This window comes from Serinus canaria, chromosome 25 (genome assembly GCF_022539315.1).
Source record: "Serinus canaria isolate serCan28SL12 chromosome 25, serCan2020, whole genome shotgun sequence".
In the NCBI taxonomy this organism is placed as follows: domain Eukaryota; kingdom Metazoa; phylum Chordata; class Aves; order Passeriformes; family Fringillidae; genus Serinus; species Serinus canaria.
The window spans coordinates 12,887,773-13,016,990 of NC_066338.1; the positions used below are offsets into that span (position 1 = coordinate 12,887,773).

The following is a 129,218-nucleotide window of genomic DNA, read 5'->3' on the forward strand; positions in this document are numbered from 1 at the left end:
AAAATCCACTGAAACAGGGAACTTTTCCACCTGCCCCAAGCCCACAGCGATTTTTGGTGCAGAACAAAAAGGATCTGGGAGGAGAACAACACCCAAAGTCAGGCTCTTCCTGCTGGGATGGCTGGATTTGGCTTCAGGGGGGTTAAATGAACTCCAGCCATCCCAAAATGTACAAGGGCTGATGCCAAAAATCCAACAAACCATCCCAAAACCCAACAAACCATCCCAAAACCCAACAAATCATCCCAAAACCCGACAAACTCATCAAAACCCCAACAAACCATCCCAAAACCCAACAAACTCATCTCAAAACCCAACAAACTCATCCAAAAACCCGACAAACCATCCCAAAACCCAACAAACCATCCCAAAACACAACAAACTCATCCAAAAACCCGACAAACCATCCCAAAACCCAACAAACCATCCCAAAAGCCGACAAACCATCCCAAAAGCCGACAAACCATCCCAAAACCCGACAAACCATCCCAAAACCCGACAAACCATCCCAAAACCCCGACAAACCATCCCAAAACCCAACAAACTCATCCCAAAACCCCGACAAATCATCCCAAAACCCCGACAAACCATCCCAAAACCCAACAAACCATCCAAACCCGACATTCCCAAAACCCAACAAACTCATCTCAAAACCCAACAAACTCATCCAAAAACCCGACAAACCATCCCAAAACCCCGACAAACCATCCCAAACCCCGACAAACCATCCCAAAACCCGACAAACCATCCCAAAACCCCGACAAACCATCCCAAAACCCAACAAACTCATCCCAAAACCCAGCCAGGGAGCTCCAGAGGCACACAAAGCCTTGGTCTCCAAGCCACGGGTGCATCCCAGCAGCTCCATCCCATCCGTGCTTCCTCAGGGAAAAACCACCAAAAAGATCCCAGGAAAAGAACAATCCAAAAAAAGTTTAATACAACAGAGAGTATCAAAACATTGAAGAACACACTAAGTCTGAGATTCCCCTCGGGCATTCCCGAGGGAACGAGCCCTCCCGGCAGTCCCGGCCCCTCAGTCGGTGGCCTCGGGATCCGTCTGTGCCATGTAAGCGTCCAGCTCGGCGTCCAGGTGTCCCTTGGTCTTGGACATGTAGGCGTCCAGCTGGTTGTCCAGCTGCTCCTTGGTGAGGGCGGGCCGTGCCGAGCCTCTGCCGCGGCCCCGGCCTCTGCCGCGCCCGCCGAAACCGCCCCGGCCGCGCCCGGCCATGCCGCGCCCTGCCGGGATGGGGACGGGATGGTCATGGGATGGTCCGGGGATTTCACAGCCCATCACTGCCTCCATCCTGGGATTTCATACTCCTCCATCCCAAGGATTTCACACCCCTCCATCCCGGGGGTTTCACACTACTCCATCCTGGGATTTCACACCCCCTTACTGCCACCATTCCAGGATTTCACACCCCTCTATCCCGAGAATTTCACAGCCCTCACTGCCTCCATCCCAAGATTTCCCACCCCTCACTGTCTCTATCCCAACATTTCCCACCCCTCACTGCCTCTATCCCAACATTTCCCACCCCTCACTGCCTCTATCCCGGGATTTCCCACCCTCTGCCTCATCCCAAGATTTCCCACCCCTCACTGCCTCTATCCAGGATTTCCACCCCTCACTGCCCTATCACCCAGATTTCCACCCCCACTGCCTCTATCCCAAGATTTCCACCCCTGCACGGCACTCTATCCTGGGATTTCCCACCCTCACTGCCTCTATCCTGGGATTTCCACCCCTCACTGCCTCCATCCAAGACTCCCCTTTCCCACCCCTCACTGCCTCCATCCCAGGATTTCTAACTCCTCACTGCCTCCATCCCCTCACTGCCTCCATCCCGGGATTTCCCACCCCCTCACTGCTCCATCCCAGGATTTCTAACTCCTCACTGCCTCCATCCCGGGATTTCCCACCCCTCCACCCCAGGATTTTCCATCCCTCTCAGCCCCTTGGGGACTCCCACAGACATGCCTGACTCATGGACACACCCCCAGCTCCTTCTCATCACTCAAGTTAGGAGCTTCCCAAGAATTCCTCAATCCCAGCCTAACACCAACATGGCGCTTCCCCTCCCACCCCTGCTGAGCTTCAGTTTCAAACCAACCACATCTTGGACAAAAGCTTTGAATTCCACGCCTGGAATTCTCGGGGTTGCAGGCTCCATGCCCCAGCCTCAGCCAGGACAGAAGGATCCCAGCTGGATTAGGGATGAATTCCTGCAATTCCCAGGGCACTCACCTCTGCCACCGATGCCTCCCCGGCCCATGGCGCCCCGGCCCAGGCCGCCTCTCCCCGGGCCCCCGCGGCCCCTGATGCCGCCTCTCCGCAGGCCCATCCGGGGGGCAATCCCTCTCCCACCGCGCAGCAGGCCTTGACCTTGGGGGGAGAAGCCAGAAAAGCGGGTGTTGAGGCGTGATTTCATGGTTGACCTTAGATTCCCTCCCAGGTGTGTCAATCACTCCTCCTTTCCCCACCCTGACCCCTGCTGAGCACTGTCTGTGAATCTTGGAACTCCAGAAGGGCAGATTCAAAGGATGCCCTATACCCCTGGGTGGCACTGGGCCATCCAGGTGTCCTTTGTCCCTTGTACCTGGTTGGTGGCTCCCTACCCCTTCCCTGCCCCTCTCCCCGGGGTTAGAAGGCACAGCACCCACGCAGTTCAGGAGTCTGGATTCAGAGGCCTGTGAGCCAGAATAAATCTCTGCATTAAAACCCTCCATCAGAACCAACTCCTTTCCTTCACCATCGCCTTAAAGCTTCTCTGGCAGAGATAAGCCTGAGGAGCAGACCCTGTGATGGGAGGAAGCTCCAACCCACCACCACCAGAGCTCCTGCAAGCCTGGACTTGTCTCCACACACCCAAGTGCAACATTCAGCTAGCCAAAAGTGTCTCTGGGGTGAAACACCACACATCCAGAAAGCCAAAAGTGTCTCTGGGGTGAAACACCACACATCCAACTAGCCAAAAGTGTCTCTGGGGTGATCCAGCTGGCCAAAAGTGTCTCTGGGGTGAAACACCACACATCCAGCCAGCCAAAAGTGTCTCTGGGGTGAAACACCACACACACAGCTGGCCAAAAGTGTCTCTGGGGTGAAACACCACACATCCAGCCAGCCAAAAGTGTCTCTGGGGTGAAACACCACACATCCAGCCGGCCAAAAGTGTCTCTGGGGTGAAACACCACACACACAGCCAGCCAAAAGTGTCTCTGGGGTGAAACACCACACATCCAGCTAGCCAAAGTGTCTCTGGGGTGAAACCCACACACACAGCCAGCCAAAATGTCTCTGGGGTGAAACACCACCATCCAGCCAGCCAAAAGTGTCTCTGGGGTGAAACACCACACACACAGCCAGCCAAAAGTGTCTCTGGGGTGAAACACCACACATCCAGCCAGCCAAAGTGTCTCTGGGGTGAAACACCACACACACAGCTAGCCAAAAGTGTCTCTGGGGTGATCTGGCCAGCCAAAAGCATCTCTGGGCTGAAACACTTCAGTTGCCCCTAGTTGGTTCAGACAAGCCAAGGCACGTGCCAACCGCAATGTTGGTAACAATGACAAGTGGGATTTCAGCCCCAGGGGGGACAGGGGGGGATGGCAGGGGACTGACCTCGGAGTGCCACCCCTCCTCGGATCATGGCCCGGGTGCCACGGCCCCGCAGGGCCCCCCGGGGCAGCCCCCGCTGGCCCAGGGCCAGCCCCCGGCCGCCCAGGGCTCCGCGGGCCAGCGCTCCGGCCGGCCGGCCCAGCCGCGCCTGGATGTTGCTCTTGCCGAGGCGTTGCTTCAAGCTCTTCTGGAAGAGAAGATTTAGGAGGGACAGGAGTCATGCAGCAATCTGGGATTGGGGACACGACAGGGCTGGAAATGCAGGGGGTGTGCCTGGAGGGCAGGCCTGTGTTCCCCATCAGGGAAAAAGCACCGGCTGCAGAGGGAGGGTGGGGTTTTAGGGGCTGTCGCTGCCGTGGGACTGGGAGGTGAAGCAGCTCCCGGAACCCGGGATGAGCCTTTTGTCTGGAAAAACAGAGAGGAGACATCAACAGCCAGCACCCAACACCCCCACCGACAAGCAGGGAGTGACAATGTGTTACTGATCTGAGGGGAAAAGTGGAAATTTTCTGCCCTCCCAGGTATCTTGTTTTTTTGGATCGTGGAATGCTCTGAGTTGGGAGGGATCCATGAGGATTCAACTCCTGCTCCTGCACAGGCACCCCAAAATCCCACCCTGGGCATCCCTGGGAGTGGTGTCCAAACACTCCTGGAGCTCTGGCAGCCTTGGGAATGTGCCCATTCTCTGTGGAGCCTGGGCAGTGCCCAGCACCCTCTGGGGGCCCTAAAATCCATCCTAAACCTCCCCTGGCACAGCTTCATCCATTCTCTGGGAGCCTGGGCACTCTCTGGAGGAAGAACCTTTCCCTAAAACCCATCCTAAACCTCTTTGGCACAGCTTCATCCCATTCTCTGGGGAGCCTGGGCACTCTCTGGGGGAAGAACCTTTCCCTAAAACCCATCCTAAACCTCCCCTGGCACAGCTCCAGCCATTCCCAGGGTCCTGTCCCTGTCACAGGGAGCAGAGATTGGAGCTGCAGATCCCTGGAATCTCTTCTTTCAGCTACTCCTCCAGACCCTTCTCCATCCCTGACACTCTCCAACACCTTTTTTACAGAATCCCAAAAGTCTCCAGGTTGGAAAAGACCTCCCAGACCACTGAGTCCAATCCCCACCTTGTGCCCACAGCCCAGGTGCCACATCCAGGCTTTCCCTAGACACCTCCAGGGATGGCCACTCCAAAATTCCCTGGGCAGCCCCTGCCAAGGCCTGACCACCCTCCCCAGGAAAAAAACTCCTCCTGTGTCCAACCCCACCCTCCTGTCAGGAGCTGTGGAGAACCAGAAGGTCCCCCCCGAGCTTCCTTCCCTCCAGCAGCTCCCCACACTCACCCTCCATCCCCTTCCCTTCTCTGGCCTCTTTCTCTTGCCGCAGCTGTTTTTTCCACATCCTGCAAGGCTCAAATCTCCTTTCCCCTCACCTGTTTGAGCTTCAGAGCAGCCTGCACAGACGGTCTGTTCTCCATCTGCTGGGCCAGACGTCTGTTTCGAGCGCTGGCCAGCTGCTGCTGCTGCATGGTGGCCCGGATATTCACCGGCATCGGCTGTTTGTTCTTCAGCATGTTAGTGAAGCTTCAAGGTCGAATAAAACGGGGTTTAATTAAAGCTTTAAACACACAATTATCGGCATTTCACGGTGCTCGAGTGGGGCTCCAGCTCCCATGAACCTTATGCAAAGAGTGGCACTTATGGGATTCCGGATCCCTCGCTGGCAGCGAGGCCCGGAGAGGCAGGAATGAGGTGGAAGTTTTCAGTGGGAATGAGAAAGCTGGAGGTTAGTGGGTTTAGAGATGGCAGAAGGGGTGACAACCAGCAGGAAGCGGGGATGGTCGTGACAGGAGGGAGGGGGGAAACAGGACAGCAAAAGCCAAATCAACCCCCCAAAAAAATCTGGGAAAAGCGTCAAAATTCCAGGCCAGGAGGTAGGTTGGGAAGAGGCCATGCTTGGTGTCCTCTGGCACCAGGTTGGAAGGGATCATCTTAAAGCCTTTTCCAACCTTGGCAGTTCCATGATTGTACAAAATCCCACCACCCAACAGCTCTCCTGAAACGAGGCCACTTGGGAATTTAAGTGGTGTTTAATTTCTCCATTAGAGAGAGATGGTAAATAAAGCTCCCAAGCAGCACCCCAGCAGCTTCCTGGGAGCTGGCGAGCAAAAAACCATCCCTAAAAACAAAATCCACCCCTTCAAATGAAATAAATGAAATCCACCCCCTAAAAACGAGGAGTTTGGGCTGACAGGGAGGGAAGGAGCCTGAGCTCAGAAGCTGCCCCATCCCAGCATGTTTAACCCCAAAGTGCTCAGCGGGACACCCGTTAGTCGTCACGGAGGAGCCACACGTGGAAAAACCCAGCGGGATGAGCCACGGGAAGAGCTCGAGGACAGAGAGAGATGGAGGTGAAGCCAAAGCTGTTGCCTCTTACAAGGCCCAGAAGAGCCTTCGGGCCGGTTCCGAGGCCGCCGCCGGCCTCTTACAGAGCCCACCCGGGCGGGTGGGACCCTCGGGCGCGGCAGCAGAGCCAAAATACCAATGTCAAAACATGTGGGAGAGACAGGGAGGGTGTGAGGTTGGTCTCTGCTCTTACAACACATCCCACCGGATTTACGAGGCGAATCAACAAGCTAAAGACACGGAGAAATCCCTCCGAATTTTGGCGGTTTTTGGTTTTTTTTTTTTTTTGGCCCTTTTAACCTTTGCGTGCCGCAGGGGTCGGAGGGTAAGGCGGGTGTGGAGGCACCCGCTCGCTGGACGAGGTTAAAAGAGGGCGGAAAAACCACGGTGGGTTTTTGGATTTTGGATAGTGAGAATTAAGTATAAAAAAAAAAAAAATTAAAAATAATAAAAAAAAAAATATCTATATGATTTCTTAGGAGCTGAAGGTGCCGTTGGCTTCCTCACCGCTCGTTCAGAGACATCTTGGTGGTGCTCTTTAGCACGACCTTCGGTGCTGACTGTGCAGCCATCTTCAGAGAATCTGCAAAAAAACAGGCCCCAAATATTAAAATTTAGATGTTTAGCACGCATTTATACCACTAAATACTCAAAATCCCTTCTGTTCTGCCTCCATGGGTGGTGGAAATGAGTAATATATTCATTTATTTTCAGTAATTCAGTGCCAGAATTTTTCCGTTCTGATTCTGGTGTTTTTAATGTTTTTTAGCCCTCTCCCAGTTTTAATTCCTTTATTTCTCCCTTACCAAAAACTGATATTTTTACAGTGAATGTTTCAGCAATGTTAGGAGGAATAATATAAAAATCCAGCAGGAAGATGGCAACCAAATGGCATCTTCAGAGCAAAGATGCAAACCAGAACTCAAGACATCAAATGAATATAATTTATTACATAGTTACATGACTAAACATTAAAAATCCCCTGTTCTCTGTGGAGAGATCTAAGAGCGAGGCAAATTATAAATTTATGTATTTTTAATGTTTTCTAACTCTCTACCAGGTTTAATAAATATGTATATATTTAACTAATTTATCTTTAGTAAAAATGGTTTTTTTTTCCAGTGAATACCTTATCGGTTTTTTATGAGTAATAACACAAAAATCCAGCTGTAAATAACACCCAAATGCCTTCAGCACAGTGACACCCCCACATTTCCCATGTTCTTAGCATGACCAAGGTGCAAACCCCAATTTTAAGGGCACAGGGAATAAAATTGGGAATAAAAATCCAAGGTGATGCTACAAAAGCATCGTATCCTTTAAAAACACCGAGGTTTAAATCCCCTCAGGTCATGGATTTAAATCCCCCCTAGTGCTGGATGTTACAGAAACACGCTGGGTTCCAACCTCGGAGCTCTGCAGATCGATTTATTAATTTAATTTATAATTAGCAGCAAATTTAACGGGTGGATGGCGGCCGGGATGCGCTCACTCTGTAATACCCTCAAAAAACCGCTTTATTGAGAGGATTTACACCTAGAAATAGAGTCAACAGAAATCTTTATTCCTGTTTTAAATGATTTTTAATAATTTTATTTTAATATACAGCAGCTTTTTATAATTTGAAGTGGTTTTTAAAGCGTTTTTCTTCCTGAGGGAAAAAAATAAAAACAGCTCCACCCCCTCGGGCCCGGCTCCGGAGCCCGGTCAGGGGGAAAAGCCCCGACCCTGAGGGGCCCCCCGGGCCATGAGGGGACCCTGAGGGGACCCCCCGGGCCCTCAGGATCGCCCCCCGGCTCTCCGCCCCCGCGCAGCTGGGCCGCTCACTCACCGAAGCACACGGTCGCCAGGTCTCCGGTGGCTCCGGTGGGCGAGCGGGTGAGTGCGGGGCCGGTGTGGGGCCGGCGCGGGGCCGGGGCCGGGGCTGGCGCTGAGCTCCCGCCGCCGCTTCTCCCTCAGCCGCCCGCGACAAAATGGCGCCGGCGCCGCTCCCGCCCCCGCCGAAATGGCGGCCGCGCTCTTGGCCACGCCCCCTGCCGCGCGAGCCCCCCCTCGGTGGGCGGTGGTTGGTGCAGCCGCGGAGGGGGCGGGGAAAGAGGCGGGGCGAAGGGAGAGGCGGGGACGTTCTGGCGGGAATCCGGGGTGGAGTCCTGGTGACGTCATAGGGAGCGGTGTCGTCATGGAAGCGTCATGGAATTGTCATGGAAGCGTCATGGAATCGTCATGAATCGTCATGGAATTGTCATGGAACTGTCATGAAACTGTCATGGAATTGTCATGGAGTTGTCATGGAATCATCATGGAATTGTCATGGAGTTGTCATGGAGTTGTTATGGAATTGTCATGGAATTGTCATGGAATCGTCATGTAACTGTCATGGAGTTGTCATGGAGTTGTTATGGAATCGTCAGGGAATTGTCATGAAGTTGTCATGGAATTGTCATGGAGTTGTCATGGAATTGTCATGGAGTTGTCATGGAATTGTCATGGGCATGTCACGGAACCATAATGTAACTATGGGACTGCCTTATTACCATTTCCACAACCATTTCATTGCTCTTCAACTTTTAAAATCCTAAAAACATCCCATCCCAGGCAGGCGGATCCCGATCCCGGGGCGGGTGATGGCGCTGCCGGCCCTGCTGGAGCCCTTGGCCACCGTCCTGCCCCATCCCATCCCATCCCCGGGAGATCCCAACCGGTTCCTCCAGCCCCGCGGGCGCGGTGCCGGCGCCTCTGGAGCCGCCCGTGGCGAGTCCCAGCCTGTCCCCCCCCATTCCCAAACCCCGGTGCTCCCGGTGTCCCACACCGGCTGGGATAGCCCGACCCGGGGTCACCCTGCCCCAGGGGATCCCGGGGTGGATCCCAGGGGGAATCCTGGGGTGGATCCCAGGGCTGTCTCCAGGTACTTGGGGTGACCCAGGGTGGCTTTTCCTGGTGACCCCAGAGTGGATCCCAGGGTGGATCCTGGGTTTGATCCCAGGGTGGATCCTGGGTTTGATCCCAGTGTGGAACCCGGGGGGAATCCCAGGATGGATCCCAAGTTTGATCCCAGAGTGGATCCCAGGACCATCTCCAAGCCCTTGGAGTGCCCCAGAGTGGCTTTTCCTGGTGACCCCAGAGCGGATCCCAGGGTGGATCCCAGGTTTGATCCCAGCGTGGATCCCAGGTTTGATCCCAGGGTGGATCCCAGGTTTGATCCCAGAGTGGACCCCAGGTTTGATCCCAGGGTGGATCCTGGGTTTGATCCCAGGGTGGATCCCAGGTTTGATCCCAGAGTGGATTTCCCCATGACCCCAGAGCAGGATATTCCCTGGGGGCACTCACAGGGGGGGGACAGAGCAGGAATTCCGAGCGGGAATGAGGGAAGGAGTTGACAACACACCTCGGGTTGGTGCCTTTATTGCAGAGCTGGATCCCAGCGGGATCCCCTGGGAATGCTGGGGGGCAGAGGGGGCCAGCTGGGGGGGTGTTGGGGGACTCTGGGTGTCGGGAGCCCAGGTCCTGCTGTGGCAGGAGGGGGGTCAGGCGTTCTCCCAGAAGAAAGTGTTGCAGGCCACGGTCAGGGCGGCCACCAGGACCACGAATTCCTGGAAATCCACCTCCCCGTCGCCGTTCTCATCCAGGTCCTGCATGATCTTCTCCACGGCCCCCGCGTCCTTCTGGGTCTGGGGTGGGGGGCACAGGGTGAGCCCTGGAGCTGGGCAAGCACCGTTGTCCTGAGAAATGGGGGGAAAAGGAGACCCCAGCCCTCGCCAGCCCCCAAACTGGTCCCAGTTACCTCCAGGAAACACCCCAGCTCGCTCTGCAGCAGCTCCTTGAGCTCCTTCTTGCTCAGCTTGTACTTGTCGCCCTCCTTGCCCGAGTAGTGGTGGAAGACATTGATCAGGGTCTCCATGGCCCCTTCCAGCTGCGATCCCATGGCTGCGGCTGCGGGACCCCCAGCACGTCACCCACCAGCCCCCCTGTCCCGCTGCCACCCCCAAATGTCACCCACCCCCTGCCGTGGTCCCGCCGTGCAGGACTGGGGGGTCTGGGGGGTTCTCAGGGGAGGTTTGGGGGGGGGGGGGGACAGAGACACCTGTGCTCACCTGAGCTCCCCGTGCTCCGAGTGCGCCCGCCCGGCCGGGCTGGGCACGTTAAATAAGCTCCAAGCCCCCTCCCTCCGGGAGGATCCGATACCGGGGCTGGACAGCCCGGCTGGCACCGCCGGCCAGCCCCGAGGGGGCAGGGCGTGGGGGGCACAACCCCCTCCATGGCACCGGCAGCACCCCCGTGGGGACAGCATCGCTTCAGCGGGGTCCCCGTGCCACCCTCGAGTGCCCCTCGCCACCTCCCAGGATGCGGCAAAACCGGGGACGTTGTGAAGGTTGGGACGGACACCGGGGTCTCTCGTTGGGGACACCCCCCAGGTGACAGCGGCGACCAGGCCGTGACCCCGAGGTGGCACCGTGGGCATCCCCCGTCTGTCAGCACCGGCAGCGGGGCCGCATCCCCGGGGCCGGTTCCGCCGCCAGCCCGCTCCCGGCGCTGATCAACGGATCCGGTGTCGCCGGGAGCCAGCGGGGCCCGGGGGGAGCGCCGGGGGCTATCGGGTGACTCCGCGGGGCCCCCCGCGCTCTCAAAGGGCTCTTGTCCGGCTGAAAAGGCCCCACAAGCCCCAGCCCGACGTTGCTCCAGCAACGGCTCGGCCAAGAAACCGGAGCCCGAGCTGGCCCCGGTGATGCTGATAATGCCGAGGATCCCGTTACGGCCCCGGATCCGAGCGGGCTGGAGCCCGCAGCCTCCCCGGCTCCGGCATCCCCGGGGAGATCGGCCCTCGAATTCCTCAGCCCCCGAATTCTTCATCCCCCCAGATTCCTCAGCCCCCTAATTCCTGATCCTTCAAATTTCCTGATCCCCCAAATGCTTCAGCCCCCAAATTCCTCGGACCCTGAATTCCTCAGCCCCCGAATTCCTCAGCCCTCGAATTCCTGATCCCCCGAATTCCTGATCCTCCAAATTCCTGATCCCCCAAATTCCTAATCCCCTGAATTCCTAATCTCCTAAATTCCTAATCCCCCAAATTCCTAATCCCCCAAATTCCTCATATCCTAAATCCCTCATCCCTCTAATTCCTGATCCCCCAAATTCCTCAGCCCCCAAATTCTTCATCCCCCAAATTCCTGATCCCCCGAATTCCTGATCCCCCAAATGCTTCAGCCCCCAAATTCCTCATCCTCCAAGTTCTTCATCCCCCAAATTCCTAATTCCCTAAATTCCTAATCCCCCAAATTCCTCATCTCCTAAATCCCTCATCCCCCAAATTCCTCTGGGACCCCCCCCCCTCCCCAGGAGTTGGGACCCCCTCAAACAGGAGCAGCATTTTCAGCAGGGCCGGGTGGTGCCGGGCTCCTCGTGCCGGCTTCCAGCCCTAATTAGGGGCTAATTAATTACATCCTGCAGCCTCTGCTCCCATCTCGCTCATTTCCTGTCCCCGCGGGGAGGGTGGGCCCTGCCCGGGGACCCCAAACCCGGTGGTCCTGTGGGGCAAACCCCCCTGGGAATGGGGAAACTGGGGGGGGGGGTCCCGGATGGATGGGGGGGTCCCCAAAGAGAGGAGGGGTCGCAGGTGGAATTGCGGGTCCCAGGTGGGAATGGGGGTCTGGAGCAGGACACGGCTCATTCCGGGTGTGGGGTAGAGACGGGGGGGCTCCGGGAGGGACCGGATCCCGAGATCCCGAGCCTGGCGGGCACCGGGAGGGTCTCCGTGGCACTCACTCGCCGTGTCCCCGTCCCCCGAGCGGATGGTGGCGGGCAGGACTCCGGGAACGTCACCGGGCTCGTGACAGGGACGGGCATGGCCCAAAACTAACCCCGAGCCCACTCCGTGCCAGGCGGGGACAGAGGGGACAGAGCCGGGACTGGCACGGATGGAGGCACATTCCCAGCCCCCCAAACCTTTTGGGGCAGCAGCACCGAGGGTGAACCCCAACTCTGGGGGTCCCGGGGGGTCCCGGACCCTGCAGGGCTGGCAGATTCCGGGGATGAGCTGTTCCCCAAGCTGGAGCAGCGAGGGACATGCCAGGAGCTTTACACACAGCTTGGAACAGGTTCCAGCCACTGCGACTCCCCTGCTCCACTTTGACCCAGCTAAACCAGTCGCTCCAGTTCCCCGTGCCGGGCTGGGCCGATCTTGTCTCCCCATCCCATCGCAAGAGGCTTTTCCATCCCCGGGCTTTGGGCAGGGAGGAGCCGCGGTGGCCGGGCTGGGGACACTGCCCGCGGTGGCTCTGTGGCACCACGGTCCCCTCCAGAGAGAGCCGGTGGGGCCAGCAGGGGCCACTGCCGGGCTGGTCACTGTGGTGGCCGTGGTGGCCATCCCTAGTTGGGGTCTCCAGCCCAGGCAGGGGCCACTGCTGGGCTGGTCACCGTGGTGGCCGTGGTGGCCATCCCTAGTTGGGGTCCCCAGCCCAGGCAGGTTGTGGAGAACCCCAGGAGCAGGATATGGAAGTGGACACTGACCCCCTGCTCGTGGTCACCCTGTCACACAGGGTCCTGTGGTCCTATAAGGGCCTGTATGGCCCTTCCCTGTCCCTGTATGGGCCAAGTCCTTTTATGTTCCTTGTCCCTATATGGTCCCTGTCCCTATATGATCCCATCCCCATATGGACCTGGCCTTGTCCCTATATGGGCCAAGTTCCTACATGGGCCCTGTCCCTATATGGCCCAAGCCTCTATATGGCCCCTGTCCCTATATGGCACAAGTTCCTACATGGGCCCTGTCCCTATATGGTCCTGTCCCTTTATGGCCCTGTCCCTATATGGCCCCCATCCCTGTCCCTATATGGTCCTGTCCCTACACGGTCCCTGTCCCTCTATGGCCCCCATCCTTGTCCCTATATGGTCCCTGCCCCTCTATGGTCCCATCCCTGTCCCTACATGGTCCCTGTCCCTCTATGGCCCCCATCCCTGTCCCTACATGGTCCCTGTCCCTCTATGGCTCCCATTCCTGTCCCTATATGGCCCTGTCCCTCTATGGCCCATCCCTGTCCCTATATGGTCCTGTCCCTACACGGTCCCTGTCCCTCTATGGCCCCCATTCCTGTCCCTATATGGCCCAGGTCCCTATATGGTCCCATCCCTGTCCCTACATGGTCCCTGTCCCTCTATGGCCCCCATCCCTGTCCCTATATGGCCCAGGTCCCTCTATGGCCCCCATTCCTGTCCCTATATGGCCCAGGTCCCTCTATGGTCCCCATCCCTGTCCCTATATGGCCCAGGTCCCTATATGGTCCCATCCCTGTCCCTAGATGGCCTCAGTCCCTGTATGGTTCCTGTCCCTATATGGTCCCTGTCCCTCTCTGGTCCCATCCCTGTCCCTATATGGCCCAGGTCCCTCTATGGTCCCATCCCTGTCCCTGTATGGTCCCTGCCCCTCTATGGTTCCATCCCTGTCCCTATATGGCCCAGGTCCCTCTATGGTCCCATCCCTGTCCCTAGATGGCCTCAGTCCCTCCATGCTCCCAATCCTGGTCCCTTCACGTTCCCCTCCCATCCACGCTGGTGTCCCCAAGGCCGAGTCCCCACCCCCTGCCCATGGGGACAATCCTGACAGGGATCCCAGGGTGACAAAAGACCCGGAGCTCCCTTCCCCTCCCGTTGTGGGGCATCTGCCCCTTCCTCACCCCGAGATTCCAGGCGCAGGGAGTCACGGGCCCGCCTGGCTCCGGGGCCGGTGATTCACCCCAAACCTGTCCCCACTGGGCCTGACTCACCTGGCCTTTCCCAAGAGGCCACCCCGGTGTCCTGATGTGGGGCTCGGTGACTGTCCCAACCCCGTCCCCCCGTCCTGCCGGGCCCGGATGGGGCTGCAGGAAACCAATTCCTGCCCCGTGAGCTGGTGTGACGGCTGTGGGGTGGGGACAGGGCCACCCTGCACCCATGGGAGCCTCCCGCTCCCTGTGAGCACCTCAGGGCTCAGCACAAACCAGTGACAGTGACATTGTGCTGGGGACCCCCCTGCCCTCGGCCCCCAAAACACCCCTGGGGTTTTGGGACCCCAAATTCCTGCCTGTGCCCTGGGGGGGCTGCAGCCTCGCTGATTGTCACACCCCTGGGTGAGGTTGGGGACATCGGGGACAGTCCTGAGGTGGGGTCTGGGGTCCCCTCGAGGTGTGGGGTGCCCGTGGGAACGGGGGTGCCAGCTGGAGACGTGCCAGGGCTGCCATGTTATAAATACCCACTGATTAAAGGGGAGCGCTCGGGCCGTTCCAACCCCCTAATTAATTGGGATTAATTAATTTTTACAGAGCCCACTATTAATAGGGATGATGTCAGCGGGTGGCTGAGTCACAACTCTCACTCGGTGCGGGCCCAGCCGGGCCCTGGGTCGGTGACACCGCCGGAGCCAGGCCGGGATGTGACAGAGATGTGACAGGGATGTCACCGGAATGTCACCGCGGCTCTGGGGTCACCTCCTTGTCCCCAGCCCTGCAGGGAGGGACCTGGGGGCGACACCTGCCCTGTACCCCCGGAACGGGGCTCAAAGTTTGGATTCAATCATCTCGGAGGTCTTTTCCACCCAAAACCATCCCGATTCCGGGAATGTTTCTGTGCGCGGTCCTGGGGATGCTCCAGCCCCGGGACATTCTCTGCCCGCTGTCCCCTCCTGTCCCCACCGGAGGTCCCCGGGCGGCGCCGCCGAGGCCGAGCCGAGCTCAGGCCGGGTTTGGTCCGGTGCCCAGGCGGGGAGGGAGCAGCGGACAGAGGGACGGACGGACCGACGGACGGCGGCGCCCGGGCGGTGACTGCGCGTCCGTCCGGCCGCATCAGGAAACCCAACACCGGCTCGGGGGGGACAAAGGCTGCGCTGTCCCCTCCTGCGGCGCGGCTATAAAACCTCCTGAAAACTCCCCAAAGCTCCCAAAATCCCTCGAAACCTCCCGGGGGCCACCACCTGCCCGCAGCGAGGGGTGAGTGGGGCATCGCTCCCCGCAGCTCCGCTTGGGGACCCCTGATGTCCCCGTGTCCCCTCTCCGGGGAGGGGGCGAGGGTTCCCCCCGGCGACATCCTCCGATCCCCTCTGGGCTCCTGTCCCTGCAGCCCCGGGGCTAGCGGCGTGTCCGGTGCCATGGCCGCGGCCGAACCGAGCGAGGGGACCGAACCGAGCGAGCTGACCGAGCTGGAGGCGGCCATCGAGCGCATCGTCACCGTGTTTGTCACCTTCGCCGCCAAGGAGGGCAAGAAGGGGACGCTGACCACCGGCGAGTTCAAGGAGCTGGTGCGGCTCCAGCTGCCCAACATGATGAAGGTGAGGGGGGCAGCGGCAGCACCGTGGGGTCCCCGGGGGTCCCCCTGAACCGCGGGGCCGCTCCCGGTGCTCCGGGGGTCACCCTGAACCGCGGGGCCGCTCCCGGTGCTCCGGAGGTCCCCCTGAACCGTGGGGCCGCTCCCGGTGCTCCGGGGGTCCCCCTGAACCTTGGGGCCGCTCCCGGTGCTCCGGGGGTCCCCCAGAACCGCGGGGCCGCTCCCGGTGCCCCGGGGCTGGCAGTCCCTGCTCCCCTCGTGCCCGTCCCGTTTTCTGGGGGCTCCAAGCGGCCGAGCCGCCCTCCCGTGTGCCCACCCCGGCAGGACGTGCCCTCCCTGGAGGAGAAGATGAGCGAGCTGGACGTGAACAACGACGAGGAGCTGAGATTTGGGGAGTACTGGCGGCTGATCGGGGAGCTGGCCAAGGCCGTGCGCAGGGACAAAGCGGGCAAGAAGTGACGGGGCCGCTCGAATAAAGAGGTTTCCCTGAGCCTGAGCATCGCTGCTGTTCTTGCTGGGGGGCTCCTGGTTTGAGCCCCCATCTCCTCCCTCCCCGTGCTGGCCACGCTGGGGATCGGGGGGTTGGTTTGGGGTCACCCCGTGGCTCTGGGCACGCCGTGGCGCCGTCCCCAAATGGCCCTTGAGCTGGTCTGGCTTTTGGGGTGCCACCCTGCGCCCCACAAACACCTTCCTGCCGCGCTGGGGGGTGCGTGGGGGGCAGAGCTGAGGCTGTGGTCGGGGTGGGGCTCGGGAGATCCCCGGTAGCGATGCCACCATGGCCGCGGTGGCCACCAGCTCCGTGGCATCGATGCCCGTCCTCTGCAGGGTCTTGGGTGGCACAGGGGTGACACATCCGCCAGCACATCCCGGCAGGGGAATATCCCCATTCCCAGCGTTCAGCCCCAGAATCCGGCGCTGCTGGGGCCGGTGGGATCCCGCTCTGGGCCTGCAGCCGGGCCCGGTGCCGTTCCCACGCGGTGCCGGCCCCGCCGGGATGGGGAACCGTCGGTGTGGCCGGGAAGGAGGCGTTTCCCGGCCCCACGCTGGCGCCGGGCCAGGCTCCCAAATGAGACGCCTTGCACCACGGAGCTCCCACTCACACCTCCCCGGTATAAAACCCCGGCCCGCCGCAGCCCGCGCACACCTGGGACAGCCCGTGCTGCAGGTAAGTGGCCCGGCCGCCCCACGGGACGGGGGGCTGCCCCTCGGGCCCCCTCCGCTCCCACGCTCGGCTCTGCCACGACTTGCGAGGATGCCGGGGACGTGTCCCGGCAGCTCCGGAGCCTCATCCCGGGGCTCCTTCCTCGCCCTGCGCTCGGGGATGAGGAGGAGTCCTGGCGCTGGAACAGGGGAGGCTCCCCCCGAACCCAGAGCTGAGCTTGGCTTCCTTCCCCCGCCAGCTCCCCCGGACCCCGTGGCACAGGAGAGACCCCGGAGAGACCCCCGAGAGACCCCCGAGGAGCAGCGAGCAGCAGGATGGGCCAGTGCAACTGCCGCAAGAAGCGCAAGGTCCGGCGGGGACACCGCGGCCCCGGGACCCCCGGAGGGGCGGGGGTGACCCCGGGGGTGACCCCTGGGCACGCCGCAGGAGCCGGGGGCTGCTCTGGGGTTTGGAGCTGCTTGGAAGCTCTGGGCAGAGGGCAGAGTCCCGCGGATTGAACCTTCGGGAACCTCTCCGAGGATGCCCCAGCGGCAGCAAAGCTCCCGTTCTGCTCGGCTTCCAAACGGGAGGTGCCCACCACCCCTGTGGAGGATTTGGGGGCGCGGGGCTGAGGCTCGGCAGGGTGCCCAGTGGGCATCACCGGCTGTGGTTTCGAGGGGAAGCCGCAGATTTGGGTGAATCACCGGCGTTTCCCTCAAACGGAGCCGCACGAGCGGCCGGGAGTGACCGGGAGTGACCGGCGGCGGGGGTCGGGCTGTTCTGCGCCCCCCACCCCGCCGGGGATGGGGTCTATGGGGTGGCAGAGGGGCTCCAGGGAGCCCCCAAGCCGGCGGCACGGAGGGCACTGAGTCACGCTGCCACCGCCGCTGGTGCGGAGGAGAGGAAGAACCAGTCGGGACGGGCCCGCGCCGCGCCGGGGGTGGCGAGAGACGCCGCGGTGGCTGAGCCTGGCGGGCCCCGGGCGGGGACAGCTCGGGGGGACAAGCGATGGCAGCTGGTGGGGCTGTCACAGCCGGGCAGAGGCGCTGCGGAGGGCGGCAACAGCTGGATGTGAGCGAGCAACATCTGTGCGGCCTCACATCTGCGTGGGGGAGGCGGGCAGTGGGGGCTCACAGCTGGATGGGGAGGTGGCACAGCTGGATGGGGGCTCACAGCTGGCTGGGGAGGTGGCACAGCTGGATGGGGACGTGGCACAGCTGCCTGGGGAGGTGCCTCGCATCCGGCCAGGCGCTGACAAGGAGATTTCTGCCGTGGTTGTGGAGGGATTAAATGTTTGCTCGGCGAGAGTCCCACCCGCTCGGGGCTCGTCTTGTGTCCCCCGCGGATGTGCCACCCCTCCAGGGACCTGTGCCACCCCTCTAAGGACCTGTGCCACCCCTCCACGGAGCTGTCCCACCCCACCGGAGAGCTCTGTCACCCCTCTGGAGAGCTGTGTCACCCCTCCGCGGGATGTCCCACCCCTCCGGGGATCTGTCCCACCCCTCTGGGGACCTGTCCCACCCCTCCACGGAGCTGTCGCCCCCCTCGCTCACCCCCTGTCCCCCCCGCAGGACTGCCAGGAGCTGACGGATGTGGAACGGGCCATCGAGACCGTCATCAGCCAGTTCCACTGCTACGCCGTGAAGGGCCAGAAGGAATACCTGACCCCCAACGAGATGCAGGAGCTGGTGGTGCAGAAGCTGCCGCACCTGGGCAAGGTGAGAGGGCGTGGCCAGGAGGAGCTGGGGGGGGTCCTGGCTGTTGGGATGTCCCCATCACCTCGATGTTGTCTCCGCAGTGCGTGGGACCCCTGGAAGAGAAGATCGAGTGCATGGGAGACCCGAACGAGGCCAAGCTGGAGTTCGGAGAGTACTGGGACATGATGGGGGACGCGGCCAAGGGCTGCCGGAGGAAGTAGAGGGTGGTGGGGGACGGGAAGGAGCCCGAGGCCTCAGGGCTCAGCTCCTGGAAAGGCGAGAGGCCGCCGAGCTCGGGGGGACGAGCCTGGGAAAAAGCGACCCCGCTGCTGCCGGAGGATCCCCCTCCCCTCTCCATCCCTGCCCTCCTCGGTTCTCCTTCCCCTCAGGATCGCTCCCTTCCCGCCCCCAGCTCTGCCCCGTGCCCGGTGCGGGGGGCACCGGGGGGGTCCTGACCCCGGAGCCGCCTCCATCCCCCGGGCTTGTCCCACCTCCGGTCCCCGGGAGCCTCCGGGTGCGGCTCCCCCGGTCCCGGAGCTCCGCAGAGATCGGGACTCGGCTCCTTCCCCTCGATCCCCCCCCGGGATTTGGGGGGCTCGTCCCCCCCCCCCCAGCCCCGTCACCCCATGGCACCTTCAGGGGCACCTCCAGGGGCACCTCCAGGGGCACCTCCAGGGGCAGCCCGGGCTCCGCCGTGGCCGTGCCTGGGTGAGGGTGGCCCGGGAGCCTTCCCTGCGGTCCCCCCCGGTTTTTGGGGGGTTATTTTGGGGGGTGATACCCTCCCGGTGTCCCCCCCACGCATCTCCAGGGGTTCCGGCCCCGAGCCGGGCACGGGGCGGGCTGGGGTCGGCCGGGGCCGCTCGCGACCATTTTTGTATAAATTAATAAAGGAAAAAAAAAAAAACCAAAAAAAAACCCCGAAAAAAACCCCAAAAAACCCAAAACAAAGCGAGGGGGATGGGGGGGGACCTCGTTTGTGGGGGGCGAGGAGGGGTCGGGGCTGCAGGGTTGGGGGTTGGGGTCATGGCTTTGGGGTGTGCAGAGGATGGGGGGGCAGGGGGTGCTCTGGGGTTCAGGGGGTGCAGGCGATGTTCTAGGGGTGCAGAGGATGCTCTGGGGGTTCAGGGGGTTCTTCAGGGGTGCAGGGAGTCCAGGGGATGCTTTGGGGGTGCAGAGGATGCTGTGGGGGTGCCAGGAATGTTTTGGGGGTGCAGGGGATGCTGTGGGGGTCCAGGGGGTGCTGTGGGGGTTCAGGGGATGCTGTGGGGTGCCAGGATGTTTTGGGGGTGCAGGGGATGCTGTGGGGTCCAGGGGGTGCTGTGGGGGTCAGGGGATGCTGTGGGGTGCCAGGGATGTTTGGGGGTGCAAGGGTGCTGTGGGGGTGCCAGGGATGTTTTGGGGATTTAGGGGATGTTTTGGGGTGCAGGGGTGCTGTGGGGGTGCCAGGGATGTTTGGGGGTTCAGGGGATGCTGTGGGGGTCCAGGGGTGCTGTGGGGTGCAGAGGATATGTGGGGTTCAGGGGGTGCTGGGATGCTTTGGGGTGCGGGGGATGCTGCAGGGGTGCAGGGAAGTCTGTGGGGTGCCAGGGATGTTTTGGGGGTGCAGAGATGCTGTGGGGTCCAGGGATGCTGTGGGGGTCCAGGGGGTGTTCAGGGTGCAGGGAGTCCAGGGGATGCTGTGGGGGTTCAGAGGATGCTGTGGGGGTGCCAGGAATGTTGGGGGTGCAAGGGATGCTCTGGGGGTGCAGAGGATACTGTGGGGGTTCAGGGGGTGCTGGGGATGCTTTGGGGGTGCGGGGGATGCTGCAGGGGTGCAGGGAAGTCTGTGGGGGTGCCAGGGATGTTTTGGGGGTGCAGAGGATGCTGTGGGGGTTCAGGGGGTGCTGTGGGGGTGCCAGGGATGTTTTGGGGGTGCAGGGGGGCTGGGATGGTGCCAGGGATGTTTTGGGGGTTCAGGGGATGCTTTGGGGGTGCAGAGGATGCTGCAGGTGTGCGAGACCCCTGTGGACATCCCAGGTCTCTCTCCACACCCCCCAGACCCCAGGTACCCCCCACAGGCAGAGCCAGGGCCGAGCTTTGGGCATCCTGGGCTGGAGAGAGCTCAGGGGAGACCCCCAAATCCTGGGCAACCCCCAAAATCCTGGAGAACCCCCAAAATCCTGGAGAACCCCCAAAATCCCGGGCTTGGCAAGCCCCGAGGTCTGCGAGGCCGGCAGAAGGTGGGATTTGGAAAGAGGAAATGCCACCGAGCTCGGGGAGGGCGAGGACGGGGCCGGAGCTCCCGGTTTTCCCACTTCTCCTTCTCCATCCTCCTCCTCACCGAGCTGCAGATCCTGGGGGGAGACCGCGGGCACCCCAGAAAGGCAGCGGGGACCCCAAAAAGGAGCGTCTAAAAAGGGAGAGGGCGTGGGAGAGGGGGGAAAAACCAAACCAGGGTGATAAGAGCCGGGGCTGGGCAGGGGACAGGTCCTGCCAGGTTGGTGGCAGCGCTGGTGGCACCGTGGCTGGGCCACAGGCGGGCTGTGTCTGCTCTCGGGGTGGATTTCACAACGGGAATGAGTATTTATTGTTCTCCAGGTGGGAATGAAGCCGGCAGAAAGGTGTGGCTTAATTGGAGACAGGAAATGTGTCAGGTCCGGCTGGTGGTGGAGGGGGGGGAAAGGGGAGCCCCAACCTCTGCCCCGAGCCAGGCTGGGGACGTGGGGACTCCTGGCTGTGACACTGAGGTGTCGGGAGGACAATTCCTGCCACGTGAGACACCTCTGGGTGAGTCTCTGGAAGGTTCTGGAGGTGACAGGAACAGCTCAGTCCGTGCTGGGACAGCCCCTTGGTGAGGACACAGCACTGGAGATCCATCCTGGAGATGCTCTGGAAAGGTTCCCGTGGTGCTGGAGACACCAAACCCCTCCAGATCCTTCACCTGAAGGTGCTGGAGACACCAAACCCTCCCAGTCCTCCATCTGGGGGTGTTGGGGACACCAAACACCTCCAGATCCTCCATCTGGAAGTGCTGGAGACACCAAACACCTCCAGATCCTTCACTGGGAGTGCTGGAGACACCTCCCAGTCCTCCATCTGGGGGTGCAGGACCAGCAGAACCCCTCCAGATCCTCCATCTGGGGGTGCTTTAGACACAAAAAGCTTCCCAATCCTCCATCTGAGGGATCTAGAGACACCAAACCCCTCCAGATCCTCCATCTGGGAGTGCAGGAGACACCAAACACCTCCAGATCCTCCATCTGAAGGTGCTGGAGACACCAAACCTCTCCAGATCCTCCATCTGGAAGTGCTGGAGACACCAAACACCTCCCATTCCTTCATCTGGAGGTGCTGGAGACATCAAACACCTCCAGATCCTCCATCTGGCGGTGCAGGACCAGCAGAACCCCTCCAGATCCTCCATCTGAGGGATCTAGAGAAACCAAAGCTCTCCAGCTCCTCCATCTGGGGGTGCAGGACCAGCAGCACCCCGACCTCCCGGGGTTCCCCAGGCTGGGCCGGGCCGGGGTGGCCGCTGAGTTTTCGGGGCTCACGCCCACGCCCTGGATGCCTCGTAAAAAGAAGGGCCTGGATGTGGTTGTGACATCTGCCAGGGGACCAGAGGGTGACTCAGGCCTGAGCTGTTCGCCCTGAGGCTCGGGGAGGGATTCCCACCCTCCCCAGGTGTTTCATCACCACCACCACCAGCAGGACACCATCCAGCCCCAGAACAGGTCGGCTTCCTCCCCACCGAGATGAGGAAGAGGCCAGGGCAGAGCTGAGGAGTTTTTTTCCGGGATGGGAGGAGGTGCCAGAGCTGCTGGATCCCTCCTGGAATAAATCAGCTCCTGCTTTGCATGGCCAGGTTTGCCCTCCTGGGTGAGGGCAAGGCCGGGATCTGATCTCGCCATCGCATCTGGCTCCGGCAGGGACACCAGGCCTGCAATTAACAGGGGGGCATTAATTAGGGAGGGCACTTGACAAGGCCAGCTCCCAGCTGGGAACAGCCTCATCCATCCTGGGACAGCCAGAGAGGTCTGAGTGCTGCACAGGGCCCCAAACCCCCAAAGGAGAGGTTGGGGCTCAAATTTAAGGATTTTATCCACCCCAAACCTGGGTTTTGGCCCAAATTAAGGATTTTATCCACCCCAAACCTGAGGTTTTGGGCCCAAATTAAGGATTTTATCCATCCCAAACCTGGGTTTTGTGCCCAAATTAAGGATTTTATCCATCCCAAACTTGTGTCATCCCCTTGCACCCACCAGGATGAGTGGTTGGGGCTCAAATTTAGGATTTTATTCATCCCAAACCTCTTTCAGCCCTTTGCACTCATCAGAACAAGTGGTTTTGGACTCAAATAAAGGATTTTATTCACTCCAAACCTGGGGTTTTGGCCCAAATTAAGGATTTTGTTTGCTCCAAACTTGTGTCAACCCCTTGCACCCACCAGAAGAAGTGGTTTGGGCCCAAATTAAGGATTTTATCCACCCCAAACCTGAGGTTTTGTCCCAAATTAAGGATTTTATCCTCCCCCCATGCCCGGGGTGGGTCGGAGCTGGAATGGGAGGATTTGCAGGACCAGGTGGGAATTCTGTGCCCTCTCCCCACTGCCGGGAGCCCTCGCAGCCCTCGGGACCTTTCGGGGTGATCCCCACCCAGGTCCCGTCCCCCCCAAAACCCCCGAAGGACCCCGGGAGGAGCCCCCGGGAGGAGCCGGGGCCGCTGCGGGTCCCTGCTCGCTCCGACCCGTCCCGGTGTTGCAATTCCAGGGAAGCATTTCCCAGGTAAGGCCCGGTCTGGGAACGCCCTGGGAACGTCAGGAGAGGGTGGGAGGCTCCTTAAAAACCCGGCTGGGCCGGCGGGATGGGTGCGAGGCAAGGAGAGAGCGGCCGAACCGAACGCCCGACGGACGGACACAGCGGGACCGCCGGCAGGATGCAGGTGGGGATCCCGGAGGATTCCCGGTGCCCCCCCGGGATGGGGAACCCCACCCTGGGGACCCTCGGAATTAAAATTTGACTGGGAAGAGGTCTGGGATGTGCGGCTGGAGGTGGAAATTCCTGGAATCCTTCGGGAGCGGGGTCGGGGTTGGAGGGAGGTGTTGGGGTCACCGGGGGGAACCGGGACGGGCCGGGGGGAACCGGGAGGGGCCGAGGGGCGGCGGAACCGGAGCAGCGGCACCGGCGGAGCTTCCCTGGGGGGGAGAGCTCGGTTTGGGGCCGCCAGTGGGGTCTGGGTGGTGGAAAAGGGCGAATTCCCAGTGGAGAAGGGGATTTGGGGTTGGAAAAAGGGATTTGGGAAAGGGGGATTTGGGAAATGGGGAGGGTTTGGGAAAGGAGATTTGGAAAAGCGGAATTTGGGAAAGGGAGGATTTGGAAAATGAGGATTTTTTGGTGGAAAAGGGGGAATTCCCAGTGGAAAAGGGAGATTTGGAGTTGGAAAAAGGGATCTGCCAGTGGAAAAGGGGGATTTGGGAAAGGAGGATTTGGGAAAGGGAGGATTTGGAAAAGGATTTGGAAAAGGGGGATTTTAAAAAGGAGGATTTGGAAAGGGGGGATTTGGAAAGGGAGGATTTTTTTGTGGAAAAGGGGGAATTCCCAGTGGAAAGGGAGATTTGGAGTTGGAAAAAGGGATCTGCCGCTGGAAAAAGGGGATTTGTTGGTGGAAAAGGGGATTTGGAAATGGAGGGTTTGTCGGTGGAAAAGGGGGATCTGCCTGTGGAAAAGCAGGATTTGCCAGTGGAAAGGGGGATTTGATGGTGGAAAAGGAGGATTTGCTGGTGGAAAGAGGGATCTGCTGGTGGAAAGGAGGAATTTCCCGGTGGGACAGCAGGATTTGCCGGCGGGAATGCCGAGCTGGGGGCCGGGAGTGCCGGGGCCGCGCGTGGCTCCGTCCCCACCGTGAGCAGGGGAGGAGGAAGGAGAGGAAGAGGAGGAAGGAGAGGAAGAGGAGGAAGAAGCGCTGGGGCCGCGGCGGGGGGAGCGGAGCTGCTGGGGAGCCCCGTCCTGCCCATCCCACCCGGCTGGGGTCACCCCTGTGGCACCGGTGTCCCCCCGTGTCCCCCGTGTCCCTCCGTGTCCCCCCGTGTCCCCCCGTGTCCCTGGCGTCCCTGGTGTCCCCGTGTGCCACCCGGCGGGTGCCCCGTGCCCCCGGCTGGCCCCGGGGCCGTGCCGTGAGTCAGCGGCGGAGCAGCCGCGGTGCCCGGAGGACGGGCTGGGCTGGGCTGGGCTGGCAGGGGACAGGTGACACCGATGTCACCGCGTGCCGAGGGGGGTTTGGCCTCGGTGCTGCCAAATCCCTTCGGTTCCTGGGCTGGGACAGCCCCAAAGCCACCGTGGTGACAATCCTGAGAGCTGGGGACAGTCCCCAGCCCTGGGGTGATGGAGTGACCTCGGGCAGTGGTGGCACAGGGACAGCGATGGCTTGGGAGGCCACAGGGCCACCTGGGGACAAGGACGAGAGCGTGGCTGAGCCTGGTGTCACCTCCCCAGCGTGGCTGAGCCTGGTGTCACCTCCCTGGGGTGGCTGAGCCTGGTGTCACCTCCCTGGGGCTGGACAGGGGAGGGTCAGGGTGAGGAGAGGGGACAGGAGCCAAGTGCTGCCACGGGGCACGTCCTGCCTGCTCCCAGAGCCAGCAGCCAGCTTGGGGACACCCTCTGATGGTGTCCCCAGCGTGGGGACAGTGCTGGGCCACCCCTCAGCTCTCAAGGCCCGTCTGGTGGTGGCTGTGGCGGTCGCTGGTGTCACCCCGAGCCCCGCTGTCCCCACCCCGGCGGGGCAGGAAAGAGCCAAGTCCGGCCAAGGTGACGCCGTTTCCGTGTCCTTGTCACCACCGGGATGTGACGGGGACCGTCCTGCCTGGCCTAGGCAGAGCAGAGAGCTTCCTGTTGGGGACAGGAGGGACAGGGGGACACGGAGGGGACAGGAGGGGACAGAGGGGCACGGAGGGGACAGGAGGAGCCAGGAGGGCACAGAGGGGACAGGAGGGACAGGAGGGGACAGGAGGGGACAGGAGGGACAGGAGCAGGCAGGAGGGACAGGCGGCACGGAGGGGACAGGGGGGACAGAGGGGACAGGAGGACCAGGAGGGGACAGGAGCAGCAGGAGGGGACAGGAGGGACAGAAACAGCCAGGAGGGGACAGGAGGAGCCAGGAGGGGACAGGAGGGACAGAAACAGCCAGGAGGGGACAGGAGGGGACAGCAGTGACAGGAGGGGACAGGAACAGCCAGGAGGGGACAGGAGGAGCCAGGAGGGGACAGGAGGGACAGGAGGGGACAGGACGGCACGGAGGGGACGGGGAGGACAGGAGAAGCCAGGAGGGGACAGGAGCAGCTAGGAGGGACAGGAGGGGACAGGGGGACAGGGGGGGACAGAAACAGCCAGGAGGGGACAGGAGGGACAGGAGCAGGCAGGAGGGGACAGGGGGCACAGAGGGGACAGGAGTGAGAGGGGGGCACAGAGGGGACAGGAACAGCAGGAGGGGACCCCGGGGCCGCCCCGCGCCGGGCTCGGAGGGGTTCGGCAGGCCGGGACCTGCCTCGCCGGGCCGTTCCCGGAGCCGTGAAGCAACAGGAGGGCTGGCTGGTAATTCCTGCCCCATTCCTCCCTAATGAGCTCTGGGAAGCGCCGGCCGCGGCCCTGGCGCTGCTCAGCCCCGCGGCACCGGGGCCTCATCACCGGCACGGCCCGGCCCAGGCGCGGGGGCGGCCGCGGCCCCGGGGGCGGGCGGGGCGGGCACAGGTGGCACCGAGGATTTTGGCCCGGGTACAGGTGGCACCGAGGATTTTGGGGCCGGCACAGGTGGCACCGAGGATTTTGGCCCGGGTACAGGTGGCATCCAGGAGTTCTGGGGTGGGTACAGGTGGCACCGAGGATTTTGGGGTGGGCACAGGTGGCACCGAGGATTTTGGCAGGGGGGTACAGGTGGCACCGAGGATTTTGGGGCGGGTACAGGTGGCATCCAGGAGTTCTGGGGCGGGTACAGGTGGCACCGAGGAGTTCTGGGGTGGGCACAGGTGGCACCCAGGAGTTCTGGGGCGGGGGGGTACAGGTGGCACCGAGGATTTTGGGGTGTGTACAGGTGGTACCCAGGAGTTCTGGGGTGGGGCAGGCACAGGTGGCCCAGAGGATTTTGGGGCAGGCACAGGTGGCCCCGAGGATTTTGGGGCGGGTCCAGGTGGCACCCAGGAGTTCTGGGGCGGGGGGGTACAGGTGGCACCGAGGATTTTGGGGGCCACGAAGGACATGAGAACCCCCCACAGCCGCGTTTGCCTCTCGGCGAGGATGGGTTTTACCTGCCGGGGGTTTGCGGTGGAGACCCCCGAGGGTCTCACCAGAGTGCCACCCCCTCAGGGAACCATGGCGGAGTGCACGGAGCTGGAATGGGCCGTGCAGGTGCTGGTGAACAACTTTGACAAGTACTCGAGCCGCTGCTGCTGCTGCAAGAACCCGCGGCGCATCAGCAAGAAGGATTTTCGCAAGATGCTGAGCCGAGAGCTCAACCACATGCTGACGGTGAGCCCGGGGGCTGCGGGGAGGGGTCTCGGTGATGGGGAGGGGTCTCGGTGGTGGGGAGGGGTCTCCATGCCTCAAGCACGGTGTGTGTGGGGTTGGGCTGTCCATCTCTGCTCCCACACACACGCTTAGGATGGTTCTGGCACGCTGGGCTTCAAAAGATGAGTCTGGACTCTCTGGGTTTTTTCGGTCTTCAGAATTGTTTGTTGTTTCTTATCTATAAAGTTCCTTCTCTGCCCGACCTGGATCTGACCAGCACGGCAGCCAAAGGCACTCTGACCGCATCTTTTATAACAAAAACTCCGTATATCAGATTTACTTTTTATCCCCGATACCTGTCACCCTCATCACCAGGTACATCCTCACCCCAGACCAATCCCCAAGTGCCAACACCACAGGAGAAGATGGATGACAAGAAGAAGAAAGAAGAGCCTTGTCACACGCCCTGACTCCTCCATCTTGTCTCCACAACCCTGTACCAAAACCCCAAAATCTGTGATTTACCCTATAATTATGTTTTCTCTTCACCATTCACACCCCAGTGATTCCCACAGGTTCCATCTCCTCACACATCGGTGCCACATCCCTAGATGGATCAAAATCCATCCAAAAAGTGCTTTTGGCAACATTCCAAGGCCCCCAAGCCCTCCCAAGGGAATTCTCTCGGTAGCTCTGGACATCAGGAGGGATGTGCTGAGTTCCCACAGGTGCGAACGCCTCCGGTTTTTTCCCCCCCGCAGGACACCGGGAACCGCCGCGCCGCCGACAAGCTGATCTGCGACCTGGATGAGAACAAGGACGGGCGCATCAGCTTCGAGGAGTACTGGACCTTGATAGGCGGCATCGCCAGCCCCATCGCGCAGATCATCCGCCAGCAGGAGCAGAGTGTCAAACACACCAAGTAGCAGCGGCCGGACCACCCCCGGACCCCCCTGCTCCTCCTCCCGTCCCCTCCCGCTTTGTGCCCGCCCCGAGCCTCCGGGACGCCCCCGTTCCCCCAGCAGGGTGGGATTTGGGGGGCCAGGCTGGGGCAGCCTCGGGGGGCTCCTCCCTGTTCTGCGCCCCCCCACTTTTCTTAAAGAAGCTCCCCCTGCTCCGGGGCGGGGGTTCTGTCCGTGCTCAGAAATCCCAGCACGGGCAGCACCCCCTCTGCCCTTGGGGGGTCTCCCCCGAAATTGGGGGGGGGGGTCTCCTTGGGTAAACCCCCCTCTGGCCGAGCTGGTGAAGGCTCTGCCGGGGCTCGGCGCTCGGGTTCCACCCCCGGGGTTATTTATTGCAGCAATAAAGTTCGGAGGAGCAGCGGGTGAAGCTCAGGTTTTGTCGCGGGGAGGGGAGGGGGCTGTGGGAGGGGGGTCCTCCTTGTCCCCACCCTCGCCACGCTTCCCCGGGCTGGCGACAAGGCCAGGAGCCACCACCGGGTGTCAGCAGCCACCGCGGTCACCCCGACCCCGCCACGCCCAGCGGCGGCCGCTGCCACGTTTGTCCCTGCAGGTCCCTCCGTGTCCCCACGGGGGTCCCAGGCAGGGACATCCACGGCTGGCCCGACCCCGATTGACATCGCAGGGATGGGGACAGAGCTCCGCGGGACCCCCGGGCGGGGCAGGACCCCCAGCTCGGCCTTTTCCCCCACCGGGAAGGGGCTGGAGCACGGTGGGGACCCCCCGAGCACCCCCAGTGCGGAGCACGGGGACCCCACCCGGGTCTGACCACCCCCCCCCCCCCCCGGGTCCTGCCCCACCCGAAGAAATGGGTTGAGGTCAAAAAAAGGATTTTATTCACCCCAGAACTGCGTCAGCCCCGTGCACTCACCGGGGACCCTGCAGAGCTCATTAATGGGATCTCACAGCTCATTAATGGGATCACACAGTTCGCTCATTAATGGGGTCACACAGTTCGCTAATTAATGGGGTCTCACAGCTAATTAATGGGATCTCACAGCTCATTAATGGGATCACACAGCTCATTAACGGGATCACACAGCTCACTCATTAATGGGATCACACAGCTCATTAACGGGATCAGAGTTCGCTCATTAATGGGATCTCACTGCTCGTTAATGGGATCACACAGCTCACTCATTAATGGGGTCTCACAGCTAATTAATAGGATCTCACAGCTCACTCATTAATGGGATCTCACAGCTCATTAATGGGATCACTCAGCTCATTAATGGGATCACACAGTTCGCTCATTAATGGGATCTCACTGCTCATTAACGGGATCTCACAGTTCGCTCATTAATGGGATCTCACAGTTCATTAATGGGATCTCACTGCTCATTAACGGGATCTCACAGTTCATTAATGGGATCTCACAGTTCATTAGTAGGATCTCATAGGTCATTAGTGGGATCTCACAGCTCATTAATGGGATCGCAGAGCTCATTAGTAGGATCTCATAGCTCACTCATTAATGGGATCTCACAGCTCATTAATGAGATCACAGAGTTCATTAATGGGCTCTAGCAGCCCCCCAGCAGCCCCGGGCTCCCGTGCGAGCCGAGCCCGGGCTGTCCCCGTGGGAACGGGCGGGGCCGGGCTGAGTCAGGGCCGAGGAATCCCCGCGGGGCGCGGCCGGGCCGTGACTCAGCCCGGGGGGTGCGGGGCGAGCGGGGCTGGGCCGGGCCGGGCCCGGCGGGACCCGGAGATCCGGGGACAGCCACCCCCAGGTCTCATTTCGGGGAGCAAACACGGGAATTGCTGTCCCTTTGCCAGCCCTGGGGGCCATGGGGGGACAGGGTGGGTCCCGTTTGTCCCCCCCGTGTAGGATCGCTGGGAATTTGGGGGGTTCTGGTCCCCAGATGGGGACAGCAGCCACCCCCCTGTCTTGGCTGATGCCCGGCTGTGCCACCCCTGTCCCCAGGGTCACTTTGTGCCAGGGAAAATGGGCAGCTCGTTAGTGGGATCACAGAGATCATTAACGAGATCACAGAGCTCAGTCATTAATGGGATCTCATAGCTCACTCATTAATGGGATCACAGAGCTCATTAATGGGATCACACAGCTCGTTAATGGGATCACAGAGCTCACTCATTAATGGGATCAAAGAGCTCATTAATAGGATCTCACAGCTCGCTCGTTAGTGGGATCACAGAGGTCATTAACGGGATCACATAGCTCACTCATTAATGGGATCTCATAGCTCACTCATTAATGGGATTACAGAGCTCATTAATGGGATCACACAGCTCATTAATAGGATCACACAGCTCGTTAATGGGATCACACAGCTCACTCATTAACGGGATTACAGAGCTCGTTAATGGGATCACACAGCTCGTTAATGGGATCTCATAGCTCATTCATTAATGGGATTACAGAGCTCATTAATGGGATCACAGAGTTCACTCATTAATGGGATCACGGAGATCATTAATGGGATCACAGAGCTCACTCATTACCAGGATCACAGAGGTCATTAACGGGATCACACAGCTCATTAGCGGATCACAGAGCTCGCTCATTAAGAGGATGACAGAGCTCATTAATGGGATCTCACAGCTAATTAATGGGATCTCAGAGCTCACTCATTAGTGGGATCACAGAGCTCATTAATGGGATCACACAGCTCGTTAGACAAAAATGAGGCGCGGGCGAAACTCGTCTTGAGGAGCAGCTGGGCGTGCTGGGGGTGCCCCGGGGGCAGTGCCACCCTGTGCCACCCTGTGCCACCCTCCCAGGCTATAAATGCCCGCCGTGCCCCTCTGCCCCATCCCTGAGGAGCTGATCAGCGCTCAGCCGGTGAGTCCCCGCTCCCCTTCCCCCCTCCAGCACCCCAAAACCCGCCCGGGACCCCCCCATGATGGCACCCCCTGCTCTGTGTCCCCAGGCTGGCCATGGCGTGTCCCCTGGAGCAGGCGATGGCCCTCATGGTCACCACCTTCCACAAGTACTCGGCCAAGGAGGGCGACAAGTACAAGCTCAGCAAGGCCGAGCTCAAGGAGCTGCTCAACAAGGAGCTGCCGGTCTTCGGGAGCGTGAGTGGCCTTGGGGACATCGCCGGGGTCCCTTGGGGGTGGAGGGGCACGAACCGACCAGCCCTGGCTCCTTCTCTGGGTCTTTGGCCCGGGTGTTTGTCCTGGGTCTTTCTCTGGGTCTTTGTCCTGGGTCTTTCTCTGGGTCCTTCTCTGGGTCTTTGTCCTGGGTCTTTGTCTTGGGTGCTTGTCCTGGGTCTTTGTCCCGGATCTTTGTCTGGATCTTTGTCTCAGGTCTTTTCTCCTGGGTCTTTGTCCTGGGTCTTTCTCTGGGTCTTTGTCTCGGGTCTTTCTCTGGATCTTTGTCTCGGGTCTTTTCTTCTGGGTCTTTGTCCTGGGTCTTTCTCTGGGTCTTTGTCCTGGGTGTTTGTCCTGGGTCTTTCTCTGGGTCTTTGTCCTGGGTCTTTGTCCCGGGTCTTTTCTCCTGGGTCTTTGTCTCGGGTCTTTGTCCCGGATCTTTGTCTGGGTCTTTGTCCCAGGCCTTTCTCCTGGGTCTTTCTCTGGGTCTTTCCTCCCGGGTCGTTCTTTCTCTGGGTCTTTGTCCCAGGTCTTTTTCTTCTGGGTCTTTCTCCAGGTCTTTCCCCTGGGTCTCTTCTTTCTCCCATGTCTTTTCTCCCAGGTCTTTGTCCTGGGTCTTTCCTCCTGGGTCTTTTCTCCTGGGTCTTTTCTCCCGGCTCTTTTTTCTCCCGGGTCATTCTCTGGGTCTTTTTTCCAGGGTCTTTGTCCCCGGTATTTTTCTCCCGGGTCTTTTCTCCCAGGTCTTTGTCCCGGGTCTTTTTCTGGGTCTTTGTCCTGGGTCTTTGTCCTGGGTCTTTCTCTGGGTCTTTCTCCCGGGTCTTTCTTTGGGGTCTTTTCTCCTGGGTCTTTTTTCTCCTGGGTCTTTTCTCCCAGGTCTTTCTCTGGGGTCTTTCTTTCCCTGGGACTTTTCTCCTGGGTCCTTTCTCTCTCGGGTCTTTCCTCCTGGATCTTTCTTTGGGTCTTTGTCCCGGGTCTTTCTTCAGGTCTTTCTCCTGGGTCTTTGTCCCAGATCTTTTTCTCCCGGGTCTTTCTCTGGGTCTTTCTCCCAGGTCTTTGTCCTGGGTCTTTTTTCTCCCAGGTCTTTCTTCAGGGTCTTTACTGGGATCTTTTCTCCCGGATCTTTGTCCGGGGTCGTTTTCCTCCCGGGTCTTTTCTCCCGGGTCTTTGTCTCAGGTCTTTGTCCCAGGTCTTTTTTCTCCCAGGTCTTTCTCCAGGTCTTTTCTCCCAGGTTTTTCTCAGGGTCTTTTCTCCTGAGTCTTTTTTCCTCCCAGGTCTTTTCTCTCCTGAATCTTTTTCCTCCCAAGTCTTTCTCCTCCCGGCTCTCTGCAATCCTGGTGGATCCACCCCTGGCACTCCAGGGAAAGCCCTGGGGAAGAGGAGGGACGAGGCCTCCAGGGGCTCAGCCCCAGAGGAAATTTGGCTTTTTTTAAACCCACAGAAATATTTTGTTTGGCGAAGGAAATCACGCTCCCGTTTCCATTTATTTCATAATTTCTTTTTTTAACCCTCACTTCCCTTTCTCAGCTTGTGGTTTCAACCAGGAAGCGAATTTTTAATTTTTAAATTTTTTTTTTTTGCTAAATTTTTCCACACCCGGGAGGCCCTTCAATTCAACTTTATTTATTTATAAATTTATTTATTTTGCCAAATTTTTCCACATCTGGGAGGCCCTTTAATTTTATTTATTTATTTATGTATTTATCTATTTATTTATTTATTTAGCCAAATTTTTCCACAGCCGGGAGGCCCTTTAATTTTATTTATTTATTTATTTATTTATTTAGCCAAATTTTTCCACACCTCGGAGGCCCTTCAATATTTTTATTTATTTATTTATTTTTTTTTTTAAAATTTTTTATTTTGTTTGGCAAATTTTTCCACACCCCGGGAGGCCCTTTAATATCAATTATATATTTATTTATTTACCCGAATTTTTCCACCCCCGGGAGTCCCTTTTGGTAATTTGGGCACTGCCCAGCTCCCCCACCTGCAGCTGCCGAGTCCAAAATCCCTCCATGAGGCAGAGGAGGGGAGAGGGGAGGGCCAGGGGCAGCCCCTGTCCCCAAGCCCTGTCCCCAAACCCTCTCTCCCGGCAGAAACAAATGGACGAGGCCGAGTTCAAGCGGCTGATGATGGACCTGGACCACAACAAGGACAGCGAGGTGGATTTCAAGGAGTACGTTTGCTTCCTGGCCTGCATCACCATGGGCTTCAACGAGTTCTTCAAGGATGACCCCAGCAAGCAGCACCGCAGGAAGTGACCCCAGAATGACCCCAGAGTGACCCCGGAGTGACCCTGGAGTGACCCCAGAGTGACCCCAGAATGACCCCGGAGAGACCCCCAGGATGACCCCGGAGTGACCCCCAGAGTGACCCCTCCAGTGACCCCTCCCCGATCCCATCCCAGCCCTGAGGGGTTTTCAATAAAAGCTTTTCCCTGATCCCGGATGAGTTTTGGGGTTTTGTTCATTTTTTTCCCCCCAATCCCGGCTCAGTTTTGGGGTTCCGTCCAGGCTCTCCCCAGCCCTGGTTCAGTTCTGGGGTTCTGTCCAGGCTCTTCCCAATCTTGGTTCAATTCTGGGGTTCTGTTCAGGCTTTACCCTAATCCCAGCTCAGTTCTGGAGTTCTGCTCATTTTTTCCCCCGATCCTCATTGAGTTCTGGGGTTGTTTTCAGGTTTCCCCCAATCCTCGCTCAGTTCTGGGGTTCTGTTCAGTTCTGAGGTTCTGTTCAGTTTTGGGGGTTCTGTTCATTTTTTCCCCCAATCCTGGATCTGTTCTGGGGTTCTGTTCAGTTCTGGGGTTCTGTCCAGGCTCTCCCCAGTCCTGGTTCAGTTCTGGGGTTCTGTCCAGGCTCTCCCCAATCCCAGCCCAGTTCTGGGGTTCTGTCCAGGCTCTCCCCAATCCCAGCCCAGTTTTGGGGTTCTATCCAGGCTCTCCCCAATCCCAGCCCAGTTCTGGGGTTCTGTCCAGGCTCTCCCCAATCCCAGCTCAGTTTGGGGTTCTGTCCAGGCTCTCCCCAATCCCAGCCCAGTTCTGGGGTTCTGTCCAGGCTCTCCCCAGTCCCGGTTCAGTTCTGGGGTTCTGTCCATCTCTCCCCAATCCCAGCCCATTTCTGGGGTTCTGTCCAGGCTCTCCCCAGTCCCGGTTCTGTTTTGGGGTTCTGTTCAGTTCTGGGGTTCTGTCCAGGCTCCCCCCAGTCCCGGTTCAGTTCTGGGGTTCTGTCCAGGCTCTCCCCAATCCCAGCCCAGTTCTGGGGTTCTGTCCAGGCTCTCCCCAGTCCCGGTTCTGTTTTGGGGTTCTGTTCAGTTCTGGGGTTCTGTCCAGGCTCTCCCCAGTCCCGGTTCAGTTCTGGGGCTCTGTTCCCACCACCAGCCCTGACTCACCCCTTCCTCCACCCCCGTGGGATTTTCCACGGCGCCTCAGCCCCGCCAGGGTTTATTTTGGGAGAAATTCCAGCAAAACCAACTCTCGGATGTCCCCTGGAACGCTCTGGCCGGCTCGGGGAGGGTTCAGGAGCGGTGCCCTGGGTGCCACCAGGGTCGGGGGGGCACCAAACCTGGGCGAGGCAGCACAGCCGGAGCCACATCGGGGCCACATCGGGGCTGGCATTCGGGAGCCGCGGGACTCCCCCGCCCCCGGCAGCTCCGGGCAGGTCGGGGCTGGTTTGGGAAAGGTCCCTCAGCTGCTTCCCAGATTCCCAGAGAAATAATTCCGGCTGTAAAAACCCCACACAAAGCACGACAGAGCCTGGCCCCAAAACCCCCAGGTCCTCCACAAACCCCCCAAATCCTCCCCAAACTCCCCAGATCCTCCTCAAAGCCCTCAGGTCCTCCCCAAACCCCCCAGATCTTCCTCAAAACCCCCAAATCCCCCCAAAGCTCACAAATTCTCCCCAACCCCCCCAAATCCTCCCTAAAGCCCCCAGGTCCTCTCCAAAGCCCCCAAATCCTCCCCAAAGTCCCCAAATCCTCCCCAAAGCCCCCAAATCCTCTCCAAAGCCCCCAGATCTTCCCCAAAGGCCCCAGATCCTCCCCAAACCCCCCAGATCCTCCCCAAACCCCCCAAATCCTCCCCAAAGCCCCCAAATCGTCCCCAAAGCCCCCAAATTGTCCCCAAAGCCCCCAAATCCTCTCCAAACCCCCCAGACCCTCCCCAAAGCCCCCAGATCCTTCCCAAACCCCCCAGATCCTCCCCAAAGCCCCCCCAGATCCCTCCAGGAGCTCCAAATTTCCCCCTTCCCCTTCTCAGCCCCCTTTACAAAGAACCCCCCCGGAGTTTCTGCCCCTGCCAGGGATTCCCCCAAATTCCCACTGTCCGAGGGGGTGACGAGCCTCAGCCTCGGGGTTTTGTTTTTTTCTTTTCTGCCGAAATTTAAAGACCCTCCCCGAGCGGGGGTTTGGTGAATTTCCCACCCTGAGCATCGCGGCAGCCGCGGCTTCGTCCCCGTTTTTGTCCCTCTGCCCAGCTGGGGGGTCTGGGGGACACTCGAGGGGGTCTGTCAGGGCTGGGGGTGACACTCGGGGGTTTTGCCAGGGCTGGGGGTTGGGCAGGGCCGGTTCCCGGTGCCCCCGCAGCTCCCGGACACGTGCCCGGGCCACGGGAACCGCTCCGTTACACAACGGCGCCGTTAGGAAACACAAATCGCTGCCAGGACACCGAAAAAGGAAAAAAAAAAAAAATAAAAAAACCTTCGGCACAAGCCCGGCTCGACACCACCCCCGAGGCCGAACCGCGCTGGGTCCCGGCCGAACCTCGGGATGCTGCCCCGGTGGCACCGGGCATGGGTGGGGCGAGGGGGATGCGGTGCCCACCCCGAACCCCGAGGGGCTCTCCCGGCCCGGGTGGTCCCTGGGCAGCCCCAGGGGCACATTTTGCTCCTCCTAAGCTGCCGTGGCAGGGGAGCTCCCGGGCTTTAATTTCTCCTCCTTTTCTCCTTTTCCAGCCCGCTCCGGGCGGGCTCGGGAGCGTCGCTGCCTCCCCGGCCGGGTGTGGCCCAGGCGGGGTTATAAATGCCAGGGCCTGAGGCTGGCTCCCCTTCCGCCCTGCCCGATCTCTTTTGTCTTTCCTAAGCTCTCGGTGAGTTGTTTTTCCCCCCCTCCCTTCCCTCGCCAGATGTTCTCCAGATGTCGCCAGGCGCGGCTGAGAGGTCCTGGCAGAAGTTCCCGCTGCAGGTGCCGAGCTGGGAATGTGGATTTCACCTGGCGAGGGCTGCAAAAACTCCCGAGCCCCTTCCCCGCCCCGTTTTCCCCCCGTTTTGGGGTTGCCCAGCCCGGCCGGGGAGGGAACGGAACATCCCGGGACGGGGGATGGGCACCTGGGGGATGCCAACTCCTCTGTGCCCTCCCCGTGTCCCCAGGCTTGCCGCTGTCCCCATGGCGTGTCCCCTGGAGCAGGCGCTGGCCGTGGTGGTCGCCACCTTCCACAAGTACTCGGGCAACGAGGGCGACAAGTACAAGCTCAACAAAGCCGAGCTTAAGGAGCTGCTCACCAAGGAGCTGCCGAGCTTCAGCGTGAGTGCCAGGGGGGGACACTCCGGCCTTCGGGGGGGGTGGGGGGTGCAAAGCCCGATTTTAACCCCTCCTTTTCCTCCTCCTCGGGTAGAAACAAGCCAGCGAGGCGAGTTTACAGAAGCTGATGAGCAACCTGGACTGCAACAGCGACAACGAGGTGGATTTCCAGGAGTACGTGACCTTCCTGGCCTGCATGGCCATGATGTGCAACGACTTCTTCCAGGACCTGCCGGACAAGATGCCGCGCAGGAAGTGAGGGCAGGGCCCGGCACCGCCCCGGGACCCTCCCGTTGTGCCCCCGATGCCATTTCAATAAATCTCGATTTAAACGAAGCGGTTTTGCCCCCCCCGGGGGTCTCTCTGGCCGGGCTGGGGGAAGCTGGGGGTGATGCCAGGCTGGCTCTGGCTCAGGTTGTGCCCTGGGCTGGGGGAAGCTGGGGGTGATGCCAGGCTGGCTCTGGCTCTGGTTCTGGCTCTAGTTCTGGTTCTCATTCTGGCTCTGGCTCTGCCGGGACTGGGGGAAGCTGGGGACCATGCCAGGCTGGCTCTGGCTCTGGCTCTGGCTCTGGCTCTGGCTCTGGTTCTTTTTTTGGCTCTGGTTCTGGTTCTGCCCTGGGCTGGGGGAAGCTGGGGGTGATGCCAGGCTGGCTCTGGCTCTGGTTCTTGTTCTGGTTCTGGTTCTGGTTCTGCCCTGGGCTGGGGGAAGCTGGGGGTGATGCCAGGCTGGCTCTGGTTCTGGTTCTGGTTCTCGCTCTGGCTCTGGTTCTTTTTCTGTCTCTGTCTCTGGTTCTCGCTTTGGTTCTGGTTCTTGTTCTGGTTCTGACTCTGTCTCTGTCTCTGGTTCTGGCTCCGGTTCTGGCTCTGGCTCCGGTTCTGGCTCTGGTTCTTTTTCTGTCTCTGTCTCTGTCTCTGTCTCTGTCTCTGTCTCTGGTTCTCGCTTTGGCTCTGGTTCTTGTTCTGTCTCTGTCTCTGGTTCCGGTTTTGGTTCTGGTTCTGGCTCTGTCCGGGGTGGGTGCTGCCCCCCCGAGCCCTCGGGACCCTCCCCCGGGGCCGCTCCCGGGCAGCCCCGCCGGGCTGAGTCAGCCGTGCCCGGCCGCTGCTTCCCCGGAGCCGCTCACACCCGCAGGGCTGCGGGAACAGCTCCGAGCTGGAATTCTGCCCACTCGGGGTCTGTCCCTCACCCACCGCCCCACGGATGTCGCGATTGTCGCCATTGTCCCCTCCCCACGCCCGGTGCCGCGGGGTTTCTGCCGCGTTCCCGCCCGGGGTGCGGCCGTGCGGAGCAGCCACTTCCCGGTGCTCCGGGCCAGCCCATGCCGGTCCCGGCCCCGCCGCTCCGTTCCTCCCCCGCTGGTGACCCTTCCCCGTCCCTTTGTCACCCTGCGGGCTCCAGATGTGCCACACGCTCCTTCCAGATGTGGCCGTGCCCCCTCCACCATCTTCGTGCTCAGCTCGGGGGTGCCACAAAGGGACGGGAGGAGAGGGAACGGCCTCAGGCTGTGCCAGGGGGGGCTCATGGGGTGGAATTTCCTCCTGGAAAGGGCGGCCAGGACTTGGCAGGGGTTGCCCAGGGAGGGTGGGAGTGGCCACCCTGGTCTGGGTGAGCAGGTGGGGGTCGGGCACAGCTTGGGCGTGGTGATCTTGGAGCTTTTCCAGCCTCTGGGATCCCGGGATTCTATAATTTAGGAGGAAAAAAGTCTCCATCCCTCCAGAGTCAGTGAACCCCCAGAGAACGGGGCTCTGCCAACCCTGTACCCCCGGGCAGGTGAGAGGGACCCCCCAAAAATCCCAGACCTCACCTGTGGCCATCTGAAGGTGGAATGATCCACCCTAAATCCATCCCTCTGTCAGGGATCCACCCTGGATCACTCACCTGTCCTTGTCCCACTCCTGTCCCCATGGCACTCACCTGTCCCCATGGCACTCACCTGTCCTTGTCCCACTCCTGTCCCCATGGCACTCACCTGTCCCCATGGCACTCACCTGGCCTTGTCCCTGTCCCCATGTGGTCCAGCCATGCCCCCTCCTGTCCCCATGGCACTCACCTGTCCCCATGGCACTCACCTGGCCTTGTCCCCCTCCCATCCCCATTGGTACACAGGTGGCCTTGTGCCCCTCCTGTCCCCATGGCACTCACCTGTCCTTGTCCCACTCTCATCCCCATGGCACACAGATGGCCTTGTCCCCCTTGCCAGGTGGCCCAGCCACACCCTGTCTGGTCTCCATGGCACTCACCTGTCCTTGTCCCTCTCCTGTCCCCATGGCACTCACCTGTCCCCATGGCATTCACCTGTCCTTGTCCCACTCCTGTCCCCATGGCACTCACCTGTCCCCATGGCACTCACCTGTCCTTGTGCCCCTCCTGTCCCCATGGCACTCACCTGTCCCCATGGCACTCACCTGTCCTTGTCCCCCTCTCCTGTCCCCATGGCACTCACCTGTCCTTGTCCCTCTCCTGTCCCCATGGCACTCACCTGTCCTTGTCCCCCTCCTGTCCCCATGGCATTCACCTGTACTTGTCCCCCTCTTGTCCCCATGTCACTCACCTGTCCTTGTCCCACTCCTGTCCCCATGGCACTCACCTGTCCCCATGGCACTCACCTGTCCTTGTCCTACTCCTGTCCCCATGGCACTCACCTGTCCTTGTGCCCCTCTCCTGTCCCCATGGCACTCACCTGTCCCCATGGCACTCACCTGTCCTTGTCCCTCTCCTGTCCCCATGGCACTCACCTGTCCCCATGGCACTCACCTGTCCTTGTGCCCCTCCTGTCCCCATGGCACTCACCTGTCCCCATGGCACTCACCTGTCCTTGTCCCCCTCTCCTGTCCCCATGGCACTCACCTGTCCTTGTCCCTCTCCTGTCCCCATGTCACTCACCTGTCCTTGTCCCTCTCCTGTCCCCATGGCACTCACCTGTCCTTGTCCCCCTCTTGTCCCCATGGCACTCACCTGTCCTTGTCCCACTCCTGTCCCCATGGCACTCACCTGTCCTTGTCCCCCTCTCCTCCCCATGGCATTCACCTGTCCTTGTCCCACTCCTGTCCCCATGGCACTCACCTGTCCCCATGGCACTCACCTGTCCTTGTCCCACTCCTGTCCCCATGGCACTCACCTGTCCCCATGGCACTCACCTGTCCTTGTGCCCCTCCTGTCCCCATGGCACTCACCTGTCCCCATGGCACTCACCTGTCCTTGTCCCCCTCTCCTGTCCCCATGGCACTCACCTGTCCTTGTCCCTCTCCTGTCCCCATGGCACTCACCTGTCCTTGTCCCTCTCTCCTGTCCCCATGGCACACACCTGTCCTTGTCCCACTCTCATCCCCATGGCACTCACCTGTCCTTGTCCCACTCCTGTCCCCATGGCACTCACCTGGCCTTGTCCCTCTCTCATGTCCCCATGGCACTCACCTGTCCTTGTCCCACTCCTGTCCCCATGGCACTCACCTGTCCTTGTCCCTGTCCCCACGTGGCCCAGCCATGCCCTCTGCCATCCCCAGGCCTGTCTGAACCCGTGTCCCTGTGGTGCCACCCGTGTCCCTCTGCCCAGCCCACGCGCGTCCCCTTCCCGTAGGGACGCGCCCGTTCCCATCCCCAGCCCCGTCCCTTTGTCTCCCTCTTTTGCAATTTTGGGATTTTCTGGCAGCAGTTCCCGGGATCGGGAGCCTGGCGGGAGGAGTTTCACCACCTCTGTCATCGTCACTTCCCAAAAACCTTCGTGACCAGCTGGACTCGGGGTGGGGGCTCCTCACCACCCCCCTCCAGACACCTGGGGTTCTGCAGCTCCTTCTGGGAATACTGGGAATACTGGGAATACTGGGAATACTGGGAATACTGGGAGGGGTCAGCTGGGAATTGGTCACCCAGGCGATGCCCTGGGTTATCCTCGGGCAGCAATTCCAGCTGCCGGGAAGTGCCACCTCCCAGGACTGGCTGGCAGAGTTCCACCCAGCAGGATTGTCCCCTGGATCCGGGGCGGTGCCCTCCTGGAGGGGTGGCATGTGCTGCCCACCCCTGGCACCTGCCAGGGGGAAGGGAGTTGGCGGAGAATTTTCAAAGCCGGACAAAATAAAAGTTTTTCGAGCGCCTCTCGGTTGCCCCACCTGTGAGTCAGAAAAAAGTTTAATCCAACTCCTGTCCAGCAGCCAAATTCACCAAAAATATCGGTGACAAACCACGTCCCCCCTGGGTAAAACCGGTGTCACCTGGAGACCCCCACCCAGAGAAGTTCCTCCTCCATCTCCTCCACCAAACACTTGGAGAACGTTCCAGAAAAGCTCCTGCGCCATCGCTGACCCCCGATGTAATTTTTGGCGTCTCCTTGTTTTTCCTGACGAGTTTGGGGCTTCCCCTCCCTGGATAACAGTTCCTGGATGGGGTGAGGAGCCCCAAATCCTCACCTGGGCGTGCTGCGTGCCTTGCACAACTCCTGGAGTTCCTGCCCCGCCGGCAGCTCCGGGAGGGTATAAAAGGTGCCATCCCCAGCTTGGCACCACCGATCCTCCTGCTCCTCCCTTTCAGAGCCCAGACCTCCTCCAAGGTGAGCATATCCTTCCCGGTGAGTCCCGGGGTCGGGGTTCCCTTCGATGTTTTGCCGTTTGTGCCTTTCCCGGCAGGATGAAAACCGACCTGGAGCTGGCGCTGGAGTGCGCCGTCAACGTCTACCACCGGTACGCGGTGCGGCAGCCCATGGACGACTACCTGAGCCGGGGGGAGTTCTCCAGCCTGCTCAAGGAGACGGCCGAGCCCTTCCTGAGGAACACCGTGCCGGTGAGACCCCGGGGGGGGGGGATCGGTGGGGTGGGATCAGTGGGGTGGGATGGGATCAATGGGGATTGATGGGATGGGATCAATGGAATGGAATGGGATCAGTGGGATGGGATGGGATGGGATCGATGGGATGGGATCAATGGGATGGGATCAATGGGATCGATGGGATGGAATCAGTGGGATGGGATGGGATTGATGGGATGGGGTAGGATGGGGTCAATGGGATGGGATCAATGAGATGTGATGAGATGAGTTGGGATGGGATAGGTTGGGATGGGATCAAAGGGATGGGATCGATGGGATCAGTGGGATGTGATGGGATGGGATAGATTGGGAGGGGTTCAAAGGGATGGGATCCATGGGATGGGATGGGATCAATGGTATGGTATGGTATGGCGTGGGATCAGTGGGATGTGATCAATGGGATGGGATGGGTGGGAATGGGCCTGGGAGATCCTCTCCTTCCAGGGATGTTGGGCAGGGACACCTTCCACTGGATCGGGGCGCTCAGAGCTCATCCTTGGGCACTTCCAGGGACCCCTGGGGATGGGGGCGGTTCACAGAATTCCCAGAATCACTGGGTCGGAGGAGACCTTCAAGATCATCCAGTCCAACCCACCCCCAACCCCTCAACTAAACCCTGGCACCCAGTGCCACATCCAGGCTTGTTTAAACACATCCAGGGCTGGTGACTCCACCACCTCCCCTGGGCAGAACATTCCAGAACTTTATCTTGGGAGCTCCCCAAAGGGAGGGAAGGTTTTTTGGGGTTCAGCCCTTGCTGGGTGAGGGTGAGTGACCCCGAGGTGACTCTGCTCCCCCCACAGCCCAAAACCACCATGGACAGCTACATCGGGCAGCTCTTCACCAAAGCCGACGCCAACCACGACGGCCGCCTCAAGTTCACCGAGTTCCTGACCACGCTGAGCCTCGTGGCCATCGATGCCCACAACAGGTCCCACAAGAGCCCTGGTGGTGACCATGGCCACGACCACGGGCACGGGCACAGCCACCGTCACTGAAACGGAGCCATCTCCCACGGCGGCCGAGCCACGGGACTCTGCGTCCCCCCAGGAGCCTCAGCCCTGCACCCAAACCTTTGTCACCTGCTTCTGCTTTGTGGCATTGAAATAAAGTCCCTTCCTTTGAGCACCAAACCCATCCGTGTTCCGTGTCCTGGGGTCTCCCCTGGAGGGGGGTGAAGCCCACCCAGCCCATGATTAAACCCAGATTGAGGGGAGAGTGGCATGGGGGGGATCTTGTTCAGGGCAGAGGGGGGGTCAGGACAAGGTTTTGGGGGGTCTCCAGTGGGCAGCACAGGCTGAGGGGGCTCCTGGAGGGTGTCAGATCTGAGGGTGAAGCCCCAGGAAGTGCCAGAGGTGAAACACAGTTGGGGGGGTCCTTCCTCAGGTCTCTGCCAAGACCCGGCCCTGGAACTGGGGGTGCCACATCCTGGGGGTGTCACATTCCGGGGATGCCAGTTCCCAAGGGTGTCACATCCTGGGGGTGCCACATCCAAGGGGTGCCAGATCCCAAGGGTGTCGCATACAAGGGGTGCCAGATCCCAAGGGTGCCACATCCAAGAGATGCCAGATCCCAAAGGTGTCACATCCAAGGGGTGCCACATCCAAGAGATGCCAGTTCCCAAGGGTGTCACATACAAGGGGTGCCGCATTCAAGAGACGCAAGATCCCAGGAGGGTCACATACAAGGGGTGCCAGATCCCAAGGGTGCCACATCCAAGGGGTGCCAGATCCAAGAGATGCGAAATCCCAGGAATGTCACATCCAAGAGATGCCAGATCCCAAAGGTGTCACATCCAAGGGGTGCCAGATCCCAAGGGTGTGACATTCCAGGCATATGTGAGATGTTTTTGTGACCCCAAAAGAGCCCAGCAGCCCCAGCAGAGCAAAGCACGAGGCCGAGGGGCTCCGGGGGCTCCATCCTGGGAGCTGCTCAGAGGAACGGCCGCTCTGCAGAACCAGTCGAACCTCTCATGGTTTGGGACACATCCCCCAGGTCACCACACACCTGAAAGCCACCGTGGGCTCGTGAGGGCTGAAAAAGGAGGGGACAAGAGCTCCAGTGAGGGGACACTGAGTGGGGAACCCCCAGGCTCAGGAGGCTCCAACATCAGCCCAAACCAGGGCCTGTCCCGGGTGAAATCAGCGGGGTTTGGGTGGCACCTCGGTGACACAGGACAGCTCTGAGTTTGGGGAGCCTCCCTCGAGGCAAATGTCACTCACTGCCACCCCCGTGTCACTCGGGCACTGCTGCCCTTGCAGGGCTGGGCATCGCCAGGTGCTCCCCCAGAGGTTTTAGGGAAAAACTGGGAAAATTGGGAAAGGGGCCGAGGGTGGGAGGGACGAGAGCACCAGAGGATTTCCTGGCCAGCTGGGGGACGAGGGTGCAGTTTGGGAAGGGTGACACTCAAATCTGGGGTGGGTGACACTCCAGTTTGGGATGGGTGACATTCCAGTTTGGGAATCCAGTTTGGGATGGGTGACACTCCAGTTTGGGTTCCCAGTTTCGGGTGGGTGACACTCTAGTTTGGGATGGGTGACACTCCAGTTTGGGAACCCAGTTTGGGATGGGTGACACTCCAGTTTGGGATGGGTGACACTCCAATTTGGGATCCCAGTTTGGGATGGGTGACACTCCAGTTTGGGTTCCCAGTTTCGGGTGGGTGCCACTCCAGTTTGGGATGGGTGACACTCCAGTTTGACATACCAGTTTGGGATGGGTGACACTCCAATTTGGGATCACTCCAGTTTGGGATGGGTGACACTCCAGTTTGGGATGGGTGACACTCCAGTTTGGGATGGGTGCCAGTGTGCAAGGAGCCCGTCCGGGAAACAAAAGGAGCAATGCAGTGAGTCAGGGATACCGGAATAAATCCGTGCAATGCCCCGGGGACACAGGAGCATCCTCAAACAGGAACGGGCACCCCCGGTTCAGCTGGTCCTTCCCTCTTCCTCCTACCCATTGTCTGCTTTTAAACTTGTCATTGTCTGATTTTAAACCTTTTAATTGTCTGATTTTAAACCTTTTAATTGTCTGATTTTAAATCTTCTCATTGTCTGATTTTTAAACCTTCTCATGGTCCGAATTTAAATCTTCTCATTGTCTGATTTTTAAACCTCTTAATTGTTTGATTTTTAAACCTTCCCATTGTCTGATTTTAAATCTCATTTTCTGATTTCAAATCTGCTCTTCTTTGTCCCTGACATGGGTGACACAGAGGTGACAATTGCAAAACATGCAGCATTTCCTGCACCAGCCAGAAAAGACCCTGGCCTTGTGTTTTCTCCTGGTTTTGTGCCCAGTTTCCTCCAGAAAATCTCTGCAGCGAGAGCAGAGTACAAGTAGAAAACAATGGAAAATATTCTGGAAAACAAGTTATAAAATACAGATGCTGCTTTGTCTTGGGCAGCGTCCAACCAGTTGGCGTTGTAAAAAACAGAAATCACATTAAAAGCTCACCCAGGGGACAAAGCCATCCCTGTTTCCATGTGCAACAGCCCAGTTCGCTCCTACAGCAGAAGGAAAATGCGCAAATTTTTCGTCGTGTTGCAAAACTCCCCAAGTTTTGGCAACTTCTGCCCGGACGGCCTTGCCCTCGACATGGAGGTGTGACCAAGCCAGAGTTTTTCCCCTCCCTGAGCCCTGTCAGAGGTGATGGAGGGGCCAAGGACAACATTTCCAAAGCCTGGTGGGTGCAACCAGGAACTGGAGCGTTGGAATGAGGCCGGGAGGGGCTCGGGGTTCCCACCTGGCAATTTCCAGGTGCGGGAAATGTGAACTCAAGCTGATGCTTGTGGCAGGTGTGTCACCAACTCTGATGAAACAGGACCTCAGACAGGTATAAAAGGGCTGCTCCAGGCTCCTGGGGCACACTGACGGATCCAAACCCTCCTCGGAGACCAGGGTGAGTAGGACAAGGATGGTCCTTGCAGGGGAAAGGATGAGGGAGAAGAAGTTTGGGATCCATCAGCCCAGGGTGATGGGTTCTCTTCGGGGTAGAGCAGGAGGTTGGTTTGGGTTGGAAAATGAGGACAAATTATTGGGGTTCTGGTGCCATCTTTGGTGGAGTCACCACTAATTCTGTGCCCTCTGCCCCTGCTGGCCTGACCCTGCTTCCCTCACCTGAGAAAGGTCCTCAGGTGTGTTGGAACAAGCTGCTCCTTGGCAAAGCCAAGCTGGAGCTGTATCCCATCAATATCCCCAAATCCCCTCATTTTCTACTCCCCACCAAGGACCTGCAGGTGCCCCCAGGCTCAGGCGCAGTTTTTTGTCCCCTCTCACACTTCGAGGTTTGTCCCCAACCCCTGCAGGTCCCCCCCAGAGCTCAGCCATGTCCACCAGCACCCACAGCCAAGCCGGGAGCCGGCAGTTCCCCGGGAATTGCACCCTGGAGAAGGCCCTGCAGACCGTGGTGGACACGTTCCACCAGTACAGCATCCGCCAGGGCGAGATCGACCTCCTGAGCCTCGGCGACTTCACCACGCTGCTGAAGGAGCAGGCGCCGTCCTTCCTGCAGACCTGCGTGAGTGCCCGAGGGACAACCCCACGGGGATGGGGCTCAGGACCCCCCTGGGGGTCGGGGGGTTTCTGTCACGCCCAGTTTGGGGTCGCCCCTGCTCTTCCTCCTGCCGCGCGTGGTGGTGGAAAGCGAATCGGGCGCAGCGAAATTTAAAATTCTTCTGGTTTTTGCAAGGCCCAAATCGAAAGGTTCCACGTGTGTGGCGCTGGGGAAGTGAATTGAACTCACACCTGAGCAGTCCAGCCACGCAATCTAAAATTATTCTGGTTTTTGCAAGGCCCAATCGAAAGATTCTCTTTTCAATGGCAGATCAATTGTGAAATCTTTGCCGTCGTCAGCAATCCCGCCCTGGCTCTGATTATGACCCGAGCTGTCGTTTCTCGTGTTGTAAAAATTGGTTTTGGAGGTCTGCAGGATCAGAAAATCCGTTTGGATCCCTCTTTGAGGCGTCCCCTTGAAATCTGAGCCCACACAATTGCATTTTTTCTCCTGACGCTGCGAGAAGAAATGGCTGTGGCATCCATGTGTTGTCTTTGTTGAAGGACCTCAGCAAACTTCTCCAGGGCTTCTTGGGCCTCGGCTGAGAGGATTCTGGGAGCTCTAATGTTGCAGTCTCCTCTCAATAAGTTGGAAAGTGGTGCGAGTTCATCCTTGGTGATTCCCAAAATTGGCCTGGTGCAACTGATTTCTCCCAAAATTGGCCTGGTCCAACTGATTTCTCCCCAAATTGACCTGGTTCAATTGGTTTCTCCCCAAATTGACCTGGTTCAATTGGTTTCTCCCAAAACTGGCCTGGTGCAATTGGTTTCTCCCAAAATTGGCCTGGTGCAATTGCTTTCTCCTAAAATTGGCCTGATCCAATTGGTTTCTCCCAAAATTGGCCTGGTCCAACTGATTTCTCCCAAAATTGGCCTGGTGCAATTTATTTCTCCCAAAATTTGCCTTATCCAACAGATTTCTCCCAAAATTGGCCTGATCCAATGGATTTCTCCCAAAATTGGCCTGGTTCAATTGGTTTCTCCCAAAATTGGCCTGATCCAACTGATTTCTCCCAAAATTTGCCTTATTCAACTGATTTCTCCCAAAATTGGCCTGGTGCAATTGATTTCTCCCAAAACTGGCCTGATCCAATGGATTTCTCCTAAAAGCCACTGTGTCCCCAACCACAGGGATTTGGGACAAAATCCTGTCCCCTCTGGTGTTTAATCTGGGGCTAAGGGCGAGGCAGGGGAGGGCTGGGACATCCTGCAGCTTCCAAACCCTTCCCAGGGCAGAGAAGGATCCACCCAGCTCCAGGAGTGGAGCCGAGGCAGGGACGTGACCCTCACCTCGTGTCCCCAAATTTAGGACAGGAACCGGGCTGGCTACTTGGAGAAGCTCTTCCAGGAGACCGACCTGAACAAGGACAAGGAGGTGAGCTTTGAGGAGTTCACCATCGTGCTGAGCAAGCTGGCCGACGACGCCCACCGCATCAGCCACGGCTCCGACCGCTGCGGGCCCGACCAGGACTGAGCCCGGCCGTGGAAAAATGGGAGAGGGAAGCTTGGGGAACTGGGCTCTGGCTGCTCCCTGCCCGCCTGGAGCAGCCCCTTGGCACAATAAAGCAGCACTTGAAGTTCTCTGAGCTCCTTATCCATCGTGGGGGTGGGAGGGACAGAGGGACAGAGGGACAGAGGGGGGTGGGTGGGGTCACCTGCAGCCATGGTTTTGTCCAAAAACCCTCATGAAGCAAAATGTTCCCAGTGCCCAAAATCCTCTGGTTTGGGATGTTGGGGTTTCAGGGTGTGTTGGCGATGATTTTCTGCCGTTCAGACACTTCCATGTCCCAACACTGCCACACCCAAATCCCAAATCCTGCACCTCAGGCACTGGGAATGCTCTGCTTGATGACAATTTGGGATTTGGGAAGTTGGGGTATCGGGGTGTTGGGATATGGACCCCGGGGGGACAAAGCTGCTGCTCCCTCTCCCCACCCCAGCCACTCTCCTGCCCCTAAAAGTGAGTTTTGAAAGAATTTTGCAATTCTTTGCAACCTCGGGGTGTTCCAATGGGTCTCTGGGCACCTCCCAGCAGATCCTGGGTTGTTCCTGCTCTGGTTCATGGATCCCTGGCCAAGCCTGGGCCTTGGGGACAGCTGGACAGGCAGGTTCAGCTTTAAGGACACCTGCAGAGCCACCCAAGTGGTGCCAGCGCCTGTCCCTGTGACCCCCTTGTCCCTCAGTGCCTGCACTGACCACTCACACCTGGGGGTCACCCCTGGCTTGGAACCCCCTGTCCCCCATCCTTGTCCCCCATCCTTGTCCCCCATCCTCGTCCCCCTGGCACCTCCAGGGTGATCAAAGGGAGTCCAATTGCACCAAATTCCTGAAATTGCACCAAAACTCCGCAACACGGCGGCCGCCCCCGGACACGCGGTTGTGAAACGTCCCCGATGTCCCCAGATGTCCTGTTCTGCAGCAGAACCCGCTGGTTGTGAAAGCAGAGCACCCCAGCAGCCAGGGCTGGGGGCTGGGGGTGGAATCCCGGGGTCCTTTCATTTGGGAAAGACCTCCAAGGTCGAGTTCAGCCTGTGATCTGTCCCCACCTGGTCACCCACACCAATGTCCAGCCTGTGACCTGTCCCCACCTGGTCACCCAGACCTGTCCCCACCTGGTCACCAATGTCCAGCCTGTGACCTGTCCCCACCTGGTCACCCAGACTTGTCCAGCCTGCGATCTGTCCCCACCTGGTCACCCACACCAATGTCCGGCCTGTGACCTGTCCCCACCTGGTCACCCAGATCTGTCCCCACCTGGTCACCAATGTCCAGCCTGTGATCTGTCCCCACCTGGTCACCCAGACCTGTCCCCACCTGGTCACCAATGTCCAGCCTGCTACCTGTCCTCACCTGGTCACCCAGACCTGTCCCCACCTGGTCACCCAGACCAATGTCCAACCCTTCCTTGGACACCTCCAGGGATGAGGACTCCAAACCTCTGTGGCCTGGTTGCCCTTTCCAGGAGGAAATTCCTGCTGGAAGGAGCTCCTGAACTCGGCCTTGTTTTGGCCTCCAAACCCAGGAGTCCCAAGACCAACCTGAGACCAACCATGACGAGACCAACCCGAGCTGGGCAGGTCCAACAAACCCCAGAGGAGATTGCTGAGTCAGCAGGCAGCTCGTTTTGATGAGGAAACCCTGGAAAATCTCGTTTTGCTCCCAAACTTGGCGGCTCGGAGCCGCCAGGCCCGCGCGAGGCCTACGCCAGGCCGAGAAAAACCACCACAAAAAAAAAAAAGCCACAAAGGAGAGACAGAGCCCTGAAAAGAGAAATAAAAATGCACCTTTCAGCCACACCTGGGCTCTGCAGCTCAGGGCACACCTGGGGTGGGGATGGAACGGAGCTCCTGGAGCTGGGCCAGGCCGGGAACACGCCCGGATCATCTTTCATGGACAGCTGGTTGCTGCAGGCTGGGGACGGTCCCGGTGCCACCCGTGCCCCGTGTGACACAGCCGGCGCTGCCAGGAGCGGGTGGCACTCGGTGTTGTGCTCTGGGGAGGGGTCAAAGGTTGGGCTCGGTGGTTTTGGAGGTTTTGGGCAAGGCGTGGGATGCTGGGATGCATCAGGGGTGGGGACATTTTGGGGACCGTCAACCCCCGGCATCAGCAAATGGCCCTGGAAAGGAGGAAAATGGGGAAAAATCCCAAATGTGGACGAGTCCCAAATGTGGAAAAAATCCCAAATGTTGAAAAATCCCAAATGTGGAAGAACCCAAATGTGGAAAAATCCCAAATGTGGAAAAATCCCAAATATGGAAGAATCCTAAATATGTAGAAAACAAATGTGGAAAAATCCTAAATATGGAAAAATCCCAAATATGGAAAAATCCCAAAAGCAGGAAAATCCCAAATGTGGAAGTTTCCAAATGTAGAAAAACCCAAATGTGGAAAAATCCCAAATATGTAAAATTTCCAAATGTGGAAAAATCCCAAATGTGGAAGAATCCCGAATATGGAAAAATCCCAAATGTGGAAAAATCCCAAATATGTAAAACTTCCAAATGTGGAAAAATCCCAAATGTGGAAGATCCCAAATATGGAAAAATCCCGAATTGGGAGGATCCCAAGGGAAAGGAGTGGAAGGATCCCAAGGGAAGGGGCTTTTGCCCAGAGCTGGTGGCCAATCCCAGCAGGTGAGGGGACAGGGCCACCCCCACCTGAGCTGGTGACACCCCGAGCTTGCGGGAAAAGCCACAGAGCCCCTTTTGGGGAACTTTCTGGAGCCTTGAGCAATGCCAGGGGCGTTGTGGGGCCAGGAACGGGACAGGACGGGGACATTTCACAATGGGGACACTTCATAAGAGACACCGGGGTGGCACCGGCCCCGCAGCCGCCCCAGGGGACCTCGCTGAGGTGACAAGATGAGCAAGGCAAGTGCGGGGTGGGGGCATTTGGGGGTGTCCGTGCTCTTTTCCAGGTGATCCGAGGTGTGAGGATCCTCAGGGAGCTTCTCCTCATCTCCACCCCGGGGTCCTGGCTGGGCAAAACCAAATCCACAGCCCGTGAGGAGAGAGGTTTCCTCCTGGAAGGGGTTCCTGGCCACCAAAGAGGCTCCTGGACGTCAGATCTCCTGCTCTGTGTCTCCAAAGAGGGTTTTTGGGGTGTTGTCACCTGCTCTGTGTCCCCACTGAGGGTTTTTGGGGTGTTGTCACCTTCTCTGTGTCCCCAAAGAGGGTTTTTGGGGTGTTGTCACCTTCTCTGTGTCCCCACTGAGGGTTTTTGGGGTGTTGTCACCTTCTCTGTGTCCCCAAAGAGGGTTTTGGGGTGTTGCCACCTTCTCTGTGTCCCCACTGAGGGTTTTGGGGTGTTGTCACCTTCTCTGTGTCCCCAATGAGGGTTTTGGGGTGTTGTCCCCTGCTCTGTGGTTTTGGGGTGGTACCAGCTGCTCTGGTTGGGTTGGCACCAGAACCAGGCTTAGGCCAGGCCCATTTTGGGGCCAAGACAATTCTGAGCTCTCACCTGTAGGAGCACAGAGGCTGAGAGGTCCTTCAGCCTCCTTGGAGGAAATTCCCACAGCTCCAAAGAGGAACGTTCCTCCCCAGATTCTCCTGGATCCAGCCCAGTTATCCCTGATTCTCCTGGTTGTCCCAGATTCTCCTGGATCCAGCCCAGATATCCCAGATTCTCCTGGATCCAGCCCTGATATCCCAGATTTTCTTGGATCCTGCCCAGATATCCCAGATTCTCCTGGGTCCAGCCCAGATACCCCTGATTTTCCTGGATCCAGCCCCGATATCCCAGATTCTCCTTGGATCCAGCCCTGATATCCCAGATTCTCTTGGTTGTCCCAGATTTTCTTGGATCCTGCCCAGTTATCCCTGATTCTCCTGGTTGTCCCAGATTCTCCTGGATCCAGCCCAGATATCCCAGATTCTCCTGGATCCAGCCCTGATATCCCTGATTCTCTTGGTTGTCCCAGATTTTCTTGGATCCTGCCCAGATATCCCAGATTCTCCTGGATCCAACCCGGTTATCCAAGATTCTCTTGGTTGTCCCAGATTCTCCTGGATCCAACCCGGTTATCCCAGATTCTCTTGGTTGTCCCAGATTCTCCTGGATCCAGCCCCGATATCCCAGATTCTCCTGGATCCAGCCCGGTTATCCCAGATTTTCCTGGACATTCCGACTGGCCATTCCTCCTGCAGGGCCAGCAGAGCCAGCAGCCGCTGTCGGAGCTGGAGAAGGCCATGGACGCCATCATCGACGTCTTCCACCAGTACTCGCGCCGCGAGGGCGACCGGGACACCCTGACCAAGAAGGAGCTCAAGCTGCTGCTGGAGAAGCAGCTGGCCAACTACCTGAAGGTGAGGGGCTGGATCCCAGTGCCTGGAGGCTCCCCAGGGTTTGGGTTCACCCCCTTTCCTGCTCTGCTCTCCACCCCATCCCAAACATTCTCCACGGATGGAACCCTCATCCTCTTCTCTGCCAAAATCAGCCCAAAAATCTCCTTTTCCACGCCACAAACACCCCCAAAAAACCATTTTTTTTCTCATTTGGAGCTCACCTTCCTAAAGGAACGTTTTGTCCCCCCCCAGGGATGGAGATTTTGCCCTCACTTTGTCCCCTCTTCCTTCACAGCACGTGAAGAGCCAGGCCACCATCGACCAGATCATGAAGGACCTGGACGTCAACAAGGACGCCCAGATCAGCTTTGGGGAGATGATGCTGCTGGTCACCCGTGTCACCTGTGCCACCCACGAGCACCTGCACGAGGTGGAGGACCACCAGCACCACCACCAGCACCAGCACCACCACTGAGGCAGCTCCTCCCAGCAATCCTGGAGCTTGGAGAAGGTTCCGGAGCTGAATCCAGCCTTAAAATCCTCCCTCCCTCCTCCTCTTCCTCCTCCTCCTCCTCCTTCTCCTCTTCCTCCTCCTCCTCCTTCTTCTCCTCCTCCTCCTCCTCCTCCTCCTCCTCCTCCTCCTCTCCTCCTCCTCCTCCTCCTCCTCCTCCTCCTCCTCCTCCTCCTCTCCCTCCCAGCGCCGTGCCTTTGCTGCCAAATAAAGATTTCCAAAGCTCTCCTGGGTCTCTGTGGGTTCTCCTGGTTTTTTTTTTTTCCTCTCCTAAATCCACCTTTGGGATTTGGGAATTTGGGATTTGGGGTTGCACCCAGGATTTGACAGATTTTTGCATTTCCAACCGGAAAAAAAACCCTTTTTTTTTTTTGGCCTGCTGTGGTGGTGGGCAGGAGCTGGGAGGAAGGATGGGGAGGGATGAGAAATATTTTTTGCAGAAAACCTTTTTTGGGGCATTTTTGTTCCACAGGTAGTGGTGGACATGTCAAGTTTTGGGCTTCAAAACTTATTTGTGGACAAGAACATGAAAGAACCAAAATCCCTCACCCAGAACACCCCAAATTTACCCCAAAACGTTAATTAGTTAATAATTAACTGCTTTGCAGAGGAAAAAGTCCCTTTTTAGGGCATTTTTGCTCCACAGGTGGTAGTGGACATGTCAAGTTTTGGGCTTAAAAATGGACAAGAAGGTGAAAAAACTCCAATCCCTCACCCAGAACACCCCAAATTTACCCCCAAAAATGTTAATTAGTTAATAACTGCTTTGGGGAAAATCTCTTTTTAGGGCATTTTTGTTCCCATGGTGGTGGACACAAGTTTGGGTTTAAAATGGACCAAGGTGAAAGAACTCCAATCCCTCACCCAGAACACCCCAAATTTACCCCCAAACGTTAATTAGTTAATAATTAGCTGCTTTCCAGAGTGAAAAGGTGGCTGGGAGCTGCCCAAACCCTTTTTGGGGCAGAAAAGCACCAGAGCTGATTTCCCAAGGGTGACTCAAAGCCCTGAAACCGCCCAGCTCCGGGAAGGAACCTTCCAGAAACTTCCCCAAAGCAGCAAGAGCTGAAGCAAGATGTAATTAATTAACACAATTAACACAAGACCTCCCCGGGTTTGCTTCACCCCCAGGTTGCTTCAGCTTCCTCTGGAGGCAGTTTTGACACCCCAAAATGTCAAATTTGCTGCAGGAGCAGGGTTCCCTCAGCTCTGCACCCCAAAAAAAAAATGAGGTGTTTTAAAAATGTTTATTTTAAAATTTAATTTTTTAAATTTAATTTTTAAATTTATTTTTAAATTTTATTTTAAAAATGTGATAAATAATTATATTTATTTATATTTATAATTTATATTACTATTATAAATATAAATAATCATATTATTCATATTTATAATTTATAATACTATTAAATAATAATATAATAAAAGAAGAAAGAATAACAAATAATAATTATTAATATTATTTTGCATTATAAAATAGTATCTATTATATATATTATTATATCTTATATATTATATTGTTAATATATATAATATACAATATGGTATAATGGTATATAATAATATAATATATTATAATAATAGATAACATTATGTTAATATGTAGTAATAATATGTGTTATATTATATTAAAAATATAAGATTAGTGTAATATATATTATATGATTATATATTATATATAGTATAGATATGAGATAAATATAATATAATATAATATGAATATAATATAATGAATAGAATATAATATCGATAATATAATATACATATAAATATTACAATTATAAACAATATATTATTATTTATTTATTTTTAATAATAATCCCCTAATAATCTATTAAAAAAAATAATAATCCCCTGAAAGTCTCCGTGATCCGGAGGGCAGCCCGGGCTCCTGCTGCCACCTGCTGGGATGTGACATGGCCAGGATGTGACACTTGGAGAGGCCACCAGGTCCTGCCCGAGCTGCCACCGCCAGGGGAGCTCTGACTTTGACCCTCGTTCGTGGAGAAAATTTCCTAAAATTCCGGCTGGACTGGAACCCACAAAAGTGGGAAATTATGGAGAGCAGTGTGGGGGCATCACTCGGTGAGAAATTCAATTTTTGGGATTTTTCGTGTGCAAGATGGAGGATCCAGGGTGTCCTCCTGGGTTTCTCCTTCCTCCTTCTTGGGTTTGGGAGGCATTTGTAACTGATGGAAAAATCCAAATTTTGGGGTCTTTGGGATCAGTCATTGGGTGAAAAGGGAGAATAATTTAATTTTTCAGCTCTTAATTGGATGGTTTAATTTTAAAAGACCTCGGAACAAGAGATTTTTGGCCATTTGGGGCCTTGCTGATAATTTCTTATCAGTAAAATAATCTCACTGCTGAGTCCCAACATGAAATATCATCTCCAGTGCCTCCAACCCAGACAAACCCACACCTGGTACCCCCAAACCCAGCCCCGAAGGGAACCCCCAAAATCCCCCAAAAGCTCCGGGGGTCCCCAAAGAGGGGGAACATCCAGGGCTGCTGCAGCCGCCCCAAAAGCAGCCAGGGACCTGCAGGGACTTGCTGCCTCTTGCCTCATCCTGCTGCGGGAGGAAAATTTGGCTCCAGCCCCTTGGCTTGATCCCATTTCCAACCCAGCGCGGGGCGTGGGTGGCTCTGCAGCCTCTCCTGTCCCAACCGCGGGGAGATGCCGAGAGAGATCAGCCCCTATCGGGAGATCTCGGTGCCCGAGCTGGCGGGAGGGGCACGCCCTGGGCACGGGGAGGGATCCGGGCAGCGCCGGGCACCTCCCGGGGCAGAACGAGCTGGGCTGGGAGCGGCCCCCGAGCTTTTCCTGGGTCCTGGGGAGGGGTCAGAGCCTGAGTCTGGTCCTGGTTCCATCGGGGCAGGATCAGAGCCTGAGCCCGGATCCATCAGGGCAGGATCAGAACCTGAGCCCAGATCCATCAGGGCAGGATCAGAACCTGAGCCTGGTCCTGGTTCCATCAGGGCAGGATCAGAACCTGAGTCTGGTCCTGGTTCCATTGGGGCAGGATCAGAACCCAATCCCAGATCCATCAGGGCAGGATCAGAACCTGGGCACGGATCCATCAGGGCAGGATCAGAACTTGGGCATGGATCCATCGGGGCAGGATCAGAACCTGAGCCCAGATCCATTGGGGCAGGATCAGAGCCTGAGCCTGGTTCCATCGGGGCAGGATCAGAACCTGGGCACGGATCCATCAGGGCAGGATCAGAACCTGAGCCCAGATCCATCAGGGCAGGATCAGAACCTGAGCCCGGATCCATCAGGGCAGGATCAGAACTTGAGCTCGGATCCATCGGGGCAGGATCACATCCTGATCCTGGATCCATCGAGGCAGGATCAGAACCTTGTCCCAGATCCATCAGGACAGGATCCCATGGTGGTCCCCAGGTGTCCCCAGGTGTCCCCTCCGTGCCACCACTGCCCTGCCAGCTCAGGGCTCCTGCTCCTCGCTCACCACAGCAGCCCCAGCTCTGCTGCCCTTGCCAGAGCTGGCCCAAGGTGCCTCCAGTCTGAGCCCAGTGACATTTAGGACAGCCTAAAAATAAGAATAAACCCCCTTTTCCTGCAGGAACTCTCCTGGTCTGTGACATTTCCCAAACTTTACCCGTGAACCCACAAACCCCTTCTGTTGTAGAGGAAAAAAACCACAATTTAGGGGTTGTGAAATGCAGAATTTTATATCAGAAGGGAACATCTCTCTGGCTTTTTTGGAGACCCAAGGAGGTGCTTCGTCCCTGACCTACATCCACCTCTCCAGGTGTGCCGTAAACATCCTGGGAGCGCAGGATAACGAGGGAGGCTCCTTGGCAAGAGGCAGCCAGAGAACAGGACTGACCGGAAGGAATCTTCTCCTCCTCCCACCCCCGAACCTGCCCGGGGCTGCTCCCAGCCGCTCCCGCCACTCCCGGCCCGGCCCCGGCCGATGCAGGTGAGTCTCCGCCGCTTCTTTTGCTCTCTAAGATGAATTTTTGTCTTTGAAATGAGCTTTGGTGTTCGCGGGGTTGCCTTGGAAGCGGTTTTAGCCGGCGGCAGGATGGGATCAGCTCCCAGGTAGGAGCTGGATGCACCTGGGGCACCTGCGGGAGCTGATTCATCCACCCCGGAGCGCCTGGAGGGTGCCGGGGCCAGGGAAAGTGGAGAAATGAGGGGAAAGTCCTGCCAGGAGCCGGGAGAGGAAAGATTCTCTTTGCCTCTGGTGAAATCAAACGCGGGAAGGGCGATGGGGGGGATGTTTGGGGTTGTTGGAAGGGATTTTTGGGATTTTTGGAAAGGATTTTTGGGATTATTGGAAGGGATGTTTGGGATTATTGCAAGGGATGTTTGGGATTATTGGAAGGGATTTTTGGGATTATTTGAAGGGATATTTGGGGGGATTTTTGTAAGGGATGTTTGGGATCATTGGAAGGGATATTTGGGATTTTTAGAAGGGATGTTTGGGGTCGTTGGAAGGGATATTGGGGGGTTTTTGGAAGGGATGTTTGGGAGTTTTGGAAGGGATGTTTGGGATCATTGGAAGGAGTATTTGGGATTTTTGGAAGGGATGTTTGGGGTCGTTGGAAGGGATATTTGGGATTTTTGGAAGGGTTTTTTGGGATCTTTTGAACGGATGTTTGGGGTTGTTGGAAGGAGTGTTTGGGATCATTGGAAGAGATATTTGGGATTTTTGGAAGGGATATTTGGGATTTTTGGAAGGGATATTTGGGATTTTTGGAAGGGATATTTGGGATTTTTGGAAGGGATATTTGGGGATTTTTGGAAGGGATATTTGGGATTTTTAGAAGGGATGTTTGGAGGGATTTTCCTGCCGCCCTGACAGTGACTGTGGCCTCAGCTTCTGCTCCTCTGCAGGACTGGAGCCATGTCCAGGCTCATCAAAGCCATCACTGACATGATGCAGAGCTCCCAGGGCAACGCCAGGAAGGGCAGGAAATCGGAGACCTTCAGCAGGAGCGAGTTCAAGAAGCTGATCCAGCAGGAATTCGTCCCTGTCAAGGTAACAGCAGGAGCTGGAGGGGGAAAAGGGGCTGGGAAAGGGACCTGGAATTGTTGGAGTGAGTCCAGAGGAGACCACGGAGTTGATAAAGGGACTGGGAATGTTGGGAATGTTGGGAATGTTGGGAATGCTGAGCTTGTGGAGAACCCAGAGCCCCTCCAGGATCTGCAGGGGAGCTGGAGATTCCCAGTTCCCTCAGGAACTGCAGGGACAGAGAGGTAGGACGGACACCCAGAGCTGGGCACTCCCCGTGGGCAGTTCGGGCACCCAAAATTTGGGATGTGGGCGCTGGGGACGCTGCAGCCACCGGGGGAGGTCGTTCCTGCTGTCACCACATCCCCCTCTGCCCTCTGGGGTATTTCGGGCTGGCTGGGGGGGGGTTGGGGGTCGGCAGCAGCCCCCCCACATCCCGGGCTGGGCTGGGGTCTCTCCTCTCGGGGGGTTTTTCCTGCGGAGCTCCCGTTCCCCCTCCCCTTCTCCCGCAGGGGCAGCTCCAGCTCTGCAGCCCTGGCAGCGGGTTTGGACCCCTCCAGCACCTCGGGCTGAGGGGTCCCGGCCCTTCCCCACCTCGGGAGGGGCTGATGGGGTCGTGTCCCCCCTCAGAGGTCCCCGAGCAGCAAGTACAGAGCCATCCCCCGGCCCTCGGAGCCCGACACGGAGCCCATGAACAAGGAGAGGGCTCCAGCCAAGCCCTGCGTCTACTGAGGGCTCTCGGCTGCTCCTGGCACGTGGAGGGAGCAGGTGAGGGACAGCAGGGTGATGTCACCCCTGGGACACCCCCTGGGGTGGGGACAGAGCCGTCCCTGTGCCCGGTGTCACCCTCAGGTGACAAGGTGTGGTCATGGCGGTGAGCCCAGCCCGGAGGGGAGGGTGGGATGGAGCAGGAGCTGGGCTCTGCAGGGCGTTTAATCAGCTCTAATTAAACCTGGGCAGTAATTGGGCACCAATCAGTGCCAATCAGGGAGGGAGGGACTCGAGTCCTGCCAGGTTTTGTGGGTGAACCGCCCCCCCCCCCGTGGGTTTTCCTCCCTTTCCGTAGGATTGCTGGGATCTCCTTCCAGGCTTTTCCTGCTCCTCCTTCCAGGCCAGGCACATCCTGGGACGAGTGAGGACCATGCCCAGCTCCACCAATTTACCTCCATGAGGCAAAAAAATGTCCCCAGGTGTCCTTCAGTCCCCACTCTCCCACGGTGTCTCCTCGGGGTGCTTTAAAAACGCAGCTTTGAAGGCTTGGAGGGGGTGGTTGGGGGCAGATTTTCTCTCTTTTTTCCCTCATAAAAAGCAAAAAATCTCAACCCTGTTGAAATCTCAGCCCCTTCACCCCGGTTATTAATGGAGAGAAAGTGGAAAAAAAAAAATTCCCTGGTGAGCAGGGCTGGGTTGAGCAGGGTAATTTATTTGAGTCAGCCTGAACAGCAATAACGAGCCCAGAGTGACAATTCCTGGGGGGAAAATTAAAAGTTCGTTTTTGTTGGGAGCTCATCTCCAGCTCATTTGGAGTCAACAGCGAAATTCCCACGGGTTTTTTTTCGGGGGGTGGACACACCAAAAATGCAGCTCAACTGCAGCCAATCCTTCAGCTCTGGCTGAGGGGGCTCCTTGGGGTTTTTAGGGAGAACTTTCTGCACTGTAAATATCCCAAAGGTGATTTTCCCTTGCTTGTTTTTCCCCTTTCTCACATAAACGGTTGTAAAACCACAAAAACCCCAATAAAAACCGTCCAACCCGGTGCCTGCCTGGATTTTAGGAGCCTCCCGAGGCAGGAGGGTGTGGGGGGGAAACTCCAAGGGGTCGGGAAGGTCTGGGGGCTGTGGGGTCCTGGAGGACACTGAGGGTGGGGAGAGGTTTTTGGGATTTCTGCAACTTTGGGATTCTGCAGGGGTGATCCCCCAGGAACGATTTCCCCAGGAATGATCCCACAGGGGTGATCCCACAGGGGTGATCCCACAGGGATGATCCCACAGGGGTGATCCCACAGGGGTGATCCCACAGGGGTGATCCCACAGGGGGGATTCCACAGGGGTGATCCCACAGGGGTGATCCCACAGGGATGATCCCACAGGGGTGATCCCACAGGAATGATCCCACAGGGGTGATCCCACAGGGGTGATCCCACAGGAATGATCCCACAGGAATGATCCCACAGGATGATCCCCAGGAATGATCCCACAGGGGTGATCCCACAGGGATGATCCCACAGGGATGATCTCACAGGAATGATCCCACAGGGGTGATCCCACAGGGGTGATTCCCCCAGGAATGATCCCACAGGGGTGATCCCACAGGGGTGATCCCACAGGAATGATTCTCCCAAAACGATCCCACAGGGGTGATTGTGACCCCCCAGGAATGATCCCACAGGAATGATCCCACAGGAATGATCCCACAGGGATGATCCCACAGGGGTGATCCCACAGGGATGATTCCCCCAGGAACAATCCTACAGGAATGATCCCCCAGGAATGATCCCACAGGAATGATCCCACAGGGATGATCCCACAGGGATGATCCCACAGGAATGATTCCACAGGAATGATCCCACAGGGATGATCCCCCAGGAATGATCCCCCAGGAATGATCCCACAGGGGTGATCCCACAGGGATGATCCCACAGGAATGATCCCACAGGAATGATCCCACAGGGGTGATCCCACAAGGGTGATTCCCCCAGGAACGATCCCACAGCCACCAGAGCATTCTGAAGGCTCAGGAGGAGCCCAGCTCCCCCACGAACCCTTCATGAATCCACCTGGATCCTTCCAGAGTCACGGAAAACACGGATGGGGAGTTGGGAATCAGCCGAGTGTGAGAGCAGGGAATGAGGATCCGGGGTGGGAACAGCCCCGTGTGTGTGTGTGGGGGGGGGTGGTCTCTCCTTTTTCCGGGAAATGAGACAGCTCCGTGTCACTGATTGTCACTCCCAGCCCCATTCCTGACGGGCCACCCTGAGTTTGCACCTCCCTGACTCACGGCGATGGTTATCGCTCCGTTTTCATCTCCTTCCTCTGCCAGTTGCCAGCCTCACCTGCCTGCAGTGAGGTGCTGCTTTCCCAAAGGTTCCTCTGAAATTAAGCCCAGGTTTAATTATAGCTCCTTCTCCAGCTCCCAGAGTTTAATCCCAGCTCTGGAGCTGGCACCGGATAAAGCCAGGAATGATGCGGGGAAAAAAAAGAGGGGAAAGTGGTTTTTTCTTCTCCAAGAGTCCCAACCCTAAACCCCATCCTGGGCTGTCTCCCAGATTCTGGAGAACCTCCCAGCCCTAAAACCCCATCCTGGGCTACCTCCCAGGTTCTGGAGAACATCCCAGCCCTAAAACCCCATCCTGGTTCTGGAGAACATCCCAACCCTTAACCCCATCCTGGGCCACCTCCCAGGTTCTGGAGAACATCCCAACCCTAAACCCCATCCTGGCTCTGGAAGACATCCCAGCCCTAAAACCCCATCCTGGGCTGGTTCTGGAGAACATCCCAGCCCTTAACCCCATCCTGGGCTGGTTCTGGAGAACATCCCAGCCCTAAAACCCCATCCTGGTTCTGGAGAACATCCCAGCCCTAAAACCCAGCCTGATTCTGGAGAACATCCCAGCCCTAAAACCCCATCCTGGGCTGGTTCTGGAGAACCTCCCAGCCCTAAAACCCCATCCTGGCTCTGGAGAACACCCCAACCCCAGATCCCCACCCTGGGCTGCCTCCCTGGCTCTGGAGTGCAAGGAAACACCAACACCAGCAGGATTTAGGGAATGTGACTCTTTATTGGGCACAGCCCAGCCCTTGCCAGGCTCTGGAGGGCACCGGGGAGGCTTTGGGACCCCCGAGGAGGCGACAGGGAGCCGGTCCCCATGTGGCTTTGTCTGCCAGAGCTGGGACAAGGCGATGGCCACGCTGTCACTTCATCTTCTGCTGGGGCATCTGCGGCACCTGCTGCTGCTGCACCTGCTGGACCTGCACCTGCGGCTTCCCGTGGCAGCCGGAGCCACCGGAGCTGTGACAGCCGCCACCGCCCGAGCTGTGACAGCCACCACCGCCTGAGCTGTGACAGCCGCCACCACCGGAGCTGTGACAGCCCCCAGAGCTGCCACCGGAGCTGTGACAGCCGCCACCACCGGAGCTGTGGCAGCCGCCACCCCCCGAGCTGTGGCAGCCGCCGCTGCTCTGGCGCTGCTGCCGGTGGCACTGGTCCTTGTCCTGGCGGGAGCACATGGTGCTGTGCTGGGTCACCTGTGGGGACACAGCAGCTGGCAGGGGCTTCTCCTTCCTGCTCCTGCCCTTCCAGGTGTTCCTTGTCCCAGTCCCAGCCAGATCCCACATTTCTGGATCCTTTTCCCCCCTGGCATTGTCCCACCCAAGGTGTTGGGGACACCCAAGGCCGTGCCTGGCTTTCCAAAACCAGAGCCAAGACCCCAGACCTTCCCTCCTCTGCTCCCTCTGAACCCTTGGGCTCCCTCCTCACCCACCCCAGAACAAATCCCAGCCCCGTTCCAGGTGTGGGGATCCAAACTCACCCCCCCACCCCGAGGGTTCTGGAGCCCCCCAGCTCTTACCTGAGCTGCTCGTGCAGGAAGAGGTGAGGAAGGATGAGAGGCAATGAGGCTTTTGGGGACTTTTATACCCTCTCTGCACACCCCACCTGGAGAAGCCCCTCCCTGTCCCGTTCATTTAATTCGCTGGTGACTTTTTTCTTTTTTTTTTTCTTTTTCTTTTTTTTTTTTTTTTTTTTGCCTCCCCATTTCTGGGGCTCCTGGGGTGACTCACCTGATCCACGCTGGGATTGCCTCTCCTTGTAGGTCGCCTTTCCTGTCCACAGAGCTGTAATTGCTGGCTCTGCCTGTGCAGGGCCGGGCTGGGGGAGCCGTGTGGGTGGCCCCGGTTTCCCCAGGTCAGGTTTGCTGTCGATCACACCCCGGGAGTGATTCGGGTTCAGGGGGAGATGATGTCTCACCCCCAAACCACAACTTCCCTCCAGGATGTCCTGAGGTTCTCTGGGCCTGCAACTCCCCTAAAAACTGAGGTGGGCCTGGAAGTGGCAAAAACAGTTTTGGGAAAGGATAAAACTCTGCTTTAGCAGGAATTCCCTGGGCACTGGTGAGGGGAATGTCCAGGGCTGTGTCCAGTTCTGGGCACGCATGGCAAGAGGGGCTGGAAAGGGTCCAGAGAAGGGAATGGAGCAGGGGAAGGGGCTGGAGAACTCCTGAGGGAACTGGAGGAGCCCACCCTGGAGAAAAGGGGGCTCAGGGGAATTTCTGACTCTGCACAACTCCCTGACAGGAGGCTCAGGTGGGAATCAGGAGGAATTTTTTCCTTGGAAGGATTTTGGAGTCACCTGGGGGTGTCCAAGGAAGGCCTGGCTGTGACCCTCTGGGCTGGGGACAAGGTGGGGATGGGGCACAGCTTGGACTGGATGGCCTTGGGGGGGGCTTTTCCAACCTCTGGGATTTTGGGATTTGCCTGGAATCACCTTTGGCTCGTTCCTCTTAGAACTGGTCAAAACACAGTGGGGCGATGAGGAAACTCCAAGGTTTCCTGCCAGGAGGACCTCAAGCAGTTGGAATTCTTATTTTTGGAAGGAATAAGCCCTGCCCTGGGTAACGATCCAGGATTAGCAAGGTGCTTAATTATGTGGTTGAGTCTCAGCCTGGGAACAAATCCATGGTTTTATTCCAGGTGAGCGGCTCCGATGCTGGAGGAGGAGGAGGAGGAGGAGGAGGAGGAGCCTTCAGCCACACACAGTTGTGGGCAACTGGCAGACCCCCGGGACTTTCTCCAGAGCTGCAGGAACACCCATTTTGCATTTTCCCCTGATCCCCAATTAGCTCCTAATTGGCCAGCAAATCCCGGATGCACAGCCCCACATGGAGAGCTCAGCAGAGGCAATAATTTGGGATACTCCCTGTACCTTTCTGCTGCGTGGGCTGGGAATTCTTTAGGATCACGGAGCTTGCTTGGCTCCTCCTGTCGCTGCTTATGGAAGGCATTGCAATCCTTAAACTGGAAGGAAAAAAAGGCTGAAATCTGGATTTTCCCATCTGTGGTTTTATTGGAGTGAAAAAGCCTGGGAAACACTGGGTGGGAAATATTTCCCTTCCTCCCAAGCTCTCCTGCCTTTGATTTATTGATTTTATGGTGATGGAATGGTTTCTGCCATCCAAACCCCATCCACATTTGCTGGTACCCAAACCAGAGGATTTTGGGAAAAGGTGGGAGGACAGGGCAGGTGAAGGAACCAGGTGAGCAACCTGAAGCTTCTTTTGTGTTGCCAAACTGCTGCCACGATCTAGAACAGTGTCAGGACAAGCTGTGCCTGGGTTTGGTGGCTGCTCTTCAGTTGGGTTTTGTTCTGGCCTGAGCAGAAATGTGGTCAATGACCTCTGGGAAAAAAAACACTCGAAGGAATTTTTGGCTCTTGGCATCTCCCTGTGTTCATTTCCTCGTGTTTTAATTGCCCTGAGTTTGTTAACAACGGGCACCTCTACATTTTGTGGTTGGCCACCCCTTGGAAAAGGGTTTTGAACCGGGGGGCTCAAGGCAAACCCCAGATTCGGACAAGGAGCCTTCCCGAGCCATCCCTGCTCCAAAAACAGGGAGTGAGCTGCTGCCTGCACCCTTTTCAGCAATGCCAGAAATTTCTGATCCTCCTGACACACTCGAGAACAATCTTATCACGGTGACATCCACTCCGTGAATGGCAATACCGGAGCAATAAATTACCCAATTCCTTTTAATTACAAGCTGAGAAGAAATTCAGCAGCTCGTTGTGTAACCATGGAGCAACGCCCCTGGCACGACCCAGAGCTTGGGCAGGGCTGGGCACAGCGTTTCTAGGAAGGGTGGCTGGGGGTTTGCCACCAGCACGTGGAGGTACCTCCCCAAGGGGCGGCGTTTTGGGGCCAAAAGGCAACAAAAAGTGGTTTTTTGTCTATAGGGCTCTTTGGCTCAAAATGTCTCGGAAATTATGGATTATGGGGGCTCAAATGTAGTCACAGACTGATCCACACACAGCTGTGCCAGCTGAGCAAAGCGTTTATTTCAGCACCCACAGACAAGCTCAGGACGGGTTACAGGACACACCAGGGGAGGGGAAGGACACATTGTCCTCGGAAATTAAAAATTCCTGGGCACAGGCAAAGCTTTCGGAAGGTGGCACAGGATCCAGGGCACTCCTGTGGATCACCTGGTGGGGTGATCACTTGTCATCCGAGGGTTTTCTGTGGATGTGCTGGAGGCACACCTCCGTATTCCCATGGCAGGATGCGACGCTGGCCCCATGGAATCCCGATCCGCTGCTCCCTTGGCTGCCAGAAATGTTCCCGTGGAAATTGAATCCGCTGTTGCTCATATGGCAACCAGATCCACCGCTGCTCCCGTGGCTAACGGATCCGCCACTGTCTGCGTGGCTACCGGATCCGCCACTGCTTGTGTGGCTACCGGATCCGCCACCGCTCCCGGGGCTAGCAGGTTTGCCACCTCTCCCACGGCTACTGGATCCGCCACCTCTCCCGGGGCTACCGGATCCGCCGCCTCTCCCGGAGCTACCGGATCCGCCGCCTCTCCCGGGGCTAGCGGGTCTGCCAATGCCCCAGACACAACGGGATTCCCCGCTGTGCTGGGAGGACGGTTCCTCGTCCTGGCGGGAGGACATGGTTGGAGACCTGCTGGGAAAACTCATCGGTGAGTGAAGGCAATGAGCAATTATCCAAGGCTGAGTTGGATGGGGCTTGGGGATGTGCTGCTGGGGGGTGTCCCTAAAATCAGTGAGCGGATTTTAAGGTCCCTTCTAACCCAACCCTTGCCATGGTTTCATGATTCCATAATTCCATGATTTCCCGGTTCTAAGCCAAGTTCTCGAGCAGGAGAAGAGTAATCACCGCACATCTACCCGTGATGGCTCCTTTGTACATCAGAGAAGTGAAAAGAGAAGAGCTGGACAGACTCCAGAGCCGGCAGAGCTGTCAGCCACCCGAGCCAGGAATTTTTATGCTTTCCTACTTGGCAGAAGGACTGAGATGGAGATAGGACGCGGCCAAGAGCTCAGGACTGGGGGGACGCTGGAGAGCGTTACGGGAGTAAAAGTTGGATGGATCTGGACTCACCTGGATCAGAAGGAGCTCGAGAGGAAACGCTGAGGAGCTGAGAGGCTGAGGAGCTGAGACTGTGAGGATCTGAGACGCTGAGGAGAAATGGGGAGCGGGGGCTTTTAAAATCTAAATTGGGTTTCTCTGGAAATGGGAGGGACGTGATTGCTCAGCGCCCTGAGCACTTGGCTAATTAGGAGTATTTCCTTCCCCCTCGCCGTTGTTTGGATACATGGAGCAGATAAAAATATTAATTGTCCATCAGGCCTGGCCCCCACCCCGTGGGTGCCGCGGGGCTGGGAGAGTTTGGGATGGTTTTTGTCGCCTTTGATTGTGGCATTTATCTGTTCCTTGTGCCCAGTTCTGAACTGAGATGGGACAGGTGTTGAAGGGTGGGAAGGTGGGATTGTGGGGTGGGGTGGAAAAGGAAACCCAGAAATAAAAGGGAAAGGGAAAAGGAACAAAAAAGGCCGTGGTGGTGGGTAGCAAAAATAACCATAATTGGACAGGGCCTAGCATCAAAGAAACACCAAAAATTCTGAATGAAGTCAGCAAAAAGCACTAAAAGCAGTGCTGGGATTTTCCAAGCCAGTCCTTTCTTTACTTAAAGGATTTCAACCCAAACAGAAAGAATTTAAATCCCATAGGATGTGGGAAACGTCCTGGTAGGAGCCAAAGGACATCGGGATCTGCGTCTTCAATGTCCTGCTTTGGGGACAAAAGTGTCTTTGTGCCCATGGAGAGCTTCAGGTTCCATCTCCTGCAGGACTCTAGAGGCCACTGTGATATTAAAAATAGCCTGGATTGAATGAAAATAAAACACAGAGTCCAGGAGACCCCTTGGTCCCCAAAGGAGCTGAATCACTGGAACTGATAGATGAGGAAATCCGAATTCCTCACTTGGCACATTTCACAAACTCTGGGGAAATGGAAATCCTTGTGAAACTCGTTATCCGTGATTAATTACAGCCCTGATTCCGTGATGGGGATAAACCTGTTCCATCGATGGAGACAAACACCTGGGCAGGGCCTGGGGACACCTGGGCCCACGTCTGGGGCAGGACTGTGCTGACCCTACAGCTGCTCTCTGTGTCCCCTACAAAGCTCCTGTTCCTTGGAGAGGCCTCCCTGGATCCAGACACCATTCTGAGTGGGAAATGGGTTTTTTTGGGTCATTTGTTGGTTTTTTGAAGGAATTGTCCTTGCAGAGGTTGGCGAGGGAGGCTTGGGGCGGTTTCGCTGTCAGCGTCCACCCTAAAACCCCCGCCCTGCACCTGCTTTTGCTTCTTTCCCTTTTCCTGCAGGAGAAATCCCCACCCTGGGAGGTGGCTGGTGGTGCCATGGGCCCCGTCCTGACGTCAGGAGGGGATGGAGGCGTTCACCTGGGCTGGGGAGGTGCCAGGAGCTCCGAGCAGGCGGTGCCGTGACTCACAGCGGCTCCACATCCCTGCCTGGCCCCAAAAATCCTCCCAGGGGGTTCCTCTCCCAACCCTACCAGACCCCACCAGGAATTTGGGGGCTCTTAGAGCCATTCCCAAATCCTCTTCCTGCCTTTTTTCCCCCAGGGTTTTTTTTTTTGGAGGTTTTTGGTGCCAATCCAGCTCGCGGTCCCAAACAGACCCTGATAAAATGCGGATTTTTCCTACACAACTTAATTAATATTTAATTACCCCCTTGTATAAACACCCTATGATGAAAACTGTTACTTTACCAACCAGGAAACTGCCTGGAGTGGGAACGAGGAGCCACCAGGTGGAACCACCCCGGAGCCTTCGTGAGGCCGCTGCAAACCCAGCTCTGGCCACCAGAAGGACCAGGAGCCACTCAGAGGGACGAAGAAGAAAAACCACGGATGCGAGGGGGGCTTGAACCAGCATTTTTTATTGCCTCCACATCTGCTGTGAAATGAGGTGAAAAGCATTTTAAATTTCACAGCATCAGTGGGTCACAACTTCAGAGCGCGTTACAAGCAGAGGGACAGAGAGAGATGGGTGACAAAGCAGGACAAGGAGGGGGGACAGGGACAATTCCCTTGGCTTCCCCTCACTCCTCACGTCCTTTATTTGATCTTCCGGGCTGGCACTTTGCAGACTTGCTTCTGCTGCTGGCGGGGGATGCCCTTGGCCATGGGCACACAGCCCTGCTGGATCGGAGGGGGACAGGGACAGGGACAGGTCTGGACTGGGGGGGACAGGTCTGGACTGGGATGCTCTTCATGGGAGGGGGACAGGGACAGGTCTGGACTGGGGGGGGACAGGTCTGGACTGGGATGCTCTTCATGGGAGGGGGACAGGGACAGGTCTGGACTGGAGGGGGACAAGTCTGGACTGGGATGCTCTTCATGGGAGGGGGACAGCTCTGCACTGGGATGCTCTTCATGGGAGGGGGACAGCTCTGCACTGGTGGGGGACAGCTCTGCACTGGTGGGGGACAGCTCTGCACTGGGATGCTCTGCACGGGTGTCCCACAGCACGGCTTCCCCCCTTGGGCCACCGACCCGTGGCACCTCTCGGAGCACACAGACCTCCCATAACCCTGGCACCCTCCTGATGCCCCATAGCTGTACGTGGGTCTCCTGACACAGCTGGACCCCCCTCCGTGGCACGAGCCCGAGGAGCCCTGGCACCTCTCGGCACACACTGACCTCCCGTATCCCTGGCACCTCTCGGCGCACACAGACCTCCCGTAACCCTGGCACCCCCCTGATGCCCCGTAGCTGTACGTGGGTCTCCTGACACAGGTGTCCCCCCCTCCGTGGCACGAGCCCGAGGAGCCCGAGTGGCAGCGCTCGGCGCAGCGGGGCTGCCGGTAGCCGTAGTGGCGGTAGTCGTGGCCCCTCATGCCCTCGGCGCCCTCGCCCTGGCAGCCCGAGGAGCAGCAGGTGGCGTAGCCGTAGCGGAAGGGCGTGCGCCGCGTGTCCAGCCAGGAGCCCGAGGGGTCGTACCAGGTGGAGTTCAGGTTGAAGTAGGATTCTCTTCCTGAGGAGTAAATCATGGCAGGGGGAAAAAACCTGGGGAAGAGATGGGTCGGTGTCAGCGTCTCCTCTGGTTCTGTTTAATTTCCCTTGGGGTTTGATCCAGAGGAAATTCCTGCAGTTGCTCAACGCTGGTCAGATTGCATCCAAATTGCATCCAAGCCTCTTTCTGACCTTCCCTTTCCCATTTTTCACCTCCAAGAACAAAACCAACCACAAGGCACCACCACACGTTGGTGGCACCGCTGTAAATCCCACCCCAGATCCCTCAAGAGCTTCTCCCCTGTCCAGGTGTGACCTCCCAAATCCAAACCCCCATCCAAGAAGGGATGAGCCTCACCAGGTCTCAAACAAAGACAGGCAGGGGAGCAGAATGTGAGATGCACCACTGTAAATCCCACCCCAGATCCCTCAAGAGCTTCTCCCCTGTCAGAGCATGGCCTGAAGGTCCAGGTGTGACCTCCCAAATCCAAACCCCCATCCAAGAAGGGATGATCCTCACCAGGTCTCAAACGAAGACAGGCAGGGGAGCAGAATGTGAGGTGCCAAGGGGCCGAGGGCTTTTATAGAGCTCCGAGAGTTCCCCTGCACGTGAAACACGCAGCAGGAACGAGGATTAAATTATTTATTGGCAAAACATCTCCTCCATTTGGATGCTGTTCCCAGTGCCTGGCATGTTCTGCTTGACTCACCATTTCTGATAAGCATCTTTTAATTATAACATCGGTCCCCAGCGGGGAACATGAAAGTCTGAGTTGGACTAAGCCGCACTTTGGAGGTGTGAGGAAGGTCATAAAGGAGTTATTCACCCTCTGCAGGGTGACCTGTGAGTCAGGAGCTCTGAGCCTCCCCTCCCGCTGCCCGTGAGGAGCATTTCCAGGTGAAGCACGAGCAGGTGATGGGAAGAGCCAGCTCAGAGTCACCAAGAGCAAATTGTGCCCGTGGGTTTCCGTGATGTTGGGGTTGGCTCTGGGTGTGAGGGAGCCAGGCCGGGCAGGGCCTGGCACGGCTTTTCCAGGGAATTTCTGGCTGCCTCATTCCTGGAAGTGTCCAAGGCCAGCTTGGACAGGGCAGGGATGGTGGGAAGTGTCCCTGCCTGTGGGAGTCGCAGTGAAATGATCCCTAAGGTCCCTTCCAACCCAAACCATTCCGTGGTTCTGTTTCTTCTCCATTTCTGCATTCCAGGCTTGCCCCTCTCCTCACCCCCAAGTTGGTTTTTTGAGGTCCCTCCCAACCCAAACCACTCCACAATTCCATGGTTCTGCCCCAACTTCGGAGAGGTTTTTGGCACAGTCTCCCACAGCAGCCTCGGGGTTGAACCGGGGGAGGGCTTGGAGTGGGTGGATGAAAAATGTGGGGGTGAAAAAGGGGCTGATTGTGGGGCTGGTGCTGTTTAACAGCTTCATTAAAACCCTGGAAAATGGGATGGACCTGGAAAATCCTCAAATTGGGGTGAGGAACTGGGATGGGGAACTGGGATGGGGGAACTGGGATGGGGGAACTGGGGTGGAGGAACTGGGGTGAGGGAACTGGGATGGGAGAAGTGGGGCGGGGAACTGGGATGGGGGAACTGGGATGGGGAAGTGGGATGGGAGAAGTGGGATGGGGGAACTGGGATGGAAGAACTGGGATGGAGGAACTGGGATGGGAGAACTGGGATGGGGAAACTGGGATGGGGAACTGGGATGGGAACTGGGATGGGGAACTGGGATTGGGAACTGGGATGAGGGAATGGGATGGGGAACTGGGTGGGAGAACTGGGAGGGAACTGGGATGGGGGAACTGGGATGGGGAACTGGGATGGGAGAAGTGGGATGGGAAAACTGGGATGGGAAAACTGGGGTGGGAGAACTGGGATGGAAGAACTGGGATGGAGGAACTGGGATGGGGAACTGGGATGGGAGAAGTGGGATGGGAAAACTGGGATGGGAGAAGTGGGGTGGGGAACTGGGATGGAAGAACTGGGATGATGGAACTGGGGTTCAAGGGCTGGTGGGAAGCAGCTTGGGAGCTAAACTGGACCAAATCAGACCTGGAAGCGAGGGCTGAGCTGGCCCTTGGTCTGTGGGCCCTGAGTCACCGTGCTGGGAACTGGGAAGAAAATCCCTAATAAAAAAAGGGCTCTCCCAAGGTAAATCTCACAGGTAAGTGGTTTTTTTATTTGCAATGAGACACGAGAAAAAGAAATTGTTGTGGTGAAGAAAACGAGGGTGAATTTCCTTTTTTTGCCTTCCCAGCTCTCCGTGGTGGTTGTGTGAGGACACGCCCGGGAGATGCCGAGGCAACACAAAGAAATTAAATTATTCATTTTCACGCCCTCTGCGGGAGGTTTTTTTGGCAAAGCGAGGAGAAGCAGCAGGTTACCCGTGTGCCTGCACCTTCCTGCAGGAGAGAAAAGGCATCCCCGGCACGCACAGCCACCCCTCCCGTGCCGGGCCACGCGCTCATTATCAAAATTAACATGCAAATGAGGATGTGCACTGCTCCCATTCGGGGGATGAAGGCGCTGGCACGGCCGCAGAGCAGAGGTTGGTGCCCGGCTCTGCCCATGCCGAGCTCCCGGGGTGGGTGAACCGCGGTGGGGAGGATTTTCCATTCTGGAGAAGCCCCTGCGGGCAGAGCTGAATCCCTCCCGTGTGAGCCCTGATTTAAATGTCCGAGTTCCCTGGGGAGAGCTTGAATGGCTTTCAGCATCTCCTCATTGCAATATCGATGGGCAAGAAACAGAGGAACCGAGAGTTTGATAAATAATTTTCAACTTTATTCTTGAATACACGGGGAGGAGATAAGCTGCAGGAGTCTGTGATGCTCCTGCCTTTACAGTGGTTCCTTTTTTTTCTTGCAAAGTCCTGGAGCTGCTTCCAAACCAACCCTGATGCCCTGGAGAGCAGATCCGTGGTGGTTCCTCCATGTCCGAGTGGCCTCAGGAGGGGGAACCCCTTCTGCTGCTCCCCGGAGAGAAACAAAACCCGGCAGGGGGAGGACGCCCCGAATTTAAAAATTTTAAAGTGTCAGTGCCGGGGCCAAGCAGGGCACCCCCAAATCTGAGGTGCAAAAAGCAGCAGCGAGCCCAGAGCGGGGCTGGGAGCATCCCTTGGGCAGGGGGCGACCCCCCCGAGCCCAGCCGGGAGCTGGGGAGGGGTCCCTGGGCTCAGTTCTTCACGCAGAGCGGCACCAGCGTGACCTGCTTCTGCTGCTGGTGGCCTGGGTGAGGTGGCAGGGGGACAATGGGTGGGCAGCAGCGCTGGGAGGGTCGGTGGCAGCAGGGCACGGGCCGGGGGCAGCAGGGCACGGGCCGGGGGCATCGCTGGATGGAGGGGCAGCGATGATGCAGGGGCTGCAGGACCACCGGGGGTTCCTCATCCTGCTCGGGTCGTTGCTCCACCCGCCTGCGAGGCTTCCCAGAGTCGGGCTCCGGGCACGGAGGGCACGGGCGGTGCTGCTCCAGCGGCCGGCGGTGGATCTTCACGGGCGGGGGGCACACGGGGGGCACCGGGCTCACCTCCACCCGCCGCCGGGGCTTGCAGCTCTGCGGGGCTGGGCAGCAGGAGGGCCGGGGTGGGCACAGCTGGCCGGGGTGGCAGCTCTGGCTGGAGCCTTCGGTGTCGTGGCTGAGGCTGCCGGGGTTGGGGCAGATTTCGGGGGTGTCGTGGCAGTGCCCGGCAGAGCTGGGCCGTGTCCAGCCCTTGTGCTGGCACAGGTCGTGGTCGGTGCCGCCTCTCTGCTGGAGCATCCTGGGGCAGAGATCACAGAAGCGGGGACTTATTGAGGGTGGAAAAGAATTTCAGGGTCATCCAGTCCAGCCTGAGATGGATCAACATCGCCCAGCCCAGAGCACTGAGTGCCACCTCCAGGAATTCCTCGGGCACCTCCAAACCTCCCTGGGCAGCCCCTGCCAAGCTCTGACCCCTTTCCAGGAGGAAATTCCTCCGGAGTCCAACCCGACCCTGCCCTGGCACAGCTTCTCTCCTCCTCTCCCTGTCCTCTGGAGCAGAGCCCGACCCCCCGGCTGTCCCCTCCTGCCAGGGACTTGCGCAGAGCCCGAAATTCCCCCTGAGCCTCCTTTTCTCCAAGCTGAGCCCCCCGAATTCCCTCGGGAGCTGCTTCTCCCGTGACTCACAAATCCTTTGAGGGTGACCAAGCCCTTGGGCATAAACAGCCTGGAAAAACGCAAACAAAACGCCGACGCCTTTTTTTCTTTCTTTTTTTTTTGTTATATTTCCAAGGAATCGGAAAGAATCCAACTCACCCTGCGAGCAGAAACGGACGGGCTGAGCAGGGAGCCGGAGTCCTGAGCACAGAGAGCCGGGGCTGAAAGCTTTTATATGGGCCGAGCTCTGCAGGGAATGAGGCACGTCCTGGGAATGAATAGCTGAGCACTGAGGCCGCTGCCGTGTGTGTGTGTGTGTTTTGTTCCTGGAGCTCGCTGTCGGCTTAATCAGCCTCAATTAGCTCCTGGCCCGGTGTGGCCAGCGCTCTGCACAGGCAGTGGCCATTATCTCATTAGTCCTGGCCGTGCTCGGATGGGCTCCTGGCCCGCGTTAGTCAGACGGGATCCCGGGATGCGGATATCTGGGATGCCGGGGTGCTGAGTGATGCGCCCAGAAGGGGACTCTGGTGGCGGTGGGAAAACCACAGAAAGGTTCCGGAGTCCTTCCAGAGGATGGGGAGGGAATCCAGGGTGGTCCCAGCAGGGCGAGGAGCAGCGGGTGGTGCTGCTGGGGGTGACTGGGAGGTGGGAATCCGGGATCCCTGCACGGGGGGACAGTGGCAGGCTGGGGATGGGATGTTTGGAGGATTATTCCCTGATTTAAATGGATTTATTCGCTCCCAAGTGCGGAGCACCTTGGCTACGGCGAGGAAAAGCCTTTTATGTGTGGAAAGTCTGGAATGGGGACACCAGAGGAGCGATGACCTCACCCAGAAACAATTCCGGGCTCTGCCAAGCACCGTGTCCACCTTTCTGACATTTTTGCTTTGATTCACGCTCGGTGGAGCTGCTCCAGTTTGCATTTCTGTGGCCGAGACATTTTTTAAGTACCAGGAAAATTCCACTCCCAGGAGCCCCTCGGGGCTCCAAAGGCATTTCCATGAGGAGTAAGGGATGCTCGGAGCTCTGTCCGGTGGAATTTGGGTTTGAATCACTGGGAAAAGCATCCGCAGAATTCGGGGGTGTGGCTCCAGGGCTGTGCTGGCACCTGACGGGGCTCGGCTGTAATTTATTCCGTAGCTACAGGAGAAGTGGAATTGCCTGGCAGAAGCCACACGGGATTTGTGTGAAAAGATGAAAAAGACCTCGGGATCTGTTAGGGCCGAGCAGGATTTTAGGTTTAGAACTCATTGCCAGAGCCCCGAGTTGATGCTGGGCTTGGATTTTTTTTTTTCACATTAGAGGAGTTTTGGAACCACTTCCCTTCCTGAGGATTTCACAAATCCCCAAGTAGGAATATTGAATTTCTGATCTGGTCTCTTAAAGCTTCCCTCATTTTAATAGAACCCAGAGAAAATGACTCAGCGTTTCTGGATCCTTCAGGCTGGACCTAAATCTGATCAGCCTGGGCTACTGGGACGTGTCCCAGTCCATGGCAGAGGGTGGGACTGGATGAGATTTAAAGTCCCTTCCAACCTGAACCACCCTGGTCTGTCTAATAATTTTAAAACCTTTAAAAGCTCAGCAAATTCTCTGGGAAGATTCCCGTCAGGAAAAAAAGACCTCCAGCTCTGGCTTTAGGACCACAGAGATGCTTTGGTCTCACACTGGATCTCCAATCAGCAGGAGAAAAATGAATTAAACTGATTAAATGAATGAATTAAACTGTCACCTCTTGCTGAGGTGACATTTTTCACCTGCAAGTTCCATTTTCCCCCAGGTGAGCCCAAGGAGTTCACCAGGTACACCGGGGCGTTGTCGTCACAGAGTGCCAAACATGCAAAATTAATTACATTAATCAATTAGGCAAACGCTAAACACATCCCACACTGCTGTTTAAGGGATAAAGAGAAATGAATAAACATAACCCAGGAGTCTGCAGAGTCAGAAGTTACGAATTTTATTGTCTCTCATGGCTAATTAGGGATTAAAAAAAGAGAAGGGAGAAGGAGACAGTCCCATCACCAAGAGGGGAAGGAAGAGCAGCGCCAGAAACTCGCTGGGCAGCGGCTTCAGGGCACAGCCAGGGGGTTAAAGGCAGCAAAAAGAAGTTCTGGGTGTCCAAGCAGAGTTGGAGGAGCGTTTGGGTTGGGATCCATGTCCACATCCACGTCGGAGCCGGAGATCCGCCAGGTGAGCTCAGTTGCCGCCGCAGCAGCCGCCGCAGCAGCCGCTGTTGTTGTTGCTGCTGATGGTGTAGCAGCAGGAGGTGGGCATGCAGCAGGACTGCATGGGCATGCAGCAGGGGCTGCAGCACTGCATGGGGCTGCAGCACATGGGGGTCTTGCAGCAGCGGGGGCTGCTGTAGCAGCACACGGTGTAGTTATTTCCGCCGCCGCAGCCGCAGCATCCGTTGGGCATCTTGGGGGTGGTGGGAGTGGAGGCGGAGCTGGAAGGAGCAGAGAGAGGCCGTGAGGGGGGAGCAGCAGGTTTGGAATTTGGGGTGAATTCGAGGCTCTGGTGATTCGTTCACCTATGGGGGTTCAAGGAGGGCAAACCCAGCAGTGTCCCCTTTGTAAATTGTGGCTGCAGTTCTGGGTTTTTCCCGCCGTGCAGGGGCCCAACGACTCATTCTGGCGTCTTAGGAGGAGCAACCCACTCTGGACCCTTCTGGAATATTCTCCGTGCCCCTCCCCTGCATGGCCCTGTTGACAGTCCCAGAGCCTCCCTGAACATTCCCAGCTCATCCCCGTAACTCCTCGTGCAGAGTCCATAAAACCCTGACGTCCAAGCCCCATCCAAAACCCCCAGAAATACTTAAACCTGCTATAAGCAGCAGATATCCAAATTCTGGATATCCAAAATTCCCTTTTGGGGTGTGAAGGAAGGGTTAGAAGTTCTCACTTACCCTGCTGAAGAGTGAGGAGAGGTGAAGGGAGGAGAAGGCGAGCGAATGAAGCGAGCTGGGCCCGGAGCCCTTTTATACTCCCGTCCATCCTTCCTCCTGGAAGTGAGACAGCCATTGACCATTCCAGCTTCCCTGTTTATCCATCCAAACCCATATTTTTTAGCCGTAGGTGTCGCCTGGAATTTGCATTTCGCCTCATTACTGGTGATCCACCACGCTGCTTCTGCCTCGTCATGGTTTAGCCTGGAGATAATCAAAGGGCTCCTGTGAATTTGGATGAATTTGTCCTCCCCACAACCTTGTGAGGGAGCCAAAAAATGCGGCCTCGTATCTGCAGGATGGATGGAGATGTTCTGGAATTGACTCAGCAGCAGCTGGTGCTGAATCAGTGCAGGAGCCCAAACCCAGCCCCGGCGTCGTGCCGGTCGTTCCGTCGGGATGGCGTTTGGAGCAAATTGGGAAAATGTCAGGAAAATGGGGGTGTTTGTTTGCTCCTGGTCACCAGATGTGCACGTGAGGAGGGAGCCAGGAGTGTTTGGGATGTCTGGGGCTCACTCACCCGCACGTGACTCGGTGCAAATGCGCTGTGGAATGGTTTGGGTTGGAAGGGACCTTAAAGATCATCCAATTCCTGCTGTGGGTAGGGACATGTCCAGGCTGCTCAGAGCTCCATCCAGCCTGTTCTTGGACATTTCCGGGTTTGGGAAGTTCTCGCTTTATTTATTAATTTTTATTATTAGTAATATTTTTATTAATATTTCAATTAAATGTTTAAGGGGAAGCTCTGCCTGTGCAAGAGGCAACCCAAGGGATGGTGGCTCTGGGATGGGTGTGGAGCACCCCAAGCCAACATTTCCCTCCTGCAGCCTCCCCTGGCATCCAGCTGAAGTCCGGGAATCCTGGAATCCTGGCCCTGAGCAGGGATGGAGGGGTTTGGAGTTGGTGCAGAACCCTCTGAGGGTGTTGGAGATGAAGCCCAGAATGAACCAAAAGTGAGAAGATTGAGGTGGAAGAGAAGGGCCCAGCACAGAAACTGCTCCTCACTGGGCTGGTGGAGCTGAGTGGGAGGCAGGGACTCAGGAAGAGACTTTGTTGAGGTGAAACCATTTTCTGTGAGGTAGAGAGGAAGGGAGGGACGTCAAGGTAGGGCAGAGCCTTGGGCAGCTGAACCCTGGCAGGAGCACCGGGCAGGAATTTTGGGAGGAATTTTTTCACCGTCTGAAATTGCAGCTCTCAGTCGAGGACCTCGCCACATTGTCCTGAGAGCTGCCTAATGAGAGGATGGAGATCCTGCCTGGCCAGTTCCCTGCTGCTGCCTGACATCCTCAGGGATCCCGGGGCTGCTGGGGAGAGGGGTCGGCCCAGGTGAGCTGGGACCAGCCCCAAGGACGGTGACAAGGACCTTGCATTGCTCTCTGTGCAGTGCAAGGGGGAGCAGGTTGAGATTTTAGAGCTGTTTCATCCCTGCAGGAAATGCCAGCAGCTCCTTCCCAGGCTTCCCTGGCATGAGAGCAATTCCTGGAGTGAAAGAGGGGAGAAGCAAGGTGGTAATTGTGACTTCTGCGTGAAGGGCAGGAGAACACGCGCGGCATTTCCTTCCTGGTGGGAGAGACAAATGCACCTGGATGGATCCATTCATTAATTTACAAGGAATTAACGGGGCAGAAGCAAAGGGCTGCACTCCACTTGTGCCTCCTGAGGGAGGTTTTCCATCGGCAGCTGTGAGAAGGGAGGTGGAGGTGGGCATTTCTCACCCTGGATGGTCGTGTCCAGCTCTTGGTGGAACCAAGGTACCCAAATGATTTTTGGGGAGAGGGATGTGGATCCCAATGCAAGCAAGAGACTGAAGCAGGGTGCAAACAGAGTCAGAAAAAGGCATTAAATGCATCAAAAGGATGGCAGTGCAGAACTTTCATGTTTTGGTAGAACCCAAAGCGACCCTTGGAGGCAGCAGAGGTTCCTCAGCATTTGTTTTACAGCTTCAGTTCAGAGTCTGATAACTCAGATGGCAGAGGCAGAACCTCCATGAGTGTCAGGGCTGTGGGTCCTGAGGCAGATTTTGGCTGTCTGGGATGTGTCTGTGTCAGACTCTTCCTGAAGACATTCCTGTTTTTTGTGAGTTTAAGAATTATTTTCATAGAAGCAGCAACTGGTTTGGGTTGAAAGGGACCCTTAAAAATCATTTTTTCCACCCCTTGCCATGGACAGGGACACCTTCCACTATCCCAGGTGGCTCCAAGCCCTGTCCAATCTGGTCTTGGGCACTTCCAGGGATGGCACAACCAGAAATTCCCTGGAAAACCTGTGCCAGCTCCTCACCACCCTCACAGGGAACGATTTCCTCCCAATATCCAACCTCAATTTCCCCTCTGCCAGTCTGACCCCACTCCTCCTTGTCCTGTCACTGCAGTTCCTGATGAAAAGTCCCTCTCCAGCTTCCCTGGAGCCGCTCCATATCCTGGAAGCTGCTCTGAGGTCTCCACACAACATTTTTCCTCCTATTCTCTTTCTATTCCTGGGCTATTTTATACAGAGAGGGCAAATATCACTCCCAGAGGTGCCAGAAACTCCAGTTTGAATTAATTTACCATCAGGGACACCCTGATTTTATTTGAGTGAGCACCTTGGAGACAGGAGAATCCCAACACTGGGAAAAACACCGGGAAAAGGTGAAAGGCGCGGCAAAATCCTCTGGATCCACCAGCCAACAAACAGCTCAACACCAGGAGGTTGCAGGGTCACAAACTACAGATTTTATTGGTTTTTTTTTTTTTTTTCCAGAAAGATTGAAGCGAAACAGCGATGAAAAGAGTGAAACATCCCACACACCAAGAGGAGAGAGAAGAGCAGCGCCGGCGCTCACGGGAGGAACTCGCTGGGCGGCGGCTTCAGGACAGGTCACAAGGACGAGGCGAGGGAAGGCAGGAGAAGAAGAGGAGTTCTACAGCCTCCAAGCACAGGAGGAGGAGTGTTTGGGGCGATATCCATATCCAAATCCGTATCCAAGAGGGAACGAGCCCGGTGGGTTTAGTTGCCACCGCAGCAGCCGCCGCTGCTGCTGCCGCCGCAGCAGCCGCTGTTGTTGCTGCTGATGGTGTAGCAGCAGGGCATGGACATGCAGCAGGACTGCATGGGCATGCAGCAGGGGGTGCAGCAGGGGCTGCAGCACTGCATGGGGCTGCAGCACATCGGCCTCTTGCAGGTCTTGGGGCTGCTGTAGCAGCACATGGTGTAGCTACTTCCGCCGCCGCAGCATCCGTTGGGCATCTTGGTGATGGGAGTGGAGGCGAAGCTGGAAGGGAAAGAGAGAGTTTGTCTTTTTCTCTGCTTGAATCTCCCAGAGGCTGAGGCAGCTTAAAGCATTCTTATCCCCAAATCCATCCCAAAGTGGCCAGGGAGGTGCCTGGTGTCCTGAATCCACCAGGACAGGCTCCTGTGCTTCTGGCGCTTTGTCCAGCACTGGTTCTGACAGAGAGAATCCACCTGGGTGCAGCCCAAAACCAACCTCTGGTCCCCAAAACCAATTTGTGATCCCAAATCTTCTGCAGTGTCCAGTCCCAAACCGGACAGCCCAGAAAACCCTGGAGAAGCCCAGGGAAACAGCGAGCCCCAAAGACAAGACAAGTAGCAAAGTCCAACTTACCCTGCTGAGCAGTGGAGGGAGGAGAGGAGAAGTGGAGATGATCGAATGAAGACCCCTGGGCTGGAGCACCTTTTATACACTCCAAAGCCTCCTCCCCTGGAAATGAGGCATCCCTCGGCAATTCCGACCCCGTGGATCACCCGGGATACCCCCTCACGTGTCTTCCTCCTCCGGTGTTTAATCTCTGCCTCTTTCTGTTTGCTCACCACCTCAATTGTGCCCCATAATTACTCCTCCAGAGGAACAACAGATGCAAATTTTCTAATGGATTTGCGTTAATGGCACCGGAGGGAGGGAGGGAGCTCTGAGGTATTCCCATCCCTTCCCAAGGAATGACCTTGGGACACAGGGACGCTTAACAATGTGCCTGGGGGGAGCCAGGTGCTGAAGCAGTGGGACAACCATGCCTGGAACTTGGAGCTGTCATTGCTCATGTGTCCCCTCTGCCCTTGGCCAGGATCTCTGGGGGTCGGTGGAAATTTTTGGTCAACGGGAGTCCTTTTTTTCTTGCCTCTGTGGTCAAAGTTCAGGCTGAAATTTCCCCTTTCTCAGTCTTGCTCTTGGGCCACCCTTCAGGGTGCTGGGTCCTCACACTCCCAGTTTTGTAATTTTTGTTGTATTTTTGCAATTTTTTTCATTTTCACCCATGGAATGGATGGGTTGAGTCTAAACGAAGCGGCTTTCAAAGCGTCAGTGCACACGTGAGGGTTTTTCCCTGTGTTGGTTCCACAGATCCCATTTTCTGAGATTACCCCAAAGGTTTCTGGGACTGAGGAGATTTGTGGTGATCACGTTTGAGTGTTCACATGAGGAACTGCGGCCACACGCGGAGCAGGGACAGCTCCACCTTGGAAGATGTTGATGGTGCTTCCATGTGATGAGAGGGGCCTCCGGTAGAAGATGGGAATTCCAGGATGCTGAGGCAGCACCAATTCATGGCAAAAAGAGGCTGCCATCACATCCAGGAGACTCTGACTGTGAGGCTGACGTGCTGGCAGGTGATCCCTGGTGATTGGGACAGGATCTGCCTTTCCAGGATGTGACCACGACCTCTTGTGACGTCGGGTGTCCCCTCTGGAATTGTCCCCAGGGGAGCATTGTTTTGGTCACTCAATAATAACCAAGAGTTGCCTGCAGGAAGCAACGTCCTCCTTGTGTAAACCCTCAAACATCTCGCTCGAATCAATCATTCATGGCGTTTTTATCGGGTTTTATTGCTGTCCTGTTGGCCAAGATGATCCTGGTATTGTAGTCATAGAAATACGGAATGATTCGGGTTGGAAGAAACCCCAAAATCATCCAGTCCCACCCTCCTGGATGGGCAGGGACAACTTCCACTATCCAAGGTTGCTTCAAGCCCCATCCAGCCTGGCCTTGGAAACTTCCAGGGATGGGGCACCCATGGAATTCTCTGTGCCAGGGCATTGCCACCCTCGCAGGGACGGATTTCTTCCCAATATCTCATCTAAACCTGCCTCTTCTCCAGGCTGAGCCACCCCACCACTGTCAGCATTTAGAGCATTTTCCCTGCTGTTCAACCCCATTTAACCTGTGCTTGGGTCAGGAAAAACACCCCCACAAAGTTCCTTTTAGAGGCCACGCCCCATCCTGTGATGTTTTTGGAAACTTCCACGGTGGTTCTGTGAGTTTGAGATTTTTGGGGATCTGTTCCTGCAGCTTTTCCAGTGTGGGGTAAGGCCACGATGGATGGAGCTCTGGTCTAGCTCCAGGTGTCCCTGCTCACGGCAGGGGTGTTGGAACAAGGTGGTTTTTGACACCCCTTCCAACCCAACCCATCCCATGATTCTGTGATTCGAAGACGGAATGAATATTATGAATATTCACAAGATTCCCTAAACAGAAAGCATTTTATGGAATGTTCTGATCTGGGATATCCTCCTGCCCGATTTACAATAAATAAAAACCCTCCTGAAGACCCAAGCAATGTTTTCAGGGAGTCAAACACGTCGAGAAGGTGATTTTAATGCAGATGTCGCTTGTGAAGGTTGGAGGAAGCAAATCAAGCCAGAGCTCCAGGCATTTTCTCCAGACCTGCAATTCCAAGCTGAGTCCTGCATTTTAATAGCAAAGAAAGTCCCAGCAAGGGAGGGAAGGTATCGTTGACTCACGGGTTTGCTATTTTAGGAATGAGACTTTTAGGTTGGATGCCAACCCTGAGTTTCATTCCCTGCTCGGAACGCGCCGGGGGAACGCTCTGCTCCCGTAAAAATTCAACGATTTCGGGGGGTTTCTAAGGTTTTATTTTTGGAAGATGGTGGTGGGAAGAAGATGCTGCCTGCTGTCCAGTGAGTAGTGAATTCCTCCGGGTACCTATTGGAATGTCCCTTGCGAGGTCAGGGGTGAGCTGCTGTGCATCTCAGAGCTGTCCACAACTTCCTCCTGAGGGGGCAGCTCCGACCTCTGCTCTGGGACCAGGGGCAGGATCTGAGGGAATGGCTGGAGCTGTGCCAGGGAGGGTCTGGGTTGGATATTTCTGGAAGGTTCTTCCCTCAGAGGGTGGTGGGGCGCTCACCAGGCTCCCCAAGGAATGGGCTTTGCCCCGAGGCTGCCAGAGCTCCAGGAGTGTTTGGATAATGCTCTCAGGGACAGGATGGGATTTTGGGGTGTCTGTGGAGGGGCAGGAGTTGGGCTCCACGATCCTGGTGGATCCTTTCCAAGTCAGGATATTGGAGGAGTCTCTGATTTATGGAGCGCTGCGTGTTCAGATGGTGCAGTTACACCTCGCCCAGTCCTTGGAATTTGAGTTTTAATCACTTCAGCTTTCCCTTCTGTAGTAAAGTCTGAGCTGAGGTGAATGCTCAGGAGGGGCAAGGAGGAATCAAGGAATGGTTTGGGCTGAAAAGGACTTTAAAGCTCATCCCATTCCTCCCCTTGCCATGAGACACCTCCCACTGTCCCAGGCTGCTCCAAACCCTCCAACCCAGCCTTGGACACTTCCAAGGATCCAGGAGCACCCACAGCTCCTCTGGGCACCCATTCCAGAGGATCAGGAATGCTCTACTTGCTACAGACTTAATTTGTGCCAAGAGCCTGGACAGCTCTTTGTGTCCCAAATTTTCTGCCATGCCACCGGGCACACCCAGGACCTTGGCCAAAGGCAGAGATGGTGCCGGAATGAGGACAAACTCTGGGCAAGGTGACAAGTCCTGGGCAAGGTGACAAGTCCTGGGCAAAAGGGAAATTCTGGGCAAGGTGGTAAATTCTGGGCAAAGTGGTAAATTCTGGGCGAAGTAACAATCCTGGGCAAGGTGACAAATTAAGGGCAAAGCCACGCAAGAACAACCAAAAGACCAAACGTTGTGTTTTGCTTAATGCCAAGTTTTATTGTCTACAAGCCAAGAGAGGAAATGAGGAGTGGTCACAGTGACACCAAAGGTTTCCCGATCACCAAGAGGAGAATTAACACCCCACTAATATCTAATGTCTTATACAATGGACGGTAAATTCAGGCATTCTCAAGTCAGTCAATAATTAAAGAGAGACGATAAATAAAGGACAGAAAGAAGCAGCAGCTTAAGCTTGGAAAGAAGAAGAAAATCGCTATGAGTTTTCTCCATCACCATCAGAACCAGAGGCAAACCAGGAGCTTTTCACCTCCCTGTGCCCGTTCTTGAGGCCACCCGGGGCAGCTCAGCAGGTCTTCCTGAGGCTGGCACAGCACTGCTGGATGGGGATGCAGGGGGTGCAGTACTTCCTCACGGGGGTGCAGCAAACCACCACGGGCTTCTTCACCACGCAGGAGCAGCAGGGAGAGCAGCAGGGACGTGGGACACAGCACACGGACTTATGGCACACCTTGGTGCAGCACACGGACTGGCACGGGTCGCAGCAGGACTGGCACGGGTCACAGCAAGGCTTCTGGCATGGGTCACAGCAGGTCTGGCATGGGTCACAGCAAGGCTTCTGGCACGGGTCACAGCAGGGCTTCTGGCACGGGTCACAGCAGGACTGGCACGGGTCACAGCAGGGCTTCTGGCATGGGTCACAGCAGGACTGGCATGGGTCACAGCAGGGCTTCTGACAAGGATCACAGCAGGACTGGCAAGGATCACAGCAGGACTGGCATGGGTCACAGCAGGGCTTCTGGCATGGGTCACAGCAGGACTGGCATGGCTCACAGCACACCGTCTTCTTGCAGGGGTCGCAGCAGCAGGATTGCTGGCACGGGGAGCAGCACACGGTCTTGCAGGGGCTGCAGCACACGGTCTTGCAGGGGCTGCAGCACACGGTCTTGCAGGGACTGCAGCACACGGTCTTGCAGGGGGTGCAGCACACGGTCTTGCTCTTCACGACAGAGCAGCATCCCGTGGAACAGCATCCAGTGGAGCACATGGTGTTGGGAGAGGAGCGAAGGGTGGCTGGAGCGAGGACCTGGAACACAAAGGACTTTGAGATTCAACCCATCTTTCCACACTGCCCAGGCCCTCATCCCACCCTTTTCCCTATTTGTCTTCAGTTGGAAATCCAAGATCCTCGCAGGAATCGAACCAACTCTTGCTCTGTCCTAGAGATATTTGAACTCTGCTGGGAGCTGCCCACTCTGCGCTCATCCAGGACGTTCCCTCCCTGAATTTCCACCCCAAGCAGCTCAATTTCCACTGGGCTCTCTCCGCCTTTTCCAAGAGGCAACAGATCAACAGTCTCAGAAAAATCTGGATTTCAGGGAGAGCTTGTAGCTCATGGAACCCTGCAAGGCAAAACCATGGGATTGCAAAACCCATGGAACCGTAAACCCATGGAACCACAAACCCATGGAACCATAAACCCATGGAATCAACAACCCATGGAATCAACAACCCATGGAACCATAAAGCCATGGAATCACAAATCCATGGGATCAACAACCCATGGAATCAACAACCCATGGAACCATAAAGCCATGGAATCACAAATCCATGGAACCACAAACCCATGGAACCCCAAAGCCAAAGAACATTTTGGGTCGGAAGACACCTCTGAAGGTCCATCCAGCCCAACGCCTGCAGAGATCAGACACAACCACCCAGCCTCAATTCATCTCTTGCCCAAAGGCAAAGAACCAAGAGAACCAAGGATCTCTGGTAGGAAGCACTCACCGTTCTTGTTCTTGCTGAGAGCTGAAGGTGTGTGAGGAGCAGAAGCACCTGGAGACCTTTTTATTGAGGTCGGAGTTGTCCTGCCGGACATGAGGTACCCCCCAGCAATCTGTGATTTACGCACTAAGCCTGTACTTATTCACCCAATGGGCCTTCATGTGTTTAGTCTTTGCCTCGTGGCTTTTGACCAACCCCTCAATTTTGGGTTATTATCAATTTGTTGTGTGAATTTTTTACAATTTTTTAATGTCGAGTTAATTCTTGTGGGACGCTCGGAGGCGTTGTTTCTGCCCGCTTTGCATACGGTGAGGCTGCAGCATGGAGATGATTAATTGACATAAAAATCCTAATTAAGATTGAGCTGCAGTGGATTCCAGAGGCGTGCAGAAGCTTCTGGACGTCAGTTGCTCCTTGATATGGTTTTTAAAATAGAATTCCAGGAAGTGCAATTCCTTGGTCCCATGCTTTGCGTCTGAATGCAGAAATGGTGGTGCCCAAAGTCCTGCTCTGGGGTCACCAGAACGGCAAATCCAGAAAGTTCTCCCATCCCTCGCTGCTTCATCCCATCTGTGCATGGGAAAACACCTGGGAATAGAATCATGGAATATCCCAGGCTGGAAGGGACCCAAGGGTCCATCCAGCCCAACCCCTGGCCCTGCAGAGCCCCAAAAACCCACCCTGTGCCCGAGATTATTGTCCAAACTCTCCTTGAGCTCAAGGCTTTGCCAACATCAAACATTTTCACTGCAAATTCATCGTGGAAATTCGGAATTGGTTTCGGGTCAAATCGGAACCTGCGTTTTTCCAATTCCTCTTTGACGCATTTAAATAAAAGCAAAATGCAAAACGGCCCTGGAAGTTTTGCCTCCTGTTTATGCTCGGCATGACTTGATCTGCGAAATTCCTATTCAATTCTTTTCAGATTCCAAGATACCCTGGAGTAATGGAGGAGCCACCCACGGATGCTAATTCTGGAAAAACTCCGTGCTCAGCTCCCAGTCACCCGCCGGCAGCGATTAGCGCTGATGTTAATGATCACGTTGTGATCAGCCATTAATGATGGATGCTAATATCTATTTTGCATAAAAGCTCCGTGTGATGTCCCGAGCATCTCGAGGATCTCAAATTAAACCACGACTTTATTAAAAAATGATCTCTCTCCCGTCAGGGGAAATGTTTGGGGTCTGAGGTCACGCCCAGGGGTGGAAACGGGGGCTGAGCACCGAAGGACCCCCTGCATCCCTGGAGACCCCTCACTTCTGCTGGAGGGAGGGAGGGGAGATTCAAGCTGTGTTTGCTCATCCACTTCTGGATGTTGAGGACACTTTGGGCCACCAGAACCTTCCATTTGTCTCCTGGTGACGCAAATCCTCTGTTTCCCCTCAGTTCTGCTCTTGATGTTCGGCCACGTCACAATTCGAGGAGCTGCTCCTGCTTCGAGGAATTCACAGGACCGTGAAGTCACCTCTTCTCCAGGCAAGGCCATCCCAAGGTCAACGTTCCAGTTCCCTCAGAGCTTAATTTCCTATTGGCTTCAGCTTCGTTAATGACCTTGAGCAAGGTGCCGCCCATTATTCTCCTAATTAGTGATTGACTGAGCCCCCGCGGCTCCGGATGATCTGCAGGGGATTCCAGAGCCTCCAGAGAAACTCCAGCATGAGAAACGTGGCACATCCAGAGCAGGGAGGTGATGGAAGAGGGGAAGAGGGGTTGGCCAAAACGAGGCCGTTTTATGTTGACTTTGTAGGGGTTTGGTGCATGGGTTCACCCGGTGAGCCAAAAAAAACCCCGTTGTTGCAGCTGGATGTGAGCACCAGAGGTGTTTAAAGCCCTGCAAGGTGGATTCGTGGATCCAACAGCAATTTTACAGAGGAAAATATTCAAATTAGGGCCATAAAAATGTCGCAATCATATTTTGCTTTGAGTGAAAGGAATGTGCAGGCTCTGAAAGATGCCCAGAGGAGCAGAGCTCTGTTTGTTTGGATTGGAGATCCAGGAAAGAAATCCTGAGGCAAATTCCTCCCCATTAATCAATCCCTGAGAGTTTCCTCACAGTTTGTCCAGGGCTGTGGAATCCATGGTGTTATTTGAATTTAATTTTTAAATTTATTTTGTTTTTAAAATTTGTTTACACTAAGGTGTAAACGACAGAAATTAATAAGTCTGAAGTTATTTGATGTGTCCTTAGCAGAGCAGAAATGTCCCTTCAGGCCACCTGGAGAAGAAGATTTCTCTTGCCAAACATTTGGCAATTCCTTCGAGGCCTCCCCACCCTCACAGGGAACAATTTCTTCATTTTATCCCACCTAAACCTCCTCTCCATCACTCTGAAATAATTTCCCCATGTCCTGTCCCTGCAGTTCCTGAGGAACCTCCCTCTCCAGCTTCTCTGGAGCCCCTGCAGATCCTGGGAGAGGCTCTGAGCTCTCCACAGGCTCAACATTCCCAACATTCCCAGCCTGGCTCCGTGGGGGAAAGGCTCCTTATCAACTTTATGGCCTTCTCTGGATTTGGAAAAGGAAATAAAACGTGCCATGGCTGGTGATGGAGGAGAAAGTTGGAAGCTGGGGCACCACAGGGAAGTGAAAGTCTCTGCTTGAAGACCAAACCACTTCTGCGGCCGTGAAACCTCAGAAACTCAATTCCCACCGGCAGAGAGGGCAGGAATGAGTAAGAAAATTGTTTTTTTTTCAGGCTCCTGTGAGGTGGAGCCACCTGGTAGCAAGAGCAGGAACCCCCAGGCAGGTGAATCATTCATTGCTCCCTGTCCCGACCTCAACTTTTCCTTTTTAACCCATTCCTCTCTAATGAGCATTTTCTCCAGAACCTATAAATAACCAATTGCTTATTGACCAAGTGGTCATTTAGTGGCTATTGCAGCACTCAGCTCATTCCAGGCTGTTTCCCACGCCAGGGATGGGTGATGAGGGATGAATCACACCCAGGAAACCTTCACTTATTTTACACTGCAGAAACTGGTTAATTGAGGTTGTTCCATGTCCCAAACCCTGCGGGATTTGATTTTATTTTGGTTCCAAAAATAGCAGCGGCTCTGAAAGCAGAAACATGAACACACAGGTCAGGTGGAACCCCCAACATCTGCCGAACCCAGGTCAAGGATTTGTTTCCCCCAGGAATTCACCCCACGTGCTCCTCCCAGCCTTGCAGGCGTTTTCCATGGATTTTATGTTTCCTTGGCATTCCTCCGGCTCCAGGGATTAAATCACCATTTCAAACCCACAGGAAAACAGAGATGCCACCAGACCAGCACGGAATCCCAGAGAAATCCTAGAGAAAAAAGATCCCACACCACCAAATCCAACCTGACCTCCACCTTCTCACCCAGCCCAGGGCACTGAGTGCCACCTCCAGGCCACCTTTGGACACCTCCAGGGCTGGGCACTCCAAACCTCCCTGGGCAGCTTTTTCCAAGGCTTGACCACCCTTTCCACGGGGAAATTCTTCCTGATGTCCCCCCTGAGCTTCCTTTTCTCCCAGCTGAGCCCGCCCAGCTCTCCCAGGAGTTCTCCAGCTCGTTTTCCTGCTGCCCCAGCCCCTTCCCCAGCTCTGTTCCCTTCTCTGGACACACTCCAGCCCCTCAATGCCCCTCTTGCCCACCGACCCAGCCCATCTAATGGAGCAGTGACTGAAAACATCCAGGACTGTTCTTTTGGCTTGAAACACCATTTTTATTGTCTTGCTGGAGGACGAAGCAGCAAAGCAAGAAGGGAACCATTCCCAGCAGCTGGCAGAGGAAAGAGAAACAGCTCAGAGCTCCTCAAACCGAGAGGTTTCATCCTAAAACTGCATCACCTCTGGCAGTTTTAGGAGGTTTTTCTTGGAGAGAAGTGGCAAAGCTGCAGAGCCACGAGAGCTGGGACGAGCTGGAAGCTGCAGGCGAGGAGCAAACTGGTGCATCCAGGGGCTGGATCCTGCCCTCAGTACTTGGGGTAGCACGGTGGCAGCTTGCAGATGTTCTTGGTGACCTGGGGGCAGACTGGGGGACAGTAACGCTGCACTGGGGGGCAGTAACGCTGCATTGGGGGGCAGTAACGCTGCACGGGAGGGTAGCAGGGCTGCACCGGGGGTGCAGCAGGGTGTCACGTAGCTGAACTTCTGCACAGGCTGCCTCTGGATGGTGTAGTGGCACGAGGGGCCCGAGTGGCAGGAGGAGCGGGATCCGTGGCAGGAGGACTCGTAGTCATGGCAAGACCCGCGGGAGCACATCGTGCTGGAGTTCTGGCAAAGCTGTTTGGAGCAAGGGATCGATGTGGTGAGAGGAGGCTCTGATTCTCTTCTTTTATTTCCCCCCCCCCCGCCTTTTCTTTTTAATAATATTTTTTCTTGATGTCTCCCATGAACTGTTTCTCTCCTTTTTTCACCTGTCTAATCCAGACTCAAACCCCCTCGATCCTGCTGGGTCTGCTGGGAGTGCTCTGGGAATTGGGGTGTGAGATCAGGTCCCTATGAGTCAATCAGAGCCCCAGGAGCCCACTTGCCAAGCCCCAGCTCCAGCAGGGTTTGTGTCACCCGAGGATCCCTCCAGGGGCTGCACCTTTTCCGCGATTCCCGGGAATCCTTGTCCTCCATCCGCCATTCCCCACCCCTCCCTCCCTCAGCACACTTCCCTAAATCCCAAATCCCACAAGACCCATAAAAACCCCTCGTGGAGGTTTCAGGAACAGAAATGGCGAAGCTGTTCTTACCTTCCTCAGCTGCTGTGAGAAGTTTCTGGAAGCGAAGGCGAGCGACTGCAGAGGACGGGGCTGAGGGACCTTTTATCCTCTCCCGAGGTTAATTGGGGTGTGAGGCACCTCCTCACGATGACACCTCAATTAATTCTGCGCTCAATCCCGCAGATGTTTGCACTTCCCCTGATTTTAGGTGTTCCCTCCTTGACGCACCGGGCCCCGTCCCGGCGGTGATTCCTACGGCAGGGATTTTGGAAGAGCAGCTCTCTCCCATTTCCTGGAGACTGACACTGATGTGACGGGTGTTAATTAAGGATGAGGGACAGCCGGGATTGCATCAGGCACAGAAAGGTCTCAGAAACGCTGACTCCTGGGGTTGGTCCCCCGCTGGGTGCAGGTGACAGCTCAGGGTTTTAATTCCCCTGTTGTTGAGTGCCAAGAGGAAATGGGATTACCGCCTGCAATTCCTGGGGATGGCACAACGCCGGAAAATCCGGCGGGATCTCCTCGGCTCCCTGGGCTGGCAAGAAATAAAATGTTCCCGATTCTTCACGTGTCCCTCAACTTGGCAGATGACTGGGATGATCCCATCAGGTTGTTCCATGTGAATCAAGGGTTATTAAAGAGAAAACATCTGACCCTGAGCTCTGTATGAGGTTTGAGGATATTAAATTTTCCCGTTCCTCGGTTTCTCTTTCCTTCCGTGATCCCTCAAATTTTTTTGCACCTGACCTCACCGAAGGATTCAGAGAAGAGCAGCTGAAGTTTGAGCAAATATCGGGTTTTGTCACTCCTGGTGGAAGCTTGGGCACCAAAGCTGGATTTATGGCCCTGTTTGACTCAGAGTTTGAAATGTAAGAAAATTCAACTCCTCAACTTGGGAAAATGTTGCCCATTAGAGGAATTCACTGACTGGGAAGGGAAGATCTCCCCAGCTCGGGGTGTCCCACAGCTGTTCCCCAGGGTAAAGGCACCCAGTTCCTCGTGGGAAGTTTTGTGGAGTGAGGGAGGATGGCAGGAATTCCTCAGGGACGTTTGGTGGCTCAGGTGAAGGTCCCTCAGCTGCCACCCAGGTGACAAAGTAGGAGCTTGTGTGACAGTCCTCCTTTTGTCCACACTGATGCTCTCCAAAATCTTTCTACATCAAAAGCCTTCCAAAACCACCCAAAAACCATCTCTGAACCTTTCAAATTCAGGGCCTGCTCGGGCAAACGGGATCTCAGAAGAGTTCTCATCATCCTTTGCTCACAGTTCTTTCACAGGAATTTGGGCCTTCTGTTTTCAGAGCCTCAGAGGCTTTCAGATATTTGAAATTTTATATCCAAGGTCTGAAATCGAGCTCGGAGTAAGTTATATTGAGAAGGAGCAATGTGACCTTCTTATTCCCCTTCCATTTAATTTCCTGCAATCGCTGAGGTGGGAAAAGCCCTCTGAGATCATTGAGTCCAATCTTTTACCATCTCCCCCTTTCCTTTATTGACTTCCATCCACCCCCAAACGAACGTGGGAATTATTTGCCACCAAATATTGGGGTACTTGGGAAATACAAAGAAATCTGAATTGAAAACCCCTGAAAAAAATTTTTAAAAATCAAGGAAAATGAGAATAAAGGAATTCAAAGGCAACGAGGGTCTCATGAATCAGATTTATTGTTTCCCACACCCAGATGAGTCTGAAACAGAAGCGCAAGGCAGAGAAAGATTCCCAACAAATAAATACACCGTGAATAATTAGGAAAGGACATTTCCCGAATAATTAGCAAGAATAACACCATAAATGTTAATTAGGAGAGGATTTCATCCCCAGGGGTTTCAGCGTGGACGAGACGAGCCGAGGTCGAGGTGCCCAAGGGAGGAGCCGGCGGCTCCGGCTGCCGGGGCTGGATCCTGTTCAGTACTTGGAGCACGCCGGTGGAAGGTTCCAGATGTTCTTGGTGTACTGGGGGCAGTAGGGCACCTGGGGACAGCAGGGGACCTGGGGACAGCAGGGGACAGCAGGGGGGCAGTAGCGCTGCACGGGGGGACAGCAGGGGACAGCAGGGGGACAGTAGCGCTGCACGGGGGGACAGCAGGGCGTCACGTAGGTGCATTTCTGCACCGGCTGCCTCTGGATGGAGCGGCAGGAGGGCTCCGGCTCGTGGCAGGAGGAGCGGGATCTGTGGCAGGAGAACCAGGATCTGAGGCAGGAGGAGCGGGATCCGTGGCAGGAGGACTCGTAGTTGTGGCAGGAGCTGCGGGAGCACATGGTGCTGGAGTTCTGAGCTGGAGGGAAGAGAGAGATGTCAGGCTGGGACAGCAGCCCCCCTCCTTGGCTCTTCTTTGGGACTGGGATGGGAAATGTTCTCTCCCTCTGTTTTGGGATGTACACGACACAGTGACCCTTCCTTTTGGAGGACATTCCATGACGGCGTGGCTCTGATGGGAATGTCCATCCCAAGATGCTCCTGTTGCCTTTTCAAGGTAGAATTTCCCTCTAGAACTGCTCTGACTTGTCTGAGCTCTCTCTGCCTCCATCACCTGCCAGTCTGGGGGTGAAATCCTTGCTGGCTCCCAAAGACTCCCAGTTCTGCTCCTTCAATTGCTCCTGCTTTTCTGCCATCCCACCCGTGAGCAAACCAAGCACTCCGTGTGTCTGTCCAGACACCCAGCCACCAAAAATAAGGAATTTTTAAGACAAAAGCAAGGTCTAAACACGGAACTCTGTGAACTTCTATTGCTCAAGAGTAGATAAATCAACAGAATCCAACTCACCCTTGGCTGGAGCAAGAGGAAGAGCTCGTGGAGCAGGTGCTGAGTGAAGGATGGACAGGGGATGCTGGACTTTTATATCTCCCAAAAAGTTGTCCTGGGAATTAGACACCTCATGGCAATGCTGACACAAACCCTCATATTCATATTTATCTCCTGTGTCTCGTTTTTAGCATTTCCGACTCGACGCAGTCAGGAGAAAAAGCCAACGATGACTTTTTTTACTCAGCACTTTAATAAGCAAGGAATTTCCCAATCTGCTTAGAAGGGAATTTTGGAGGCAGTTGCATATTCCCGTGGCAAAAATGAATCTATCCCTGGAGTTATTAAGTGATTTGTGTCGTTGGGCAACCGGGATTGCATCAAGTCCGGAGGGTTGACTCCTTCCCCGCGTGCTGCCCCTGGTTCTCGGTGGCAGAGTCACATTTTGATTGATAGGTTTTTTTTCCCCTGACACAAGGGACTGTAATTAAGAGCCAGAGCTCCCAGGGACTTCATTAGAGGGAGGTCCTGGTGACTACCTGGGACCCAACGCCTCGACTCCGGAGGTGACGCCAGAACGACGTCCCCGATCCCAAATTTTTTCCCTTCCGTCTGCCAACCATCAGCTGTTTTTTTGTTTGTGCCGCGATATTTTCCTCCTGGATGGAGGGGGTTTCAAATCCTTGGCAGGAAATGTTTGTGTGAGGGTTTTACTTCTCACCATCCCCAGGTTTCTCTGGGGTCCCGTTTCATTTAAGCAGTTTTGTAATTTTTATTCTTTTTTATTCTTTCCCGCATTTTGCTCTTTGGTCTGAAATTCCTCTCACATCAGCCCAAGGTTTTAGGACAATAAAATGGACAATTGTCCCTTTCCCGTGACTTTTATCCAGGTGAGAGCCACAGGAACAATTCAGGGGTCAGGGAATGAGATTTTCTTTAGGGTCCCTCCCCACCCAAACTATTTTACGATTCTTTGAATATTTTTATTTATTTGTCGGGCCGCGGTTCAGAAACCCAAAAAATTTTAGGAAAATCTTCTAGAGCTTAGGAAAACCTGAAGTCTTCTGGAAGCTGCTGTGATGTAGAAATGCTTTATCTGGGTGGATAAAACTCCTTTTTGGGGGAGGCCCTTGAGTCAATTCTCTGTCAGGCAGGAGGAATCCATGGAATCAGGGAATTGTGGAGTGACTTGGGCTGGAAGGGACATTAAAGATCATCTCATTCAACTCCCAGGGTTATTAACTCCAGCTGAGTCTGGCTGCTGAGCTCTTGGCGAAGCTGATGCAGCCACAGAGCCTGTTCTGGAACCGGTGTCTCAGCTGGACTGGGAGATAAGGAAAGTCTGAGGTTGTCAAAAGTCCAGGGAGATTTCACATTTATTTTAAGTGCCTGCAATTGTCGCTGAAAACAGTAATTTGGAGGTCAGTGAAAGAAGGAGGGCTGGGAAAAGCCACGAGGTGCTTATTTGCATTTATTAGACACCTCAAAATGTTTGTGACTCTGAGTCAGAGGGACAAAAGAAGAGTGAGAAGCTGCTGAGGAGGGGACTCAGTTCCCTCCAGTGGAATCCTGGAATGGGCTGGATGGGGAGGGACCTTAAAGATCTCCAGTGCCACTCCTGCCATGGGCAGGGACATCTCCCACTGTCCCAGGGTGCTCCAAGGCCTCTCCAGCCTGGCCTTGGACACTGCCAGGTATCCATGGAATCACCTGTGCCACCCTCCCAGGAGCAATTCCTTCTGGATATAAATATAAATGTACAAATCCCTTTTCTGTGTATCAATATGTGAATAAATAGGGTGCAGGTGAGCTCCCCGAGCCTTCACCTGCTCCAGGAATGCCTCTGGAATCACTGGCTTTTATCATTTTGAAATTTCAGGGACATTTTGTGATGAGCTTGAGGAGAAAAGGGGTGACTAAAAAGTCAGAGGTAACAATCATTCCAAAGAAAAAAGATCAAAGAATAAACAAACCACAAACTTCTTTTACTTTTGGAAATCAAATTTTATTGATTTGGAGGCTGTCAGATGGGTGAAAAGCAGCAGGGATCATTCCCAGCTTGATGGAAAGCAACCTGAGCCGGGTCTTGCGTGCTGAGCAAATTAAACCAAATTAGAGGAAAACCAGGAGCCCAATTCTAATCACGGATAAGGAATTCAACGATCAAATTAAAAATGGGAATAAAGAACCTTTGATTGAAGATTCAGGCATGGAGAGAACCCGAGGCAGGAGCCATCCAGCCTGCCCTCAGTACTTGGGGTAGCACGATGGCAGCTTGCAGATGTTCTTGGTGACCTGGGGGCAGACTGGGGGGCAGTAACGCTGCACTGGGGGGCAGCAGGGCTGCATTGAGGGGCAGTAATGCTGCATGGGAGGGTAGCAGGGCTGCACGGGGGTGCAGCAGGGCGTCACGTAGCTGAACTTCTGCACAGGCTGCCTCTGGAAGGTGTAGTGGCACGAGGTCCCCGAGTCGTGGCAGGAGGAGCGGGACTCATGGCAGGAGGTCTCGTGGCTGTGGCAGGAGCGGCGGGAGCACATCGTCCTGGAGTTCTGGCAGAGCTGGAGGGGAGAGAGGAATGGTCACAGCCAGCAGGAGCTTATAGATATTTGTTCTGGGATTCCCCATTTTCTTCCTAATTTCCAGTTCTTCAGGGGTCGGTGCTGTTGGGAGATGATTTAATGCCTCGCTAAACCCAGAAACTTTTAAGGATGGGACTTGATTTCCAGAGAAAAATTGGTCCAAGCATCAATTTCCCAAGAGCAGCTCCAGACCCTCTGGCTCCTCCCAGCTTGGAAACCTCCCAGCCCCTTTTCCACAAAACCCTCTGTCTGTATTTTCTACCCTTTCTGTTATTTTGGTTTGCCTTGAGCCTCTGATCAAAGCTTTTATTTTCATTTTCATTGTTTTAATAATTTACTCTTGTGGGTAACAAGAACTTGGTCTCCAGCACGACCAAGATCCAGAGGTGAAGAGGAAGTGTCCCACACTCCAATTCTACCCAAACTCATGGAAAAACTTCCAATTTCCTAAAGAAACTCCAGGGGAAGAGAAAAATTGGACTCACCCTTCCAGCAGTGGGGATGGAGCTGTTTTGGAGCAGAGCAGCAAGTGAAGGAAATGGGGATGGGAAACCTTTTATACTTTTCCACAGGTTTATCTGGGACATGAGGCATCCTTAATTACAGATCCCAGCCCATTTCTATCCGCTGTGTTCAGCTTCCCGTATTTTCCCTTTGATGCTCTGTGCTTTTAGCATTGTAATTATTAATAGCTCATTAATTCCTTCACCTCCCTATGAAGGAGATTGGAAGGAATTTTCACGGGAAGTGACCCATGGATCTGCTCGTGGACGAGGTGGATCAGGCAGAAGAGGTGTTTGTAATCCCAGATTCCTCAGGGTCACGTGGACCAGGAGCTCCACGTCATCGACCTCCTTGTGAAAAAATATTTATTGATGTTAATCCCTGAGGATTAGGTTCAGGGCAGGGATTCTGCAGGGGGAATTGCTCAATGGGGCCGGATATCTCGATGAGAGGTTTGCATTAGCCCAAATCAGTGGTCATTCCAAACTGCCTGCCCCGTGTGGCCCAGCAAGGATTTCTCCTCCAGGTGCCCACCAAAGCCACAGGTGCTGCCACCAAACCAGAATGGGTTCCTGTCCGTGGGGTCACAGGTGCTGCCACCAAACCTGCCCCAGGGTGGGTTCCAGTCCATGGGGTCACAGGTTCTGCCACCAAACCTGCCCCAGGGTGGGTTCCTGTCCATGGGGTCACAGGTGCTGCCACCAAACCTGCCCCAGGGTGGGTTCCTGTCCATGGGGTCACAGGTTCTGCCACCAAACCTGCCCCAGGGTGGGTTCCTGTCCATGGCCCACAGGTTCTGCCACCAAACCTGCCCCAGAGGGGGTTCCTGTCCATGGCCCACAGGTTCTGCCACCAAACCTGCCCCAGAGTGGGTTCCTGTCCATGGGGTCACAGGTGCTGCCACCAAACCTGCCCCAGAGGGGGTTCCAGTCCATGGGGTCACAGGTTCTGCCACCAAACCTGCCCCAGAGGGGGTTCCAGTCCATGGGGTCACAGGTTCTGCCACAAACCTGCCCCAGAGCGGGTTCCTGTCCATGGGGTCACAGGTTCTGCCACCAAACCTGCCCCAGAGCGGGTTCCTGTCCATGGCCCACAGGTTCTGCCACCTCTGTGGATCCCCATCCACCAAAACCTGGCCAAGCAAACCCAGCCTGAGGCTTCAGGTGCTGTTTCAGTCTGGTTTTGCACCCCAACGTGGTGTCGGGGGCAGTGGTATCAAATGCCAGGACAGGATGGTTTGGGGTGAACAGAATCCCAGATTTTCAGAATCACTGATGTTGGAAAAGATCTCCAAGACCACTGAGCCCAGCCTTTGACCAACCCCCACCTGGTCAAGCACTGAGAGCTCTCAGTGCCAGGTCCAGGAGTTCCTTGGACACCTCCAGGATGGCCCAAACCCTCCCAGAGTGTTTTTGGTTATTTTCTCTTCTGATTTTATTCAGAATTTTTTATTTCAGCTTATGGAGACACAAACACAGCAGTGTGATGCAGGAGACACTTCTGAACCTGGATTTTCCCGTGAATCACACGTGAACTTTGGTCTCCCATGCCTGCCTACAAGTCATGCCCATCCGACCCATCAATTACATCTTCTTGTCCCATAAAAGGCAGGAATGTGTCAACACTGGGATGGCACCGGGGATTAGGAGTGAGGCACGAGGGATTTGGGGTGATGCTCTGCTGACTCACAGGGATCCCTCAGACTGGAGCACTCCCAGGTGAGCCGTGCTCCCCTGGCGCACAGAACAAACCCATGACACCTCCCTGAGAGGTTTGGGTCAGGCTGTGGTCAGGCAGCACTTCAGGGATTTTTGGTGACGTATGGGAGGAGATTTGGTGTCACCTGAGAGAGGTGAGGGGGGAAAAAATGAAAAAAAAAAATGAATTACCAGATGTAAGTATCAGGAAGTGGGGCAGGAAACAGAAATGTCTGAGGTCATGAGAGGGCAAAGCCCCCATTTTCCAGGAGCGGCTCACTGTGGAAGCTTCCAGGTCCATGAGGTGTGGGATGAGCTCTTGGAGGTTTGGGATGAGCTCCATGCAGTGGGATAAGTTCTGTGAAGTGCGGGATAAGCTCAATGAGGTGTGGGATAAGCTCAATGAGGTGTGGGATGAGCTCCATGAGGTGTGGGATGAGCTCCAGGAGTTCTGGGATGAGCTCCATGCAGTGGGATGAGCTCCAGGAGGTGTGGGATGAGCTCCATGAGGTGTGGGATGAGCTCCATGAGGTGTGGGATGAGCAGCGGGAGCTCCAGGAGGTGTGGGATGAGCTCCATGCAGTGGGATGAGCTCCAGGAGTTCTGGGATGAGCTCCATGCAGTGGGATGAGCTCCAGGAGTTCTGGGATGAACTCCATGAGGTGTGGGATGAGCTCCATGAGGTGTGGGATGAGCTCCATGAGGTGTGGGATGAGCTCCATGCAGTGGGATGAGCTCAATGAGGTGTGGAATGAGCTCCATGCAGTGGGATGAGCTCCAGGAGGTGTGGGATGAGCTCCAGGAGTTCTGGGATGAACTCCATGCAGTGGGATGAGCTCCATGAGGTGTGGGATGAGCTCCATGAGGTGTGGGATGAGCTCCATGAGGTGTGGGATGAGCTCCAGGAGGTGTGGGATGAGCTCCATGCAGTGGGATGAGCTCCAGGAGGTGTGGGATGAGCTCCATACAGTGGGATGAGCTCCATGAGGTTTGGGATGAGCTCCATGCAGTGGGATGAGCTCCAGGAGTTCTGGGATGAACTCCATGCAGTGGGATGAGCTCCATGAGATGTAGGATGAGCAGCTGGAGCTCCATGAGGTTTGGGATGAGCAGCTGGAGCCGAGCAGCAGCGCTGCCACTCCCTGTGGTTGACTGAGGGGGTTTGACCAACTGAACTGATTTACAGAAACTGATCCCTGTTTACACACCTGACTTGGCTCTGCCTGGACCCACCTGTGCTTGCTGTAACCACTGCAAGGTGGAGAGGCTTTTTTTGGCTTTTTTTATTCCTGGGATAATTCTCTGCAGGAGCTCAGCACCTTCGCTGCTGTGGGAGGAGAAGGTGGGGACAACTTCCCGCTGGATTCCTGCAGCCTTTCCTGCTTCCCTCTGCAGATGTGTGGGGAGATAACACAGCTCCAGCTCTCCAGGGAGAGATTCCCTGTCTCAGCTCCTCAGCTCCTTCCCGAGTCTTTCCCTCCATGGAGTGGCATAGCCTGGATGGCTCCGGCTCAGCCGGGAGCGTAGGTGAAACCTTGGATTGCTCCGAAAAGTTTCACCTTGGAGATTTTATCTGCCCTTCCCACAAAGCCAGACCCAATCCCAGCCTGGAGCCGCTCGTCTGGCTGGGTTGGCACAGGCTGGGTGAGGGGGAACAGGGATTGGCACCCCTCGATGTCCCCAAGCCAGGCTGGAGCCTGTCCCCAACCCCAATGTTCATTCCCTGCACCTGCAATCACCGACCTCACACCTGGCATTGAGGCTCCTCGTTATTTTAATTAAGAGCAGTAATAAAACCAGTGCTAATAGCACCTTTCTGATTCCTTTCAAAGGTTCATCATGAACCCTTGGCTAATTAAATGTCTCCTGCATTACACACAGCGCTGCTCTCATCCCACAGAGCCCCAAACCCCACAGAAATCGGCCTGGTGGGGTCTGGGGTGGAGAGAAATCCAACTGCAGATGTCAAATTCCTTTTTTCCCTTTCACATCTACAAGGCACTCAGAACTTTAGTGGTTTAATTCAGTTTAAACCTCGTGAGGAAATGGGAATGGTTTTTTTCTCACTCAGGAGGGGCATTGAGGGGCTGGAGTGTGTCCAGAGAAGGGAACAGAGCTGGGAAGGAGGAGAAGGGGCTGGAGATCTCCTGGGGGGGGGCTCAGCTGGGAGAAAAGGAAGCTCAGGGGGGACATCAGGAGGAATTTCCCGATGGAAAGGGTGGTGAGGCCTTGGAGAGGGCTGCCCAGGGAAGTCTGGAGTGCCCAGCCCTGGAGGTGTCCAGGGAAAGCCTGGAGGTGGCACTCAGTGCCCTGGGCTGGGTGAGAAGGTGGGGATCAGGCACAGGTTGGACTCAAAGGTCTTGGAGAGCTTTTCCAACCTCAGCTCCTCTGGGATTCTGGGATTTCCTGCAGGGAACACAGATTTTCAAAGCAGGGAGAGTTCCCTGGCAGAAAAGACCAATCTAAGCCCAAATTCTCCATTTGCAGGGGTCAGAAGGGACACTGAGCACGACGTGGTCCTTCCTCTGCTCGTGTCCTCCTCATTGTGGAGATCAGGGAGTTCCAGACTTCCAGGACTGAGCCTGCTCTGCGCTCACCAGCCACGAACAGACTGCAAACCCTTCACAATGTGCCCGTGGGGGTCCGAGGCTCCGAGCCAAGGGCTGGGCTTGCACAGAGGCTGATCTGCACCTTCAGCCTCAGACAGCTTTTGAAATCAGCCTGGCAGGTGCCCAAGGTGTGGGGACTGCAGGGCTGAGCCACCCCAGCCGCTGGAATGCCACGGGAAAGGGGAGGGAGCCGTGGAAAGCAGCTGCCCTCAGCCCAGACAGGCTGGGGAACGATGCCAAAGATAAGGAAAACCAGTGGAAAAACACCAGGAGGCCAGCAGGTTTGATGAACTTTAGGCTTTAATTTAACATCACACCTTTGCTACTGGAGACAGGAGCAGGGAACGAAGAACAAATCCCAATTCCACCGCGCTAATGCCACTTGGGGTTGTCAGGAGGAGGGAAAAAGGGGCCACGGGGATGAGGCAGGGCCTGTCCAAGCTCAGGGACAGGGGACAGGGAGCAGCTCTGAGCTTTTCACTTCTGCTGCTGCTGCGGCGGCCACTGCACCGGCTGCTTGATCTGCTGCTGCTGCTGCTGGCACGGAACCTGGGCCAGGGGCACCTGCCCCGTGCCCGCCGGGCACTGAGGGGTCAGCACCACCACGGGGGTGACATCTGGCACCGGGGTCACCTCGTGGCACACGAGCCCCTCGGAGCCGTGGCAGGAGCGGTTGCTGTCGTGGCAGGAGGAGCTGCCGCCGTGGCAGGAGGAGCTCTCGGAGCTGTGGCAGCCTCTGTTCTCACGGGAGCACATCTTTGGGAAGGTTGAGAGAAGGTTGAGGAGCTGGGGAGGAGAGAAGGTCGGCGTTAGGGGCAGGGAGGGCACGGTTCCCCAGCAGGATTTGCCTTTCTGCCCGCCCAGTTCCCCCAGTTTGGGGCTTCTTTCCTGCAGTGCTGGATCAGACTGGACCATTTGAACACCCCCAGGAGTCCCCACAGCTGCCCTGGCCTCTGGTTCTGCTGGGCCCCATGAGCCATTTCCCTGCTATTTTTTAAATAATTTCCCTGCTCTCCCCTGAACCATTTCCCTCTTCTTCGTCAAGAAATTTCCCTGCTATTTTTTGATTTATTTCCCTGCTATTTTTTGAGTTATTTCCCTGCTATTTTTTAAATAATTTCCCTGCTCTCCCCTGAACCATTTCCCTGCTATTTTTTGGGTAATTTCCCTGCTATTTTTTGAGCCATTTCCCTGCTATTTTTTGAGCCATTTCCCTGCTATTTTTTGAGCCATTTCACTGCTTTTCTTTGAGCCATTTCCCTGTTTTTCCTTGAGCCATTTCCCTGCTCTCCTTGAGCCATTTCCCTGCTTTTTTTTAGCCATTTCCCTGTAGGTCTTGAGCCATTTCCCTGCTATTTTTTTCAACCATTTCCCTGCTATTTTTCCAGCCATCTCCCTCCTTTTCCTTGGCTGCATCCCGGGGTGCCCCTGGAGGAGCAAATGCTCTGAGTGATGCTGGGACATCCCGCACCAGCAAGAGGCATCTTGGCAAGAATCCCAAAATCTCGTAGCCTTGAGGGGCCCTGGCAAAGCCCTGGAAAAATTCACTTCCAATAAAGACAAATTCCTCTGCCTTCCTCCCTCCTCGTGTCCTCTGCTGCCTCCAGGCCCAATTTCCTGAGCATGAGGAAAATCCTCTGTGCACATCCCAACCCCCTGCCGAGGATTGCTGGGATTTCAGGGAGGGAAAAAGATCTGGGATGCTGAGCTGGAAGAGGATCCTGCTGCTCCTTCCTCTCACAGTTTAAATCCACCTTCTTTATCCTTTCCTAAATTTCTTCAAGGAAGAAATTTCAATACTTCAAGGAAGAAGTTTGAATACTTTCATCTCCTGAATGTCTTCCAAAGGAGCTTATTAAAGGAGTCAGGCTTATAAAAGCAATTAAAATTCCCAGCTTAACCCCGAGGTTTCTCATGAAAGATCAGCCTGCTGTCTCCCATTCATCCCCAAATCCCATTCTTGGCTTTTATTCATTTCCAGTTTGTCCTTTGGAAGCTGGAAAGCACCAGAGGGATCCAAACATAACTACAGGTAATAAATTTTGCTTCTCAGCATAAGCAGTCCTAATTTTTGGGAGCACAAAACAGCCTCAGCCACAGAGGCGAGGATTTGGCTCCCAGTAACCCCGGGAAATGCCCCCAGAGCAAAGCTCAGCTCAGTGCAGGGAATTCTCCTTGGAATTAAAGGTTAGCAGGCACTCACCTGGGCTCTGAAGGCTCTGGAGGACGAGTGGAGCTGAGTGAATGAGCTGCTCTTCCCTCCAAGGACTTTTATACAGTTCCCAAGTCCCTTCCTGGAAATGCAATAACCCCCTGGGGGAAAAAATGACCAAGGTATTTACAAAACAGCCCCACCCCTAATTACCCACCACCTTCAAAAGCTCCTTCCTCCCCGATTTCTTTGATTGACTTGTCAGGCTCTGGATTGTCTTCCTCGTCTTACACAGCTTTAATTGCACCCTGCCCCTGGCGGGCTCTGAGTGAAAACCGTGTGGGCGGCCGGGCTGGCTCACCCTCACGGCACGATGAATTTTAGGTTGCAAAACGGGTGGCAAAGGTGGTGAGTTTTGGGGTTCCTGTCCTCCCGAAACCTCTCGCCTGGAGTCTGGCAGGAAGGAGAGGTCCCTGTGCCCCGTCCTCCCCGACTGGTCTTGGTAGGAAAAAAATCTTGGGGCTCTTGTGGAGAAAAACCACCATTCTCAGGTTCTCCCCCCTGAAAAATGGTGAATTCTTAGAAAGTCCTGGTTGGATGTGCTTGGAAAACATCTTTAAGGTTGTTTTTACCCCAGGAGGCACCTGCAGGTACCAGAACTGAGCCGAGGGTCCCCTCTCTGGCAGGGTCATTTCCCAAAGGAACAAAACCTGGATGGTGAAGGCTGTGGCCACTGTGGGAGGCTCTGGGAGGTGACCCTGGCAAACCCAGCTGGTGGCACAGGCCGTTGCTGGAAGTGTTGGCTTTTACCTGTGAATTCCCAAAAATGTGATGATGTTTCCTCAGCATGAGGGAGGATTTCTCCCCATGGTGGAGCCCCGGAACAGCTGGAGTGTCTGGGGTCACTCCAGACCCTCCTGGATGTGCCCCTGTGTCACCTGCTCCAGGTAACCCTGCTCCCCAGCTGTTCCAGGGTTCTGTGATTGTGAGATCAGGGATTCTGAGCTTCCATGGTTCCATGGTTCTGTGATTCCCCACCTGTGTGCATCTACTTGGACATCTTCTCCTGGAGTTTCTATCCCACCAGATTTTACGGCCATTCCACCATCACTGACACTGTCACCACCGATTTTCATTGCTGACGTTTTTCCTGGCCAGCCCCTGGATGCCCTACACAGAATTTCTCTGAAGATTTCCATTTTTTTCTCATATTTTACTCAGTTTTATTTGCCAGGCTCTGCAGCAGAGATGGGAAACCGGCGCCGACGGAAGCCGCTTGTGCAAACCTTGCACCCGTGAGTAAGTTGTGAGTAAAATGCTGGGTCAGAGACCACACATCCGAGCTCCCCACGCATCCTGAGCTCCACCAGCTCCACCAGCTCTTCCCTGGGGCAGGATGGGAGCACCTGGGTGCAGAGCACCGGGGTGGTGCAATCCTGGATGCAACCACGGCTTCGCAACACCCCTGGCTTCTCATTTCCCCTCCCGCTCCCGGCCCGACCGTGGAATTCCAACAGGACTCCTGATGTGTTCTCACTCCCTTCCCACCTGAAATCCCTCATGGAGCCACGAGGTTTGGCTGGGCAGAGATGCCCCGAGGCCGAGGGGCGGTGGGTTTTGTTGGGCAGAGGTGCCTTGAAGCCGAGGGGTGGCTCCTGTTTGCTATCACTGAAACAATTCCTGGAGTTTCTATCCAGAGGCGCCATCCAGACTTTCATCCAGAAGCCAGAGATGTGTTTACTGCCCAGCCTGTTTACCAACAGCTGCGGGAGAGGGGCCTTGGTTTGACAAGCACAGACAGGCTGGGGATGAGTCCTGGCTTATCAGAGTTGGGGATGAGTCCTGGTTTATCGGAGTCGGGGATGAGGTGTTATCAGGCTTTGGGATGACTCCTGTGTTATCTCAGCTCCTCACAGGATGACTCGTCCCTGTTGTGCAAGGAGAGGGGAGGAAACCTCGCTGTGCAAAAGGATAAAACCCAGCCTGGGACTCCTCCCAGCCTCAGGCTGGAGCTGAGCTCTGGGGAGGGCGGATCAGCTCCGGCTCCTCGTGTCCAGCCTTGGGCGCAAACCTGGGTTTATTAAAAATTGAACCATCCAAACTTGGGGAGTGCCCTTTGATAGGAGACTCCAGAACCAGGGAGTAAGAAATGGGATTTTCAAGTGTTTTCTGTTTTCTCTGTTTTGGGAGGGACTGAAATTTGGAGGTGGTTTTCAATCACTTGGATGAACACAAATATTTGAAGGCTCTGGGCTTGGTTTTGCAGAATTCTCTGGGAATTTATTTGAGCTTTCAGAGTTTTTTTTCTGCCTTAATGAAGGAAGGAAACCCACAGAAATATCAATAATGAAGTGGTAGATTTTAGAAATAGAAATAAAAAAAAAATAAATGATAACGCTGCCTAATTTTAGAATGGAATCTAACAGGGCTGGTGACAAAATCTTGTGTAATTGTCCCCACATGATAATCTTACGACACTTTATGTGTGAAGGATCCCGTGGCATCAAACACGGGTTTAGAGCTCGAAGGATTTGGGTCTTTGGTGTTTCAGGGTGACGTTTTCTGGATTTTTATTGAGTTGAAAAAGTCAAAATCCCCCCAGGTGGGTGGAAGCAGAATGGTGAGAAACAAACAATGTGATTTCATGTCTCACTTTTAAATGGACCCAGATCTGCGTGTGGTTTTTTTTTTTTTTTTTCCCCTTCCTGACAATTATTTGGATGAGTCAAACAACCCCAGAGGAGATTAAACATTGGGCAAACCCCACGTCCCAGCCAGCCCTGGAACTGTCGTCTCTCCGTGCCTAATTTAGGGCCTGATCCTATCAAAAAAATGCCATGAGCAGGTTATGGGGAGGAAGCCAAGGAGCTCCTCGGAGTTGCCTCATGCACGAGGTTCTACGTGCTCGGGGTTTCGCCATCCCTGGCAATCTCCGGGGCAGGAGCCAGGTAAACAACCTTTCACTGCCAGGTCAGGCTGTAAATAATAATCAGCCGGAAATCCCCTGGAAGATCAGCAGAACTCCTTCATGAGGCTCGTGGGGGCTCCGTGGGGTGGGAACAGCAGCTCCAGAAAGAGCCAGGTTAAGAGCAGAATCCCAAAATTCTGGAAGAGTTGGGGTTGGGAGGGAGATCTCCTGGGGAAGCAGGGGGCATAGGGATGCATCCAGGTGGGGTTGGGAGATCCCATTCCTTCCCTTGGCTCTGCCACTTCCATGGAAATAAATTCTCCCTCATGCTGGGGTGGAATTGGGGTTTGGTTTATCCTTGTCCTGTCATTGGACACCACTGGGAAGAGTCTGGCACCACCTGAACTTCTCTGGCTGTTGAAAGTGATGTATTTTGATTGTATTAACATGAAATTTACATTTAAATTGGGTGTAAAATACACATGAAAAAGGTCCTTTGTGTTGTGGAGATTCCTTGAGGACCCATTTGCATTTTGAATGAAGGAGCTAAAAATGAAAGAAATCATCCCAATATTGGAATTACCCACAGACTGTGAAGTTTTATTTTCCAACCCGTGATCCAGAGGAGATGGAGAAAAGAACCTTTTCCCATCACCACAGCACAAACCCCTTTTTCCAGCAGCTCCTGGGGGACTGTTGTCAGCGAGAGGAATGTGGAGCTCTGCGATGTAATGACACCGTCGGGGGTGGGAAAATTCCATTGTGGCACATCCAGGGTCACTTTTGGGACGTGGGAGAGGCTGCTGGGCCACTCATTTCTTCTGGATGGGGGGCCAGTGGGTGCTCTGCTTGCACTGCTGGCTCTTGATGGTGGGGACGACCACGGGGCATTTCTGCTGCACCACCTGGGCGCATCCCCCGCCCGCAGGGCTGAGCTCTGGCCCAGGGAGCATCCCAGTTCCATATGTCCCATATCCATACCCTCCTCCGTAGTACCCTGAGCCCTCAGAGACCCCCCCCGTGCTTAGGGTGTCACTCAGGGGTGCGGAGTATCCATACCCAGCCCCTGCTCCTGAATCCCCTCCGTGATAGACGGATCCTCCGCCTCCCCCTGCGCTGCCCATGACCGACCCCACATCCTCGCCGCCGTACCCCATCCCCACTCCGGAGCCATAAACCGGGACCGTCCCCACTATGGGGTCCCAGCCAGACGTGACCCCACCGTCCCCACTGCTGACCACGAGGGACCCGTCGGCGTCACACGAGAACCTCCCTGAGATGCTGTAGGGGGCTGGCGCTGGCGGGGGCGGGCAGGCCGAGGGTCTCCGGCTGTAGGTGACAGAAGTGTCTCCGCCACAGGAGAAGGAGGCGCGGCCGTGGTGGTTGGTGAAGGCGCCCGAGCAGAAGCCGCTGTGGCTCAGGGAGATGTCCCGGCTGTAGCCCCGGTTCCGCCGGGACCATTTGCGCCGCAGACAGTGGTAAAGCTGGAAGAGGAAAGGAAAACACCCCCAGTTGTAGAGCAGGAAGAGGAAAGGAGAACACCTCCAGCAGTAAAACTGGAAGACGAAAGAAAAACACCCCCAGTTGTAGAGCAGGAAGAGGAAAGGAAAACACCCCCAGTTGTAGAGCACGAAGAGGAAAGGAAAACACCCCCAGTTGTAGAGCAGGAAGAGGAAAGAAAAAAAAACCCAGTGGTGAAACTGGAAGAGGAAAGGAAAAAAAAAACAGTGGTGAAGCTGGAAGAGGAAAGGAAAAACCCCCAGAGATAAAGCTGGAAGAGAAAAGGAAAATACCCCCAGATATAAAGCTGGAAGAGGAAAGGAAAACACCCCCAGAGATAAAGCTGGAAGAGGAAAGGAAAACACCCCAAGAGGTAAAGCTGGAAGAGGAAAGGAAAACACCCCCAGAGATAAAGCTGGAAGAGGAAAACACCCCCAACTTGCACCGTTTTTCTTCGTGTTGGTGCCAAGGCAGGTGGGGAGGTGCCAGGCAATGTGGCAGCTCCAGGCTTTGAAACGGAGCTGGTAGAGAATCATGGAATTGTGGGGTGGTTTGGGTTTAAAAGACCTTAAAGCTCATCCAGTGGCACCCCCTGCCATGGGCATGGACACCTTCTGCTAGAGCAGGTTGCTCCAAGTCCTTATCCTTCAAATCCAAGGAAATCTGGGCTCTTCCTAGGATAGCTTTCCTCTTTCTACCTCTATTTCCAGAGAATCCAAAAGCTGAAATATAAAATCTGAAACGTATTATTTTCCCCTCTAAAAGCTGCCATGGTTCCCCCCACTCATTTTTGTGCCCACAGAACTGCAAAATTACTGAGGATCGTCCTCGTTTCTGTTCCTCAGTGGTTGCAAGAGCAATGGATCAAAGTTTCCACCCTGCCTCTGTTACTGCAGCCCCAAAATTCTTTTACAGAAGGTGATTGGCCCAGCCACAGAGGCTCGTGGCCTTTCCGAGGTCCAGCTCAGGGTTGTTTTTAAATGATATAAAAATGTGCCCCGCACGTTCTAACCCACAGAGGTTGTGCAGTCCCCACGTTCCGACCCCACCACAGACCCAGCTGGGTTTTTACCCTGCTCATTGATTTCACCCTCTCCTTGATTTCACCTTTTCCTGCAGGAATTGGACCCAGAACGGAGCCGGAGCCCACCCAAATCCCGAGGATTTGGCTCAAGCAGAGGGGTCCTGCTGCCAGCACGAACCAAGGTATCAAATGAACCGCATCCCATGACTAGGAAACGACAAAATCCCAGGAAAAAAAGAGACTTACCCTCTTCAGCCATCGGAAACACATTTAGAAGGTAAAAGCCGACTGAATGAGGAGCTTAAACAGCCTCGGGAAGATTTATATGGCGTTTAAGATGTATGGGAAGTGAGACACCCTCGGGAATGAGAAGGATTTATTTACCAAACTGCGATTTCAGTGTTTGCTTTGACTCCCGATCCATATCTCCCTTCACACCGCTCATTTCGCTGCTGTAATTGTTACTTCTGCCTAATGAGCCCATTCCTGCCCTGGGCTACGCAGGAATCCTCCGGCCCCCAGCCCCGGGAGAGGTGGGTGGGGGTGTGGGTGTAGGAGAATGCGCAGCGAGAGCGGGACAAGGGGGGTGGAACAGCTCCCAAAGCTCTGGTGACCATCTGAGCCCTCCCGGGTGGCTCCAAGGGGAACTTTTTCCGAGGAAAATATTTGCATATGTTCGAAGTGATTGATGCCCTAAGTGGGAATTTTGCAAGGGTGTTGGAGGTGCTCAGAGAGAGAGTTTAAAAAAGGCAGAATTTGCGGAGGTGTGAATGTCCCGATGTTCAAACCCAGCCTGGCTGGATTACGCTTTAATCAAGGATTATGCCTCCACATCCCTCCCTTCCTTCTTTTTAATCTCCTTCCTCCCGTTTGGAACGAGCAGCGGGGCCTCAGAGCAGCTCCTGGAGGCTGGACCGGCTCCGGAAAGTTCTGCTGTGGCAACAAAAAAACCCATTTTTGGCCAAAGCCCCATCCCCGGGCAGCAATCCGTGCGTGGGGCTGCCAGGACAGGGTGCAAAGCCTGGGGAGGGGGGATTTGAGGCCGGGAGGAAGATTTGGAGCAGCCTGAGGGATTTGATGCTGGTTTTATTCCCACCGGCCTGGGGCTGGGTTGGCTGGTTTATAGGTGAGGCTTCCTTCCAGGTACAGATCATGGAATTCCAAAATCCTTGAGGATGGAAAAGCCATCCCAGACCATCGAGTCCAGCCTGTCCCTGGACAGGGCACTGAGAGCCCCTTCCAGGCCTTCCTTGGACACCTCCAGAGATGGGGACTCCAAACCTCCCTGGGCAGCCCCATCCAAGGCCTGACAACCCTTCCATGAGGAAATTCCTCCTGGTGTCCCCCCTGAGCCTCCTCTGGCACAGCCTGAGGGTGTTCCCTCAGCTTGCTGCAGGAAAGGGGAGGATGGCAAGGCTGTGGATGTTGTCATGGATGATTTATTGCCCACCTGGAGCATGACCAGCTGCTGTTGGGCCATCCCCCATCCCTGCTCTTCCTCACTGAGCCTGGTGGTCCTGGTCACATCTCCCATCAGGTCCACATTGTGTGCTGGCACCTCAGAGGACACAGAGGGCCTCCACCATGCCCAGGCACCAAAGGGTGTTGGTGTTATGGTTCCTTCGAATTTTGGGGTCTTCTGTTCCTCCCTCACACAGTCCAGGTGGAAATGAAGGTGCAAAACCTCTGGGACAATAAACCGGGTGGCTTTGGAGTGAAACATCTCATCAGAGACATTTCCACATCCCAAGACCATGAAGTGCAGGTTGGTGGTGCAAGAAAGAAATGAACTCCCAAAAAAAGGGCAGGTTTGAGCAATTGTAACATTTATTGGGTGTAAAAAGTGGCAGAACATTATCAAAGGCACCCCGGCACCAGGAGCAGGGCACAGCAGGGCAATCCTGGAGATCTCACACGAGGGTGCAGCGTCCAGGGGACCGGAGAGGACACGTTGGGAAGGACCAGGCAGCAGAGCCAGGGCTGAAGGCAAGGAGGAGCCATGGCAGAGACTCAGAATTGGAGCTGGCCAGGGCTGTTACTTCTGCTGGCCATAGGGCCAGTAGGAGCTCTGCTTGCTCTGGTGGGACACCACGCTGGGGATGACAATGGGACATTTCTGCTGCGAGGAGCCTCCGCCGCCACCTCCAGAGCTGATGATGATGGTCTGGCCTGAGGAGCCACCACCGTATCCTCCTCCCATCCCATAGCTGGATCCTCCACCGTAGCATCCACCACTGCCTCCACCTCCAATGATGGTCTTCCCTCCTGAAGAGCCACCACCGTACCCTCCTCCCATGCCATATCCTGAGTATCCTCCACCACAGTATCCAGAGGAATCTCCCCCTCCAATGATGGTCTTTGATCCTGAAGAGCCACCACCGTATTCTCCACCCATCCCGTAGCTGCCTCCACTGCAGCATCCAGAGGAACCTCCCCCTCCAATGATGCTCTTCGATCCTGAAGAGCCACCACCATATCCTCCTCCCATGCCACAACCTGAGTATCCTCCACTGCTTCCCCCTCCAATGATGGTCTTTGATCCTGAAGAGCCACCACCGTATTCTCCACCCATCCCGTAGCTGCCTCCACTGCAGCATCCAGAGGAACCTCCACCTCCAATGATGCTCTTTGATCCTGAAGATCCACCACCGTACCCTCCTCCCATGCCACAACCTGAGTATCCTCCACTGCTTCCCTCTCCAATGATGCTCTTTGATCCTGAAGAGCCACCACTATATCCCCCTCCCATCCCATATCCAGAGGAGCCCCCACTGCAGCAGGATCCCCCTCCTCCACCACCAGAGCTGATGATGACTTTGCCCCCTCCGCCCCCGGAGCAGGAGGAGCCTTGGGATTGGTAACTGGAGGAGCCGCCCCCGTGGCAACCGGAGCCTTGGCTGTGGCACCCGCTGGACTGGGAGGACATCCCATGGCAGCCACCGGAGCTTTGTCTGGAGCACATCTTGGAGCAGTGACCCTGCAAGGAACGGAGCTGTCAGAAAGGAGAACCTTGGAGACGCAGCTGAGCCTTCCCAGCTCAGGAAGGAAGAGTTCCCAGGACTTGTCCCATCTTCTGCAGCCCTACTTTAAACTTCCTCCCTGAGAGCTGCCCTGGCATCCCAGGGAGATCTCTGCAGGTCACAACAGTTTCAGGAACCCTCTGCGTGCAGGAAGGTTGGGAACACTTCCCGAGGTTTGCACACATGCTCTGACACGCCTGAAAAATGGTGTGGATCCTTCTGGATGTCTCACACTGACTCAGCAGCTCAAAGTTCAGCTTTCAGGGCTCCACCTGCAACGCCCCTGTCTAAGGAAGGGAGCTCCGTTGGCACCTCCAGTTGGTTTTGGAGCCACCACGGTTCAAAGAACACCCAAAGACAAACTGGTGGAGGGATCTCCCTGCGTAGAGGTTCCAGAAGTTTCCGTATCCACGGGCTTACCTTCGGTGCTGGTGGGAACGTCGCGATGCTCGGCGTGGGTTGAATGAGGAGCCCTGGGATGGCTGAGCTTTTATACCGGCTGCACCGCGCTCCCGAGGGAAGTGAGACACCCTAAGGAATGCTGAGAGATTTATTGACGGAGCCTGGCCTCAGCTGCCTCCTTCCTTGACTCACCTGCAGCAGAGGAGATGCGAAGGAGGCGCATTGGCCCTGTTCTGTATCCCAGCCGCTAATTCCGCCTAATGATTCCCTTCCGGGAGCCTCGCTCCGAATTTTTGGGGCAAACGACATCTCGGGGTCTGTTTTGGGGGGGCCCCAATGAGTTTTTGCTGGGACGGAGCTCCCTGGGTGCCCAGGACAGAGTGGGGACTGAGCAGATGCCCAGCGATGGGGACTGGAATGAGTTGGAAGCCAGAGTGGGATGGAAGGACAAGGATAAAGGACGTGCTTGAGCAGAGTCACAGAGAATTTTGGAGAATTTCCTTGAAGACTGGGAAGATGGGGAGAAGGAGCATGTCCATCCTGCTGGGAGAGGCCAGAGGTGCCACCCCAACAGAGTTCCCTGCTTTGGAGCTGCCCAGATCTGTGTCAGAGGATGCTGTGAGGGTGACAGTGACAAAGGGGACTTTTGCCTCCATCTTTTGTGACCCCAAAGTGGAAGCAGCTGTTGGATTTCCATGGAGGTCTGTGCTTAGCTCCAGCTTCCAGGGGTCTCAGTCTCCAGGCCAAAGTGGGGAAAACCTTGGAATCCTTCTGTTTTCAAAGTTGCACTTGAAGGCCATCAAGACCTGACCCTTGAAGGCCATTGAGACCCCTGAACTCTAGGACATTAAAACACCCCCTCTACCTCAACAGGATCCATTTCTGAGGGTGTTTAGTGGCCACCCCACCCACACCTGAGCAGAGGAGTCACCTGGATATGTTACCTGCTGGAGGATGACAGTTTGTCAGCCCAGCTGTCCCAGCACCAGCTCTGTGTCACGCGTGTTTGGAGCCTGACAGCAGCATCCGCCCTCCCGGGACACTGAGTAGAGGAAAGATTTATAGGGGTTTTGGCTGTGGGGACAAGTGACAGCAGCAGCAGGTCCCGGCTGTCACCACGAACGTGACTTTGAACACGCACACGCGACACCCTTGGGATGGGGACAGGGCCACCAGCCGTGGGGACACACGTGCAGGGGCTTCCTTCATTCAGCTTTGGAGTCCCTCCCGTGGCCTTATCTCTGTTCTCATCTCCAGATCTGAGGTGTCACCGCTGTTCTGGCTCCCATCTCTGGCGTGTGGGTGTTGTACTCCTGAGGATCTCAACACCTTGATCCCTTCCGTGCCTTCAACCTGTAGGGACTTGCCCAGATTAGGACTCTGGATTAGCCAGACTCAGGATTAGCAGCTCATTGGCACAGGGGGACACCCAGCATGGACAGCTCGTCCTGACCCAGGGATGTGGAAAGGCCATGGAGGTTTTTGGAGGGGTGGTGAGAGGAGCTCCTGCGGATCACACAGTGTGGAGAGCCCAGGGTGGGATCCCTGGAAGCACTGGACCTGCAGCCCATGGATTTGTTTGCCAGAGATGTAGGAAAAGTGTGGCTGGAGCACAGGGTCAGCACTGCCACGACCTCTCCAGGTTGGGGAGAAGTTTGGATGCCTGTGTTGGGTAAAGGGAAATGAGGATGTAAAACGCTTCAGGGCCACATTCTCAGTTTTGTGATCTCTGCTGGGCCCTTTTTCCTGCAGTCCTGGGGCCCTCGGGAAGGGCTGGCAGGTTGTGGTGCCTCTTCATCTCCTCACTGCAAACACCTCGGTGGGTGTTTGATACAGAGAGGACAAATCCCTGGCCAGATCCTACAGCACCCTGGATCCCTTTTCCCACCAGATTCCCTCAGGCACAGTGATGCTGACGGTGTGGGGCGTGATCCTGGAGAAGAACTCTCCAGTTTTCTCCAAAAGGCAGGAATCTGTCAGTCGTGATCCCTCAAGTGTTTCATGGCCGATGATCCCTGTAACTCCTAATTTTGTTTCCTCCCTACCAGGTGTGTTTGTGAGGTGAACAAAAACCCTCTGGGCTTAAAGTTAAAGTTCACTGGACTCGAGACTAATCCCACCAGTTCCAAAGAGGTCTTTGGGAATCCTTTCTGAGAGGGTTTTCCCTGCTTTGAGAGGAAAGCCAACTGTCTCTGGGCTGCATCCAAAGGAGAGTGGGCAGGATGGTGAGGGAAGGGTTTTTCTGCTCTGGTGAAACCCCACTGGGAATGCTGTGTCCAGTTCTGGTGTCCCCAAAATAAGAAGGGCATGGAATTGTTGGAGCAAGTCCAGAGGAGGCCATGAAGTAGATAAGAGGAGCCCCTCCTCTATGGAGCCAGGCTGGGAGGGGTGGGAACGTTCAGCCTGGAGGAGAGGAGGTTGTGTGGAGACCCCAGGATCTGCAGGGGCTCCAGGGAAGCTGGAGAGGGACTTTTCCTCAGGACCTGCAGGGACAGGACACAGGGAATGGGTTCAGGGTGAAAGAGGGGAAAATTACGCTGGGTATAGGAAAGATCTGTTGATGAGCACCTGCTCCAGCACTGGAAGTTGGAGAACATTTCCCAGCAGAATGTTCTGGATGTTTTACACATTTTTTGGGAAGCAAACTGACAAAGGAGAAAAGCAACCTCACAAACCAGTTCTGTCCGTGCACAGAAATCTTTATTTCCCGTCACATTTATGGCACAGAGGAGCCACCTGGGAGTTCACAGCACAGGGATGCAGCACCAAGGGAACACAAGGGACGAGGATGTGCTGGGGAAAAACTGGGAGGGCAAGGACTCGACCGTTCCTGATGGGAACCAGAGCAGCCCAGGGCTGTTACTTCTGCTGGCAGGGCCAGTGGGAGCTCTGCTTGGTCTGGTGGGACATGGGGATGACAACAGGACATTTCTGCTGGGAGGAGCCTCCGCCGCCACCTCCAGAGCTGATGATGATGGTCTGGCCTGAGGAGCCGCCGCCGGATCCGCCACCGCAGCATCCAGAGGATCCGCCACCGCCTCCCCCTCCCATGATGATCTTCCCTCCTGAAGAGCCACCACCAGATCCCCCTCCACAGCATCCGGAGGAGCCTCCTCCTCCTCCTCCACCGCCAGAGCTGATGATGATCTTCTGAGCTGATCCCCCACTGCCACCACCGGATCCTCCACCACAGCATCCACCGGATCCTCCACCACCTCCACCTCCCATCATGCTCTTTGAGGAGCCACCACTGGATCCACCACCGCAGCATCCAGAACCTCCACCACCTCCACCTCCCATTATGACCTTCATCCCAGAAGAGCCACCACCAGATCCTCCACCGCAGCACCCACCGCCTCCACCTCCCATCATGCTCTTTGAAGATCCACCACCAGATCCGCCTCCGCAGCATCCGGAGGATCCACCACCGCCTCCACCTCCCATTATGACCTTCATCCCAGAAGAGCCACCACCAGATCCTCCACCGCAGCACCCACCGCCTCCACCTCCCATCATGCTCTTTGAAGATCCACCACCGGATCCGCCGCCGCAGCATCCGGAGGATCCACCACCGCCTCCCATCATGCTCTTTGAGGAGCCCCCACTGGAGCCTCCACCGCAGCACCCACCGCCTCCACCTCCCATCATGCTCTTTGAAGATCCACCGCCGGATCCGCCGCCGCAGCATCCAGAAGAACCTCCACCACCTCCACCTCCCATGATGATCTTCATCCCAGAAGATCCACCGCCAGATCCTCCACCGCAGCATCCGGAGGATCCACCACCGCCTCCTCCTCCTCCCATCATGCTCTTTGAGGAGCCCCCACTGGAGCCTCCACCGCAGCATCCAGAGGATCCTCCTCCTCCTCCTCCTCCACCTCCCATCATGCTCTTTGAAGAACCGCCACCAGATCCCCCTCCGCAGCATCCGGAGGAGCCTCCTCCTCCTCCTCCGCCGCCAGAGCTGATAATGATCTTCTGGGCTGATCCTCCAGAGGATCCTCCACCGCAGCAGGATCCGCCTCCTCCCCCGCCGGAGGAGCCCTGGGACTGTTGGCTACCCCGGCAGCAGCAGCAGCAGCCGCAGCCGTGGCACCCGCTTTGTCTGGAGCACATCTTGGAGCAGTGACCCTGCAAGGAAAAGCTTTTTACTCCAGGGCAGCCACCAGTTCTCACGAGAATTTCCCAAGGCCTGTGACCCCAGTCCAGCCCAACACCACTCTGTAGTGGCCAGGATCCTCTTTTAAAGATTTTTATCCCAAAGTTGTCCCACCTCCTTACCCCAAAGCCATTCCATCTCCATCTCAATACTGATGAGAGACCACCCTCAGCAGCACAGGCTGATCCGGGTTCTGTTTGGTCTGGTGGGACCAAGGCATCCACAAGAGATCTCAATTCATCCCAGCAACTTCCCTGCCCTTCCACTGCCACCCACCAGATGTTTTTCACCAAAACTTTTGCATTTTGGAAGCAGGAAAGGAAGAGAAGAATCCCTCCCTCAGGCAGACCTGGACTTACCCTTCTCGGCTCTGACCACGGACACCTCAGGGCAAAGCTGAGCGAATGAAGCACCCCGAGATCCACCAACTTTTATACCGTTTTTCCTGAGTGGGAAGTGAGGCATCCAAAGGAATGGTGATAGGTTTATTTACCAAACAGACTCTCCTCCTCCATCCCACTTGTCCTGACTCACTGGATGCGGACGATGCCTCTCCCGTGCATCATTTCCTCGGCTGCCCTGCATCCACGGCAGGTCCCACACGTGAGCTCAGCTCCCGCGGTTGAATTCTCGTGGCTGAATTCCTTCTGGGGCTCCAGCAGGATTCTGGAGGTTGCCACCCTCCACTCCAGCCGGGAGATGCCACTGGTGACCGACACCAGAAGGGGCTGGGGAGCCTCTTTTTATTGAGTGTAACACACTGGAGGATCAGGGGGGATTGGTGGGGTGTCAGTGCAAGGCCGGGAGTTGGACTTTGATGATCCTTGGGGGTCCCTTCCACCTCAGGATATTCTGTGATTCCACAGTGGAGATTCCCAGGGGAGCAGGGGTGGGACTGGTGTTGCTGGGGCACCACAGGAATCCCCCCGTGGCTGTGGGAGATTTCCCACCAGGGCAGCGAAGCGTTGATGGGGATTTTTGTTTGATTCCCCCACTCAGGAGAGAGCCGAGGTCAGGCAGGCCCCACCACTTCAAGTGAATGAGATGGAGGGGTACCAGATCCAACATCCCCCCTGTGCAGCAGCATCTCCATGGATATGGACCAAAAACATAAATTCCTGCCCTTTTTGGGGACGACTCTGGCATTTCTGAAGAAGTAACAAGATTTGAGGCTGTGTGGTGGCTCCTGCTGTGGCCCTGAGAATTTCTGTCATTTGGATCTTGGTTTACTTGCTCCTGGGCCATTTCTGGGTGCAGGAATTTCTGACAGCACCATTCCCACCCGCCCCGAACGAGGACTCCAGACTCTGGCATTGCTCTGTGCCAGTGATGTCAGTGTTTGTGCAGTTCCCAGCCACTGGAATTTTAGCACCCTCCATGACTTCCCATAATAAAATCCCAGGAAACTCAGCTATTCCAGTGGTAGCCCTGGCTGGAGGGGCTCATCTGGGTGTGTTTTGAGGTGTTTGCCTCACTGAGGTCCCCACGGGGGTGAGGGCAGAGGGTGGAGGGACAGGGGAAGCCGTTATGGCCGTGGGTCACTCCTCTTTCTCCTGGGACAATTCCAGGTGTCCGTCACCTTCCTCCCGTAGAACAATTCCGAGGTTTAATTCCCTTTCCCTGCTAATTGCTGGAGTAGACCACATCAAAGAGATCGCTCCCCACAGGGAAACTCCCTCTGAAGACTCACACCCGGAGCTGTTCTAGCCCTGTGGGAATGAGGAAATCCCCAAGTGCTCCAGCCTGAGCATCCCAGCCCTTGGAAGGGCCTTGCTGGGGTCCCTGATTCCACTGGGGGTTCACAGCTGGAAAAGTGTTGGAGAACTTCATTTTTCTTCCACTTGTGAGAGCACCTGGAAGGGTGCACCACCTCAGGAAGGGCCTGATCTTCTCCCACCCCATAATTACACCTTGAAATCTTTCACAGATGAATTTTGCCGTCTTCTCTCTCTGAACCCGCTCAGAACTTTCTTGGGCATGGCCAGAATTTTGGTGAGGTAGAGAGACCCCAGTGATCAGCTCTGTGGTACCTTCTCTGACAGGCAAAAGTCAGGATCATCATCATCATCAAGAGACATTAAAAAATGACCTGAGAATGTTTAGTGAATCCAAAATCTCTTCTACCAGTGGGGTTTCAGTGGAGTTTTGCTCTGGAGCTTTATTGCAGCGGCACTGGAATCAAACCAGGAATGGAAATAAAGCAACCGGGGCCGGAAAATCCAACCACTCACGCACGGAACTTTCTAGAACTGCAACTTTTATTGTCTGGTGCAAGCACTTGAACACTGGGGCAGGAACAGGCACACGGAACAGCCCTGGCTGGAGTTATGGATACGCAACACCAGAGGTTCCGGTCAGAACATTCCCAGGGGAAGGGAGAAGAGAACAAGGCAAATAATCTTAAATTTAATAGGTGAGGAAATGTCAGGCATCTTCATATCTTGGGCTTCCTTGGTGGCAGAGTCCTTCTGGCAGCCACTACTTGCGCTTGGTCTGCGGTGGCCAGCAGATGGGCTGGGTCTGCTGCTGCATGGACATTCCTCCAGAGCTGGAGGAGCCACCTCCACCTCCACCACCGCCCCCGATGATGACGACAGGACCCTGGCCCTGGTGGCCTGAGCCTCCTCCTCCTCCTCCACTGCCTCCCCCAATGCACACGGGGCCATGGCTTTGCTGCCCTGAGCCTCCTCCTCCTCCTCCTCCACCACCACTGATGATGATGGGACCTTGGCCCTGGTGGCCTGAGCCACCACCTCCTCCTCCTCCTCCTCCTCCTCCTCCTCCTCCTCCCATGCCACCTCCAATGCAGATGGGACCTTGACCCTGGTGCCCTGAACCTCCTCCTCCTCCTCCTCCACCACCACTAATGATGATGGGACCTTGACCCTGGTGCCCTGAACCTCCTCCTCCTCCTCCTCCTCCCATGCCACCCCCACCAATGCAGATGGGACCTTGGCCTTGGTGGCTTGAGCCGCCACCTCCACCACCACCACCGCCACCACTAATAACGATGGGACCTTGGCTTTGCTGACCACCACCACCTCCTCCTCCTCCTCCAATGCAGATGGGACCTTGGCTCTGCTGCCCTGAACCTCCACCTCCTCCTCCCTTGCCACCACCACCACCACCACCACCACCGCTAATGATGATGGGACCTTGGCCCTGCTGCCCTGAGCCACCACCGCATCCACCACCACCTCCACCTCCTCCTCCCTTTCCACCACCACCACCACCACCACTAATGATGATGGGACCTTGGCCCTGTTGCCCTGAGCCACCACCACATCCACCACCACCTCCACCTCCTCCTCCCTTGCCACCACCACCACCACCACCACCACTAATGATGATGGGACCTTGGCCCTGCTGCCCTGAGCCACCACCACATCCACCTCCTCCTCCACCACCTCCTCCCTTGCCACCACCACCACCACCACCACCACTAATGATGATGGGACCTTGGCCCTGCTGCCCTGAGCCACCACCACCTCCTCCTCCTCCTCCTCCCTTGCCACCCCCACCGATGCAGATGGGCCCTTGGCTTTGCTGCCCTGAGCCTCCACCACCACCACCTCCTCCACTAATAACAATGGGACCTTGGCTTTGTTGCCCACCACCACCACCTCCTCCTCCTCCCCCTCCAATGCAGATGGGACCTTGGCCCTGGTGACCACCGCCACCTCCACCACCACCACCGCCACCTTCAATAATGATGATACCTTTGCCCTGCTGGCCTGAGCCTCCACCACCACCACCACCACCACCTCCTCCATCTATGCAGATGGGACCTTGGCTTTGCTGACCACCACCTCCTCCTCCTCCTCCTCCTCCGATGCAGATGGGTACATGGCTCTGGTGGTCAGAACCCCCTCCTCCGCCACCTCCACCCCCTCCAATAATGATGGGACCTTGGCTTTGTTGCCCGGAGCCCCCTCCACCTCCTCCTCCTCCTCCTCCAATAATGCAGATGGATCCTTGGCTCTGCTGGCCGCCTCCTCCTCCTCCTCCACCTCCTCCTCCTCCACCTCCACAGGAGGTTAACGGCATGTGAGTCTGATAAATGATCCCACCACCGCCACCGCTGCCACCGCCGCCACCGCAGCAGCCTCCTCCTCCTCCTCCTCCTCCGTGGCAGGACGATCCCTGGGTCTGGTATCCTCCTCCACCGCTGCTGTGGCAGCATCCTCCTCCTCCTCCACCTCCTCCGTGATGGCAGCAGCAGCCGCAGCCGCCGCCGCCGCCGCCGTGGCACCCTCCGGACTGCTGGGACATCCCTTGGCCGTCGCCCTTCTGCTGGTGGGAGCCCATGGTCTGTGTGATGGGAGTCCTGCAGGAGACAAAAAATCCAGGCCTGAGCACTTCCAGAGGGAGGGAATGTTGCGCTACTGGGCCACCCCATTCCCTTCCAACAGGGAATTGTCTTCTCTTCCCTTTTTGCTCCTTCCGCCGCCTCTGACTGGTGCAAAAATTGTCAAATTAATGAATTAAACTGAAAACAGGTGAAATTTTTAGCTTTTTCCATCCACAGAACCTCCTTATCCAGATATAACTGTTCCTTTTTTTATCTAGGACAACAATCACGCCTTAATAATTCCCTCTTGCAGCAGGTGTGTCACTGCAAGAGGCACACGAGGCTGTGGTACCCCAGAATTACCCTCATCCAAATGTGGTTTGGGAATTGGGAAAGGGCTGCAGTGCTCAGGGACGGGGATTAATCTTCCCTGGCCGCAGGAAAGAACCCAGCTCGTCATTTGCATAACAATAACTCCGTTGTACTTTGAAATTCTTCAATCCTTTCAAATTCTTCAATTCTTTCAAAGGAGCTCAGTGTTTCATTTCTCCTCCAGAAGGAGAAGGAAGAGGAACAGCCTGTGGAAAAGTCAGAGATGCAAAAGAAAGGGGAGAGGAAAAAAAAGCCCAAAACTTCGGCAGCTCCAGGGCAGCACTTGGAGGGTTTGATGTGTGTCTGTCCCCGAGGGATGCTCTGAAGTTTGAGCTCTTCTTTAGCACTTAATCCCCACCCCAGCCACGTCCTCATCCTCGTGGGTGGGAATTGATGTTCCTGTGGAGGGAAGGGACCGCTCTGAAAGAAAAAGGTCAGCAGGATCTGGTGTCCAAACCTCCAAGAAATGAAGTGCTCCTCAAGAAATGCTCCTCAGGGAAGTGCTCCTCGAGAAATGAAGCGCTTAAAAGAAACCCCTTCCCCACCCAGATAAAAGAGGAAAGAGCCCCACTCTGTGTTTCTGCTCCTCTGTTTCCCACTCTTTCCCTTTCCCTCAAGGTTTGTTTTCCAAGAATATTCAGGAATTGTGTGTGTGTGGGGTGTTGGGCCCAGAGAAATCCAAGGTGCTCCAAACTCCAGATTTTCCATGTCCCAGCTCTCTCCTTTTCCTGTGCGGTTACACGATGCCTGGACTGGTAGGAAAAAAAACCCCAAAAAACAACTGCAAATAAAGAGGAATTTTTGAGACCCAAAAGCCACATTTAACCCCACATTTCCACTTCAGCATTCCAAGCCTAGTCAGCCAAATCAACTTCCATCAGTAGCGTGGAATCTCTTACCGTGTCCCACGGCACGAACCAGTGGAAAGGAGTCAACGGGACTGAGGGAACGTGGTGTGGGAGAACTTTTATATAGGATCTGGTCCTCCTCTTGGAAAGAAGCAATGATTGATTTATTTACGGCCAAGCCCAGCCCCGACTGCCCACTTACCTCGCATAATCTCGGGCTCAGTCACTGCAGAGATCGCTATCGCCCTTCCTTCCACCACCTCTTTTGTTAAAATTATTGGCTGGCTCCACCTACTCGGAGCAAAGTGAGGAAACACCAAAAACCAGAAACATTTTCAGGGTCAACGAGTGATTTTTTGATTTCTCTCTAGAAAAGCTCAGCATTCCAGAGAGGAAACTTGGCGTGGGGGGGTGTGTTTTGTCTTTATGGAATTTATTCCTCATTCTAGAAAATATTTCTGAGCTGCCAGAGGTGGCCCTGGCGTGTCATTAGGGTGTGATGCAACCCAGGCTGTGGATTATATGTTCCTGATGACACCCACGTTATTGCCAGGGACACGTTGGGCTCCGGTGAGTCCGGAGGAGCTGCAGCTCCCCAAAAAACACAACAAATGCCTCCAGAGCCAGAGGTTGGAGTGATGCAAATCTGGGAGGCTCCGGGTGATTTAGGGCCCTTGGAGGGTTTGACCTGCTGAGAAGTGGAGGGAAGGAGCCCAAAGAAGCCCAAAGAAGCCCAAAGAAGGAGTGAAATGGTCCTTGGGTAGTTTTGGAGGAAAGCTGAGGGAATTGGGGCTGCTCAGCCTTGAGGAAGGGAAGATTTGGGGTGACCTTGAAGGGGCTGCAAGGAACACGGGGAAAGATTTTACAAGGATTTGGAGTGACAAGAAAAGGGGGAACGGGTTAAAACTGAAAGAAGGGAGATTTTGGGTGGATATGGGGAAGAAATTGCTCCCTGTGAGGGTGGTGAGGCCCTCACCCCCAAACTGCAGGAGAACCCACTCTGGATGGAGTTTGCTCCCACTTTTCCTGCCTTTCTTTTGCCATCCTGGAATCGTTCCAGGCAGCAAAACTCTCCAGCTCCAGGCGAGCTCCAAAGTGCCAGAGTTGGGAGGATCTTTCTCTCAGATGGAGCTGATTGAGGCAACGGGAAGTTGATTTATTATTTCATTATTTCAGTTCTTGGTGCCAGAGCCGCAGGCTGTGCCACCCAGGTGCCACCTTCCTGCCCCAATCCTGCCCAAATCCTGCCCTGGAGGCTGCTCAGCCTCGTCTCAGTTCTGTCTCGTCCTCCCCAAATGCCACCAAAGGACCTGGCTGGAGGTGACACCAGGTGGCACAGGACAAGGGCCCTCTCCCCAGGGCTGTGTTAGGGCTCACCTGAACGGGATTTCATGGGATTTTTGTTATAAGAAGCCCCCAAAATAGAGATATATTTTAAAAAATTTAACATATTAATATTTATATGTGGAGAATTGAATTTTTATATATACATATATATATATAATTTAACATTATATATATAAATGATGCATTACCATTATTATACACACGCACATAATATTATATATAAACAAATAAATGCTATATCATGTTATAAATATAAATATAAATATAAATATAAAATAAAGTAAATAAATAGAAATATAAAATAAAAAAATAAAAGAAAAAAAAAATAAAAATAAAAAAAAAAAAAAAATAAAAATAAAAATAAAATAAAAATAAATAAAATATAAATATAAATATAAATATAAATATAAATTAAAATAAATATAAGTATAAAAAATAACTATAAAATATAAATATAAATATAAATATAAATTTAAAAAAATTAAAATTAAAAATATAAATATATAATATTAAAATTTTTTATTCTGAAAACTTTTGGAAGTCTCTTCTCCACATCCCTCCCAAGTGATGCTCAGACACACCTGGCTGTTGGAGGATGAGCAGGAGAGTAGGCAGGTTAAAAATACCTACAGAAAAAGTTCAATTTAAAAAAAATAAATAAATAAGCAATAATTAATTGCTCTGTTCAACAAATAAACAGAGCAAAAAAAAAAAGTGAAATAAAATAAAAACCACCTCCCCTTTCCCGAAATTTGGTGCTGAATTTCCCACAAAACCGAGGGAAAATTTGATTTTAATTGAATAAAAATGAAAATTTAAATTGAAATTCAGGAACACCCAGGCCCCTCCATGGACAGGCTTTGGGAGCAAAGTGGGGCAGGGAAGGGAGAGCTGAAGGGATTCTGGGCAGCTCTGGAATCAGAGGAAGGGCTGTGGTTGCAGCACATCCTCTGCTTATCTGGAGCAGCTTGTTTATCTCTGCTGCCGGGATCCAGGGCACTCAGGATGCACCTGCCAGGGTCCAGCACATAAAATGTGAACCTGGATTTCTGGGAGCATTCATCCAGATTTCTGGGAGCCATTTCCTGATTTCTGGGAGCCATTTTGGTGATTTCTGGGTGCAATTCTCCTGATTTCTGGGAGCAATTCCCCTGATTTCTGGGAGCCATTTTCCTGATTTCTGGGAGCCATTTCCTGATTTCTGGGAGGAATTCTCCTGATTTCTGGGAGGAATTCTCTTGATTTCTGGGAGCCATTTTGGTGATTTCTGGGTGCAATTCTCCTGATTTTTGAGAGCAATTTTGGTGATTTCTGGATGTAATTCTCCAGATTTCTGTGTGCATTTCTCCTGATTTCTGGGTGTATTTCTCCAGATTTCTGGGTGCAATTCTCCAGATTTCTGGGTGTAATTCTCCAGATTTCTGGAAGCAATTTTGGTGATTTCTGGGTGCAATTCTCCTGATTTTTGAGAGCAATTTCCTGATTCTGGGAGCCATTTTCCTGATTTCTGGGTGCATTTCTCCAGATTTCTGGGAGCATTCATCCAGATTTCTGGGAGCCATTTCCAGATTTCTGTGTGCAATTATGGTGATTTCTGGGTGCAATTGTCCTGATTTTTGAAAGCAATTTTCCTGATTTCTGGGTGTATTTCTCCTCATTTCTAGGAGCCATTTCCTGATTTCTGGGAGGAATTCTCCTGATTTTTGAGAGCAATTCCCCTGATTTCTGTGTGCAATTCTCCTGATTTCTGTGTGCAATTCTCCTGATTTCTGGGTGCAATTCTGATTTCTGGGTGCAATTCTCCTGTTTTTTGAAAGCAATTTTGGTGATTTCTGGATGTAATTCTCCAGATTTCTGTGTGCAATTCCCCTGATTTCTGTGTGGAATTCCCCAGATTTCTGGGTGCATTTCTCCAGATTTCTGGGTTTATTTCTCCAGATTTCTGTGTGCAATTCCCCTGATTTCTGTGTGCAATTCCCCAGATTTCTGGGTGTATTTCTCCTCATTTCTGGGTTTATTTCTCCTCATTTCTGGGAGCAATTCCCCTGATTTCAACACCTGCTGTGATTTGTATCTCCCTGCCAAGGAATTTCGACACGGCTGGCCAGGTTTGTGTACCCCAACCAGGGCAACTTTCCCCAATAATTAACTGCCAGTGGTTTTGGCAGTGGAACAGTCGATTGTCCAGCTGTGCCTTGCTTCCCTAATTTCACTTTTATTTGGTCCCTGCACTTTGCCACCACCATTTAAGCCTCAGCCACACCCTGGCTTCCATTTTCTTCTTTCCCCCACGCTGGTTCCTCATTCTTCAAGGTTGGGAAATCCTTGGGAGCTTCGCTGGGAATTTGGGAGCTGGGAAATGGGATGAGTTGGGCCTGACCTTGGCACGGCCCAAAGCAAAGCTCAGCTTAACAAAACCTTGCCTGGCTTTAAATCTGGCACAGGAATGGCCTGGGGGTCAAAATGTTTCTGACTGCTCCAATGAATTCCTGGCAAATTCCTCCAAAGCTTGGAGGATCAGGAGGTTGATGAAGGGGGTTGGAGCCTGTTCCCAATGGATGCAGGCTGGGAATGTTGGGAATTCTCAGCCTGTGGAGATCTCAGAGCCCTTTCCAGGGGCTCCAGGGGAGCTGGAGAGGGACTTTTCCTCAGGAACTGCAGGGAATGAGTTCACACTGAAAGAGGGGAAATTTAAAGGGGGTATTGGGCAGGAATTGTTCCCTGTGAGGGTGGGGAGGCCCTGGCCCAGGTTATTCCATGGATTTCCCATCCCTGGAAGTGTTCTGGGCCAGGCTGGAGGGAGCTTGGGCCGGTGGGAGTTGTCCCAAAGCGGTCGGACAGAAACGATCATTTTTTTAATTACTGAAATTTCCAAAGAAGTGGAAGAACATTTCGAAAATAAATTAAATCAGCGAGCTTCTGGCAAGCCAGGACTTGGAGCTGAGCCTGACCCAGGCAGACACTGGCGGCAGATGAAACAAAAAGGAGGAGAAGTCAAAATTGAGCAAGAGCTCCGCCCCCTCAGAGGCGCAGATCCCTTATCAGAGCCACGGCCTCGTCACGGGAGGGTTTGGTAATGGCAGCAAAATTGGGGCCACTTCCTTCCTGCACACGCCAACCTCGGGCCCATTTGGGTGCTGTCATCCCAAATTATCCCTGGAGATGGATTTCCCACCATGGTGGCGACCAGAGAGAGCCCCAGGAGGGTCACCCAACACCTCCTGGGGTGGGAAAATGTCACAGTTGAGGTGGAGACAACACAGAGCAGCACTCCATTTTCAGGGGGCTTCAAACTGTCTTTATTCTATTTATTCTAATATTCCTATTATTCCTGTTTATTCTATAATTCCTATATTATTCTATTATTCCTATTATTCTATTAGTCCTATTATTCTATTATTCCTATTATTCTATTATTCCTATTATTCTATATTCCTATTTATTCTATAATTCCTATTTATTCTATAATTCCTATTATTATTTATTATTCCTATTTATTCTATTATTCCTATTATTCATATTCCTATATTCTATAATTCCTATTATTTATTCTATATCCTATTATTCTATAATTCCTATTATTCTATTATTCCTATTTATTCTATATTCCTATTATTCTATTATTCCTATTTATTCTATAATTCCTATTATTTATTCCATAATTCCTATTATCTCATTATTCCTATTATTCGATTATTCCTATTTATTCTATAATTCCTATTATTTATTCTAATATTCCTATTTATTCTATTATTCCTATTATTCTATTATTCCTATTTATTCTATAATTCCTATTATTTATTCTATTATTCCTATTTCTATTATGCCACTTCCTTCCTGCACTCACCAACCTCGGGCCCATTTGGGTGCTGTCATCCCAAATTATCCCTGGAGATGGATTCTTATTTCTCCTTTTTTTCCTTGGTTTCCGTGTCAAGGACCTCAAGATTTCTCTTATTTCTCCTTTTTTTCCTTGGTTTCTGTGTCAAGGACCCCAAGATTTCTCTTATTTCTCCTTTTTTCTTTATTGGTTTCCATGTCAAGGACCTCAAGATTTCTCTTATTTCTCCTTTTTTTCCTTGGTTTCTGTGTCAAGGACCTCAAGATTTCTCTTATTTCTCCTTTTTTCTTTATTGGTTTCTGTGTCAAGGACCCCAAGATTTCTCTTATTTCTCCTTTTTTTCCTCAGTTTCTGTATCAAGGACCCCAAGATTTCTCTTATTTCTCCTTTTTTTAACTCGGTTTCCATGTCAAGGACCCCAAGATTTCTCTTATTTCTCATTTTTTTTCTTGGTTTCTCTGTCAAGGACCTCGGTAGAAAATCCTTTTTGGGGTGGACGTGGATCTTCTTCTCAAAACTTCTCTCCCAGGAGTCTCTGTAAAACCTCTCCCACAGGAAAAGAACATTTCCTTCTGCTTCCAGAGGGGGAATGAGCCACGGGAGGGTCCCCAACCCACCCTGAGTCCCGTGGGGCGACCCAGGCACCAGCTCAGAGCCAAACTGGGCTAGGAAAAGCTGTCCTTGGGTGGGGCCAGGTGATTTTTGGGGTTCTTTCTAACCCAAACCATTCTGAAACTTTGTAATTTTGACATTTCAAGACGTCCCCAGAGGGAAATAAATCCTCGTGGTTTTGTCTTGTCCCTGAGGCTCTAAACACGGGAATGAGTTTTGATTTGATCTTTATTTGCTCCAAACCTTTCATCCTCAACCGCAGGAGTTTTCCAAAGCCCCTCCTGGGCATTTTTCCATTCTCTTTCCTCCTCACCAAGGAGCTGAAGCATTTCTGGGATGCCAGGAGGGTTGGTTGGCCAAACTTGTCATTGTCACCCCGTCACCAACGTCACTGCCAGCCCCATTCCAACGTCCACCAGGGATCCGTGGGGACAGGGCAGGACAAACTCCTCGGGAAGAGGGAGCTGCTCCTGCCCTGGCCAGTTCAGCTGCATTGCTTCCTATTTTTGAGGATCCACCCAGCTCTTTATTGGGTCATCTGCCCAGTTTTTGAGGCAGCTTCCTCCCTTTGTTATTCAGAAAATTACAGTCATCAAATGGAAAGTCTTAATTGCTCCATTCATTATCCTCGGGAGTCATATCCGACTCTTAATTTATTTTGCCTGGGAACTCCCCAAAGGCTTCACGAGGTTTTTGGCCTAAATCAGGATTAGCTGCTCTGGGGACAGTTGGAGGAAGGAATGTCACCAACACACGGGATCCTCTCAGTGCCACCACCTCCTGGGCCACCAAAACCAAACCCCAATTTTCAGCTCTGGAGCGGGGAGAAACCTCGTGGTGATTTTTGGGGATGTTGGAGCCTTTCCCCCCTCACCAACAGCTGATTTTTGGTTACTTCCATGTGGATTTCAGTAGGGGACAGGAAAACCAGGACCTGTTTTGTGGGACACATCTGAAATAAAATGTGTTTTATGTGGGGCAGAGGAATCTGTTAAAATGTGTTTAAATGTGTTAAAATGTGTTTAAATGTTTAAAATGTGTTAAAATATGTTTAAATGTTTTGTGTGGGCAGAGGAATCTGTTAAAATGTGTTAAATGTGTTTAAATGTGTTAATGTTTAAAATGTGTTTAAATGTGTTAAATGTGTTTAAAATGTGGGCAGATTGTAAATGTGTTTAAATGTGTTAAAATGTTTTAAGTTAATGTGTTTAATGTTGTTTTAAATGTGTTTAAGTTTTAAATGTGTTATTAAATGTTTTAAATGTGTTTAAATGTTTTATGTGGGGCAGAGGAATCTGTTAAAATGTGTTTAAATGTGTTAAAATGTGTTTAAATGTTTTAAAATGTGTTTAAATGTGTTAAAATGTGTTTAAATGTGTTAAAATGTGTTTAAATGTGTTAAAATGTGTTTACATGTGTTAAAATGTGTTTTAAATGTGTTAATGTTGTGGGGCAGAGGAATCTGTTAAAATGTGTTTAATAAATGTGTTAAATGTTTTAAAATGTGTTTAAATGTGTTAAAATGTGTTTAAATGTTTTAAAATGTGTTTACATGTGTTAAAATGTGTTTAAATGTTTTAAAATGTGTTTAAATGTGTTTAAATGTTTTATGTGGGGCAGAGGAATCTGGAAATCTCCTTATCCTCTTCCCAAGGGCCTGGGGTGACAGGACAAGAGGGATGGCTGCAGGTGGACAGAGGGAAGGTTCAGATGGGATTTTGGGAGGGAATGGTTGTTGTGAGGGAGGGCAGGCCCTGGCACAGGTGGTCCAGAGCAGTTTTGGAAGTGCCTGGAGCAGCCTGGGATGGTGGGAAGTGTCTGTGCCCATGGCAGGGGTGGGATGGGATGGGATGAGCTTCCAGCCCCTTCCAACCCAAACCATTCCATGATTCCACCAAGCTCAGGGTCCCCCCAGATCCTCCTGGTGGAACTGCAGGTGCAGCACAGCGGGGTGAGGCCAGCCCTGCTCACTCCTCATCCCATCAGCACCACCCAGAGAGAGCTCGGGGAAGTTGGGATGGAGAGGGAGGAACACCTCAAAAAATCAGCAAATCCCATGGGGAGGGGAGAGGGAAGGAGGGGAGAGGAAGGGGAGGAAGGAGAGGAGAGGAGAGGAGAGGAGGGATAGGGAGAGAGGAGAGGAGAGGAGAGGAGAGGAGGGAGAGGAGAGGAGAGGAGAGGAGAGGAAGGAGAGGAGAGGGAGAGAGGAGAGGAGAGGAGAGGAGAGGAGAGAGAGAGAGGAGAGGAGAGAGAGGAGAGGAGAGAGAGAGGAGAGGAGAGAGAGAGGAGGAGAGGAGAGGAGAGGAGAGGAGAGGACAGACAGGACAGGAGAGGACGAGGAGAGGAGAGGAGAGGACAGGAGAGGAGAGGAGAGAGAGAGGAGAGAGAGGAGAGAGAGGAGAGGAGAGGAGAGGAGAGGAGAGAGAGGGAGAGGAGAGGAGAGGAGAGGAGAGGAAGGACAGGAGAGGACAGGACAGGACAGGAGAGGACAGGACAGGACAGGAGAGGACAGGAGAGGAGAGACAGGAGAGGAGAGGAGAGGAGCAGGAGAGGAGAGGACGAGGAGAGGAGAGGAGAGGAGAGGAGAGGAGATAGGAGAGGAGAGGAGAGGAGAGGAGAGGAGAGGAGAGGAGAGGAGAGGAGAGGAGAGAGGAGAGGAGGGAGAGGAGAGGAGAGGCATGAGAGGAAGTGAGGAGGGAGAGAGCGGGAGGAGATGGACAGGAGAGGAGAGGACAGGAAGAAGGAGAGAGAGGTATACTGTATAATATAGTATGTCATGTCAATGTCATGTCAATGTATAGTATAATATATTAAATTATATTGTATTATATTATAGTATACATTAGTATTATGTATTATAGATTATGTAAATATTATGATATATATTATAAAATCTATGTTATAAAATATTATTATATTATAAAATGTACAATATATAAAATATATATTATATTATAAATATATATATATTGTGAATATATTATATATTTTATATATATATAAAATTTATAATGCAATATCTATTGTATAATTATCTTTATATACGTATTACATATATTATCTTTAATTAAGAAATAACTTCTAATTGTAACAGCATGAATTATAACATCTGTATCCTCCCTCCCTTCACATGAGACTGAAAAGAGAATTAAAATTTTGAGAAAGCCCCTCAGTTGCCCCATGTCAGCAGCAGGAAAGGTTCAATCCCCATCTCTCTCCTTGCAGGGCAGGAGCCAGCCCAGAGGAGTCCCGGGAGCCCGGACCTGCTTTCGCAGCTCCCCACCCAGGACGGGCCCTGCTCCATCCATCCCTTCATCCCCAGGGACAAATTCGGGATTTCTGCTCCACCTTCCCCAGCCAGGGCCGGCCTGAGCTCCCCAAATCCCCCCCGCAGTGTCCCCAGGAATTCCAGGCTGTGTTGGTTTATTTTTTATTTGTGGAGTGGTTAGGGGTGTTTTGGGAAGTAACTCTGTCCCTCTGTCTGTCCCTCTGTCTGTCCCTCTGTCTGTCTGTCCCTCTGTCTGTCCCTCTGGCTGGCTGGCTGCTCCCAGGGTGGGATCTGGGCTGGAATCAGCAGAGCTCGTTATGCAGCAGTTAATTACCGGCACCCCCGGTAATTATAAGGTATAATAGAATATTATATATATATATATAAATATATAATGTATAAAATATAATAGATAATATATATCATATATGAATAATGTGAATATGTAATATGTAATATGAATATATAATGTAGAATATATAAATTAGATATATAGATAGATATATAATGTATAAGACATAGATAGACAATAATATAGTAATATATAATATGATAATATATAATATATAATATATAATATATAATATATAATATATAATATATAATATATAATATATAATATATAATATATAATATATAATATATAATATATAATATATGATACAGAATAAATAATATATAATACATGATACGTAATAAATAATATATAATACATGATACATAATAAATAATATATTATAGAGAATAGAGAATATAGAATATAGAATATAGACAATGTATAATAGATAATACATAATACATTATATATTGTATAATGTATAATTTATAATGTTTAATATGTAATATATAATAGATAATAGATTATATATTGTATAATGTATAATATAGAATATTTAATATTTAACATATAATGTATAATATATAATGTTTAATATATAATATATAATTTATAATTTATAATGTTTAATATATAATATATAATACATAATATGTAATATATAATATATAATACATAATACATAATATATAATATATAATATATAATTTATAATATATAATATAGTATATAGTATATAGTATATACTATATAG

At 54.8% G+C, this 129,218-nt stretch overlaps 22 protein-coding genes and 4 long non-coding RNA genes across 66 annotated transcripts; 10 read left to right on the plus strand and 16 right to left on the minus strand.

Moving 5' to 3' along the window:
• Nucleotides 1-906: 906 nt before the first annotated feature.
• On the minus strand, nt 907-7,967 carry CHTOP (chromatin target of PRMT1). Of its 4 annotated transcripts, none has more exons than XM_050984571.1 (6): nt 7,847-7,967; nt 6,523-6,598; nt 5,043-5,193; nt 3,626-3,806; nt 2,252-2,389; nt 907-1,239 (listed from the first exon to the last, which is right to left on the minus strand). In XM_050984571.1, exons 2-6 carry the CDS (start codon nt 6,585-6,587, stop codon nt 1,037-1,039), a joined length of 738 nt encoding a protein of 245 aa, XP_050840528.1. In that variant the 5' UTR covers nt 6,588-6,598; nt 7,847-7,967; the 3' UTR covers nt 907-1,036. The 4 variants fall into 4 exon arrangements, 3 of the variants coding, with proteins under 3 accessions (XP_050840528.1, XP_050840527.1, XP_050840529.1); XM_050984570.1 differs by having other exon boundaries at nt 3,626-3,809; XM_050984572.1 differs by lacking the exons at nt 907-1,239; nt 2,252-2,389; nt 3,626-3,806 and adding an exon at nt 3,816-4,027.
• Nucleotides 7,968-9,436: 1,469 nt separating this feature from the next.
• S100A1 (S100 calcium binding protein A1) lies at nt 9,437-13,946 on the minus strand. Of its 4 annotated transcripts, none has more exons than XM_050984518.1 (3): nt 13,773-13,946; nt 9,797-9,871; nt 9,437-9,683 (listed from the first exon to the last, which is right to left on the minus strand). In XM_050984518.1, exons 1-3 carry the CDS (start codon nt 13,938-13,940, stop codon nt 9,540-9,542), a joined length of 387 nt encoding a protein of 128 aa, XP_050840475.1. In that variant the 5' UTR covers nt 13,941-13,946; the 3' UTR covers nt 9,437-9,539. The 4 variants fall into 4 exon arrangements, with proteins under 4 accessions (XP_050840475.1, XP_050840474.1, XP_050840476.1 ...); XM_050984517.1 differs by lacking the exon at nt 13,773-13,946 and adding an exon at nt 10,107-10,486 and having other exon boundaries at nt 9,450-9,683; nt 9,797-9,945; XM_050984519.1 differs by having other exon boundaries at nt 9,451-9,683; nt 9,797-9,945; nt 13,773-13,855.
• Nucleotides 13,947-14,725: 779 nt separating this feature from the next.
• S100A13 (S100 calcium binding protein A13) lies at nt 14,726-15,793 on the plus strand. The gene is made up of 3 exons (XM_030233692.2): nt 14,726-14,969; nt 15,100-15,307; nt 15,628-15,793. The coding sequence occupies exons 2-3, from the start codon at nt 15,128-15,130 to the stop codon at nt 15,760-15,762; spliced, it is 315 nt and encodes a 104-aa protein (XP_030089552.1). The 5' UTR covers nt 14,726-14,969; nt 15,100-15,127; the 3' UTR covers nt 15,763-15,793.
• A 546-nt stretch (nt 15,794-16,339) lies between these two features.
• S100A14 (S100 calcium binding protein A14) lies at nt 16,340-19,056 on the plus strand. The gene is made up of 4 exons (XM_050984646.1): nt 16,340-16,468; nt 16,704-16,812; nt 18,016-18,162; nt 18,243-19,056. Exons 2-4 carry the CDS (start codon nt 16,780-16,782, stop codon nt 18,360-18,362), a joined length of 300 nt encoding a protein of 99 aa, XP_050840603.1. The 5' UTR covers nt 16,340-16,468; nt 16,704-16,779; the 3' UTR covers nt 18,363-19,056.
• Nucleotides 19,057-22,894: 3,838 nt separating this feature from the next.
• Nucleotides 22,895-27,935, plus strand: S100A16 (S100 calcium binding protein A16). The gene is made up of 3 exons (XM_050984608.1): nt 22,895-23,061; nt 26,475-26,636; nt 27,377-27,935. Exons 1-3 carry the CDS (start codon nt 22,984-22,986, stop codon nt 27,539-27,541), a joined length of 405 nt encoding a protein of 134 aa, XP_050840565.1. The 5' UTR covers nt 22,895-22,983; the 3' UTR covers nt 27,542-27,935.
• LOC127060687 (uncharacterized) lies at nt 25,850-26,465 on the plus strand. Its single transcript, XR_007779961.1, has 3 exons — nt 25,850-25,892; nt 25,923-25,952; nt 26,014-26,465. It is a non-coding gene; the product is annotated as an uncharacterized LOC127060687 (long non-coding RNA).
• Nucleotides 27,936-29,238: 1,303 nt separating the features above from the next.
• Nucleotides 29,239-33,076, plus strand: LOC103823931 (protein S100-A4-like). 2 transcript variants are annotated; one of them, XM_050984644.1, is made up of 4 exons: nt 29,239-29,732; nt 29,913-30,377; nt 30,466-30,613; nt 32,725-33,076. In XM_050984644.1, the coding sequence occupies exons 3-4, from the start codon at nt 30,473-30,475 to the stop codon at nt 32,887-32,889; spliced, it is 306 nt and encodes a 101-aa protein (XP_050840601.1). In that variant the 5' UTR covers nt 29,239-29,732; nt 29,913-30,377; nt 30,466-30,472; the 3' UTR covers nt 32,890-33,076. The 2 variants fall into 2 exon arrangements, with proteins under 2 accessions (XP_050840601.1, XP_009097355.1); XM_009099107.4 differs by having other exon boundaries at nt 29,239-30,377.
• Nucleotides 33,077-35,547: 2,471 nt separating this feature from the next.
• LOC127060669 (protein S100-A4-like) lies at nt 35,548-36,472 on the plus strand. Its single transcript, XM_050984645.1, has 3 exons — nt 35,548-35,705; nt 35,986-36,139; nt 36,231-36,472. The coding sequence occupies exons 2-3, from the start codon at nt 36,002-36,004 to the stop codon at nt 36,393-36,395; spliced, it is 303 nt and encodes a 100-aa protein (XP_050840602.1). The 5' UTR covers nt 35,548-35,705; nt 35,986-36,001; the 3' UTR covers nt 36,396-36,472.
• Nucleotides 36,473-37,151: 679 nt separating this feature from the next.
• Nucleotides 37,152-39,950, minus strand: LOC127060691 (uncharacterized). 3 transcript variants are annotated; one of them, XR_007779979.1, is made up of 5 exons: nt 39,549-39,950; nt 39,162-39,364; nt 39,090-39,125; nt 38,430-38,981; nt 37,152-38,122 (listed from the first exon to the last, which is right to left on the minus strand). It is a non-coding gene; the product is annotated as an uncharacterized LOC127060691 (long non-coding RNA). The 3 variants fall into 3 exon arrangements; XR_007779978.1 differs by lacking the exon at nt 39,549-39,950 and having other exon boundaries at nt 38,430-38,702; nt 38,925-38,981; nt 39,090-39,144; nt 39,198-39,401; XR_007779977.1 differs by lacking the exons at nt 39,090-39,125; nt 39,549-39,950 and having other exon boundaries at nt 38,430-38,702; nt 38,925-38,981; nt 39,162-39,401.
• Nucleotides 39,951-40,598: 648 nt separating this feature from the next.
• LOC103823982 (protein S100-A12-like) lies at nt 40,599-42,064 on the plus strand. The gene is made up of 3 exons (XM_009099184.4): nt 40,599-40,677; nt 40,754-40,907; nt 41,735-42,064. Exons 2-3 carry the CDS (start codon nt 40,755-40,757, stop codon nt 41,927-41,929), a joined length of 348 nt encoding a protein of 115 aa, XP_009097432.3. The 5' UTR covers nt 40,599-40,677; nt 40,754; the 3' UTR covers nt 41,930-42,064.
• A 2,658-nt stretch (nt 42,065-44,722) lies between these two features.
• LOC103823983 (protein S100-A7A-like) lies at nt 44,723-47,069 on the plus strand. The gene is made up of 3 exons (XM_018924234.3): nt 44,723-44,835; nt 45,242-45,453; nt 46,798-47,069. Exons 2-3 carry the CDS (start codon nt 45,262-45,264, stop codon nt 46,960-46,962), a joined length of 357 nt encoding a protein of 118 aa, XP_018779779.1. The 5' UTR covers nt 44,723-44,835; nt 45,242-45,261; the 3' UTR covers nt 46,963-47,069.
• Nucleotides 47,070-49,722: 2,653 nt separating this feature from the next.
• LOC103823933 (protein MRP-126-like) lies at nt 49,723-52,009 on the plus strand. Its single transcript, XM_009099108.4, has 3 exons — nt 49,723-49,858; nt 51,134-51,292; nt 51,567-52,009. Exons 1-3 carry the CDS (start codon nt 49,850-49,852, stop codon nt 51,744-51,746), a joined length of 348 nt encoding a protein of 115 aa, XP_009097356.1. The 5' UTR covers nt 49,723-49,849; the 3' UTR covers nt 51,747-52,009.
• A 2,434-nt stretch (nt 52,010-54,443) lies between these two features.
• Nucleotides 54,444-54,947, minus strand: LOC127060708 (uncharacterized). The gene is made up of 3 exons (XR_007780013.1): nt 54,776-54,947; nt 54,704-54,736; nt 54,444-54,670 (listed from the first exon to the last, which is right to left on the minus strand). It is a non-coding gene; the product is annotated as an uncharacterized LOC127060708 (long non-coding RNA).
• Nucleotides 54,948-60,525: 5,578 nt separating this feature from the next.
• On the minus strand, nt 60,526-61,463 carry LOC127060667 (keratin-associated protein 5-4-like). The gene is made up of 2 exons (XM_050984639.1): nt 61,335-61,463; nt 60,526-61,011 (listed from the first exon to the last, which is right to left on the minus strand). The coding sequence occupies exon 2, from the start codon at nt 60,991-60,993 to the stop codon at nt 60,679-60,681; it is 315 nt and encodes a 104-aa protein (XP_050840596.1). The 5' UTR covers nt 60,994-61,011; nt 61,335-61,463; the 3' UTR covers nt 60,526-60,678.
• A 2,329-nt stretch (nt 61,464-63,792) lies between these two features.
• Nucleotides 63,793-65,230, minus strand: LOC108963492 (uncharacterized). The gene is made up of 2 exons (XR_001992184.3): nt 64,881-65,230; nt 63,793-64,439 (listed from the first exon to the last, which is right to left on the minus strand). It is a non-coding gene; the product is annotated as an uncharacterized LOC108963492 (long non-coding RNA).
• On the plus strand, nt 64,002-66,882 carry LOC127060643 (formin-2-like). The gene is made up of 2 exons (XM_050984578.1): nt 64,002-64,458; nt 66,581-66,882. The coding sequence occupies exons 1-2, from the start codon at nt 64,002-64,004 to the stop codon at nt 66,769-66,771; spliced, it is 648 nt and encodes a 215-aa protein (XP_050840535.1). The 3' UTR covers nt 66,772-66,882.
• On the minus strand, nt 66,723-68,455 carry LOC115484672 (keratinocyte proline-rich protein-like). The gene is made up of 3 exons (XM_050984661.1): nt 68,339-68,455; nt 67,097-67,872; nt 66,723-67,043 (listed from the first exon to the last, which is right to left on the minus strand). Exons 2-3 carry the CDS (start codon nt 67,854-67,856, stop codon nt 66,922-66,924), a joined length of 882 nt encoding a protein of 293 aa, XP_050840618.1. The 5' UTR covers nt 67,857-67,872; nt 68,339-68,455; the 3' UTR covers nt 66,723-66,921.
• Nucleotides 68,456-70,575: 2,120 nt separating this feature from the next.
• On the minus strand, nt 70,576-72,236 carry LOC127060651 (small proline-rich protein 2H-like). The gene is made up of 2 exons (XM_050984589.1): nt 72,086-72,236; nt 70,576-71,570 (listed from the first exon to the last, which is right to left on the minus strand). The coding sequence occupies exon 2, from the start codon at nt 71,567-71,569 to the stop codon at nt 70,988-70,990; it is 582 nt and encodes a 193-aa protein (XP_050840546.1). The 5' UTR covers nt 71,570; nt 72,086-72,236; the 3' UTR covers nt 70,576-70,987.
• A 1,625-nt stretch (nt 72,237-73,861) lies between these two features.
• On the minus strand, nt 73,862-83,679 carry LOC103823984 (keratin-associated protein 10-4-like). Its single transcript, XM_050984825.1, is given in 5 exon segments — nt 73,862-74,375; nt 74,835-75,378; nt 82,134-82,869; nt 83,574-83,633; nt 83,635-83,679. Coding segments are annotated over 5 exon segments (1,620 nt in total). The 5' UTR covers nt 83,665-83,679; the 3' UTR covers nt 73,862-74,125.
• Nucleotides 77,565-78,625, minus strand: LOC108963490 (keratin-associated protein 5-7-like). Its single transcript, XM_030233638.2, has 2 exons — nt 78,478-78,625; nt 77,565-78,126 (listed from the first exon to the last, which is right to left on the minus strand). Exon 2 carries the CDS (start codon nt 78,099-78,101, stop codon nt 77,862-77,864), a length of 240 nt encoding a protein of 79 aa, XP_030089498.1. The 5' UTR covers nt 78,102-78,126; nt 78,478-78,625; the 3' UTR covers nt 77,565-77,861.
• A 3,557-nt stretch (nt 83,680-87,236) lies between the features above and the next one.
• LOC127060670 (putative small proline-rich protein 5) lies at nt 87,237-87,800 on the minus strand. Its single transcript, XM_050984649.1, is given in 2 exon segments — nt 87,237-87,661; nt 87,663-87,800. Coding segments are annotated over 2 exon segments (288 nt in total). The 3' UTR covers nt 87,237-87,511.
• A 2,095-nt stretch (nt 87,801-89,895) lies between these two features.
• On the minus strand, nt 89,896-91,180 carry LOC108963488 (putative small proline-rich protein 5). The gene is made up of 2 exons (XM_018924236.3): nt 91,015-91,180; nt 89,896-90,525 (listed from the first exon to the last, which is right to left on the minus strand). Exon 2 carries the CDS (start codon nt 90,506-90,508, stop codon nt 90,155-90,157), a length of 354 nt encoding a protein of 117 aa, XP_018779781.2. The 5' UTR covers nt 90,509-90,525; nt 91,015-91,180; the 3' UTR covers nt 89,896-90,154.
• A 12,834-nt stretch (nt 91,181-104,014) lies between these two features.
• Nucleotides 104,015-106,503, minus strand: LOC108963496 (loricrin-like). 3 transcript variants are annotated; one of them, XM_018924240.3, is made up of 2 exons: nt 106,214-106,503; nt 104,015-104,927 (listed from the first exon to the last, which is right to left on the minus strand). In XM_018924240.3, exons 1-2 carry the CDS (start codon nt 106,235-106,237, stop codon nt 104,256-104,258), a joined length of 696 nt encoding a protein of 231 aa, XP_018779785.2. In that variant the 5' UTR covers nt 106,238-106,503; the 3' UTR covers nt 104,015-104,255. The 3 variants fall into 3 exon arrangements, with proteins under 3 accessions (XP_018779785.2, XP_050840453.1, XP_050840452.1); XM_050984496.1 differs by lacking the exon at nt 106,214-106,503 and adding an exon at nt 105,058-106,064 and having other exon boundaries at nt 104,015-104,985; XM_050984495.1 differs by lacking the exon at nt 106,214-106,503 and adding an exon at nt 105,022-106,064 and having other exon boundaries at nt 104,015-104,985.
• Nucleotides 106,504-107,771: 1,268 nt separating this feature from the next.
• LOC108963497 (loricrin-like) lies at nt 107,772-108,544 on the minus strand. Its single transcript, XM_018924241.3, has one exon. The coding sequence runs from the start codon at nt 108,537-108,539 to the stop codon at nt 108,003-108,005; it is 537 nt and encodes a 178-aa protein (XP_018779786.2). The 5' UTR covers nt 108,540-108,544; the 3' UTR covers nt 107,772-108,002.
• Nucleotides 108,545-112,067: 3,523 nt separating this feature from the next.
• LOC108963499 (loricrin-like) lies at nt 112,068-114,013 on the minus strand. Of its 8 annotated transcripts, none has more exons than XM_050984468.1 (4): nt 113,908-114,013; nt 113,028-113,520; nt 112,709-112,751; nt 112,068-112,630 (listed from the first exon to the last, which is right to left on the minus strand). In XM_050984468.1, exons 2-4 carry the CDS (start codon nt 113,503-113,505, stop codon nt 112,249-112,251), a joined length of 903 nt encoding a protein of 300 aa, XP_050840425.1. In that variant the 5' UTR covers nt 113,506-113,520; nt 113,908-114,013; the 3' UTR covers nt 112,068-112,248. The 8 variants fall into 8 exon arrangements, with proteins under 8 accessions (XP_050840425.1, XP_050840424.1, XP_050840422.1 ...); XM_050984467.1 differs by lacking the exon at nt 112,709-112,751 and adding an exon at nt 112,853-112,895; XM_050984465.1 differs by having other exon boundaries at nt 112,068-112,820; nt 113,097-113,520.
• Nucleotides 114,014-115,784: 1,771 nt separating this feature from the next.
• LOC108963498 (uncharacterized) lies at nt 115,785-119,250 on the minus strand. 23 transcript variants are annotated; one of them, XM_050984472.1, is made up of 5 exons: nt 119,111-119,250; nt 117,748-117,875; nt 117,037-117,669; nt 116,704-116,940; nt 115,785-116,619 (listed from the first exon to the last, which is right to left on the minus strand). In XM_050984472.1, exons 3-5 carry the CDS (start codon nt 117,319-117,321, stop codon nt 115,903-115,905), a joined length of 1,239 nt encoding a protein of 412 aa, XP_050840429.1. In that variant the 5' UTR covers nt 117,322-117,669; nt 117,748-117,875; nt 119,111-119,250; the 3' UTR covers nt 115,785-115,902. The 23 variants fall into 23 exon arrangements, with proteins under 23 accessions (XP_050840429.1, XP_050840430.1, XP_050840438.1 ...); XM_050984473.1 differs by having other exon boundaries at nt 117,037-117,672; XM_050984481.1 differs by having other exon boundaries at nt 116,704-116,745; nt 116,845-116,940; nt 117,037-117,875.
• Nucleotides 119,251-129,218: the final 9,968 nt, after the last annotated feature.

Bases quoted from the DNA above. Each gene is read 5' to 3' on its own strand.
- LOC127060651 (XM_050984589.1), bottom strand. From the start codon at position 71,569: ATGCTCCAGCAGAGAGGCGGCACCGACCACGACCTGTGCCAGCACAAG.
- LOC108963490 (XM_030233638.2), bottom strand. From the start codon at position 78,101: ATGCCCAACGGATGCTGCGGCGGCGGAAGTAGCTACACCATGTGCTGC.
- LOC127060643 (XM_050984578.1), top strand. From the start codon at position 64,002: ATGTGCTGGAGGCACACCTCCGTATTCCCATGGCAGGATGCGACGCTG. The intron at 64,459-66,580 runs GTGAGTGAAGGC...TTTACCAACCAG, and splicing joins CCTGCTGGGAAAACTCATCG to GAAACTGCCTGGAGTGGGAA.
- LOC127060669 (XM_050984645.1), top strand. From the start codon at position 36,002: ATGGCGTGTCCCCTGGAGCAGGCGCTGGCCGTGGTGGTCGCCACCTTC. The intron at 36,140-36,230 runs GTGAGTGCCAGG...CTCCTCGGGTAG, and splicing joins AGGAGCTGCCGAGCTTCAGC to AAACAAGCCAGCGAGGCGAG.
- LOC103823983 (XM_018924234.3), top strand. From the start codon at position 45,262: ATGTCCACCAGCACCCACAGCCAAGCCGGGAGCCGGCAGTTCCCCGGG. The intron at 45,454-46,797 runs GTGAGTGCCCGA...CCCCAAATTTAG, and splicing joins CGTCCTTCCTGCAGACCTGC to GACAGGAACCGGGCTGGCTA.
- S100A14 (XM_050984646.1), top strand. From the start codon at position 16,780: ATGGGCCAGTGCAACTGCCGCAAGAAGCGCAAG. The intron at 16,813-18,015 runs GTCCGGCGGGGA...TCCCCCCCGCAG, and splicing joins ACTGCCGCAAGAAGCGCAAG to GACTGCCAGGAGCTGACGGA. The intron at 18,163-18,242 runs GTGAGAGGGCGT...TTGTCTCCGCAG, and splicing joins AGCTGCCGCACCTGGGCAAG to TGCGTGGGACCCCTGGAAGA.
- S100A13 (XM_030233692.2), top strand. From the start codon at position 15,128: ATGGCCGCGGCCGAACCGAGCGAGGGGACCGAACCGAGCGAGCTGACC. The intron at 15,308-15,627 runs GTGAGGGGGGCA...CCACCCCGGCAG, and splicing joins AGCTGCCCAACATGATGAAG to GACGTGCCCTCCCTGGAGGA.
- LOC108963499 (XM_050984461.1), bottom strand. From the start codon at position 113,505: ATGTGCTCCAGACAAAGCGGGTGCCACGGCTGCGGCTGCTGCTGCTGC.
- LOC103823982 (XM_009099184.4), top strand. From the start codon at position 40,755: ATGAAAACCGACCTGGAGCTGGCGCTGGAGTGCGCCGTCAACGTCTAC. The intron at 40,908-41,734 runs GTGAGACCCCGG...CTCCCCCCACAG, and splicing joins TCCTGAGGAACACCGTGCCG to CCCAAAACCACCATGGACAG.
- S100A16 (XM_050984608.1), top strand. From the start codon at position 22,984: ATGGGTGCGAGGCAAGGAGAGAGCGGCCGAACCGAACGCCCGACGGAC. The intron at 23,062-26,474 runs GTGGGGATCCCG...CCACCCCCTCAG, and splicing joins GGACCGCCGGCAGGATGCAG to GGAACCATGGCGGAGTGCAC. The intron at 26,637-27,376 runs GTGAGCCCGGGG...TCCCCCCCGCAG, and splicing joins AGCTCAACCACATGCTGACG to GACACCGGGAACCGCCGCGC.
- LOC108963488 (XM_018924236.3), bottom strand. From the start codon at position 90,508: ATGTGCTCCCGCAGCTCCTGCCACAACTACGAGTCCTCCTGCCACGGA.
- LOC108963497 (XM_018924241.3), bottom strand. From the start codon at position 108,539: ATGGGTGGAGAATACGGTGGTGGCTCTTCAGGATCAAAGACCATCATT.
- LOC103823933 (XM_009099108.4), top strand. The intron at 51,293-51,566 runs GTGAGGGGCTGG...CTTCCTTCACAG, and splicing joins AGCTGGCCAACTACCTGAAG to CACGTGAAGAGCCAGGCCAC.
- LOC103823931 (XM_009099107.4), top strand. From the start codon at position 30,473: ATGGCGTGTCCCCTGGAGCAGGCGATGGCCCTCATGGTCACCACCTTC. The intron at 30,614-32,724 runs GTGAGTGGCCTT...CTCTCCCGGCAG, and splicing joins AGCTGCCGGTCTTCGGGAGC to AAACAAATGGACGAGGCCGA.
- LOC115484672 (XM_050984661.1), bottom strand. From the start codon at position 67,856: ATGATTTACTCCTCAGGAAGAGAATCCTACTTCAACCTGAACTCCACC. The intron at 67,044-67,096 runs GTCCCTGTCCCC...TGTCCCCCCCAG, and splicing joins TCCCCCCCCAGTCCAGACCT to TCCAGACCTGTCCCTGTCCC.
- LOC108963496 (XM_050984495.1), bottom strand. From the start codon at position 105,479: ATGATTCTCTACCAGCTCCGTTTCAAAGCCTGGAGCTGCCACATTGCC. The intron at 104,986-105,021 runs GTGTTTTTCTTT...TTACTGCTGGAG, and splicing joins TTCCTGCTCTACAACTGGGG to GTGTTCTCCTTTCCTCTTCC.
- LOC127060667 (XM_050984639.1), bottom strand. From the start codon at position 60,993: ATGTGCTCCCGCCAGGACAAGGACCAGTGCCACCGGCAGCAGCGCCAG.
- S100A1 (XM_050984517.1), bottom strand. From the start codon at position 10,272: ATGGAGGGGGTTGTGCCCCCCACGCCCTGCCCCCTCGGGGCTGGCCGG. The intron at 9,946-10,106 runs GTGAGCACAGGT...GGGGTCCCGCAG, and splicing joins TCGGAGCACGGGGAGCTCAG to CCGCAGCCATGGGATCGCAG. The intron at 9,684-9,796 runs GTAACTGGGACC...CCCCCACCCCAG, and splicing joins AGCTGGGGTGTTTCCTGGAG to ACCCAGAAGGACGCGGGGGC.
- LOC108963498 (XM_050984472.1), bottom strand. From the start codon at position 117,321: ATGGAGGAGGTGGTGGTGGTGGTGGTGGTGGAGGCTCAGGCCAGCAGG. The intron at 116,941-117,036 runs GTGGTGGTGGCT...GTGGAGGAGGAG, and splicing joins GGGAGGAGGAGGAGGAGGAG to GTGGATGTGGTGGTGGCTCA. The intron at 116,620-116,703 runs GTCCCATCATCA...AGCAGAGCCAAG, and splicing joins CTCAGGGCAGCAGGGCCAAG to GTCCCATCTGCATTGGAGGA.
- CHTOP (XM_050984570.1), bottom strand. From the start codon at position 6,587: ATGGCTGCACAGTCAGCACCGAAGGTCGTGCTAAAGAGCACCACCAAG. The intron at 5,194-6,522 runs GTGAGGAAGCCA...TCGACCTTGAAG, and splicing joins AAGATGTCTCTGAACGAGCG to CTTCACTAACATGCTGAAGA. The intron at 2,390-3,625 runs GTCAGTCCCCTG...TCTCCCCCCAAG, and splicing joins AGGAGGGGTGGCACTCCGAG to GTCAAGGCCTGCTGCGCGGT.